Below are 122,811 nucleotides of genomic sequence, written 5' to 3'. Positions count from 1 at the left end.
TCATTTTGGATCAACGTGAGGTTTTAAGTCACGGGGAAATTTTATTTATTGTTTGATCTCAATTTGATATCATTTTATATAAGTTATCAGTTATAAATTGATATATTGATATCTAGCAAATAAAGTGGATTATTGAAACACTGAAAACAAATATTTCAACTTCAATATCTCCAATTTGGCCCCATTATTGCTAACAGAAGTTAATTAGAGAAAATGAGATATATTAGATTGGGAATATTATTGTACAGGGTGGAAACCTGCGGTGGCAACCCGGCTAAATATTTTTACTAATGCGTTGACGTTGTGCAAGGATGATCTGGTTTACTGGCGCTAGTCGAGAAATTAAATGAGCAGTCGCGATTCTTCTAACTGATGAAAGCAAATGAACCCACGTAATTGGTCACAGGCGAAGGTTTCCACCCTGTAAAGGAAATCTTGAGAAAAACTAGACAAAGAGAAGGAAATCGAAATCAGCGGCGCCGATCCTGGGGGGGCTCCGGGGCCCGGGCCCCCCCTGGGGAAATTCTGGGGGGGCAGAGCCCCCCTTGGAATATGGGTGACCTAATGGGGCATGGGGAGTCAGGGGCTGTGGACTCAAGGGCCAACAAGGCCAGGAAAAAATGTCCAAGTCCCCTTAATATTCTAGTGAATAATTTTATCGATGAAAGCGATATTAGGAAAAATACATTCCATAAAACAGATAAATAAAGCATCAATTTTTGGCAAAAACTTGTATTTTGTTCTCCTTGAGTGCCTTAAAATGTCCAATGTTCACATTTAATTACCCATAGCATAATATCATTGGAATGTATAAAAGAAGCACCCCACCTGGCGTCAATGAGAATTTATCAGCGTTTTCATTTATTATTTTAAGTTGATGCCCACTACTTCAAAACAATCTTTAATTATATGCAATTATGATAAAAAATTAACAGCCGTTATTTCCAAACTCACAAATCATGAGCCCCAGCCCCCCCTGGAAACAATTGCTATCGGCGCCGCTGATCGAAATTAAATTTTTGAAATATATCTAGATGGTGCCACCCTAAAGTGAAAATACAATTGGGAAAAGTAAACGAGGGGACCCATACTAACTTTAAATCTATTTTGAAGATTTAAAGGAACACATTGTTACTCATAATTTCGTATGAAGTTTAACATTTAAACAGATGAGCGTGAATTTTTCAAGTTAGAAAAAGATACAGTAATTACTAGCTAAATATATTCACGAGTAATGTTTTCACTATAAAGTGTCGAGCCCCACGATTAAAATACCTAAAAAAAATGTTCTATTTGACTATTGGTTGAAAAGATGCGTCTGCTACTATTCCTCCCCCTCCCATTTCTCTTTCAGTCTCGTCTGCGGTGCCTTTCTTCGCCGATATATTTTCCTACCCCTCTCTCTGCCGTTTTAGAGATGTGGTCCGCGGTGAACGTTAGAGCCTAGAAACGTATGGCCTAGTTTGAACGGTTGGGACTCGGGCAGTAGCCGCGCTAAATTCGCGGTAAGCTTCCGTCGACGATATCTGGTTAAGTCCCGCGAAAAATAGTCTAAAAACAACTTTTCGGTCTAAATTTTATCACACTTTCGTGTTTATTCGGTTTATCATATAATTTGAGCCGTGTAATTGCGCGAAAATCATTTGTTTTGGTGCGTGAAAGAAGGGATAATATCTTAAGCCTCGGTCGAGTGTTTTACCCCGATTTCACCAAAGTCTTACGGTGAATATTATCTGACGATTGCAGTTCCAACTAGCCTCGTAATTAAGTAAGTAATTGTCTTATTTCGTTTGTTTTAGTCCCTAATTGGCATGGTTTAAAGTTCAAACAGAGTGATATGGGATTGGGGAACATCGCCAAGCCTGTGCTCGGCGATTTTTTCGTAATCGCGATCTAGGTCAATAACTCCTCGCGCTTGCCGCCAAAGCCGTGTCTTATCGCGGCGGCGACTTGGCGGTTTTGGTACCAATGCACGCCAAAAATCTTTTAACGTGAAAGTTGTTAACATAGTAAATTATAGATTAAGTTTAGATAATTAACAATTGATAAAATATAGAATCGTGAATGAGTTACTTTTTTAAAGGATGAGTATAATAAAATCCTTGATGAAACCACGGCGAAGATCGTGGCACCCTTGACCTTTGATGTTTAGGTTATCTTCTAGGTAAGAGGGGGTAGAGTTGTCGGAAGGCAATGTGTTACGTTATTCACTGACATTTTGCAGCGCAAAAAAAAATAGTAAGGTCATGGTCGCCCACATAAACCATATTTAGCCAAGATTGACCCCGGTCAAATCAAAATACGTGTATGCCAATATTAATACTGATTTTTTTTTTTGGAAAATGTTATTTAACTAAATGCCTATCACGTAATTGCTCGTGCATTTCATTAATATTGCCGCCAATCAGTTGGTTATGAAAGAAAGCCCTTGAGAACGATTGTACTTAATCATCAGAGGGTAATGTAAATATTGAAAATTTAGGGTGAACCCATATAGAACGTTGAAGGGAATAAGATATTTGAAAGACTCAACAGCCACGAACCTAATTAGATGAGATTTTAAATGGGTCAAACATTTAATATTTTGCCAACCTTAATTGGAAAATCATATGCAAAATAATAGTAAAAGTGAAAAATTATGTCCAAAATATTATGCAAAATCCACCCCCTCATCGTACACCTTTTCTTCATGAAAATATGGGTAAAATTTATCCCCCCCCCCTCCTATGGGCTAGCAGTACGAACGAAGTAATATTTTTTTCCCCAAAATCATCCTCATTTTTTGCCCTTGTTTCTACGAGTTGTGGAACGTAACCTAGTCCCCTGGCCCCCTTCTACCCTCCGCCGTTCTCTCTCAAATATACTGTACACCCTCCTGGGTACTCTCAGCCCCCTTCTTAGTCCCTACAGTTTCCCGGCCTCCCTCAGGCGATTCTTTTTATTCAAATTTTTTTTTTTTTTTTTTTTGCCAGAGGTTTTTTTCTTTCCCGCCCTATTTTTCCCTTCCCGCCATATTCTCCGTGCATCGCGCGGCTGCTGGCTTTCACTCCTTGGTCGGATTAACCGGGTCAATACGCGCAAAGCTAGAGAGAAGGAGATTACGCCTAAAGGGAAGACGTTCCTCGCAATTAGAAATAAGTGTTTGTTTTTTGTGGGATATTTGTGTCATCCAACCATTTCGTAGTCAGACTTCATCTGGGCAATCATCAGTTTTGGACAATTTAAATTGGCTTTGATTAAGAAATATTTAATTGAATTTTAGGGGGCGCGGAATTAAAATGCTTAGTTTTTACTCCCCTCTCTGGCTCCATATTTATAAACCCGTTTTTCTACGTTTGTAATGTAACCTTTCGTAATAAGTTAAGTTTTATGAAGTATAATAGATAAATTTCGAAAATTTAAATGGGAATTGGGCCGGTACGTTCGAATTCTTGAACATATCATGCTAAGTATTTAAAGTCTATCAAAATTAAACGATATATATTGTAGCAGGAATTCTGATAGTAACTTAATTATAACAAAGCCATATCTCTCAATGCGTCGTCTGCATTCTCCGCTAATTAATGAACATTTTAACAAAATAATTTGAATAAATAGATTCATCATGAAAAACCAAGGATCTATATGGATTTGTTCTCTATTCTTGGTTAGGCCTCCCTTTAGATTTGATTCTACGGCGGTTTTCGCCGTGCCCTAACATTCCTCTATTGACGGGGATGATGCAAATGAGTTGCAAGTTTTTTTTTTTAGTCGGAGCGCTTTCGGCCTCGTCTCCTCCCTTTCCCTCCATTTTCTCTTTTTGACTATAGCGGTGGGCTAGTCCCATTTTAGCTTTTAAAGGGGGTTCATAGGAAAGGGGGTCTTTTTTTTAGCTGTGTGCTGCTGATATTATATAACCGAAACGTAGCTTATGGGATGGATACATCGGTGAAGTTGAGTCTGTGTGCGTGTTCGTGACGAATTTCCCTGACGCGAGGCTAAAGAGATTTACACTATTGAGAGCTTTCGCTTTAGGGGAGGAGCTAAGATCTGTGAGATAATGCAGGAGGAGAGATAAACTAATGTCTAGGAGTCTGTGCCCCGACTGAAATCTCTCTATTTACACTTAGATTTGTAGCTTGATTGAAGCAAATTACTCTTAACACACGTAGTTTTTACCATTACTTAACAGTAAGCCCCTTCTTGTTTTTAATATGGTTGAATAATATTATAAATCGTACGTGGATAAAATTTATGGTCAACAAAATATTATGCTTTTTTTTTTAATCGCCACGAAAAATAGCCAAAAATAATCCTAAATTGGGGTGGGCCTTTCATTATACCCTTTTTCAAGTAAACAAAACTAATTTACACTATTTTGAATTTTTGTTTGTTTGGGAGCGCGAAGAAATTTATTTTTCTTTCGATTTTAATTTTTAGCTCCGCCCTTTTTGGTCCTACACATGATCTTACGTTAGAGTATCTGTGTAAAGTAATTTAGTTTGAATAACGCTACTAATTTGAGATGCAAATATAAAATTTAATGTATGTAATTAATGGATGAAAAAGAATATAGGTAAAATATTTGCCCGCCGAGGTTAAAAAACCTTACGTGTATATTAACCTTGAGTTTATGGCGCGCCATTTTTCATCGTCTGCTGTTAGATTTATCTCGTGAGTTATGAAGAACGTTAAAATAGTGGCGGGAAAAGAGATTCGAATTGACTAACAAACGACTTGGAAAATGTAAAAAAAAAGAACTGTAGGTAGTTTTACGCAAACGCAGTTGGTAAAACAGCGAGAACTTTGTTGAATTCAAAGTGTAGAGTACTTCGTTTTATACGTTTTTAGGCTTAAGTCAGAGTATTTAAAAAATGCCTTTTTTCGTCTAATTGCTATTTTTAATACCAGAAACATGGAAGGGTTGCTTGCTAAATTGTTTAGCCTCTTTGTTATTTTGTTAAATTAGAGACGACAGAAAGGCAATTACGTTTGAAATAAGGCGTACTGAGGGTAATGTGGGTACAAGGTTAGCCCGTAGTTTTTTTTTCTTCTTTTTTGTTTTTGACAATCGTCAAGTTTTGAGCCAAGGCTTAAACGAGTTTTTTAACTTTTTTTACGCCGCCGCTTCTTCTCAAAGAAAATGATATTTTAATTGCTTAAAAGTATTTTGGCGATATTCTTGTGAATAATTGAATAAATTCACTATTCAGTGTTTATTCATTTTCTAATGGTTTTAGAATGAATTTGCTTCGGGTATTTTTTTTTTTTTTTTTTAGTCCATAGAGTTTTTTCCTCTCTGTATCATTATCATTAGACGAAGGTCATATACGAACGACAGACAGCTAGCTTCCTCTTATTTAGGTCAGCTATAGAAAGTTTAAATGTCATCGCGCCAAAGTTATTGGACGCCCGGATGAAGTTTATTTGACGTTATTTCTCTTTGTTGGATTGACATTTTGAAATAAGAGCTCGGCCAAAATGTATAAAAATAAATAAATACGCTTTGATTTTTCAAGTAAATAAAATGATAAATCGTGTAGACAGGGAAAGTAGAAAAGGTCAGGAAAGGTCATGGCATTTATAAATGATAAAAAAAATACCTGGGAAGGTAAGGTGATTTTAAGAATTTCTTAGATTTTAGTTTGTGAATTTTTTTCGGTGTGGTAGCTATTTTACATAGTAATAGCAAGAAGGGATATCTAGTTTACTAGGGAGAAGGTATAAGATGCCTAAGTATTCCCGCGCATTGTCCCAGTCCCCCTTTCAAAATACAAGGGGGATGTAAAAGGAACCCGGGCTATTTCATAGCCTCTCCTCAGTCGGAAAATACGTAATTTTCGTCATTCGCGTCGCGCTGACGTGAGTTTTCAAGAACCAATGAGATGCTGGTTGTAATTTAGAGGAGGGGATTAACTCCGGACCTACGTTTGGACTGGAGATAAAGCTAGAAATGTGGCGAGTTTATACCTTCTCCCTAGTAAACTAGATATCACTTCTTGGTAATAGTTAATCCTGAAGATTTGACTTGTTAATACTTTTTAAAAATTAACTATTAACATTGACATCTTTTGACATGCCTAAAGGAAAGGGAAACTGGCAGGAAATTAGAGCGTCTGTTTGGAATCAGTTTAGGAACAATAATTAGGTAACTGTTTAAGAGAAAAGGCTGGCGAACTTAAAATTAAAATTACGACTTGATTTTTTTTTATCGTTTATGAAATTTCAAGGTAACGCTTTTATTCTTTCGACGACAAGACGCATGCGCTAGTCAGCCAATATTATAAGAAAGAAATATGAGCGAAAAAAGTGGTTTCAATATGGCCGCCGGGGGTTATAAAAAAAATGTAATTTTATACCCCCTCCCTCCCCCACTCCATGGCAACTTTTTACTTGTATTATTCTTTTAATGTCTGTGTGTCTCGCTTCCCTCCCCCCAATCTACTTCAAACCTGTTTGACCACCACCGAAACAGCGAAGTTTAAATGTGAAAGGGAATATGAACCGTAATTAAATTGTCTTTTATATGATTTGATTTTAATAACAGCAATATTGCTTATAGCACGTGGACAGACAAAAAATATTTCTGATGGTAATATATATGGTAACCGAGGGGGCAGACACTTCAGAACTCAGGTGTACAGTATGTCTTGAACTCAATGTACTGTCAAAGCTGAACTCATGTGTACACAGAGATCCAGAGCGTCTACCCCCTCGATGGTAACACTGAAGTTTGTGCTTTTAAGTTGCGTATAGGTTTTGTTGAAAATCCGACCAAGGAAGATGGTATCTCCATCTTCCTTGATCCGACGACCCTATAGTCCAATCTGAACAAACTAAAATTTTATAAAGTTCGTAATGAAAATGTTAGCCTTCCCATGGAAATTGAGGCTTGAGCCTTTTGAAAAGGTTGGGGGAACAGCGTCGTCTGCTTGATGTAGCCTGGGTTAAGGCGGAACATTCCGTTTATATTTCCAAAGACGTTAAATAGAGCTTCGAAGTTATCAGATCACCGTAGTCCCGTTTGAAGCTATAACTAACTCCACTTAGGGTCCATACCGGATCAGGTAAACAAGATGGTCAAACACTAGACTTATTTTACCCCCGTTTTTATTGAAAAGGGTCTATTTTAACCGTAGACTAGGTAGGATATATCTGTTATTCTCAAATTTATTTTGCTTCATCTCCACTTTAAAATATTTCGTCACGTGATATGTTAGAAGAAAAAAAGCGAATTTTAGATTTTTATCTCTCTACCTGGATGCTTGGTTGGCTTCGGGTAGATGAGAGAATAAGGTAAGGTCTATAGGGTAATATTTTATCTGTATTAAATTAAGCCAAAATAATAAGCCTATAGCGTTTGTTGAACAACGCGTCGTCGCTTATAGCTTCCCCCCCCTTCGTATTTATCAACCCACCCTTGTATATTTATATAAATATTAATTAGGAATAAATACAGCTACTTGGAATCATTTTGCCCCCATATCTACCATGAGAGTTTAAACGCGGGTTAATTGAGTACTTACTATCCGTCACGTCTAATAATTCTGACTTCTTTCTAACTGTGATTTCATTGGTTAATAGCAACGCGAGTTCATAGGTGCAAGGCGCAACAAGGTTAAGTTCTTCATACGTAATGGATTAATATAGATAGCTCTTCCCACAAATTCCGCCTAGATACGTTGAGAAAACGACTGGCAACTCTATTATTCCTATTTAGCTGTATGTATTCTGTAATAATTTATAGATATCTGGACAAATATCCAAAATGGCTGCCTTTTTTTAGAAATATTTAGCCGGCTTAGTTTTATAATAAGGCTATAGCTATACGCGTGACGTCTTTCTATATTTTCCCCCACTTCCACCCCTATCTCATTTTATAAAAGAATTTTTTTTTTTAAAGTTTAGAGATAAGATTTTAAAAATGACCTTGTTCTTTTGCGAAGGTCCCTCCTTCCACTAAAATCCCTTTCTTTTGTTCTGGGTAGAAAAGCGTATTTCAAGTTTTTTATTTTATATAATAAATAATCTTTGATTTCGAAACGGACCTATTTTTAACAATGAATTTTATTTTTTTTGTTAAGAAATTTTTGCTTATTACTATAAAGGGTTAATTAGTTGGTTTCAGGCCCTAGTTCATTGTCAGTTTTGGCAATTTTAAGGAGGCTAAAATGGGCATTTGTTCTATTAAAGGTCCTATGTGAAAATATCTGTTTTTTTGGGCCCCCCCCCCCCGGAACGTTTTTCTTATATTTAAAGTGATAGTATCATATTTTAGATTAAGACTAAATTTACACGATTTTTGAGGTATTTAAAACCAAAGAGGCCTTGTATACCATACCCTCTTTGTTAAAACTTATGGTTGACGAGATGAAACGCCTATACTGTCCCTTTAAAGTAATGGTTTCAATTATTTATATTAGACATTATTTAAAGCAATATACGTCATCAATTTTACATTATAATTTTCATAATTTCCAAAGGAAAGGTTTATACTATCCCTTTAAAGGAACGGTGTCAATTATTTATGTTAGACATTTTTTAAAGCAATATACGTGATCACTTTTACATTATAAGTTTCATAATTTCAAAGAAAAAAAGTTGGCATTATAAAACATCTATAACTTTGTTTACCATCCTAATGTTTTCAATGTTAAAAGCAAGGCGATGCTTTACACAGTCCCTTTAAATTTCCAATTGGTGTATCGAGAGCAGAGCATCCTGGATCCAACTTCTACCACCACACTTTCAAATATGTAAGGCTATTTCCGTCTATTTAAAATGGCTGCTTACGAACAAGGCCTCTTTAGTTAAAGCAAGCCTTATTGAGACTAACAAGTAAACTTGACGTAAATTTTGGAAAGCCTGCTAACCCTATAAACTTCTCCCTTTCTGTTAACCCTAATGGTCGCCCCTCGCCAAAAGTTTTTTTTATACGTTGTATTTTGGGGGGCACCTTTTTTAACTTCCACTTTCTCTAAATTGCAGAGTTACCCTGTTATTTGCCAGCGTGTAGTCAGTCCGCCTTGCTGGAACACCTGCGCTCTGTAATTCAGGTGTTGCTCTCCCCCTCTCTCTCTCTTTCAAGGATGATACCTTAAATTTATTAACCACTAACAAGTTCCTGTATTCCCTGGTACCCCAACCTAGCGGAAGAATTTTTTAACCAGTCCAGATTTAAAGGGTCCGTGAATTAATAGTAGTCACCGACACTTTTTTGAAGAAGATAAATCATAATTTTTTAAAAATTTCTCAAATTCCTCTTTGATAAGTATTTGCATAAGAATTTCGTACATTTATTTTTTCGGCGAATGATAGGGAGTGTTGTATTTTATTAAAAAGAATCTATGGCGGTTAGTTTAAAGGGGAATTGATTCCGAGGGATCGGCCATGCCAAATAAAAAATAGAAAATCCAGGAAGATACAAATACAAAGATTCTAAAATTTATCTTAGGAAATTAAATAATAACGAGAAGTGATATCTATTTTACTAGGGAGAAGGTATAAATTCGCGCCACATTTCTAGCTTTATCTCCAGTCCAAACGTATAGTAGGTCCGGAGTTAAACCCCGCCGCCTCTAAATTACAACCAGCATCTCATTGGTTCTTGAAAACTCACGTCAGCGCGACGCGAATGACGAAAATTACTTGTATTTTCCGACTCAGGAGAGTGTAGCGAAATAGCCCGGCCTCCTTTTACGTCCCCCCTTGTATTTTGAAAGGGGGACTGGGACTATGGCGCGCGAATACTTGGGCATCTTATCCCTTCTTCCTAGAAAACTAGATATCGCTTCTTGATAATAATAATAATAATAATCCAAAAGCAAGGTTCATAAAAACCTGGAAAATAGATGCCTAAATAGGTTTTAATTTTCAATGACCGAGCCCTCTATTATAGAGCTTCACCAGCAATAAAATATTTTTAGGATGTTGTCAATTGAGGCATTTTAGCGGGAGGTCCCCTACCCAACCTTTTTTTAAGTCTGCGCTGCATTTTTGGGCGTAAAATTATGCATTCCTTCCCCTTAACTGTATCATCATATCCTTCTTACCCAAAATGTTAATGTTTGCGGTTTGAAATCCTCCTCCAAAGGATGAGTCTGAGTGAAGTTGAATATTTTAAAATAATATTAGCATATTCTGGCTCTGCCGCTCGGAGAAAATAAAATGCGAGGTTAGTATGATTGAGAATCTACTTAGATCTTTAGTCCTTGCCCTTTAAGTCAACTACAAGTTCTGGAAATAGACAATCTTGTAGTTGCAGACTATTCCATTAACTTACTTTCAAGGGTTTTATTTATTTGTTTGTTTGTTTTGTCGGGGGGAGCGACTGTATAAGCGTTCTAAAAATAAACACTTAACGTAAATAGCAATTAATGTTGGTCGCTAATTACGCATACAGCTAGTCTAGTCGTTTAATTAGTTTAATTTCTTTCTCATGGTGCTGTAATTGACTTGTCTAAATTAAGGTTTGGGTTGACATTAGAGTTAGAAGAACGTCCTTGCCATCCTTCGAATGCGGGCCAATTATCGATTTTTCCCCGACGGGATGGGGTCAAACATGTGTACGTGTTGACCCGCAACTAGAGATTGACCTACTTTGTTTCCAAACTGACTGAGAGATAGAAAATGACTACCCCCCTTTTGAGTTCTATTTTATTTTTAGTTGAGTGACGTATCTCCAAATCCTTAAATCTCTCCACTGTTTTTGTCGTCGGATATTTTTTGAAAATCCCTTAAACTTCGAAATCTCACTAAAATCTCTAAATCTTACCTCAAAATTAAGATATTTCATTAAAAATCTATTTAAAAGCCCATGATCTCTTTCAAAATCAAGTTAAAATCTCGTAAATCTCTTCCAAAATCTAGTTATAACCGTAAATATCTTTCAAAATCTCGAAATCCTGATATCTCTTTCGGTTTGTTAAAAGGACAGTAGAAAAATGTAGACTAAGGAATAGAAAGTATATATCTCTTTTTATATCTCCCATAAAGTAGTCTTGAATTCAAATTCACAATTTAACGTAATTTCTTCTAAGTTAATAATAATACGGCTTTTAAGTTATACTAAGTTATAATTGTAGTGTTTGTTCAGTTAAAATAAATGTCTTTTTCAGAGCGTGAGATGCTCTTTTAGAATATACAGTATAATTTGAGGAACAGAGAGAGAGAGGCTCCTTGCTAGCTAGCACTTGGTCTAAATATAATTAAAAAGAGGCCCAGAATGGTTGCCATGACGACCGTCATTCGGCGAATGAAAATTAAGAAAGAGCCTCGTGCTCCAGATACGGGAAAAAGCCGGCTATAGCGCGCGCGCGCGCGCTTGCTAATGTTTCGTTCGCGGATTAAGTTGTAATGAAAGGGAAACTGCGATATTTGCAAAGTTACTCTCTATCTCCCTTTATGGAGCGTGAGTTTCATATTGATTAATACGAGACACGCGAACAAGGTTAGTTTCTAGGCTTTCCATACCACTTTTTCTCTTTCATAACCCAATTACTTCATTGGATTATTATCAAATATTATTTTGCTTTGATGTCTGCATGCTATGCAAATTTAATTATAACCCTAACGATTCTAAGTATGTTACCGGTAACGTTTGTTCTGTTGTGTATTATTTCGTAAAATATAACAGGCGCAGAGCTGTTACGTAAAAATTTGTTTGAATAAATTCGTTAAGCCTTGTATCTAGTTTTAAAATTTAAATGTCGCGCGTTGCAACAGTCTATAATGTCACGTGACAAATTACTACACAATGATTAGCTGTATGTATTCCTCATTATAGATAATTTATTGTCTGAAATTTGAAACTTGTAACATATGGGGATAATTTGATCTTTTGGGAATATTTGTTGAGACAGATCCATTATTCGTAACAAACAGAGGTTAATGGGTGTGCGTCTGACGTGAGTAATGAAGTTATTAACTTCAAGCTAAAAATGATGAAAAATAGAACAGGAAATGTATATTATTATAGTAGCTTGAAAGTCATTTCAAAGAAACCACCGTTGTGACATATTAATTCTGAAAAGATACCAATATTACCATGTTTTAACAATAAATTTGGCTCGACTTATCGGCTTTTGTTTAGATAAAATTGATGAACTTAATTACTAATTGATTAGTTGATTAAAACCACTAAATTTCTTTCATACCTCATTATTTATAAAACATCATTCAGAGCTGTGGTGTTTTTTATTTTTTAATTATTATTAAATACCTCTACAATCTACATTTGTACCAGTAAATCTTTCCCATTATTGATATCATCTAACACTACCGGAAGTGAATAAAAAAAATAAAACAACACGTAGGAAGTAGCCGGCATATATTTCGGAAGTAGTTTTTACTCCCCATTTCTATACATAATAGAAAACAAAACAAAATAGAATTTTCAATTTTAAGGAAATCTCTTTAAAGGAGTTGCGAAATACTTAAAGAAAGATTAAGGATAATTTAAGAAATCTGATAAAAAACAAACGTGTGAGAGAGGCGATATGATAATGGCTCAGACGTTTGCGATTGACAATATTTGCACTAAGTGGGAATTTTTTTAAGGGAAATGTAGTTTAGCAATTTATGAGACGCAAACTGTGATGTGAAATATTTGCTTCCGATTTTTTTTTCATCTGGGATTCTTTTGCATTTGTATGTGTAGTACGGGTGGTCTGGTATCGATTTGACCTGGTTTCTGGCCTCGCCTTTTGGTCATCCGATCCCAGTGATACGTTAAACCTTTCTCTTCCTCCCCCGCTATGGGGCTCTTTTTTTCTGTTTCTGTTTCCATTCCTTTGGCGCCGAAGGGAAGCAAAGATCCAGGCGTATTTCCGGCATTGGAATCGTAAAAGTATGCCTCTATATTATCTTCTGGGAGATTTAATTTTTATAAAGTAAATCATTCCAAGTTGGAGGACTTCATTGATTGAATGTTGTACTTTGACTAATGGACTTTAACTCCTTCGTACCCGCGCGCCATTTAAGAGTTATAGAGTAATGACACATCCTTGCCTTAGACTGTATTACGCTCTATGGGTTGTTAACGTGGAGTGCCATTACTGTAAACCAGTCGGCCTGCTCCTGACCTAAATATAGAGCGAGGTAGCCTTATAGAAATCTAAGTGTGTGTCTGTCTGTACAGGAATGAAGTTGGTTGCTGGATATAGCGAGATGTTGGACAGTTCATTTTAAAAAAAAATTGAAAAATTCTTATTATTAAAAATTATAACAATTTCTTCTAATATTTCAAAATTATCTAATTAGGCCTAAGTACCTATCAAGGTTGAAATACAGAAATAAACATTTATTCTCAGCCCTAGAAAAAATCGGATATTTTTAAAATCTTGTGGGAGTTTGAGATGATATTAAAATCAATTTCTGAATGAACTACCCACCCCTCTGATCTTTACGACGGCCGAATCGATCAGTTTAAAGCAACCACTCTGTCTCTAGGAGCTCGCTCGCGAAGGCCGTCTCGTGGATATGACCTATTTTTGTTTTGTTAAATGGGGAAAGGAAATAGACCAAATTCAGTTTCATCCGGTCGAAAGGGTTCTCTGAAATTACGGGTATTTGAAATATTTCACTATATTGTATTTTAGTTGAAGTGACGTTGTTTAATTAGCGTTAATTTATGCACTTACGTAGGCATCTATTTCGTTATCGCGTTATTTACAGAGTAACTAAATAAATGTATGGGCCCTTTTTTATATTGCTATATGAACTCCGAAATATTGATAACTGTATCGATATAAAACTTGGCGTTATTTTTTTCCTAGTTTTTTTTTTTCGAACACAAATTCCGATAACATATAAATCTATATATTAAAGAGGTCCCTTATTGATAATAAATATTTTAATAGCCTTATCAAAAGGGACAATGAAATGGTTGGTTATTATTATATGATAGTTCTTTATTGACGCGGTTTTTTATAGCTGCTACAACTCCAAGAAATAAGTTTTTTTGTAGCAGACGAAATTTAGCGACGTCCCGTTTTGGCAAATCAAAAGATGTTTTAAGGCCGACTTCCATCGAAAAGAGTTCTAGCGAACTGAAAACCGAGCATTGAGATTAACAATGGGGCGACCGTGCCGATTTTCGAATCCCCGCTGGTGTAAAAGATGGAAGGTTTCTAGCTAACTGAAAGCCGTGCAATGTGGTTCTTGCGAACTGAAGATACACAATAGACAATTTCCTTCAGGGGAAAGCAAAAATTCGAGAGGAAATAAATTTAAAAGGATTTCTATTGTTCATCTTCAGTTCGCTAGAACCACATTGCACGGCTTTCAGTTAGCTAAAACCCTTCCATCTTTTACCCCAGCGGGAATTCGAAAATCGGCATGATCGCCCCATTGTTAGTCTCGATGCTCGGTTTTCAGTTCGCTAGAACTCTGTTGGATGGAAGTCGGCCTTTAAAAACGTTGCCCGTTCGGACGTCATTAGCGCCGAAAACATTATGCCTTTTGTGAAGTTTCACTGTCCCTTTGATCAAACCGCGCGACGCGAATATTATAGACTGAAAGCGCTTTTAATTGGGCCTTGTCGATCTTATTTATTCCTTATCGGAAGTCCTTGGAAATGTTTCTTTTCAGATATGAGTTCATTCAACGCTACAATCAACCCCTCCTCCCCCTAATTTTCGTCCCCCCCTCAATATTGGAAGGTTAGCCCAACTAACCCATAATTCAGATTATAAATTGTAAAACGCAGGTTGCTGTTTTTTTTTATTTGCATAATTGATAAGAGTTTAGTTATTTAGTTACAAGTCTCGATAAAAAGCGTCGGCGACTCTCTCTCTCTCTCTTTCTCAAGGATGTCTCAATGTCGTTTATAGGTATAGACCATTTTATAATATAAATAATCATTTTCATTCAAATTAATTACCAATATAACCCAAAAATTAACTTATCGAACGTGTTTGGTCCATTTTGGAAGTGTTCTGGCCTTACCATCGTGGCCTTTAAGGGCCAGTTTTCAAATTACTTATTTAAAATAAAATTTATTTTCCCAATTTTCAAATATTTACAAATGTTCACCCTTATGTGCAAAGGTAATATAATTATTTTTTTATTGTAACTGCAAAGTGTAAGCTTATTCTTGTTCTCGGTAGAACGTTCAACCCGTATTTTTTTATTCGATGACACCGAAGAGAATTTCTTTTTAATTAAGAAAAGTCCTTCGAAATATGAGATGATGATACTTCAATCTTTTCTATGGCAATCGTCTAATATTTGCTCTTTTCCCGGTTTTCAACCTTAGAACCGGTAAAATTTCTATAGTAAGTAAGCCTGCAGTTAAATTCTACTGGTTTCCCAAGATGAGTTAGTTTTATACGGTGCAGACATCTAAGCCTGCGAATTAGTATCGTTTGCTCTTGTTTGATCATCTCCCTGTGTCGAAAGAAGCTCAAGAGTCCCTGGGATAAATTAAATACTCCCGACAGTGTGAGACATCATCTCCAAAGGAGTGTTAATATCAACCGTCGAGGAAAAAAATCGTCGTCGTTTGTGTGTTGTTTTATATCGTCCGTCCTTGAACGTCGAACTCGGTCCGGAGTTTGCGCATTTCGCTGGCTCGAAGGGGGTAATCACTATAGAGCATTTCGATGGAACTAAGAGGGATAGACACGTTGCCTTCCATCTCGCTTTTTGGTGCCTGCGCTGTAGTATTTTTGATAATGCGGAGAGACGGATGGCAATGTGTCAACCCCATTGTATATCCCGATACTGAGGGTTGCCTACCCCCTTCTTTACGCCAAAAAGGTCTATTGAAGACATTGTTTACCAAATCTTAAATGATGAGTCCAAAAATTTCCTTACTAAATACTCAAAAGTGCTCATGATAATGGCTTGAATTAAATGATTTAAATGTTTTCCGTTGTACTATGGGAAACTTTGAAATGGGAAAGATGGTACTTAAGAGTGGTGGTTGGTCTCTCGTGCTGGATGGAGAGATGGAGAGAGAGCGCTCCAGAGAGAGAGGAGACTGGTTCGCATCGCGCAGTCTCGGGATTTTGGCATCGATTCGTTGTGGAGACGCTGTCATTGTACGACCTTGTGCCTCATAAGCCTCGAAGAACCTTCGTCAGGCTCTCTCAGGCCTAGCTTGTGTGCCAACCAACGGGAGCCTTGCCCAAATTTTTATTTTATTTTTCCGTTCTGTTTCGTCCCCGCCCTCATTGGAAACTTCCCCCCTCCGTTCGCTGGCTTCCCTCCCTTACCCATTTCAATCGCCGAATCTCCCGGTGACCTTATGACCTTAGTTGGCTCGTTCTCTCTCTGGCTCGCGGGTTAGTGACCCGACTCGCTTGCCCTTGACCCTGTGCCCTTCGCCTCGTATTATTGTGTCCACGGTAAGAAACCTTTCCAATATTATTGCAACGTTATTATTATGTTTTCGTCGTCGATGTATTTTTCGTTCAATTACTAAGGTGATGTGATGGTATTTATTTATTACTAGTTTTGAGCACTTGAAATATCGTGTACTGTTACTGTAACAGGGTTCGTACGGAACCTGGAAAACCTGGATAGGTCAGGGATATGGAAAATAGGGGAATAAGTCAGGGTTTTAAAAATATTTCCTAAAAAGTCAGGGATTTCGTTTGTTATATCAAACCATGCTTCGAGCAATGGTAAATATAAGCCTGGTGTGATGAAGTGGGCTCTGATAAACACCTTAAAAATGTCAGGGATCTTGCCAAATTTGGTCAGGGATAACCAGGAAAAGTCAGGGATTTTCAATGTAAAAATTTCGTACAAACCCCGTGTAACATGCCATTTTGAAAATGGTTAGAACGTTTTTAAAAGGTCTTGAATTGAAACACGCGTTGCTCTAAACCCAATTCAAAATTTAGCTTAGTTTTCTTTGCTTTAAGAAAGCTATTCATGTGGTAATTGAATTTATTTTTTGTGCCCAAACTTGAAGCCCTAATTCGCTCTAAGTTTAGTCGCGGTTTCACTATAACCTCAAGAATATTTTACCCCTTTCTATTTACGCTTAAATTGTGGTTTTCACAATTTTCCATATTATATTACACCATTTTAAAAAGACTACTCGGGTTATTTTAGCTTACTGATCGCGGCTATAGACTATAGCTTACGTAATCTTTCCGGAGTTAGAATTTTTTTTCTGATATGTCTATTATGGGGGAAAAAAGAAAACAGCTTGGGTTGAGTTTGGAACTAAGTTCTTTTAAAAATAGATTCGCAGGGGATTCCGCCAAAAAACCAAAACTTATTCCCGCCAGAAATATATAGGAACTAGACCGCGCTCGTTTCCTAAGCTTTAGAAGCGGGAAAAAAGATCTATATTTTGAAATTATTGTCGCTCGGGATAAGAAACTTGGGAAAGCGAAGGTTGGTTACGGGGTTTATAATACTGTCAATATATATTGGTGGTATCATGCGTGTCACTTTTTGTTTTTGACTGTCTGCGTTTTGCGGTACCAACATTCCTCCGACTGTAAAATCAGCATACGGAAATAGTTCTCGGTAGCTTTTGTTTCCTTTCATTATGTTCCGGCCCTTCGAAAATGTACATTTTAAGATACCGCACTGTAAGAATCATTGTGCATACAAACAAACCTGGAAAACTCAGGGAAATTAATAGTTGACAAAAACTCGAGGAAATATAGAATTTTTAGTAAAATTCAGGGAAATATATATATGGGAAAAAACCTGAAAACTCTGGGAAATATATATATGGGAAAAAACCTGAAAAACTCTGGGAAATATATATATGGGAAAAAACCTGAAAAAAACTGGGAAATATATATATGGGAAAAAACCTGAAAAACTCTGGGAAATATATATATGGGTAAAAACCTGAAAAACTCTGGGAAATATATATATGGGTAAAAACCTGAAAAACTCTGGGAAATATATAAATGGGAAAAAACCTGAAAAATTCTGGGAAATATATATGGGGAAAAAACCTGAAAAACTCTGGGAAATATATATGGGGAAAAAACCTGAAAAACTCTGGGAAATATATATGGGGGAAAAAACCTGAAAAACTCTGGGAAATGTATGAAAAAACCATCCAGACAGTATGTGAACCACAAAGACTTCAGATTGGGCAGCAGGGTTACCAGTCCACGAAGTTGGTTCGTGTTGTTTGAAGCCATATTAAACGTCCTTGGGTGATCCATATAACACCGGATGTTCCGTTTTAAGAAAACAAGGTGGGCAAACACCCGATTCTCTTTTACCCCCCCCCCCGTCCCCCACGTTTTGCAAAGGGGTCTATTAACCCAGAAACAAAACCTCTAGAGGCCCGGACCGTATATAAAGTTTGCGGTTGTGGAGAGCTAGCTTTCTTGGCTAGAGGTTGAGTGACCCCGATTCGCTTTCCAGGGACCGCGTGAGTGAAAACATTCAAAAGTGTGCCTAGATTCTTCTGAGATGTATAGTGGCGCCAATAGCGGACGAAAACAAAATTAGATAATCGATGACGTAATTTAATAGGACATCGAAGCGTGTACGCTGTTTTTTTTATTATTATTTAAACCAGCGGCACCCATTGAGAAATTAAAGGGGGACGTTTTTATAATACTTGCTTTGTAAATAACAAGTTCGAAGAGAAATTAGAAATTAGGACAAATGAGAGAAAAGTGGATCGGCAACTCAAAACTTTTCAAATTTTCTTTTAAAGGTAGCCCGTAAATTTTTCAATGCCGCGGGCCGGGGGGGGGGGGTAGGAAAATTATCTCCTTATTTACCGACCGTTATTTTTATTTAAAATGAAGTTATTTATTTATTTACTTTATTAAATTTTGAATTTACTGAACTTTATCGTACAGTTATCAGTAAATTAATAAGAAGTTTGATATTCAGTGATTTTGAAATAATTAAATTTTGCAATATAGCGCTGAAATCTAGCGTTAACAACTAATTTAAGTCGCGTTTACACGAGATACTTAGAAACCGTTTTAAACCGTTTTGGAATGTACAAAAAATAATATTAAGTTGATAAAACCCAGAGATCTTTCACGAGAAAATGCAAATATTATTATTAAACGGTTGAAAACGGTTCCAAAGTGTCTCGTGTAAACGCGGCTTATATATTTTGTTGTTTGATTGATTTTGGTTTGAAATCCGTTTTTCCTAAAATTTCCACGATTTACCTTGATTTTTTTTAACAACAATACATCATTGAGCCGCCCTCTTTATCTGGCGCATTAATACTAAATGATAAATCTCATAGCAAGTAAAATAGTGTCTCGCCTAAGTAACATTATAATAGTTTCTAAGGCATTCCACATATTCGATATACGATATAGCGTTTAAGGGGGGAGGAAATCAACGCTGGTATCGTTGATACCCCCCCCCCCCACGGTTATCTGGTTCAATAGCGTTCTCTGTCATGGCCACCAAATCCGCAATTTTGACTCTACCAGTGGCATATGAGAAAACAGGCTTAGCTACTAGAGAGTATTCCAACTGGCGTTCCGCCATTAATAATTTCATTGACGGCGTGACGCTCTGCCTAATCTGTGTTTATATTGTTTAAATATTAACATTTCATACAAGTGGAACTGACCCTGCATGCTTTTGGGCATGCTTAAAGACTATAGAGAGCTTTCAGTTGGAGGAGGAGCTGAGTCTGGTGACATAATTTACTCTGCCATATTGGTGGGTTTAAAGTAGAAACGAAGCTGAGACCACCCAATATGACTACCAGAACAGCGCCAGTAAGACTTGGTATGGTGTGACGTACTACTATCCCATCTGAAAGCTCTCTATACCACACTGCGAAAAAAAATGGAAATATGCACATTGGGGCATCTTCTTTTCTTGTGTGGTTAGCTTGACCCTCTTCGAATTACGCTAGCTACCTGGTTGTTGTTAATAGTATTCCTGGGTTTGTTTGTTACTATCAGAGTACTATCAATGGCTATTAATAAACACGTTCTGCACAAGGAAGCCAGACTCCCTGAATCCCTGATATGAGTCAAAAACGAGGTCTCCATGTGTAAATGGTATGAATTCTCCTAGTCTGAAACCTATGCATAGAAAAATAATTTTCTTTACTCCAGCGGAAGTTGAGTATCTTTTGACTGTTCTTAAAGGTATTAAATGTAATCCTTTGTGAGAACAGACTGTGTTGATTTTGAGTTTAGTTGTAGATATTGTAGAATAATCGATTGTAGTTTTGAGTTTAGTTGGATATCACTGACTAAGAAATCGATATTAGCATAAGTGGCCACTTAGCTGGGCTGATTCTTAGTCAACTTTCCTGATTTAAAATCATGTTTTTTCAAATTCTGTTACGATTTGTCACTTCTGTTTTTTTTATTTACTGTATTTCGATATTTCATTTTTTTTTCTTAAACCCTATCGTAAAACTTTCCATTCTGAGCTGTTTTCGAAAAATGTCTCGGCATAAACATTTTTGAATGAGGGGGGCGACCTTTGACCTGAAAGGATCATTTGCCGTTACCTTGTTCGTGAGGCGATAGCAACAGTGCCCGCTGACATTTTTTAGAAGCTCTGAATTTAAAATGCAAGAAATGAAATGATTTAATAACATAAATTTTTATGTAATTCCCCTTCAGTTGACCTTGGTTGGGATTTCTACGGAAATTTATGTATGAAACCTTATAAAAATTATTGCGGGGCGATGTTTAATTATAGTTAAGCTGTGAATGGAATACGAAATTTAAAAATACTAAAAATTATACAAAACTCAGAGCAAAAATGTCGTATTTATAAATGGAACGTATTGAAAGAGTTAACGCGTTTTGAAAGACCCTTTTCCGTTGGCCCACTTCTCGTGCACCGTCAAAAAGCGAACGTGTCTTTTGCTATTTCTATATCAAACTCGACGTAAAAATCAGTTGACATTAGAAGGAACGAGATCGAAGGGTTTCGCCAGTCCTTCGTAGCGCTGACAATTGGCATTAACTATCTCCCCCGAGCGCGAGCTCATTAAAAATGTCGGTCTAATAAATGTATAACAGAACAGGCAGGGCGCCACCATTTTTGAAAAGATTTCGGTAATGGCCTTAATTTTTCTCTCTTTCTCTTTCCCTCTCTCTCCATCGTGCTTATCATAGGTGTGTAACCATGCAGAAATATATTAAACTAAAAGTAATTAAATAATACCATATTCCCTTATCAGGGTTCGTATATAATCTGGATAAGTCAGGGATTTGGAAAGTGGGGGAATTTAAAGTTTTTTACTAAAAAGTCAGGGATATGTTAGGGATTTAGTTTGGTATTTCAAATCATGCTTCGACCAATGCTAAATATGGGCCAAGTGTGATGTAGTGGGCACCTTAAAATGGTCAGGTATAAGCTGGAAAAGTCAGGGATTTTCAATGTAAAAATTTCGTCCGAACCCTGCTTATGTATCTAACTGTAAAATTGCTTCAGTATTTATTAACTTTGATTTATTTCTGATGTACCCTCAACTTTTAGGATGTGACGATAACTTAATTAGAATGACATTGACAAAGGATTTAGTTTTAGTTAAATCTTTCGTATTTGGGATTAAACTTATTTAAAATTCGTCAGTTTTTGTAGTCCGTGAAACGGTATCATGAACAGGCAAAATGGCGGACGATGTAGTGGCGACCAAAACAAAACTGGCTGGCAGCAGGCGCAGAATATACACACAAGTGACGCTCGCGTTAAATAGCAGACGCCGAGGCAATAGAACTCTGTTTTATCAAAGTAGATAGACGTAGTGTTTGTGTATATATAAGTTGAACGTCTGTCTTCAATGCAAGGCTATAGCAATAGTATAGTAGTAGAGTATAGTATAAGCGGTTGCGTATTTTATTATCGAGTCGCGTGTTTTTGGGTCAACGACGTTTCAGAGTTATAGAACAAGAACACTATTATTTTCTCTCTCTTACGCGTTGCGCTAAAAAAATAAATCCTAACTGATTAACAACGTAACGACGGTGATTTGTTTAATTATCTCCTTGCGACATAAAGGTGGTACTCTCTAATTGACACTGTCTTTTAGCTTTTTAACCCTAAACATGTTTAACATTTAAATTTCACTTTTTATGGCTGTACTTTGAGTTCAGACTTGTTTTTGGAACGAAAGTGTTTGCCCTATTTAGTCCAACTTCGGGGTCAAATTATGTAACATGTCCGCATTAATTCTTTATTAGTTGTTAAGGGTTTCTAGTTATTAAATTCAAGTTAATTGAATCTTGAAATTTTTTTATATTTGCAGATATTGCGAGACTGATTTGTCTTTACGACAGTCTTCAATGACGCGTCTTTACTACTACAAGCGTCATTATAAGACAAGCCGAACCCGGAGCTCCTAGCTCACGTGGAACTAGGGTCATCTCGGGGTTAATCGTCGCGCGGCGCCTCTCCGAGACACCCGGTCAAAATCTATCGTGAGTTCGCGACGTTAAGAAACCAGTTAAGACGAGGAGTAATTGTCGGGTGACCGATCCTGTTTGGGGATCGGTACGCGGGGTTGTAGATCAACGACGGGTCACCACGGGGAAGGTGAAGGGGTCATGAAGGGCGCCATGTTGTCGAGCACGCTCAGGCTCGGCGACAATCCAGGAGGGGGCGCTGTTGCCGGACACGCCTCTCCTCCGGCCCTTTCGCCCAACTTACCCAGCATCGTCAAGTTAGAGCCCCGTTTGCCCAGTCCCTACGGCGTTGGGGATGGCGAAAGCCCCGGACCCCCGGAAGGACTAAACGGTGGTAACGATGGTAGTGATTGTGGTGGTCCGCGAAATTCGGACAATAACTTAAACGGAAGTGAGGCGTTTTCGCCACGCGTCAAGAGACAAAGACTAGATGATAACGGGACTTGGATACCTTCACCCTCGCAAGTGTCTATGAGTTCAGTTTCCCCTCCCCCGAGTCACGTTGTTAATGGCATGATGATGCATCATCATCAACAGAACTCTAATACTAACGGCGTCTCGTCTCCCGTATCGGCATACGATCCCTACAGTCCTAAAAGTAAGTAAAATTTATTGATTCATTTCATCCGCGTGGGTTTTTGTATTTGAACATTTCATAAGATCAGTTATATTCATGTGGGCTGTCAAAACTAAGGAACGATAACGAATAAACCACTTAGTGCGTTTGATCATGACATGATTTGTTATTAAAGTCCCCCACAAGATGGCGGGCGCAAAACGTCGCGCGTAGAAAAATGTCATTAGAAGAAAAAGAATACATCAGGGCTCCCACCAGGTCCCTAAAAGTCCCTAAAGTCCCTATTTTCCTACAAGGTCCTTAATCTACCCTAAAATTGGTATTCGGTCCTTAAATCACCCTATTTTTATAAACCTCAGAAAAAGTATAAGGGTGACCTGAAAATGTCGTGTCTGAGATTTTAGCAGAGACCCAAATTTGCGGAGCTCGCTTCGCTCGCTCCGGTTATTTATGATTTACTCAATGTTAAATTTAAACGAATTAATTGGCTAATTTTTGTAACAATAACAACTCGTGAAAATATTATTCGACTGAATTTAGACTGGTTTTCATATATGTTCGCCATGTACGTTATTGCAAATGGTCAGAGAAATTTGTTCAAATTAGTCAGGGAAAACCTGGGAAAGTGAGGGAATTTCATTCCAAAAGTTTTGTACGAACCCTGTAAAGGCCCAAATTCTAGTTCAGTGGATTTTTTAAAAAACAGTAAACATGATACGAAAATAGTTACTTCTAATCAGAAAACCTTCCTTATACCTACCGCTCCCTTAGAATAAGAATATAAACAAAAGAAAGTCAGAAATAATATCCTATTTTGTCGAAAAAATAGAAAACAGTAATAGGTTCCTAACTGTTTGTGATATTTTCACAGAATAGATATCATTTTGTTTTACCAGTGGTCCCTTTTTGGTTCCTACTTTTAAAATTTAGGTCCCTATTTTACCCTATTTTTATCGTGAAAAGTCCCTTTTTCCCCTATTTATTTTTGAGATTTTGGTGGGAGCCCTGAATACTGTTAGCTAAACCGGCTTCGGCTTCCCTCGCACTCTCTATTCGATCCTACTACGAGATTGTCTCGAAGAAGAAGAAATCTTCACTTTTTTGGGGCCTGGAACAATTTTTCTCTTTACAGCCCCAAATTTCTCTTCCTTTTTTTGTGTCGGCGCTTGTAAACCGGTCAAGGGAAAGGCCGTCCTTTTTCTTCTATTCCCCCCCCCCTCCATCCTCATCTCAGGCAGCACGCATCATTTCTCACTTGTGGAGAAATCTGTAAGAAAACTGGCTTTCGCCAATCGCGTTTTACCAAGCTGAACCTTTCTCGCAAGAAAGTGCGTGGTACCCAAAATAAGGGTAGGGTCTGACGCGATTTTTCGATAAAAAAAATATATGTATATATATGAAATGCTTGAGGGATTTTCAAGGGGATTGGTTGAAGGGGGATGGATGATGTAGCGTCATTAAGTTTTGAATCGCTCTTAATAATGAGGTTGTATAATATTCCTACCTTAGAACCACTAAAATGTTAGTGTGGAAACCGGTTGGTTATATTTTCTTTTCTTAATCATCCTGGTTTTAAGGTTTGGTTCTGGTATACCCGGGAACTTCTGTTAATCAAATTATTATTATTGTTAAAGTGACTCCTCTTAAATTAATCTTAATTAATATTGAAATTTTCATTATAATTTAATCATGTTTCAAGTTTGATTAATTTTGCTCTCGAATTAACCCAAACCAATTCATCTCAGACGTCAATCGTAGCAAATCGCAATCTTTCTGCGGTAGTTGTGTCCAAATGTACTTGATAAAACTCGTAACTTGATTATCATCTTCATTATAATTCAATATACAGCGTGGCTTAGAAATTTGAGTGAGGCCTTTTCTAGTTTTTTTCTCATCTTTAACAGTAAACTTCTAGATCCTCCCTCAGTTAAATCAGGAAGAGATAGGAATGGAGAAAGGTTAGTATTTACCTCAGTCCGACTCATTGCCCAGTATAGAGCCCCTCCCTCCAACGCGTAACGAAAAGTTTAAATTTATCTTATTGGCTCACTCAAACTACGTTTTGATGACGTTGCTGATGGGGACGGCGAAAAATACGTAATTCCTTTTTACCTCTGTCGCTATGACCCTCCCGCCTCTTCTTTCATACCCCCCTCCGTCCCGTGGAAGGGGGTCCGGGACTTTGACGCGCGCCCAGATTACTCTGTTCTCCATTCCTACTTCTCAAAAAATTAAATCTATCCCTGGTTACATCATTTTTATTTTCAGTTCAGTTGTTGGTGCCCAGATAAAACCTTTCTAATTTTATAAACTACTGGCCCTGAAATGGCTTAAGCTACTTAACTTCTTTAAAAACGTCGATGTTTTAGTCTGCGATTTTATTTGTATTTATTATAGCGTGTAATGTTGGGTCATTTTTCTATATTAGTCTATAAACCCATTGAAAGCAAGCTAGTGTCTTATACTTTTTTAACTGGAATCTTACGTAATCGAGATCACTGACTTTCGACGACGAAGCAGAGATAGGCAAGAGCGGAAAAATGTGGATGTGGGTTTATAAGCGAAAACTAGAAAAGGGGGAGCGGGTAGGTAATCAAGACAAGTTTTATATGCCAACGTAATTTTGTTTTATACTACAAACAACCCTGAAATAAAGAAACGAAGATTTATTCTAGAGGGAGGGAGACTTGCATGAGGGGGAAGATTATTTGGTAATGGATGGTCTAGTCTTTTAATGCTTAAGTAGCGCCATCTGACTTAAAGAAAGTTCTTTAAAAGTTTGCGCATTTACTAACTCGACTTCAGGATTTAAAAGAAAGAGAAAAAAAATTACGAAGAGACTGATTATTTTTAAATCTAATGAAATGCTTCTCTCTTAATTGGAAGAGTGTTTCTCTTTATTTGTATTTTTTTTTTTGTTAGTAGTACTTAAGTCCAAGTTAGGGGTTAGGGGGGTAGTGGTGCTCCGTTGAATGCCCTCTGTCAGGCGGGGAGGGTCGCGTCAATGGGGGGGAGTCCCGTGGAAACGGACATCTGACCATCAAAAATGTTTTAGAATCAATTGAGGATAATGTGTAGGGTTAAATAATAAGCAATAGATATGTCTTGTGTTAAGATTAAGACAAGGCAGAGACCCTTAGTGCAGTGTTAACAATTTGCTACTGAATCTCAATGGAGAACACGCGGGATCTTTTGACTCCTGATGCGAGTATAGGTCTGTGGTTCAGGAGGTTAGCGTCCGACCCCTCTTGTCAGGCGGTGGTGTATCTTTAGCCTTAAAAGCCGGCCGTCTCTGTTGACAGTCGTTGTCATGGTAACACCTTCTCCCCCGTTTCTGTAAGGCTTTTGTAATAAGGGTTGCGCGCTTTATATCCACATACGCGCGATCTCGTTTATAGGCGATTCTTGGTATATTTGGTCGATAGGCCTTTAAGAGCCGCGAGAATTGCGTTCTATTTCTGTTTATCGTTCGTTGAAAGCCAAAAATCCTTCCAATAGGGATTTGGAAGGTCTCGGATTTATCTCGACACTATTGGTCTGTCATTAAGGCCAAAGACCCCCGACTCTTGACCGTTGTCTGCAGCCACCGTCATTGTTTCTACGTTTTACAAAGACATTTTGCCATAATCCCCACACATTCCTTTCTCTGAAAAATCCAAACTAAACTGAAATATATTGTTAAGTTTACAGTTTAAATTAATTTTTAATGATATACTCTTAACCTCAATGGACCATTTCCATGGGACATTCTAATTGAGTCATGACACAAAAGGGCTATGGGGCAGGCGTCAAAAGCGCCGCGAGATTGGTTTGTTAGGCTGAAGGTTGAATAGAGTTGCGAAATTCGTCTTTATTTTATTTTAATTTAAAAATGATTAAATTTTGTTAATTAGAATCCAAACGTTCCTTTTTCCTATTAAATTCGCTTAAAACCCTTCAGAAAAAAAAATTTAAAATAATTAATTGGGTTTCTTAATTAATCAACTCGGGATCGAGGTAAGACGATTAAATTACACCAGACGCTAATTTAAATTATTGGTAGACTAATTCGTGTTTACCTTTTATGATGATAGTCAGCTCAGACTAGCTTCCCCGATTTAATTGGAAAACTGTTCGTGGAAAGGAGAAATGCTTGTACAAACGGAAGGGAAATGGCCCTTCTATAAATGTACTTACTAAACCCCCTTAATTGCGAGTATTCGCTGATTATTCCATGTAATACCCGACGAGCGGAGCTTGAGCTTGCAAATGTAGAAATAAATCTCCCTTCATTCGGAAGACTCGTACTATTTATATCATTTATAAGTTTAATTGACAAGTGGCGTAATATTCCATAAGGAATAAATTATGCGACAATATGTTCCTTGAAAATCAAGTCCGTAAATAATCTGAAATTGAAATTTTCTCTAAGACCAGGGAGAAAGTGGTAAGATGGAGTGGTAGATGATGATGGGCGACTTGCGGCGGTGAAAGTCTCCCAGCGTACCTTGGGAACGCACCCCTTTAGAGAGCTTTCAGTTGGAGGAGGAGCCGAGTCTCGTGACATAATTTAAGCTGTCATATTGGTGCATTTAAAGCAAAAGCAGGAATGAAGCTGAGACCACCCAATATGGCTACCAGAACAGTGGTAAGACTTGGGAGGGTGTGACGTACTACTATCCCATCTGAAAGCTCTCTATTCTTCGGTAGGCGATTGTTAAGTGCTGCCTCGTAGCGCCAATCTATCTGTATCTGACCCCTAGCTTCTATTTTTAAGACGTCCCCGTACAATACGATCCTACCGAAACGCTGAGCATGTTGGGAGGACTTAAGGCGGTACGGACTGAAACGTTATATGTGGAGAGGGTACCGCTCCATTCCTCTCTCTCCTTCAAGCTAAGACTATAAGATCTACTGCAAAGTAGTCTTCTTATTACTATACCGCTTCTATTTACCAAACAATCGCGCAAGCTGGACAAAGTTGGGTACCGGATATCTCTTGTCCTCGATCAGCCTACTCTATATTGTCTCTTTGTATTACGTGAAGTGTCTCTACAGACCGCCCCCACCCCCCGTACACCCTTCCTTATCTGTAAATACCTTTCGACGGGAAATTTAATCTGTTTTTAGAGAAACTCGATCCTCTGGTAAACAATTAGCCGAAAACCTTTTTTGACGTAAACGGGTCAAACCTCGACAGGAGAGAGGGGACCACACCATACTCATTCTACGTCACCTCTCAGATTAACTCCTAGATAAGGGACTACTTACTTAGTACATGTCATTTAATCTGGTTCACGAAAAATAATACGTTATTATTTAAATCGTAAAGTTGTAATAATGAAATTTGTATTGGAAGTTATCGGTTTGTGAACGCGTGCGTCGAGCTTCCATTAGTGTACACTGTGAAGGTAGCTTGGCGTAGACGTTGAACTAAAACTTCTACCGATATCTTGTTTTACTTTTAAAATTGATATTGAAGTCTTGCGAAATTTTGGTTTTAAGTTGAAATCCTAAAATCTTTTATTTCAAATTCGGGGCATTTTATATATTTCGACATTAGATGTAATCAATTTTGAGTAAGAACCCCATCGTTTCAGCACCGTTTGTCAGACAGAGTTTTGACTAAAATTTATTGGTAAAATTAAGATGATTTACTCATTTATGAAGTAACCTATTTTAACGGATGTCTTTGAAACTTAATCCTCTTTTTTTGGGGGGGGGGTTCAAAAAAATCAATAATTAGATGTGAAAATATTTTTTAAAATGTGAAATGTTTTTTCTCTCTTCCGCTATATTTGATAGGGAAACCTTTCCTTTCAGATAGAAACGCACCTTGCTTCTCTTCACAATGTGCCGTCAAGTGGAGGTTAATTTAAAGGTTGGGTTAAGGGACTCGAACCTCTCTTGTAGAGTCATAGGAACCAAAATTTGTGACCCTTTTTGGGCCGTGAGATACATTTTATAAGTTTTTAGCTAAGTACTTAGACAACACCCATATTACGCTTGATAACTTTGACAAGATTAAAATTGGGCTGTGATGTCAGATTTTGTTCCTGCAGTGTTCCCAGTTAACACGTGCGTATCACCGCCATATTGGAAAGCTTATAACGACCAAGTAGGAAAGGTATGAGCTATGAATGCTATTCATACATTTTTTAGGTATTATGAGTTCTTGAAACTATCGATGACAGTAGATCATGCTTCGAGAGAGTAAACACTGAGTTTAGAGAGGCCTTGTCGTCAAGCTAGACATTCTTACTGGTTAATTTTAAACTTCAAAAACTTCTTGACCTTTATTTCGTAACTATTTCCATTTACCAAAAAAGAAAGAAAAAGAAAAAAGGATTAGATTTCATCCTCTCTTTTTAAATTAATGTCTGCGTAAGTCTAAAAACAGGTTTACCAAAGTATAATAATACCTACCAACCATACCACGAACCAAATAAGAAGAAGAAAAAAAAAAAAAAAAAAAGAGTATAAAATTTATGGACTGGTCCAAGTTACTGGTTAGAAGAGAAATTCTGGTAAAAGCGAAGGGGTTTCGTAGAAAACCCCAAATTTTTTTCAACTTCGCATGAGTGGCTTCTTTTTAATATGGCGGAATCAAGGATCTAGGAATATACGAAGAGGGGGAGGGAAGGCAGGGGGTCGTGAGTATTTTACAGGCGATTGAACTGCTAGATACAGAATTGGATAGGCACGGGTAAATGGGGGGATACCGATGGGGAAACTAAAATGATGAATATATTGGCATTACAATATGCAGGTGGAAAATCCGGTTTTCATTTCGAGAGATTTTTTTTATGGTGCAATAGTAACAGCTACGGGGGGCCTCACTCTCTGAATTTTTATCTACTTGTACAAACGTTTAGATGTTGCTGGTGGAAAAAAAAAAAAAAAAAAATTACCCAGTCTGAGCCTCGAAAAAGCTGTAGACTGTAATAGTTTGCAAATGCCAGAAGTGAATTAAGCGAAATAGTTTTGACAGCAACGTCATTTCCGTCTTTTATTTGCGTAAAATACGATATTTCTGTGTCCTGGAAATGTTGAGAAACATGGGGTGTAATGTCTTATAGAACTATTTTTGTTATTCACCTTTTTTTAGACAGACCTACGAATTATTTATCATTATAGTGGTAGTTTTACCAGGAATCCATTAAGCTAAAAGGAATCGTCGTGCCCCCATGTTAAATTCTCTGCGGGTTTTGTGGGCGGGGCTTGAATGCTTTCCGTCACGCGTCATAATTCTAATGCTCATTTCATTGGTAGGTCATGATTCCTATTAGAAGTATGTTTGTATTCCTGGTTTTACCCTGTTTAATATCTAAATTTTCGAAAGTTATATTAGTTATACCAAGAAGTAATATCTAGATTCTTAGGGAGAAGGTATAAATTCTCTACACATTTCCATCTTCATCTCCAGTTCAAACGTATAGTAGGTCCGGAGTTAATTCCCGCCTCTAAATTACAACCAGCATCCCATTGGTTCTTGAAAACTCACGTTGGCGCGACGTGAATGAGGAAAATTACGTAGGAGAGGCGAAATAACCCGGCCTCCTTTTACGTCCCCCCCTTGTATTTTGAAAGGGGGACTGGGACTATGGCACGCGAATAATTAGGCATCTTATACCTTCTCCCTAATAAACTAGATATTACTTCTTGGTTATACTCTGTAGTTACCATCGGATTAAATGCATTTAAGATAGCATTGGGAGAAATAAAATTATTTAATCAACATTATAATAGACCATTCCAAAAATTACTCGCGAAGAAACCAAGGCGCAAGAATGGGACCGCCATCTTAGGTTATTTCCCTATAGCTAAGAGGCAACGCCAAACGGAGCCCTAGTTCACTAAATAACCTTCTCTGCTGGAATTAATGGAATAGTCTATATTTGTACCTTTATTAAATAAAGGCAGACTCAAATCATTTTCAAAATTAAACGATTTTAAATATTTTAAACTTGGAACGGGAACAATGATGTAGAGGAAGACTACCATACCAGGCGAGGGGATTCTTGTACAGTACTCTTATTATTACTCAAGAAACTTCAACTCCCACTCTTTTTTTCTGCCATAAGGCTGTAAAAAAATGCCTTTACCAAGAACCTTCATTTCTAATATTTTCTGTCATATTATTTCTTCAAACATTTTGGTTTCAAAACGAGAATTCTAAATTAATGTTTACTTGGTGCTATCATTTTTTATATTTATAATCATGGCTACGTTTGATGGATATTTAATTTGGAATTCCCCCAAAATAACCTCCTTATCAAAATTCATTAATCAAACCTCGGAAGAGTCACAAACTAGTAAACAGACTTTTTTCAGTTAAATATCCAGGTAGAATATTAGTAAAAATAGCGAGTTTTTTCTCGTAATAAAAATGAAAGCTTTCTAGTTTATTAACCATTTTCAAAGTGATATCTCGACTCTGATGAAATATCCTGTAATTATAATTTTGAAATTCTGAAAGGGGCTTTTGTTGAGTTACTTTTTTTGGTGATGGCCCATCCCACGTCTGTAAGGGGTCGGACATTAAAGCTTTAGATATTGCAAATATTTTTAGTTATAATCCGTGGTATCTTTGAATTCGTTGCGTATTATAAGTAAATTTTAATTACTTTAAAGTATTTTATACGATGTTTTATAGAATAATTGCGGAGATATATTGTTAAGTGCCATACCCTTCGAATGTGTAGGGGTATTGAGCTCTTTCTAGCGTGAAGTAATTTCAGCGGAATTCGTGTACCTTTTTTTTTGTCTATGGACTATAAAGAATTGTATTATTTCTCCCAATGATATTTGTATTATCGTATAGTTTTAATCGGCCGTGCTTCAGGGTTGCCAATAATTTGTGAATCTAGTATCTCCTGCATGTTTGGAACTGAATCTAACAGAACTACAAGCGTTTCAAGTCTGTTGCTGGCAACACTTGTCCACACGCTATCGGTTTAATATTTTAAATATTTATGACGACATTATGACTATAACGAAGCCCGTTTTACAAATATAGCAGTTGAATGGTGGTAATGAAGCCAAATCTTACATACGATTAATTAATAAAACCAATTAATACACAAAAATGCATTCTAATTCAATGAAATTTAGCTCAAAGTTACGTGCTAGTGCTTAGAGTTAAACCTGTATTCAAAAATTTAGGCTAGCTCGATTGAATTCAAAATTACGCCATTTGTTGCGTCACATTTTACTATTAAAGTCTTAAGGGCAAGGCGTTTTCAAACTGGATTTTAGTAATAATGAACTCGCGAACTTTATATGCCTAACATTCATTTGTTTAAAAAATAAATTCATAAATATAGGTGTATATCTCTTTCGACTTTTAGAAAATATACCTATTGTAATTGTTATATATATCTCTGATGTCACTGGTTAGCGCTATGAAACGGGGGAGGACCCTTCCAAACGCGTTATACTTAGAAACCACCAGAATTTTCAACATTAGTTTAAACTATAACCAACAGTAGAAGAGCTTCTTTATTCAATGTAATTCGTATATACCGTGACATACCGTATAACCTTGGTCTACACTCAATGTGAAATATGGTACATAATGAATATTATTAGACTGGTGGGTGGGAGGTCGAATGTATTTAATTTTTAGAAGCGACACGAGGAAAAATGGGGAGGGGAGATTGAAACGTCTACGTTCTTCTCACCCCTTTCCGCTTTTATTTTCAAGTGAAGGAAAAGGTCATTTGGTTGACAAGAGTCTTTTGACCTTTCAGTGTCGTGGTATATTCGCAACCAACCGGACACGCTTTGTAATTAACTATAATATATTGGCTCATACTATTTTCCTTTTTTTTATGTTTTATTATTATCTTTTTTTGTTTTAATGGCTTCTCACGTCTTACAATTTTGCAAGTTTCCTCGCGTGACATTTGTCCAGTTTTGGACTTGACTGACTGTCCGGTCCGGAGACGGACCACTGACCAGGCTTGGGAATAAATTGATTAGTGACGACGTCACGTAAAGGCGCTATTTCTTACTCTTTGGCGTGTGTTACAATTACAACTAGGCTACCAATTTAAGTTCTTAATGTATTACCGGATCAGTAAACCAGTTAATCTTTCGACACATTTAGGAACCGCCTATACGACTATTAAAATATCGGATATTTAAAACCTTATTAGATCCAATGAAACTCATATTTAGTTTGAGCTCATTGTATGTTTTGTTACAGAATTATGTGTAAAATAATTTGGCGTTCTACCAGTCCTGTACAGGGTTCATACAAACCTGGAAAAATCAGGGAAATAAATAGTTGACAAAAACTTCAGGGAAATTTAGAATTTTTAGTAAAATTCAGGGAAATCAGGGAAATTTGCGTCAAACAGGGGCCGAGTAATTAAGCAAAATGTTCATTAACATACCCTCCGTAGGATTAACATTACACTAAACTTTGGAGGGTCATAACTCTGGTTCTACTAGAGATACGGGGATGTCCTTTGATTATGTAATAGTCATATCTGCCCCCCCCCTCCTTCGTTAACATTTGCTCCATAGGATACTCCATATAGCTGTAAAATTTAGGGAAGTATATGGGGAAAAACTTGGAAATCTCAGGGAAATTTCTTTTCCAAAGGTTGTATGAACCCTGCTGTAGAATTATGCAAGTTCAAGTTTAAATGTTCTGGTCGTTCCCATCCACGGAAAAATAACTAACTTCTGATAATATAGTGTTAATGAACCTTGTATTAGCTTTAATTGGCGTCATTGCCAATGCCAATCACTTAACCGTTATTCTTCAACGATGACTAGCTCGAATGTTTTCGTAGAAATCTTTGAAATTCATACTCTTCCTCCTGTTAAATGAGATTCTTGGAAAATACCTCCTTCGAAAGAAAAATTCTTGGTACTAAATTAATTTAAAACACTCTGAAAATAACCAACCAGTTAAATGAATTTATTTTAGTAAGAACTCTTCTTAATCGTTATTTCTAGATAGGTAAGGCCCTACCTGTGTAGTGAGTTAGTGAGTGATGTTATTACAAGATTATCATAAAATTATGGTATTATAATATCGAATAATTTATAATTTCGCAATTAATTATTAATCATATTTAATTTTTAAACTCTTAACAACAGTTTATCATCAATTATCTTTAATTTTTTTAAAACATTACTTTCTCTTGAAAATTAAGTTTTGAAGGAGCGTTCGTTCGTTACCAGGGCCAGGTATTTTTCGATGCGCCACATTGAACGGGTTTTGGGGGTTGAGGGGAGTGGGTATGAAGTGGCGAAACGATCGAGGGAAGAGAAAATGGTATGTCGTAACAGTTTTTGGCGCGCTCGAGGATGCGCGAGGCGAGTTAACAGGTGAATAGAATAGTGGGCTTGCAAAAAAACAGGAGAAAGCGATTTTTTGGCGAACTGAACACGGGGACGGGGCTTTGAGGAGGGGGAAAAGTACCTACTAAACTCGCTCTGGCACTCTTTCCCCTTGAACTGGCTTACTCGGTGATGGAATCATCATGGAAAGCAGGTAGAAGGCCTGTGGGACACGCAACCACGCTACGCATCGTCTACCTATTCCTACACGTACGCTGAAATTACGAATGCATCCTTCGCAAGACTTTTACTTACTTTTTGGTCCTAGAGATTTAAAATTTGGAAACGATATTATACCTGGGGGTTTGTTTTAATTGGAGGAGTTTATAGTTCTAGTTTCAGTTTAATCTACGCGACTAAACCTTGATGGAACTTAAATTGAAATTAGGCCTACGAAGAAGGGTCGGTCCCAAGAGTAAAATCGGACCGCGTTAAGTAGGCCCAATTAGTCTTGTTTGGCGTACAGAGAATCTTCGCATAATCAGCCCATAAGTTTCGAATTTCTATGGAAGATTATTTCCCACGCTAGATGGCGTAAATTACTAAAGGGTAAACAACCATCGTCTGCTTATGATTTAGGTATCAATCATTCTGGACTTAACTATTTGAGACTAAACCAAACACAATGTGAAAATATGAATATTAATTTGCTTCTCAATAAGTCTCTACTAGATCATGGGGGGGGGCTTATTAAATAGGCTCTGAAGTTTTTAATTGATACAGAAAATACAAATGAAATCAAAATATATACAAAATTGATAATAAAAAAAATTCCAATATGACTTCTTCACTAAACTTAATGTGAACCTTAGCGAGCGTACAGGGAAGCAAACTTTCAAGGGATTCTGAAATTATTATATGCACCTTTTAGGCAGTGCAAATTCTCACGCAACAAACCCAAGTGCCAAAGGAACCAGGGTGAAAAATTATTTGACCTTCACAGGGCGTATGAGAACAATAGAGTTAGGCTAGGTTCCATTGTGTTCTACTCTCTTCAAGGCGCAATTTCAATGAGTTTTTAGGCTTAAGCCTCGTCTATAAACACAATATAGTATAAATACCCTTGATTATAGGTGAAATTGAAAGCGTATACGATACTATACGTACTAAAGGTATTTAGGGGTGGGAGAGGGGTAGGAACTCTACGTGAAGAGTGTAGAGGTATTCCAGGTATGTTATTAAAGCCAGCGCAGGTTCGTTGCCGCCGAAGTTAGTAACTATCATTTGGGGAAAAAAAGGAAAGTGACCTTTCCATTTCCACGTGAACAAAAAATGTTTAATAAAAAATTACAGGTATACAGGTAGGTAGGGTGGAAAAGCGTTGGGGCTTGAAATCATCCAACCGGTTTAAAGCTCCGGGCGTTGTCTGCCTTACGAGCTGTGAATAGCGTCAATTTATCCTGATAAAAGAGAAACGGAAGTTCTCCCGTAGCTTTAATACATTCGCAAAAGGTAGCAAGTTAATTTGACGGTCTCTTCAGGTACCCGCAGTACCTAGGTCTACCTAGAAGCCTGGTAAAGTAGAAGTGAAAGTTTTTTTCTTGGGGTTTGTTACCGGTTTTCGGCACCAGGGGGAGGGGCGCGACGAGGGGGGTTCGTAAATTATTGCGCAACTATGCAGTAGTGATGGTGTTTTTGTAGATAGGAACCTTTAGGGGTAGAATCATGCGCCATTAGAAGAAAAGGGATTTTGTTTTTTTAGGGAGGGAGGTGGGGGGGGCGTAAGGACACGTTGGCATATTTGGCTGAACGCGTCAGAGGGTAAGGACCCGGTGCGGTAAATGCACTCTGGTAGGTGTTCACGTGACTATCATCAAACCAATACCCCCAGTTTCCGCCCCACCTCCTAAAACCCACCTGATGCGAAAAATACTGGGCATACTTGGGAATGGATGTCTCAACCTGTGTGAATTCCCATTTTGAATGTTTGCAAATGAGGCATCGGTAGGCTTGAAGCCAATGCAGATTCGTATTGGGATAGAGGTGTCGGATAGTTGTAAGGATGTATTATATAAATAGACTTGAAACTGTAGATGATTCAATAGGAAGTTTAGTTGTGACTCAACGACTTGGGCTTTTGACTTGTTCATGATATTTGCAATGATATCATGGAATATTGCCATTTGCCAGTGATGGCAATAGCAACTAAGACAGTAAGGCTAAGCCGTTCAACTTTGTATTCTTTATTATGGCAATCCCATCACTAGATCTTTGGGTTTTAATTTTGGAAAACAATATTTTAATAGATCGAGTGTCCAATCCCTTTCTTTTTCCTCTTATAGAAATTTTCGTTGGTACTTGTTTTAGTTTTTGGCGGAGGGGAGGGTCAAAACTTATCTTTCCGACGACGGTTCGAGCGACTAGGATGAATTAAAGGGAAAGTTAGAATATCTCGTAGTAATAAACGAGATGTAACCCCCCACTCCCGCCTTTGGCTTTATTCGGTTACGTCAGGTGGATGGATCTCTTTAAAAGTCTAAAAATCTACAGGTACACGAAATGTGTGCACGCGGCGTTTGTTGGGCTGGCTGGGGTGAACGGCTTTGGCCCATAGACCCGTAGACCTGTTGAGCCGATACGCTTAAGCCGTGTATAACTTTCGTCAGGTACTTTTTAAGTCCATTTCGCCTTCCTCGCGTCGAGAACTTGAAAATTTCGCTGCTTTTAGTTAAAATTTCTCCGCCGCGGGTTGCGCTAGCTGTTTGTTATTTACGTCGCGATTTCTGTTAACAAACCACCAAATGGACAGACACCTGTTAAAACCGTACCTTGATTATTTATTTATAATCTTTTGCAACTATGAAATTCTCTAATTGGTGCGCTCAATTAATTGAGCTCGCGTTTAAGTTCGGTTTCGCGTAAAGGAAAAGGATTTATTTTTTTTTTCAAGGTTGCTCGCTTGCTACTGGCCATTTTTGTCAGGAAAAATAAAATAAATCTGTGTTTTGAAATAACGAAGAAAAGAGTCGAAATTCGTCTTAACGATGAAGTGTAATTAGACCGCGAAACTAGGGTCTTCTGAAATAATTTTATTACAACAAGTTCGCCGCTTTGGATGCGACGCGATTTGACCGCATTTAATTTCACGTCTGCGCTTTACTACAAGTAACTATCTGGAACTCGCCGGGGAATTCAGTCGGTTGTTGTTGTAGGAGAAAGCTTCTTCTCTCGATTTACTTTGGATTACTGGCGTATATAACTAACTTCGTTTCGTTTCGGACCTTTCAAATATTGTCTTTGAAAAAAAAACCAAAAAACAAGTAACTCTTTAGGAGGAAACATTTTTCAAGAACAAAAAGACGAGTTTTCTGGGTGGTTTCTTCATCTTTTTTTTAAATTTTTTTCTCGTCTTAAATAGAGCGAGTTGATTCGGGATTTCGGTCGGTTCTTTAAGAAGAAGAAGAACATATATTTTCTCTTATATTTTAGCGTCTTTTTTAAGAAGTATTTCGCCAGCCAAGCCTCGAGCGAGGGAGGAATGGAATAATTTTGTTTGCGCGTTGTTCGAGTGTTGTTATTTCTTGATAAAAAGCAACCAAAATCGCGAAGGATGAAGAAATAGTTTCAAACGTTTTTTATCGAATCGACTTTTGAAGAAGTTTATTATTGGTAAAACAGTAAATAAGTTTAATTTCCCAACAACTGGACTATGGATTAATACTAATTTCTCAACAAATTTGGACTATGGAAATTCTGTTTACGAAAATATTGGATTTTAACGCGATATCAACGAAAAAGAAGACGTGCTCAATTTAAATGATTTTTCGCAATTTTCAAGAATTCGTTTTTCCCATCAATGCAACAAAGGATTAAATTTGTCAATTAGAAATTTAATATACCAATCAGTGTTTTTATAAATCCAACCACAAAACTGTTTTCGTTGCTTCGAAACAAGAAGTTTCTTAAGGTTTCGATCCAAGAACGTTTAGACGGTCATCGAAAAGGATATTGCCTCCCATTCAACACAATATAATATATAAATAACAGCGGCGTGCTAAAAGAAATCAATTTTTATTCGCTACTAGTTTGACTGTGTTTTGGTGCTTCGTATATACCTTTAAGAAAAAAATAATAAGAAAGGTTTGTCGGACATAATAACATCGATCGAAAAGTCCAGCGTACGGCGACCCCGACTTTGAAAGAGAGAGAGAAGCTTTCTCTCGTTCCAAGGTCAACTCAAAGTTCAGTGTGCTTTTCCTTACTACGCCTACGGCGTTCGCTTCACCGAGATACACGGGAGCCCCGCGCGTCAGTACACGAGCTGTTCCGAAACTCGACGCTACTCTCCAAATAGCGTCCGATATTTACGTAACGCCGGTCATTCAAGAAAAAACATAAGATTCAAAATATCTTTATCGTATTTTTGGAAAGGAAGATTGTGGTTAAAAATTCTAATTGAAACTCTATCGCGAAAATATTTCCTTTGAGTTTGTTTACAAAAGTACAAGATACGTCTATCGTTACCAAAGACAAACTTCACCCATACAGTCACTGGTAAATTTTTAAATATTCACAAATCACCTTAATTTTAATATTTACAATGCTGATCATTCAACATCTCCAATTAACTTTGCGGAAAAGTTGCACGTGCATAATATACTAGTCTATTTAAACATATTTATTTACGAAAAGACTGATTACAAACAAATAAACAATGGATCCAGTTGTGTTATTATGGCTTAGTCGAACGCGAGCGATGGAAGCGAAAGACCCTGACCATCGTCCGAAACCGATTCAAGTACCGGTGAAGCTGGGTCTTCCCTTGGCTAAAAAAACCAGATTGCGGAATGTCAACGGTCAGAAAGTGGCCCGTTCAAATTCGTCCAGTTCGAGCACGCCATCGATACCAATTTCGAGAAAAAGGGCGCTCGGAATGGAAAGTTCTCCGGAAGTTTCTTCCTCCAGTTTTAATCAAGCCGAAGAAAGCGAGGAAGATGACGACTCGTCAACTTCCCCTGGAAAGTCGCCTTCAAGGGTGCAGGCTCCCAATCCGGGCACAAACGGAATTAGCCCCGTCCCCAGTTTGACCCCTTCTGATATTGGAGAAGTCGATTTGGACTTTTGGGATTTGGACATCAATGAAAATTCTTCAGCAACATGTAGGCTATTTTCTTTCTATACCCTTTTCTTAAACTAGGAAAATTCCGTAGAGTGGTGGGATTTTGATTTCGTCATTCGAAGGATGATAAATCTTATTATACATAGTTTGCAGAGTAGAATGATTTATACCATTTACACCAGAAGACCGGCCTCCTGCAGTGTAAATGGTATCAATCCTCCTAGTCTGATAACTATGTATTGGTCAGTTTGCCAACTGGAATAGAGCGTCATCTCTTTCTTTCTTATTGAGGATGGGGCATATAATTTAATTCCTGTTGAGAAAATAATCCCCTACTTATGGTTCAACTAGTTACACTTTAAATTTCTTAGAATCGACCCGATTTGACCTCCGTACTGTAATTAAAAGATACCACCCACCCCCACACTCCCTTTCTCATGGGGTTACTGATGACTTTTGCTGTTTATCCCACGGGATTAAGAGCCTATTGATAAGACAAATTCGTCCTTAGATTACTTTTGACCTTTCTCGGTCTTAGAGAAACTCTTCATCAAGTTGACCAAAAAACCCTCCAGGGGGTTTGTATTCGTAATTCCAATTCGCCGACTTTGATTTGGTCACGTTGCCAGGGCTTTCTATAAACCCTAATTTAGTCCCTATTTAAGCTTCTCAAACTGATAAACAAATATTTTCTACCGAATTTTAGTCGGTTTTGACTTTTACTCTTTACCCAGATTTTAAAGTGAAAGTAACACTATTCATTCATTAAATTTATAATTTTAAATATATGGAGTTATATTTATGCAAAAACTCTACAGTGTTACAAATTTAACCTATTAATAAGTGAATAAACGTTTCTTTCGGAACTTTAAATTCGTGTATTTTACCCTCACTTTTGGAAAGTCTGGGTAGTAGACTTAAGTATACTAAAAAGACCCAAAATTCCTTGGCTTTAAAAACTGGTTTGACGATAAAAATAAAAATGTTTAAAAATATATCGCCTTTAGGCAAGAAGGACTTTGAAATCCTCTTTTGGAACTTTGAATCGTCGTCGGAAAAGTTGAAAATCCCCGGAGAACGGAACGGGTTTATCAAACTTTTTATTTATTTCTCTATCTCTATATTCCGATTTCGCTTAAATCCCTACAGCTTTAGAACTTTAGCCATTAGATACGACTAAGACGCGGGAGGGGAGGGGGATGGCATTCTAAACCAAATATCCTGGAAAGGGGGAGCGGGAGGGAAAGCAAGATTAAGATTGTGAGAAACTAGGTATAGGTCCTATACCTAGAAAGAAAGAAAAAAGTAAATTTCTAGTTTTTGATTTTAATGGCGCACCGAGTCATGAAAAATCGTGCTTTTTCGACTTTGTCCAGAAACCATTTCAAACAAATTTCCTTTTTTTTTTCCTGGTAAACACGCGCGTGCGTTCAAAGTCACTGCCTGCCAGTTCACGGTTCGCTAATTTCTCAGATTCTCTTAAAAATCATTCTTTGGTGAATATTATATACCTACCTAACTCTTGAATTTTAGAATTTGTTCCATCGTTGCATGAATATTGCTACTAGTCTCTTTCTGCACTTGATCAAGCCTACTTACTTTCCCGCATTTAGTTTTCGTACTTTTTGAAGTTCTTTTGAATTGAAAAGGGCTATGTAGTACAGGGTTCAAACAAACCTTGAAAACTCAGCAGAAATTGGTTTACCAAACGTTGTATAAACCCTTATGTAGCGTTTAATTTCGCTTAAGATTATTAGGTTTTGATCAATTTGAATACTTAAAAAATTAAAAATTAATCTGATTAAGTTAGTTAATCTAAAAATATTTTTTCTTGAAATTTGGGTGTGCTTAATAGATTGTGTTCTGTGTTCCCACGGGTTACAGTGACGTCATAAAGATTATTAAAACCGCAAACTTAAAACCGTGTTTTCTCTTCGAAATTTATTGATTGATAAATATTTCAAATACTTGAATATTCTTGTTAGGATTTTTTAAATTCCATTTAAGACTTCTTGGAATTACCCATTGTTAAGATCTTAAAATTGTATACGTAGGTCTATAGGGTAGCCATTCATTTTAAAAAAGCATTGTTCGAGTTCTTTATACGCCAAATAGCTATTAAACGCGAAACATTCTAACTTTACATTATGGTTAAAGTTAGTCCTCGATCTAATTTAAGTTTGTATTCAACACGACGACTTTATCCCCCTATATTGCAAAGTTAAACCGACGACGCCACATTTCTTACGTCATTATATATTTAATAACATTCTTGGTAGGATTAATTTGAATTATAAAATTGAGTTTTTTATTAGACACATCCAATCCAATCTAAGATCGCGCCTAAAGAAAGTCTAGCTTCCCATGCCACGCAACAGACCTTTTTTTTTCGTTCAGGTTTTTACGCCGCCTCGCTGGTTTACCTTGAAAAATTTAGAACCCCTTATTTTTTTAGTTAACTCTAACCCAAGCAACAACCGAGGCTTAAGCTAGCGGTTTTGTACAACCCTTTAAAAATATCTTAGAACCAACCGTTCCGTTTTTCCTTTGTTGTTAATCCATCCCGTTTAAATATAAAACGGTCCCCGTTGTAGAACCATGCACCAAACCAAACCAACCCTTCAAGGCTATGGGGTTTCATTATAAAAAATTATAATTTTATTTCCTAGATTGTAGGCCTCATTTTCTCTGGTTTCACTTCCTCGATTGAACTTGACCCATTCCCTGGGAACACATTTTTTTTCTTCTTTTTCTAAGGAAAAAAGGTTACACGGCGTCTGGTCCCCTAAAACTCCCTTTAAATTTTGTAAAATTGTATGGCCTCTCGACAACCGACGTACGACGCGTTATGCCATATTTTTCTATTCATCAGATTTCCCTATCCACTATTCCTGCTCTGCTCCTCTTCCTCGGAGCTACCCCGTTAACTTATCGGCCTCATTTCCAAGTGATTAAGGTCGTTTTCTCCGCAACGACACTTTTCCTGGCAAACCACGACGCTTTTAATCGTAAGGAATTACTGAAACGTTTGGTTTTAAATTATTTACTTATTAGTGAAGTTATAAAGTATGTTAGTTCATAGATGGTTAGTGTTGGCGGTCAATTGTGACGTGTATAATTCAACCGCTAACTAACAACAGACTGAAAATATTGTACAGCCACATAGTTTCCACTAAATTTCTAGAAAATTCCTCCACACTCTCTCTCTCCCAGCTTAAACTTCAATGCAGAGTTGTCAGACCGGGCCGGCCCTCTGTGAGTCAAGACGGTCAAATACTGTCATTCAAACTTGAACTGCTAGCCTGTCTCTCGATCTGCAATCTCTTGACTCACCAATGGTCTGGTATCAGTACTATCACTGAGGGAATAGCAAACAAACACCCCTTTAGTGAAAGCTATGCATACTCTTGCATCATTCTGAACTTAGTTACTGATTTTGATTGAAGTATCCAAATCGAATATCCTGGTACTACTTTTTATTAGTTTTTCATCTAATTTCTTCAAGGTCGATGTGTATATTTCCTGGCTGGTTTTACTTACGATCATGGATGGCACTTTGGTGAAAAATGGAATAGTCCGTGGGAGAGGGATGTTGAATCGTTCATTCTTCTCCGACCTCCCATCGTGTTGGGGATGTTCCCCATCTTTTTCCTTGAAAAATTAAGGCAGGGGGCACCATCCTCTTCTTATTTGAATCAGATGTAGAACCAACCTTACCTCGGTTTCTCCATATTCTATAGTATACACAAACATAGTGTAAGGGAGGGACGGCATTGTCCTTCACCCCTCTCACGAACCATGGTTCTCTTTTTTTTTCTCTCCAAAAAGGAAGGCTGATTCGTTCTTTCACGGTTCCCACGTACTTGGCTGATTCCCTCAGATGGGCAAAGTGGAATAAAATTCTTCCATCGGGGCAGGAAGTGCCATTTTTTCCATCTCCTTCTCCTTTCCCCGATTAAACGGGAGGGTTTAAGGGGCTGTGAAATACTCTCTGGGTCTCTAGCTCGGGTCTTTTGGTCCTCTCTCTCTCTTCTCGGAAGTTCTGGAGTTACTTCCATTGCGTGCCTAAAAAAAATGTGGCTAAACTATAGAAACCAGCAGGTGGCGCAGTGGGTCCCGCAACTTTCAACTCTCCTTAATATTTTCACGTGTAGTTCCAAGCCCAAAAAGCGGGGTCCTGAGGAATCTATACTGCCATATAATGGGTGGAATTTTAGCTGTTCGATCTTTGGTAAAGTTTTGAGATTAGGGGGCCGTGCCCAACTGAACGTTTTCCCCTGAACGGAGGTGGAGAAGCGAAGTTCTATGAATAGAACAAGCCATTTGTGTGGATTGGATTCCTGTATTTTGCCGGGAGTCTTCTTAGGAGCGAAATTAACTTGCCAAGGCCATCTGCAGTTTCCGCTTCTTACTCTTAGCTTCGAGGGACCAGTCACTTAGCTGCCCTACCATGCATTAATTGATAATACTTGGTTAACCCCTCTTCTGTGTTAGTGCATGTTTGGATAGGAGCGCTACTATACAGGACAGTAATATTATTAGTGAGAGTTACTCGTAATCAGTGTGCATTTAAAGGGGATATGAGAGTGATTAGCCCCTCGTCTCGTACACGATTACGTTTTACTGCACGTTCCAACAATGGTACTAAGGGACCGTCCATAAACTACGTCACGCGAAAAAAAGCATTTTCTGACCCCCCCGTCCCCCCAGATCACGCTTCGTCACGCTTTTCTCAGACCCCTCCCCTAAAAACCACGTCACATTTCTTTAACCACCCCCTCTGCACTATGATTTGTCTTAATTTACAAATTTAATTTGATTAATTTCTTAAGTGATATGCCGCTCTCGCAGAAATATTTTGCTCGGCTGAAAATTCAAAGTTCTCTTCCGTTTTAAGCTTTTTCCCTCTGATTGACCTTTAGAATTTTAATGTCTGGATGTGCTTTTTATAAGCTTAAAAAAAGTTCCATAAAGCTTAGTTAAAGGGGCACACTTTTTAGGTTTCGACACTGTCACCGAAAACAGATTAATCGAGCTTGAAATTTCGAAAATTTCCCAAAGAATCGAAACCATTTCAATCGGCAGGGGGATTTGATTAATCCTCAAAAATAATAGGAGCGAATAAACAGAGACATAAGGGAGTTTACGCTGTTTATTTTAAATGCGCTATACAAAGGTGTAAATAGTAGAAAATTGCTTAAATTTTCTACTATCTAAGCGATGATGGAATAACAATTTTGGTAAATTATTGTAACGGTGGACTATGGAATGTTGTCTTTCTTCTTCTATAACATAAGAGAGCCAATCGGCCACTTACTGACTTCGTAACAAAATCAATGCTAAATGTGACGTCACGCATTGAAGAACCCCTCCCTCCCCCTTGTCACGGACCGTCACAAATTTAGAAACCCCCTCCCCCCCATAAGACTGTGACGTAGTTTATGGACGGTCCCTAAAGCCGTGTACGTGTAAAACAAACTTGTCTCTAAATTATAGCGTTACCATTTCAGTTGGCTTTTTTAAAAGCGAGAGTGAATTTGGGTCTTTTAATTTCAACGTTTCTGAAAAACTAGAGAGCTAGTTTATGCGTGTAAATTTATCATATCAAAGTTAACCTACGTATTGTTAGGCCTTGTTCGAGGTTCAGTATATGTAACAGGATAAGAATGTTTTAAATAATGAAGCTGAATGGATGGGGTATTATTTTGTTGAAGTATAAACGCCACGCGTGTTTTAGACTCGAGCTAGACTTAAACGAACCTTCGGATTACGAAAGAAATTTCAGTCCCTGGTTCCTAATGAAGAGGGGAAAAAATTAGGAAAACAGTTGGCGACCCCAGACGACGAAACGTTTTCTTAAAGAGGGGTTTGTGGTCTTGGAACCACGACATCCTTACACGCTTTATTTTAAATATATATAATAGGACCATTATGATATCCATTACACGCTTAAGAAACTCGACATGCCGTCTCATAATCGTTTACATTTTTAAACCTAACTTAATTAGACCCCTCGTGTTTTCAAAATACATACGTAATAATCACGCCTTAGCTTCGTAGTGGCTTTTTCGTGAACTTAACTGGCGCTATAAGTTACCGAACGGTTTTTTAAACATAGAGAAAAAGTGGAGGTTAAACCATCCATTTTCAACTTCAATATAATTTTTTATAGTTCTCCATAAATCAATTCTTCAAGTAAGAGTTTTTGCGATTGGAGGAAATACTGTCATTTTAATGAGTTACGGAATAAGTTTATGAGATATTTTCCATAAGTATGACACTACCTATGAAGTATAGGTAATGCTAGTTCGAGATCGACGCGATAATTGACTTCACTCAGTTTTGCAGTCGCATGGCATCTTCCTATTTAGCCTGTACTAAGCCTTTGACAGCGCCTCACCAGGCGTCGCTTTACGAGAATTTATGACGTTTGACCTACGTCACTTCATAACAAGTTCTCAGTAACCAGTGACAAACTTATGGTACATATCTTATGAACTTATGGTAGTCTGTACTAAGCCTTTGACAGCGCCTCACCAGGCGTCGCTTTACCTCGAATCTATGACCTACGTCACTTCATGACAAGTTCTCAGTAACCAGTGACAAACTTATGGAACATATCTTATGAACTTATGGAACATATCTTATGAACTTATGGAACATATCTTATGAACTTATGGAACATATCTTATGAACTTATGGTAGTCTGTACTAAGCCTTTGACAGCGCCTCACCAGGCGTCGCTTTACCTCGAATCTATGACCTACGTCACTTCATGACAAGTTCTCAGTAACCAGTGACAAACTTATGGAACATATCTTATGGTTACTTCTAATCTCAACGTGTTGTTAATGCGTACAATGTATTTATTTTATAATTCAGTGGGAATAAACACTTTTCCGCGGCGTAGCTATCATATTCCAATCGAGGCTGGTTTTGAGTGGGTGGCAACATTGTGAAAGATAGTTTTGTATCTTAAAAAAAATTATCATCGGGTTAACCGCTTTATAAACCTGGGAGACTCAAAATGGTGAAAGATACGGTGTATAAAAAAAAACCCTTCCCCCTCCCTTCTGTCTCTCTCTGAGTTTGATTTTGCTTGAAAGGGTTCCTTATCTGTCTACTGATACGCGGGCTTCTTTCCTGGCGGAAGTCTAATAGAGTTTTTGCACACTCACCACAGCCAAATAACCTCCAACCGCAGTGAAAAAGCGCGCACTCTTCAATGTCGAGATCTATTTCAACCAGCCACGCTGAGCTATTTTGGCTCGCGGTCTGAGGCTTGTTCTTACCACCAAGTTCAAATATGAGGGAGTCTGATGACTAAATTACGTCATGAAGAAAATATGTACGTATTCCTCCGTACAGAACGGCAAACGCCAACGCCCTGGCCAATGGTAACCCTCCAAAAACTACGAAACATAATTCAAATATTCTTTAATGTTGTCAAATAGTAGTATCTCAATAACTACTACGGGTTTCCGCTGACGTAGTACTAGCTTTAAACCACGCTTTCAAACCGGATGTAGTTATTCAAATGACATTAATACGGTCCCACGCCTGAATATATATATACCAAACACCCTTGAAATAACTTTCTCGATCTTAAGCCTATTTTTTTCTTATTAGATTACAAACCGGATATCGAATTATTAAAGTTCCTTTTATTGGACCTTTAAAAGTAAACGTCCCATATCATGATGGCGAAGATAATTTTTCCCCCGATTGGTTTTAGAAAAATCCCACTCTCCCAGTTTTCCCTAGAGTCGATAGAGCCTGGATGGGGATGAAACGTAAAAAAAATCAAAAATAAAAGGAGACTGGAGTTAAAGAAGAGGAAGGGAAATGTGTATAAGTCGGGGGGAGGAAAGGGAGGGGGGATTACGAGGTTCCTTCACCTGCCGGGGTTTTGCGTAACAATAATCTTGGCTCACTGCGAGAGAAAATGGTAAAAGGAGCGCCGCCTACCTTTTTCCAAAATTCTCATCCCCCTCCTCAACTCTCATTTTGTCTCTTCACCTGTTCAAGGTCATCTTTTCCTCGACGGCGGCGCCTTTATAAGTCCCCCGACGGATTACCGACGCTAGCTCCCTCTATACTCGTTAAATCTGACAATCTGATATCCAAAATATTTTTGTTTTGCCTTTCCCAACCAAGTTTTTGTAAACAAAATGTCTGAATCTGAAACTTTAATCCGACGAAGTTGGAGATGCGGGGATTATGTTTTTGAAATAATTAGGGATGCACAAGGCTTGTTTATAAACTTCACTTAAATCTGCTTATTAGGGATTAGATCGTAAGGTTTAACATTTCTAATTAGTAAAGTTATTTAATTTTTATGCTGGGAATTAAATTGTTCAGTTTTTATTAAAAGTTTAATATCAATTTGGGTGGTTTTGATTGTTTTGCTAGACCAATATATTTTTATTGCATGTACACATCACATCTCGCATTTTAGACATTTTAAATATCAAATTTCAATCTTGATGGATTAAAACATGGTTAAATACTGATTAAGAATTTTAAACGTGGTCTCAAAATGAGTCTATAGAACTTTTCGTGTTATCAATCAGTTGGGGGAATTTCTTATTAAAAAGTGAAATTGATCGTTCATTGCTCTCCTTTATTCGATTGTTATTAACCTTTTATTTGTTCGTCATTCGTCAGCTAGTATTTTCTCTGTCCACATTGCTTTTTACAGGATTGTCGTTATTTTTACTCTATATAAAGAGAGAGGTAGGGGATAAGCCTCTCTCTAGTTTTTTCTGTGAGGCACTCATTATTTTTGCGACGATCGCGAAAACAACGTTTCAAAACACCTGTTTCCCTCCTCCCCTCCAACCGAATGTCGCTAAGCCTAATATAAGCTTTTATTACCTAGTACGAGTGCATGAACTCCAAATGGTCTGGTCTGTCATTTGCCATTTTGCACAAAAACTACGCGCGTGCACAGGTTTTTGTTTTATTAATCCGAAATTTTAATTTTATCAAAATAAACTTTCGAGATTGCAGTACATACATACATACATACATACATACATACATACATACATACATACATATAGGATGTCAATTTTGAGGCGTTGATAAGCTATTGTTAATTTGGTTCAAATTCGACGGAATTTTCTAGATTAGTGCAGCGCTATCCTAGGTTCTAAATTCCAACGACCGATAACGGAGAGTTCAAGTTTTTTATTTCACTAGCTTTAGTGGGACTCTGAAAAATTTTCACTACACTAGATCATTGATAACGCTGATAATTAAAAATAATAATAATAATATCTTATCTATTCGACCTTATAAGAACTAGGCTTAATATTAAGGTCGTCAAATATTTCTTAACTTATTTTCATAAAATAATAAATAATAGCCCTTAAATTTGTTCCAACACCGCATTATTTATTGAGAAAACGCACTCTTTTATTCTAAAAATAAGTGACAGGTTTACGATAAAAAAATTTACAACTCCTGTTCAATTCCCATTGTTTTTTCTGTTATTTTTTATTGATGTTGTACGTTAATCGATTAAGAAACGCTAGGGATTCTGTGAGATGTCGTCAGCTTGTCTCTATATTTGAATAAACCCATTAAAAAGGCGTCTTTGATCAGACGACTAATGGACGGGGACAACCTTAGTCTCCGGAGATACAATTTCAGTAAAACAAACAAAATCCTATAACATTTTTAACATCCAAAATTGTGAATAGAAATATTTATATGCCAATGTTGAAAATAGACCATTTGCCCAACATTAATAACGTCATTTGATCCCTTTTGCGTTTAAAACCCCAAATGCTGGTCAAACTTAGACGTCGCCACTTAGGGAATGCTATTTGATATTAACAGGTCATATTGGTCTATTTGTTTGTGATAATTTACGCTTATATCAGGCCTTCATATTAAAACGCGAGACGTATTCCCAGTATAATATGTTGTCATTAGCTTTTAGCTTTATGGTATATTAAGTAATGCTGATTCAGACCACTTTGGGGACCTTGTTTTACTAAGATTTCTGCTTTATTTACGATATCGTCTTTTGCTTATGTTTACAGGTAAAGAAGACATGAGTCCTTTAAGCAGCGGGAGCATGAATGGATGCTTCAACATGGACAGTTTCGGGGACCCCAAGAAGAAAAAGGGTCCCGCGCCTAGACAACAGGAGGAACTATGTCTGGTCTGCGGAGATCGCGCTTCCGGTTATCATTACAACGCTCTCACCTGCGAAGGCTGCAAAGGTAATTGTTGGAAAAACATTCCTCGATATGGTCTTACAATATTGCCCACGCTGTCAGTTTCTGCCCGTTCAGAATTATGGGGCAGTTTTCTGTGGCTTGGTTCACTCCAAACAAACCTTATTGTCTTTCAAAAGTCAGACAGCGCGTGGGCGCGAGTTTTATTATAGCTGTGATGTGGTTTTCTTCATCGTAACATACTGTTTTGGCTGAATTTTTATCTTCTGTTTTATTTATTTATTGTTATTATTTTAGTCTCAGTTACGGTTTTTTTGTAATAGGTCTGGTGTGGGTTTTGAATAGCTCTCTCTTGTCTATTTTAGGTTTTTTCCGACGTAGCATCACTAAAAACGCGGTGTATCAGTGCAAGTACGGCAACAATTGCGAGATTGACATGTACATGAGACGCAAATGCCAAGAGTGTCGACTCAAAAAGTGCCTCAGCGTTGGAATGAGGCCAGAATGTAAGTACAAGCCAATTTCATTATGCAAAGAACCCCATTGCCGCGCCGCCTGCCAAATAATATAAACTCACAAGCTCAATTAAAACATTAAGTCTTTCATTCATTACTTTAACCCACCATCGTTTCCTCTAAAGTGTTTAATTACCATCAAGAATAGTGAAAGAATTACACACATCGTTTTTTTTTTTCTAAAAGATTTAATGGCGTTAAAATATTTTTACACGATTAAAGCATTTATGAAATTTACGAATACTAGGCCTATACCAAAATGGAAACCCAAAACTACAAAAATGTACCAGTCATTGGCAATCAGATCCAAATTACGCGTAAATAAAAATATTGGTGTCAGGTAGCGTAATAGCGTTATGTAATCGTACACCGTTTACTTGTTGTTCCATTATATCTCGCATTTTTTTTCGTACTAATTTAATTCTGAACTGACGTATTTCCTAATTGGTGTCATCACTTACGAAGCGTTTCTCCAATTCACAAATATATTGTAAATAAAATAAAATAAGCTTTTGTTCTCTTATTCTAAAAATAGAAAATGCTAAATAATTATATTGGTCTCTTGAATATCGTTGCCCGTTAAATATTTTAATTTTATTCTTGGGGTTATTAACAGGCGTGGTTCCAGAGTACCAGTGTGCCATCAAAAGGGAATGTAAAAGGGCCCAAAAAGATAAAGATAGGCCCAACAGCACGACAAAGGAAGGCAGCGTTGAAAAAGAAGATGTAAAGCCAATTGGCATCACGTTAACGGGGGCCGGGCCTCCAGGCGGGGTTCCACCTAGAAATACCGGACCCCATTTAGGCGGGGGTGCCGGTATCAAACCTTTGACTTCTGTACAAGAGGACCTCATTAACAGATTGGTCTACTACCAGGAACAGTTCGAATCGCCGTCCGAAGATGACGTCAAGAAAATAACGGTAAGAACGTCATGAAACTATACCCAACACTAACAGTTTTCCCTAGGCTCGGATTGATACCATTACCCTTTATCATCATTATTAACTTTGGAAGTTTTTGTGTCGTTTTAGGAATTTCCTCTGGGGACGACGGACGAAGACCATCAAAAGAGGTTCCAACACATCACCGAGATTACCATTTTAACCGTTCAGCTAATAGTGGAATTCTCTAAACGGGTACCGGGCTTCGATACGCTATTAAGGGAAGACCAAATTACGCTGCTCAAGGTAACTTAACAAATTTGTTGTGTACCTTTCAGCCCTTGTCATTGTGACGCTATAAAGGTTTGGGATCATTTCTAGGCCTGCTCTAGCGAAGTGATGATGTTGAGAACGGCGCGCAAATACGATATTAAGACGGATTCCATCGTCTTCGCGAATAACCAGCCTTACACTAGGGAAAATTACCATAGCGCCAGTATGGGAGAATCTGCCGAAGCTTTGTTTCCCTTTTGCAGAAACCTTTGCCTTCTCAAGGTGGACAATGCCGAATATGCCCTCCTAACAGCTACCGTCATATTCTCTGGTAAAGTCACCTTCCTACTTTTAACTAGGTTCTTAAGCTTGGTGATTTCTTTTAAACGTAATTTAATGGAGGAGACTCTTATGGTATTTTCAGAACGGCCCGCATTAATAGAACCAAAGAAAGTTGAGAAAATCCAGGATTATTATATTGACACGTTAAAAGCTTACGTGGACAACCATCGGCCTCCGGGTAAGAACTATTTCGCGAGATTATTGGGCATTTTAACGGAACTGCGCTCCCTGGGTAACATCAACTCCGAACAATGCTTCTCTCTCAAAGTCCAAAACAAAAAACTACCCGCCTTCTTGGAAGAAATATGGGACATTCAAGTTTGAGAAATACCCAAATAGGAAAAATCGGGAAATCATCACGAAATTATTCCTTATTTTATATAAGATTCGTCGTTACAAAAATTTGGTAAGAAGAAAAAACACACCGGGAAAAATTCATTCGAACGAACGATTTTTCCAACTTTGTTCGTTTTCGTCGATCGTGAATCGTGAATGCTTGTCTCAAGTAGAACACGCGTTTTTATTGGTTTTAAACGTACAAAACAAACAAACATACACACAAACATAAAAAACAAAAACAAAATCGTATTCATTCCAAGCACAACGCGATAAATTTTGATTTCTTCATTTTGTATTATAATAACGTCAAAAAACGTCTTCAATCGTTTTTTTTTTTTAATTTTGTTTTTCACTTCAAGAACACAACATTTAAAGGTAATTAAATTATTAATTACGATTATCTTCTAAAAAATGACTGTAAAGCTGCCACCACTTTTTGTTATTCGAAAAACTTTCGTTTTTATTTCGTTTTTCTCTACAAATCTGAGTTACCGACGAACGCAGAGCGAACAGAGTTTTTTCGCGCAAAACTTGTGTAATGAGTGAATTTACATTGGAAGAAACTTTAAACCAAGTTTAACTAAGAAACGCAACGCTTAACTTAATTTATAAAATTATACCGACACTGAGATTGAGATTTTTCCAAGAAGATGAAGAAATTATAAATTTCTAAGACATCCAGTAACTTCCATGTTTTTTGGTGCTATTTTTTTACACGATCAGTTTGATTGAAAAAACTTTTGGGAAAAGTTACGAAACCTTTTTTTGTTTTTCGCGAAAAACATTGCCTCGAATAGTTTGGGAATCTTGAACGCGAAAGTTTGATTGGAGGCTTGCTTTGAAAGGATGTAATTTCAAATTTGAAAATGGAAATTGAGAGCAATATAAAAATACCCAGGGAGTCCAACGAAAATTCGGGTTTTTCAAAAATGGTGAAGCGTGCGTTGCGCTGCGCTTTCCTCGGCAGAGAGGATTTCACGAAGGAAGTAAAGTTCAAAGGTTGTGATTTATCAGTTAAAATTAAAAAAAAAAAACAACTCGAGTTTATTAATTAGGTTATCGGTAAAAGCGCGCGTAAGTTACCGACCGGTAAGTAAATAAAATAACGATTATGAATGGTCCGAAAAGAAACTATCGAATTGTTCTTATAAGTTAAATGACACGTACCATTCACTGCCGTATATAATCATACCGCCAGAACTAACTTTTTGATGAAGTAAGTGGTTGGTGAGAAATAGACGAAATTATTACGTCATCAGGACCCGCCCTACCCCCCCCCTCCCCCTACGAGAGGGCTTCGAGATGCTGCTGTACCTGTTTCTTCAATTGAAAAATTTTGAAGAAAAAATCGTTCGAATTAAGTTGAATCGTGTTGTAGATATTTGAAAGTAATTATACAAGTTCTAAAATTTGCCAAGAACTGAATTGATAATGAACTAAATTATTATTGAAGAGGCGAGAATAAGAATATATTTTGGGAAAACGTACCTAATTATGAGAAGAATAAATTTCCGTGTTGTTTTTTCGCCGGAATATTTCAACTGAGAACGTAAAAGAAAATTATTTTTTAATTTTAATTTAAAAAAATTCAATGGCTGGTCCGTGGTGTGTAAAATGACTTAAATTGTAGTGAAAACTCTTCCCTGAGAGAAATATAGATTTAAATCGTCAAAGACTTTAGGGTTTAAATATGTTTTTAAACTCTGAATTTGATTATGATTATTAATTAATAGTTTTTTTTTTTTTTTTTGAAAACGCCGAAAGTTTAAGTTTAAGAAAAGAATAAATGAAATTAAATAAACGAAGATTCGGGGGATCAATTGTAAATAATGTGTAATTAACACGCCTCTGACCTTCTCTTTCAAAAATTGAAAAGATAAAATGATATATATTGAAATTATGGTGCTTTAGGTCCTCCAACGAAATTTATGAATGGGGAAAAAACATAAAACAAATTTAACAACAACAACAACAACCAACAAATATAACATAAAAAATCATGGGTTTTTTTAATTAATTAAGAAAATATTTTATTTGTAAAATAAAACCTCTTTAAATTTTTGAAAGAAAAAAAGAAAATCAAACGACACGAATATTTAAAAACTTTTACGCTTCTGAAATTTCGTCCCTCCATGTTTCAAATCAATCTTCTTAATTATTTATACAGTTAATTAATTACAGGTAGGTTTAAAAAAAAAAAAAACACGCGACAAAAATAGATAGATCAGATTTCTTTCGTTTCGTTTCGTTTAATGACGTCTTAAAAACTATTGAGATTACCTGACGCTCGCTTGAATATATATTAAGAATCTTTACTCAGGTTGACATCCATCTTCCCTCCCTCCCTCTCATTTCCCTGGCGGAGTTAATTAAAATCATTGATTAACATTAATTTTTACCACCACTATTTTTTTTTTAATTCAGACAGTTAATTATCATCATGCTACAGAAACAGTTTATAAATAGTAATAAATATTGTGGGCAACTTCATTATTTTTAATCGTGATTTAAATATTATTAATTTGGGGAATAGTTTAATTAAACTGAAAATTTACGGTTGAATTTATTTTATAATTATAGATGGTTAAAAATTAAATTAGTTAATATTTTTAAAGGGAGGGTGAAGTAGGAAATCAAGTGATTTTTTATCTATTCTTCTACTAATTATAAGACCAGTCTGCATTGTGAAACATTCAGGAAATACCAATTCCGAATGATTTTAAAATTCAAATTAGGTTCAGATTTTAAGGATAATTTAAATAAGGACCTCCGACCAATCGCGTAACGCCCTGCCTTTTTGTTAACAAAATTCTCGTGGCACGTTCCGTGTCGAATGAATTTTATCACGAGATTTGATAAAATTAGGCGCGCGACGTGACAATCGTGGCGCGAGACATGGAGCGTGCCACGAGAATTTTGTTAATAAAAAGGCAGGGCGTTACGCGATTGGTCGGCAGTCCTTGTTTAAAATTATCCTTAAAATCTGAACCTAATTTGAATTTTAAAATCATTCGGAGCTGATATTTTCCTGAATGTTTCACAATGCAGACTGGTCTTATGATTGGTAGAAGAATCGATAAAAAATCACTTGATTTTCTACTTCACCCTCCCTTTAAGTTTAACCTTCTTTAATTAATTTAAAGTTTAACGTAAATTTTCTTTATTATTTTTTAGATGAAAATTAAATACAAAACCAGTTGTTTAAAGTTTAAGAATAGAAAATATTATGATCTCTGTAAATAAAGAATTTTTTTCACATCGCGTATTATACATTAACTGTAATTTGTTCAATTTGTTGGTTAGAAAAAAAATGTTATATATTAAGAAAAAATAGGTTCGTTTGAAATAAAAAAAAAATCTGCTCCCGTTTTTTATTAAAAATGTTATACCCAAATGAATTATACAATTATTAAAGAAAAAAAAATCCCTTCTGAAACAAATGTTTCATGTTTATATTAGCCCCCCTCCCCTATTAAAAATAAACACCCTAGTTAATTAACTATTGTGTTTAGTTAAACGAGACGAGTTAATTATTAATTGACAACATTTTTTAATATGAAAAACGTGCGTTGCGTGTTACAAAATTATAAAAAAAAAAGATAGATTTTAACGGAAAAGCAAAGCATGTTGGGTATTTATTATGTTTACCAATGTGATATACAAAACGTTTTTTGGGGTACAAACAAAAAAAACAGATAAACAATTAATAATCACGCCGTATAGGGTCAAAGCCTTAAATAAACTTCAGACGGAAAAATAAATTTACTATGGGGGAAAATTAAAATTTAATTTAATGGGAATAATGGTGAAACGTGTAATAGTACGTTGTAATATAACTAGAGCTTTTTACTACGACAAAACATGTTTAAAGCTGTACGGGAGCAAACAATCTGAGGCCGCCATCGCCATTTCAATGAAATTTAAGTCCGCTACAAATTTTTAATTGCATTGCAATTACGTTGTTTAGAATTTAATTAATTCCGCGCATTTTAGAATTTACATTTAATTGCAATATTTTTTTATCCTTGCAATATTTTTTTGCAATTTATTTTTACCTGTTGCGGGAATTTGCATCAGTTATTTCTTAATTGAACTAAGGTACTTAAATCTATTTTCATTTTAATCTTAATTAGATATAAATTAAAGACCAATTTAAAGAATATATATAAAAAAAACGAAGCCCAATTTAGGCAATTATACGCGATAAAAAGAATCAACCAATCAGATGATGAATTTTAAAAAGAAGAGTATAGTGCCTTGGCTTATTAATAGTAATATTAAGAGCTCTGTAGCAACTGGCTGAAATAATTAAGCGTATTTAAAAAAATAATTTGTCTCGTTAAAAAAGGCAATGTTTTATCGATTTATATTGGTGCTAGATACAAATCGTTCAGACGATAACAATAATATACACATAAATAATACCCTAACTTTAAATTTTAATTTTAATTAAATTCATTAAAATGAAGAAGAAAACAAAATCCGTCCATTAAAAACAAAAACTTAATAATTTTCTTTAATTATAATTATTATTTTAAGTACCTTAACTAATGCTAAAGATTAATTTCAGTACAAAAGACTTATTTCCGATGCGAATGTGTAGAGAGGCTTAAACGCGCCGCCGCCATTTTTATTAAGTTCTGAGTCAAAATGATGCGTCGTCTGCTTCACCGTAGAAACGTTTCAAAATATTTCGACTATTAATTAAGGTATGCATAATATTTTACCAAAGAAATTAATCTTTAAACAAATAGGCAATTATTATAAAAATATAGTGTAATAACTTTTTTTTTTTGAATGAATTATTTCGTGAATCAAAAAATTATTAAAAAAATTGTAGCGGACTTATTTCTAGTATGGCAACATCGTTCGTAAAAGCTTTGAAATCTTAAAAAAAAAGAGGGCAAAGTTCTATAAAAACTGATAGTATAATAAATAAATAAATAAATAATATTAATACCATTGAAAGTACGAAAAAAGAGATAAAAAGTTTAGAAAAATGTAAAGAGCACCTTTATTTTTACTTTCCTGGGTGAAGTGAAGAATTTATGAGAGTGGGTGCGCTCTTGTCTATTTAATTATAATAAAATAAAAAGCTGGGAAATCCGAAAAAAACAATTAAAAATATATTCATTAAACTCTAGAAATAAACGTAAAAAAAATAATTCTTATTCTAAGGAGGGAATTAAGAGAGATAAAAAGAAAAGCGTGCGTGAATTGCTACGTTTTCATTCTGATGTTGTACAGAAAATGTATCTTTGCAATGTTATATATATTTTTCAAATTAAAGTTGGTCAGATTTCAGACAAAAAAAATGATGAATTTGTATTATCAACCATCCGCAAACCTATAACCACGAGAGGGTGATGGAATCATGGAAAGGTAGGGGTTTCTTGGAAATTTATTAAAATTTCAAATATAACGTCTCTTTCAGCAGATATTCATAACAGAAGTATTTTTATTTTAAGTCCGTCAAGCGCTTCATCTAGGAGGCTATGAATGATTTCGGTTAAGATTAAGAATTATCTAAGAAATTTCCCTTTCTTTTAATCAAGGAAGATTAAAAATAATGGAATCGAAATAAGAAGTTTGACCGATGCACTTTCATGCTTTAAAATGTTTTTCCCGTTTTCGCTACGTAGTACTGCTAGGCCGAGGGGGCCGTCGCTCCTTCAAATCTCGTACACCTGGTTTTTTAAATCATTCAAATCACATAAATCACTTCCCAAATCTAGAAAATCACTAAAATCGCTATGAAATCAATCAAATCCTTCAAATCGCTGCACAAATCAGTGAAATCGCTAGTAAATCATTCAAATCAGTGAAATCAATCGTAAATCAGTGAAATCACTATACAAAGCAGTCAAATCAAGAAATCATCAAATCATTAAAATCACTATGAAATCAACGCCAAATCACTTGAATCACTACCAAATCACTTGAATCACTACCAAATCACTTGAATCACTACCAAATCACTTGAATCACTACCAAATCACTTGAATCACTACCAAATCACTTGAATCACTACCAAATCACTTGAATCACTACCAAATCATTCAAATTACTATCAAATCATTCAAATCACTACCAAATCATTCAAATCGCACCAAATCATGCAAATCACTACGAAATCATTCAAATCACTAGCAAATCATTCAAATCACTAGCAAATCATTCAAATCACTAGCAAATCATTCAAATCACTAGCAAATCATTCAAATCACTAGCAAATCATTCAAATCACTAGCAAATCATTCAAATCACTAGCAAATCATTCAAATCGCACCAAATTATGCAAATCACTACCAAATCATTCAAATCACTACCAAATCATTCAAATCACATAAATCGAATCGAAATCATCGTAAAATCGTGAAAATCACTCCCAAATCATTCAAATCGGCTCCAAATCAGTCAAATCATTCTTTAATATTTGAAATCATCAAATTCGAGAAAGATTTCAAATCTCGTACGCTCTCATGAGTAATGACGGCACCCTCGTGCTAGGCGCTTGTGTGCGTGAGCGCGGGTTCGAGTGGGCACAGGAGCTAGGAGTAGGAGGCGATGATAAGGGAGAAGACTGACTGAGAGAGTGGCGGTTGGCGGGCGGACCGTCGGGTCGGGTGTTTCAGCGTGGCAATGCGAGAGCCTGAGAGGCAATTTTAATACTGATATTTGCAGTTAATGCGGGTTAAGATAGTTAAAGCCTTAATAACTAAGTGCAGTTTGATTTTAGCTATATTAAAGCACTGAGTCTCTAAAAAAAGAAGGAAAATATGATGGTTTTAACTAAGCCTTGGCTAGCATTCTACACAGTACACAGTGCCAGCCGCCAAGCCCGCCAGATAAGATAAGTGCCTGTGCCAGTGAGTAAAGACCAGTTTACAGCGTCTTCAAGCTTCATCATTGTTACACACTTTAAGCATCGTATTTTTCTTTGAATTATTAATTAGCTATTAAATTTTTCTTAATATTATACCAAACTCCGTCTTGTTTGTTGCAGATTTTAAAATTTTATACGTATTTTTCCATGATAAATATTCAACATTCATTTTCTTAACGATCCTTAATTGAGAAAGGGTGGTTTTTTAGTATTAAAACTCTCTCTTAATTAAGGAAATTATCTTCGAGTTGAATTTAAACTTTAATTAAAATTAAAAAGTGGATAATATCAATCAAAAACAAGGCTTCCATCCTAAATTATAAAAAAAAAACACCCAAGGATTATTAGAAGCAGTCTCACCTTTGTCCATGCGAAAGTCCATTCAGTTTACAATTACACGTTGGATGGACCGTGGCATGGGTTTGGTGGGTCAATAATTATTTCTACAACGACAATGACAATGACGTCATCTAAGAACCCTTAAAACTAATTAATTGTGTGGTGAAGAAAACGTTGGTGCGCCACTTTAAAAAAAGGTTTTTAACCTTGATAACATGGACAGCTTTTTTCGACTTGAACAACTACTCGCGAAAATGGCAACTCATTTGGAAAATGGTAACACGGATTACAACCCATTCCAAGTAAATCAAGAAAACGAAATGGATTGTGAAAAAAATTCAACGCAAAATCAACTTGAAACTGATAATCAAAAAACACTGGACAATTTCAAAGTTCCCAAAGAGCCCCAACAAGTACCTTCCCCCTCAAAACATTGCCTATCCCCCGTGACAAATTCCGCGAATGAAGATGATGAACCCTGTCTTAAAAAATCCAAAATGGATGATAGCTTTACGCCAGCTACTGGTGACGAACGGGATGATGAAGAGTATGAAATTTACAATGGAAATTACTCCAACAATGACAATTTGACACTTATTGACGATTTTCGTCAAGAAAATGGTCAAAATGCGGATAACGCCTACGAATTTGACATCTTAGATGAATTTGAAAATGCCCCTGACGACGATAGCTTCGACAAAAACGATGGTGACGACTATCAGAGTGATTCTGACGTTCCAGTTGACGAAATTGAAGCTATGCTCGAAGAAGGTTACTCTAAGAGCAGGAAAACTAAAAATGACGAGCTGGCCCATGAGGAAAAACAGAAGATTGTCCTTAAAGCCCGCGGACACGATCATTTTGATGTCCTTCCTGAAGGTTGGATCGTTGTGACTCATAACAGTGGTATGCCGGTGTACCTACAGAAGCAAACTAGAGTTTGTACCATGGCCAAACCTTACTTCCTTGGATCTGGAAGCGCGCGCAAACACGAGATACCAATATCAGCCATACCTTGTTTTCAGTACCGAAAAGAATTAGATAAAGAGAAGGGACTTGTTGGTAAATTGACAACAATTGAAGAAGAGGTGGAGCAAAAACACGCAACTGCCGATACTGAAGACGGACCATCGAGTGTACTCGAAACTTCAGTTGAAATGGGGGATGAAGATGAAGACCCTTCAACTCCTCTTCAGTCTTCGGAATCCGACATGGCCAATAATTCTACTAAGAAACAAAGTCTACCTCCAGCAAAAGTAGAAAGCGTTCAAGATAGTCAAAAAGAACATTCGTTAGAACCACTGGCTGTTAGGAAATATTGTCAACAGCTTTTCGAATTTCAAGCCATTACTGTCCGTAGATTTAAAACGTGGGCTGGTCGCCGAAAACATCAAAAAATGATGAAGCAGTCACAACGACCATCCTTACCAGAAAGCACCAAGTTAATTACTTGCCCTTTGCCACCAACACCTGACCAGCCCCAAATTGGGGTGCCCGCTGGTAATGGAGCCAAACGCGAATTCATAATGAATCCTTGCGGAAAATCTTACGTTTGCATCTTACACGAGTACGTCCAACACGCCATGAGAATGCAACCGAGATACGTCTTCAAAGAACTCGAGAATGCTAGTACGCCGTACGGAGCCACTGTCGTCATAAACGACATGGAGTACGGATCGGGTCTCGGTAGCAGCAAGAAACAAGCCAAGTCAGAAGCCGCTCGAGTATCCTTGGAGATATTAATCCCGCAGTTGAAGCAAAATGAGAAATCGGCTAACAAACCGGGACAAGAGACACACCAACAGCAACAACAGGATGTCGCCTTTTTCGACGAAGTTGGTGTCGAAGACAATAGGGTTAGCGAATTATGCTTGAAAGCGGGGCAGCCTTCCCCCTACCAAATACTTTTGGAATGTCTTAAAAGAAATTACGGAATGGGCGACACCCAAATAAAATTTGAAATGAACAATTTGAAGCATCAAAAGAACGAGTTTAAAATGGCCGTCGGCAAGCACACGGCGACCGTTATATGCAAGAATAAAAGAGACGGAAAACAACGAGCTTCCCAGTCGATCTTGCAGAAGTTGCACCCGCATATACGCGCCTGGGGTTCGTTGTTGCGGCTCTACGGAAAAGGTTCCTGCAAGACACTGAAGGAAAAGAAGGAAGAGGAACAAAGGATTACGGAACTGCAGAGCAAGGCTTGCGCTAATCGCCCTAATAATTCCATTTTGAATAAGTTGAAAGAAGAAATGCTTAAATTGCGCGAAACGCGCCAAGCCATTCGATCAATTGGGAAGTTCATACCGGAGGAAATGGACTTGCCCTCAAGTTCCTCGTCAAATTTGAAAAATGTTGAACTTTAAAATAAGCCTAAAATGATTGTTTTTGTTTAAACGTTCTATGAAAAATATGTCGTTTAATGCAATCACGCCTATATCAATATAATCATGCTATAATAATTCATTTAATGAAATTCCATGTTGTTTAATGCAATCACGCCTAATTCAATATAATCATGCTATAATAATTCATTTAATGAAATTTCATTATATACTCTTATTTTTTTTTTTTTTTTGATCATGACGATGTTTAAATAAAAGTTGATTAATCTTTAACGACCCAATTTTTTTAAACAATAAAATTGCTTTATTTTTTACTGAAAGCACGTGTTCATTTGGAAAATCACGTGGTCATTGTCTTTCAAATTTAGCACGCGGGCTTTTTCTAATTAGGCTTAACAATTCTATAACTATAGTGTCAAATACCAATAACGCAATGTTTCCAAGAACGAATAAATATTGGGTAAATGTCGTTTTAACGAAGGCTGTTAAAATGGGAGCTCAATAAATTCGGTAATTAGGTCCTGGCGAAAGTAATTGAAGGTCGGCATCTTTACGGAAATGACGTTAGACCTTACTGTAAAGTGGAAGTTCTAGGGCAAAGTGAATCCACCGAAAACGCCTTTCATACGAATAATCCATGGTGGAATGAGACCTTCACCATCTACGACTTAAAACTAACCGAGGAAGACTTATCTAAAGAGTGCATTACGTTTCAGGTACAAAGTTTGGGAGGGTTTATAATGGTTTTTGGGCGCCTTTGACGCGAAATTATCCCCAGGTCTTGAACCCATATCGGTTAAAGAAGGACGCGGTTTTGGGAGAGTTTCAGGTTACTAAATCCAATGAAAGTTTAGGAAATTCATATACTAAAGTAATCAACTTTTTAAGCTGTCATTATCCGATATTTACCAACAATTGAGCCACGGTTACGTCAATAAATGGTTAGAGTTAACCCATTCGCGGAATGGTATGACGTATCCATCCGGTTTCCTTAAGGTATCGGTTTTAGTTTTAAATAACAACGAACCGGGACCGGATTTAGACTTGAAACCAAACGAAAAAGAGGAAGATATTGAAAGGTTATTTGTTCAGTCAGCCTTTAATTAATTTAGTCATTAATTTAAATCAAAACGTCAACGATTTGCAGTAATTTACTTCGAGGTCGCGTACCAATTGGGAAACCAGCTCGCATGATAATTCACGCGTACCGCGCGGAAAATGTTCCCAAATGTAATTAAGTAGTTCTTTCTGTATTGTTCCACAATGGACACACAGAATCTTATAGTACTTTTGAATTTTTTATGATAAGTGCGTTTTGGGATACTGGACGCCTTTAAACACGCGATTTCGCCGGAATGCGGTGATAGGACAAAAATCGATTCCTATCTTCAAGTATTCTTCGCTGGACAAACAGTACGCGAACTATATTTGTTTTATAGTTTGGCAGGAGGATAGGCGCGTAAATTGTTCCGAATATTTTAGGTTAGAACTAAGGTTATTAGAAATGACGATTCACCAGAATGGTACGAAATCTTGGAAATTGACTTTCTGGTAAGTTTAAGTTTAATTTTAATTTTATTCCATCGCAATTTTAAATTAACTATAGTCTAATCATAATTAAACTAAAAATAGTTCCCATCGGTGGCAAACAAAGTATATTTTACTCTGAAAGACTGGTTGGTTTATAAATACAGATTTAAGTAAAAAATATATTGCTATAGTTAATTTACGTCAATTAAACTTAATTAGGGATAGGATTAGTCGACATGACATCGTATCTCACGCGATATTGAATCTTAATGAAACATCATCGGGAGATATCCATGGTTTGTCTGTGTTAATTGTAAATAGTTCTGTTAAACAACATACTTCGAATTTAGGGTTTCTTCCAACATTCGGACCCACTTGGGTTAATTTCACCCAAGAAACAGAGGGTCAAAATACCTCTTACCATTTTCGGGGACGCGTACTTTTATCTATGAAGGTGTACCTACACGATGATGTTAAATCATTCTGTCCCCTACGAGATAAATTACCCACGCAATTAGCAGTAATTAAACTTACCTTCAAAATCTCGTGTTAAAAGTCAACCGAAAAATTGTGAAACTTAGGTTTGTGGGGTCAGAAAACGGTTCGTTTTGTATGTGGTATTGTTGGAAGCGATACTAACGATGAAAATAACGGGACCAATCAAGATCGGATTGTCCATGGGACCTTACACTCAAGATAAGTCTTGGACGGACGCGCAGTATCCCGTAACTAATGACGAAGGTTACGCGGTACTGGAATTTAGTACGGAATTGGATAAACCCGTTTTGACAGTCGAGTCCGAATGGGAGGACTATTTATATAGATACAGGGTGTCCTTGGACATTCTTAAAGTCGCTGAAAATTTCGTAAGTCATTAATTCTAACTGGCCAAGATTAACTTTAAGAATATAGTGGTAATGAAATTTTAAGGAGAACCAATTGGGCATTTTAAAAGCTTGTCTTAAAACCGGAAGTTCTGAGTCTAATGTACTTAAGAAAAAGATTACGGACATCTTAAGAGAAAGTAGACGCGAAATTAAGTTCGTAGTAGTATTATGATCTTCAGGGCTATTAGTAACTTAAAATACGTATTAGAAACTTAATACGTTCGCTATCGGAACACCTACCCGATGAGAGTGTACCGGAAACTGAATTGGACCTGAAATTACGTCACGCGAGACGGCACACTTTGGAAAATATTATGGAAAGCATGATGAACTTTGAACCCGATTTGGAGACAGGGGTCCTTGACCAACTTGAGGATATTTCGCGCAAATTACGATCTATATCGAAAGAACCTCAACTGAGTATTCCGGATATGGAATTGACCCTCATGTCCAAGAAGAAGGAATTGTCTCATCATAATATTTCTGTCCTGGAGCTCTTGAAAAGGTCCGAAATCTCCGGAAATTTAGAGGACTTTAGGGGCAAGGAAATACTGGTATCGATGATGACTGTTGACGACGATGAACGGCCCTTTGCGCTACTAAGATTAAAGTGCGTATTTGGATTGAAGTCGCGACTCAAAACAGCCAATCATTGTTTCGGAAAAAGGGGAGTCAGTGTCAGCCATTTTGTCGAAACGGTATTTAAACTTTTCAATTAGGATTTAATTAATTATCAAGTTTTAAATCGTAGTATTATAGTTTGAGAATCAAGTACGCGTTTGTGGTAGTTGGAGGCCAAGTTCTTCTATCGTTTGTAGTTGGCCCGCTTGGTCTAACGTCGATGGATCCGTAAGTTTAATCGTAATGTTAATTACTCAAACTTTTAAATCAAACCATCGTTAATCAAGGTGTCTCAAACGAAAGAACGATTCGAAACTTTTAACGATTTTAAATTCGTTGGCGATTGGTTCGTAGTACCTAATACCTTGAATAGTGATTGGATTTCCATGAAAAGCGGAAGTGATTCGAGTGATGTCATAGAAGATGGATGGAGGTATGGAAATTGTTTGAAATCGGCCAATAGGAAGGTCCCTAGTACAGGCGACACCGCCAGAAAAAGATGTTGGCGCCGTCAAGTCCTTCAAGATAAACCGGAAGTGGTTCAAATATTGCCGGAACAACCACAAGATGAAGACGTAAGATTTAACGAAACTAAACCAAAGCTTATTAACTATTTAAAACGAAATCAAAAAGTAATTAGTTGGTAAAATATATTCAGGAACCGATTTTAAAGAAAGAAAAAGGATTGCAACCCAAAACATTTTTAGTTTACGAAGGTATGGACGGTTTTTAGGTCATAAAATAGATCACGACGTTATTTCTGGGCTTAAAAAATAAAGCTGATTGGCAAGCCCGGCAGTCGATAGGCCAGTTCTTTTTTATACATTCATTTTCCACCAGGCGTCCGGCGATTTCGGTTCATGGCCCACGTTTACCAAGCTCGCGATATTGTTTCGGGTCATTCTAATACATTAGCTAGTAATTATTTTAATCGTCCATTCGCCTAATTGAGTTGTAGTAATATTCAACTTCTAATTGTAATTTAAATATTTTGTAAAACCAAAAGATACGTATTTGAAAGTGACCTTAAATGGATATAGTTCTAAAACCAGAGCGGTACTCGAAAGTTTAGCGCCAGTTTGGGACCAGACGTTGGTAAATGACGTCTTGGTACCCGATTGCAAGGACGAGCTTCACAGTACACCGATTTTGATCGAGGTTTTTGACAAGAACATCTTGGTAAGTCAAATTTTTAAAACTTGATAAGCAGTGGGGGACGAATATCAGGGTTGACCTAAAATTATGCAAAAGAAGCGCCAAATCGGGTAGGCTTACCTTTGTTAGCCAGGACTTAGAGAGATATGTATTTTAAGGGTGACAAATGGCTAGGATATGTCATATTGACACCACATGTTGTGGAAAAACAAGAAAAGTACTTGACCCCCGAACTAAAGTGGTTCAAATTGAACGAAGTATCGTCGGAAAGGGCTAGAATATTGTGCGCCTTTGAAATGGTCGAAGTTGGACATAAATCTATGCCGAATATGATATCAAATAGTGACGTCATATCAATTCCAGACGCGATTAGACCTGAACTGAATATTTACGGTTTAGAGGTATATTTCCACACCAGTTTTATGAAAAATAGGCCTCTTGAGGAGTCGAATATTTTAGGTGATATTTTGGAGCGCCTCCAAACTAGATTTGTCACGTTCTCTACCAATGTTACACGCGCCAAACTTAGAGTTTCGTTGTGGAAAATACGTCATCGTGGTACCATCCGACAACGGTAGTGACGTTAGGTCCACACCAATTTCTTTCGCGAAAATGGTGCATATTTATTTCATTTGCCTCGTTGGTTTGTATATGTAAGAACAAGGGGATGGTTCCGGTTTCAAATTTTGTAGGAACTTCCTCGGGAGTTTAAGTATTGGGGACCTATTACCATGGTCCTGAAGGACAAAAGGTTTTATGGTAAACATACAGTTATTGGGGTGGTCGAAGTTGAAACCTTGGACCAATTCGTTTGTATGACTTCGGATACCAATGTCAGGTCGAACGGGACGTACGAGAATAAAAGTCGGGAAGAGAAAAGTTAGTCGGCTTCTAATTAATGGTTTAACGGAAATTAAGACACATTCATTAAACCCAAGGAAAGAAGTTTACAAAAGCGAGTGAAAGACGCGTAGTTGTTAGTCGCGAATTCGAACGCTTAGACGACGACGACATGATGGATTTTGATTGGTGGTTGAGGTATCGGGCATCCCAAGGTCACTTAGAGGCGAAAAAAAGGTTGAAGAAACTAGGGCAAGATACCTTTCAGGTTAGTTTACTAATCTTTTGGAACAATGAAAAAACTATAATTCGCTCTAACGGCGGGTCAATTTTCAGATATACCATTCGGAACTCGAGAAACAAGAGCAGTTCCGAGGTTTTACGGATATGATCGTAGCTTTTAACGTTTTTCGGGGCGAAAGAAGAGATGGTACTCCGAAAATATGCGGAGAAATTAAAGTAGCACGTACCTTCGACCTCCTTGGACTTTCAAGGCTCAAAACGATTTAATATACTTTTCATAGTGCGCGATTAAAATTTACCCTCTGTCGGAAAATGAGGAACCAAATACTTACCAGCTATCCAAATGCCACTCGTATTTCCGGACCATTTCGGAAGTGATTGTGCGCGTTTACGTCATTTCCGCTTTTGATTTGGTACCCAAGGATATCAATGGAAAGGTAAGTCTATTTTTCTGGCTCGTAAGGAGTAACTAACGCAGACGCTTATAATTAGGCCGATCCGTACATCGTGGTACAGTTGGGTAGCGATAGAAAAGACACAAGGGATAGATACTTGTCAAATACTTTAAACCCGGTCTTCGGAGAGTAAGGATGAAGTGTTAGTCGAACGGGATAGCTTAATTTAACAATTTAAGGGTTTCACCGTTTCAGGGTATTCGAAGTGAAAGGGTGTTTATCTGAACATCGCGACTTGATGGTGGCCATTTGGAACAGAGATACTATGAGTCCAGATGACCTTCTAGGTCAAACAGTGGTTGATTTGGAGTCGCGGTGTTTTACCAAGTATCGCGCTACTTGCGGGTTACCACGGACTTACAGAGGTCAATCGGGTGAACTTTCCCCTTGGCGCGATTGCCTTCTACCATCGGAAATCTTGGCATCGATTTGTGAACTTTGGGACTTACCCAAACCTATATACGTTTCCGACAAATGCCTTTATATCGGGCGCAAAAAATATAGACTCAAAGATTTCGGTAAATTTCTCCTCGGGAATTGTTTTAGTACTAGCCTAATTTCATCTAACCTTTGACTCAGAAAAGGCACCATTCGGGAACTACCCCAAAGAACAGCTATCTTTGCACGTTTTGAATTTGTTTCCATTGGTACCTGAACACGTTGAAACGCGATTTTTATACGACCCCAAGATTCCCAACATTCCTCGCGTAAGCGTTTATCATAAATTGAAGGTCTATTGGCAAGTGACTGTGGAATATTATTTAGGGAAAGCTGAGGATGTGGTTGGACATTTTCCCCGTATCTTGGGGACCACCTGGCCCGGAAGTGTCCATAAGTCCCAGACAACCAGACAAGTACAAAAGTTTTTTTTTTTATTTGCAAAATAATTTTATTTTAGAATGTTAGGCGCGTTAATACATGGAGTGAATACAAGTTCTTTTTTAATTTAAACATTAATACTGAAAAAGCATATAGTTAAATATTCAAATAAGGCCTAAATAGTTAAAAATTAGTCCCTTATACCGTTTATAAAATAATATTAGACATCGCTGTTATCACAGTCAATTTTTAGTTAAATTTATTTAGTTAAACAAAAATATATATTTTATACTTTAGTTTTGCAACCTTAGAAGGGATATTAGCATCCGATAACAAGAATGTAACATAAGTATAGTGTAGAGAAAAAAATGCTAGTTAGTATCAAGATACTACAAAAATATATTAAATAATACTAGGAATTATTTTGAACCAAATAACTTCTTTAAACGTCAATCAGATCTGTAAAAAACGGAGAGAAAAAAACCAATCGTTAGTTTTAATTACTTAGTTACGTTCTGCGCGTGGTAATTCGCAACACTTATGACGTGGAATTACAAGATAAAAATGCCCTAGGCGAAAGAATGAGTGACATTTATGTTAAAGGGATTTTTTCGGGCGATATTCAAAGCACTGATGTGCACTACAGGTAATTAACTCTGGAATCATGTTTAAGTTTTAACACGAATTTTGAATGTAATGGCAATTAATTTTAAATTTAAAGGTCTTTAGACGGGGAGGGAAATTTCAATTATCGTTTCGTCTTCCCATTCACTTATGACGTCACGGAAAAAATGTTAATATACAGAAAAAGGGACAGAATTTGGTCACTGGATGAGACCACGCGTAAATGTCCCCCCGTTTTGACGTTACAAGTTTTTGACGCGGATATCATATCTAGAGACGATTTTTTGGGTTAGTTATAACTTCATAAGATTATGGTTTTAATTATGAAGGAAATGGTGGGGAATTTATTACGTATTAATTATTTTAATTAAAGGTCAATTAGAATTAAATCTATTGCGTGCTTGGAAACCCTCAAAATTGGCAATGTGGTGCGATTTATCACAAGTTGGATATTATCCCCGAGAAATTCCAATAGAAATTGGATTAAGGAATATTTGGGAGCGATTTTTAAAATTATTCAAATTTCGCGCTGATAAAAAAATTCGATATCAAAGATTGAAAAACTTGCCGGATAAATGCAATTTATTTAAAACGAAATACGCCAGTGGGTTTTGGCCACTAGCTAGAAAAAGGGAAGATGGAGAATATGACCTGACTGTTAGTAATTACTTAAAACCTCCTTTAATAATTATATTTAATGATAATTTAATTTTATTTTATTTAGGGTAAAATTGAAATGGAAATTCAAATACTGTCAGAAGAAGAAGCCAATGAAAGACCAGCGGGTAAAGGTCGCGAGGAACCGAATGAAAATCCGCGATTGGATGAACCAAAGTAATATTATTTTGGTTATGAGTGAATCAATAAGTTTACTTCGGTTTTTATAGGAGACCAAAAACGTCATTTCTCTGGTTTTTAAATCCAATTAAGTTTATTAAATATACGTTATGGAGGAATCACAAGTGCCGCGTAATTACCATTATTTTAGTCGCCATGTTGATTCTCTTTGGATTAATAATGATCTACAATTTACCGGTAATTAAATAATTTAGCTTATTTTTAATTAAAATGCCTTCTAATTCATCTTTTTTTGTTGTTGGTGTTCATTTTAATTTCAGGCAATTATTGTAAAACGCATATTTCCCGATTAAATAAAATTATCTAATTATCCGATTTTTTGATTTAAATTCCTTCTAAATTTTTGTTTTAATTTTACTCCCAGGCAATGCGTGGTTTTCAGGCTAGGAGAATTCACACCAGTTACACAAGGAAGCCAGACTACTTCGTCCTACAAGTAGCCTCGCCTCCTTGTGTAAATTGTGTGAATCCTCCTAGCCTAAAAACTATGCATGCAGAAGCCTTAGTGCGACGTCATCCATGCTATTTGCCCATAGGGAGCTAACAACTGGCTAGGGGGAAGAGATAGTCTGACGTCACACAGCCCCTCTCTGGTTGGAATTTTTGCGCGTAGAATACTGTTTCCAACCGTTAGGGGGATGAAACTCCAGTAAGAGATAGAAGGGTGTGACGTTTCAGGGTCAGAACTGTTAGCTCCCTATAGGGTCTTTGTGCGTGACGTCAAGTTACCTACCCCCTTTCCTCTCCCCTTGCCGGCTGCCCGCTCTGGCCACGTTAGGACGGCATGTTGGCATCCCCTGAAAACCGGTTTTCGCCCCCTATTTCTTCTCCCTGTTTACTCTCGCGCAAACACCCTATAGAGTCAAAGTGGTACCATTGTACCAAACATGGCCGCCCACTGACAAAGCTAAGCCCCTGACGTTTTACCTAGGCACTGACGTCACAACTGAGATAGCTCTATTGTACAACGCGTTAAATAAATAAAACTTACCAAAACGTGGTGTTCAAATTTCATTATCTTTCATGTTAATAGGTTGGCTTAGCTTGTAGTTATATAGATGGTTGGTCTTGGCCATATCTCTAGGCATTAATAGCTTGACAACTGATTTAGCGGCAAACAGTTTCTTTGTAGGGTCATCATCAAATTTGTGTGCGAACAAATTATCAGGGGCTTTGGCGTTACCCAATCCTATTAAACTGTGTTTGAAAGGCGCCAGGGCGTGGGTCAAATAGTACAAGAGATGCATTTGAATGTGAGAAACGCCGTGAAAAGAAACGGCTTCATCACTAACGCTCTCCATTCCCTCGTTACTTAAAAATAGACTATTTCGCCAATAAGGGTTGAAGATGCTTATTGAACCTGGGATTAACATTTCTTGAGGGGAAAAAGGGTTGAATCTACCGCGTAATTTTGCATCCCTGGTATCAGCGACTTTAGCTACACCTTTCAAATAAAATCCTATTTCTTCGTCAATTAAAGAAGAGGATTTTTGCATGGTGCAATTTTCATTTTGCAATTTTGTGTAAAGTTTAAAGATTGTTTCGTGGCTTAAGACAATACCAGCGTCTAAGAGATTGTAAGGATTAGCGAAATATGGTTTTTGTACAGCGTGTCCTAAATAGTATGGTTTGGTCATGTTTAACGGTGCGACGTAACGACGTAAATTTTCCATAATTGAGAAGGTTTTATCATCTGTTAAATACATCCATTGAAATTTGTTTTTGTATTTGAGCCAAATATGGTTTATTAATGAGCAAAGGCGGTTGTCAGAGGGTATTTCGATTACTGGCACTTCGTTATCTGTAAAATCTCCCCAATAAATAGCGGAATTGCAATTTCGCCCCCATGTTTCTTTAACAGCTTTAGCGTGAGGTCTACTTTTTGATTGAATGCAACATAAGACTTTAATATTTTTCTCCAAATATTGGGCTTCGGTTTCGAGTTTATCAGGGTGATAACCCTCGCGTTTATAACTTATCCATTCCTCGGGTAATTTTTTTCTTTCGAGATGACGTTTATCTAACCATTTAGCGTATCTTTTTGAAGTATCATGTAACGTAGAAGCAACTTTAATCGTTCTTTGACGATGTCGGTGTTCAAAATTTCGCCATATATAAGCTATAATCGCTCCGCACAAACAAGCACCGCAAAATATTAGTATTTTAAAGTTTATCGTCGTTTTCAACCTCATTTTTAATGTTTTTTCAACCGTTACATGATTTTTATTTCGTGTTTACGTAACACTTTCAGCAGCGATAACATACTTTTAGGTCTAAATCATTTGAGCAGACGACTCAATTTTAAATTAAGGGTTTGGTCGCTTAAACCACGCCTTTTTTGTAATGGCCGCTGTTTGTTTACCTTTTTAAGGCCTGTGATTGGATGTCCGTAGCAGGAATAGAGGGCCTGAAATAAGGAAATTAGTTTTAGGAATGAAAAGAAGTCTGCTAAAATGTCTGCTTTAATTAAAGGGGGGAATGTGAAAAGTCGTACTAGGCAAACACTATTTTACCCCGAAATTATTTTTGTCGAACTTTTGCCGAATTACCCCAAATTCTAAAATAGTAGAAACCTCCCATGCGTCGTCTGCTAAAACATCCTAAATGACTTCTGGCTTCGCCTTCGGCTTTTCGGGGTAAATTAGTGACCGTTTCGGCACTTTTCGGCACAAAAGAGTGGGGTAAAATATAAAAATACGGCCCCCACACTAAAAGTCGCAATTAAATCAAGCAAAAATTCAAATCCATTTCAGAAACAAAATAGGCCTAACTAAACTACCCTCTCTCGCCCCAACGACTATTAAAATAATAAATTTTTCGGCAAAGATCAAAAACTCAACTAAACATTGACATTAATGTGAACTGTTTATTGAATCTCAATTTATAAGCTAAATCTACTCTGCCGAACCACAATCCAATGTTAATTTCAACTTAATTAAGCATAATTAACGTAAAATTCGACCAATAACGTACATTTTTGGGACAAAAATTAAAATAACTTTTAATTAAACTACATAATTAAGATTAAAACTATGCTATAAGGTGGTAAATCCCCTTTTTTCCCATTTAACACTGAAATTAATTTATATTATCTTTATAATTCATTAATATTTAGGAAATTCCAAAGTTTGGGGTAAAATAGGGTTTTTTCGGCAAGGATTGAATTTTCAATTTAACATTGATATTAATGTGAATTATTTATTGAATCTCAATTTATAAGCTAAATCTACTCTGCCGATCCACAATCCCACGTTAATTTCAACTTAATTAAGTTTAATTAACGTAAAATTAGACCAAAAACGTACATTTTTGGGACAAAAATTAAATTAACTTTTAATTAAACTACATAATTAAGATTAAAACTATGCTATAAGGTGGTAAATCCCCTTTTTTCCCATTTAACACTGAAATTAATATATATTATCTTTATAATTCATTAATATTTAGGAAATTCCAAAGTTTGGGGTAAAATAGGGGTTTTTCGGCAAAATATTATGGGCGTGAAATTAAAAAATATGCCCAGTCTTTGAAGAAGCGCGAAATTCCAAAGTTTGGTGTAAAATAGGGTTTTATCTGCAAGGATTGAATTTTCAATTAAACATTGATATTAATATGAATTATTTATTCAATCTCAATTTATAAGCTAAATCTACTCTGCCGAACCACAATTCAACGTTAATTTCAACTTAATTAAGTATAATTAAAGTGAAATTCGACCAAAAACGTACATTTTTGGGACAAAAATTAAAATAACTTTTAATAAAACTACATAATTAAGATTAAACCTAAGCTAGAAGTTGTTAAAGCCCCTTTTTCCCTATTTCACTGTTAAATTAATTTATATTATCTTTAAAAAACATTAATAGGCGTGAAATTCAAAAGTTTGGGGTAAAGTAGGGATTGTTCGGCAAAAACTCCACTAAACATTGCAATTTTTTGTGAATTATTTATTGAATCTTAATCAACACCGCCGAACCACAGTCCAACGTTGATTTCATCTTAATTACGTGTATATAATTAACGTGAAATTAACGCAAATTTTTGGGTAAATACATAGATAACTATAAATAAACTAACAAATAAAAATTAAAACTACACTTATCTTTCACCCAGCTTCCATTTTCCTTTCGATTATTTACAATTAACACTCAGAAGTACTTTTTTCCACATTGAAAGCGAGAGCCATTGAAATTTAAAGGTTGTACCTATAATAACCCTTTAATACCTATAATAAATACCTTTTTGGTGAGGTTTTTACAATAGCCAATAGTTTCTCGCGCCATATAGACGGAAATCATTTCCTTCGCAAGACTCCCAAATTTTTCCATGCTGATAAGACCGACCGATAAATATAAGTCGAAGGAGACGTCGCAGTGGACGGCAAGCCTTTTCTTAAAACAGCTTCATTGCCCATTTTTCAGTTTCGTAACTTTTCCTAAGGTAGATATTTTAAAGGTATACTTAAAGGCAAAAATACAAGCGCGTCGGCAAAGCCAAACTCCTATTAAGTTTAAAAAAAATCAAACTCATATTGTAAAGTAATTAAACACTACTAAAACCGTTAATATCAACTTAATTAAGTATAATTAATGAGATATTAAAGCAAAACAACCATATTTTCTGAAAAAACACTTTTAATGAAACTAAATAATTCATAATATAATTACACGAGTTGTTCGTCCAACCAATTTTTTTCATTTAAAACTTAAATAAATTTACATTATCATTGAAAAACATGGAAGGCGCGAATGTTCGGCAAAAGATAATTGGGGAAAAGTATTTGTTGAAACTCATTTTATAAGCTAAAACAATACTGCGGAACCACATTTAAGTGTTAATTTCATATTCATTTGGCGTAATTAAAGAAGAATGAACCGAAAACAACCTTTTTCGGCTACAATTCATGGATAACTTTTAGTTAGGGCAAAAGACTAAAATTATAACTACACAAGTAGTTCGTCTAATCTCAAATTGCCTATTTCACACTTAGCACTTCAATAAATTTACACTATCATCTAAATTCATGAAAAGGCGCGAAATTCAAAAATTCAAGTATTGCTACCCTACAACATTAATTTTAGCTTTACTGAGCATATTTATTGTGAAATTCACCCTCAACGTCCATTTCCTGGTTTTAAGCCGGTTTCAGCGTATTTAAGTCCGTTTTAAGCCTGTATCAGCATATTTCAGTCCGTTTTCAGACAATTTCACCTTATTTCAGTCCGTTAATAAGCTGAATCTGGCTTAAAACTGTAGCGGGCGTTGGGGTTGTGTAACGGCCATTTCGCAACCGTGCCCCATAGCGTTAAATTTGGTGCGTTTGGGGTATCGATGGAACGAGCACACGCTTGCAAAACTATCAGGGGGTATAAGAAAGTCCTATTGCACCGCGCAACTGTCCTCGTCGGAATCCCGACAGAGACTTAACCCCTTGACCAAACGTCAAAGGGGGTAGGAACCCTTAGACCCGATTCAAGACCCTGTGTCTATAAAAGGAGGGACCGAGGGGACGAAATATATCTTTTGGCTCCAGCAAAGAGAGTATAGGGGAGGAGTGGAAGCTCCCCCGCTCAATAAGGCTAAATTACAATGTTGCCCCTACATTATACTAGTGGTACGTGCGAGTTTCCGGCTCAGTCGTGCCACCTACGATACTATTTAATGTCTCAAATGGAAATGCATTGGTACTGCGCATTGAAGATGCGCGGTAGAAAAGAGCAACAAGATTTTACCCTCTTTCCACTCCTCTCCTATACTCTCTTTGGCTCCAGCGACGTGTGCTCGTTCCATCGATACCCCAAACGCACCAAATTTAACGCTATGGGGCACGGTTGCGAAATGGCCGTTACACAACCCCAACGCCCGCTACAGTTTTAAGCCAGATTCAGCTTATTAACGGACTGAAATAAGGTGAAATTGTCTGAAAACGGACTGAAATACGCTGATGCAGGCTTAAAACGGACTTAAATACGCTGAAACCGGCTTAAAACCAGGAAATGGATGTTGAGGGTGAATTTCACAATAAATATGCTCAGTAAAGCTAAAATTAATGTTGTAGGGTAGCAATACTTGAATTTTTGAATTTCGCGCCTTTTCATGAATTTAGTAAAATCTACCCATTCTTTATATCCTTTTGATGGAAGTTTTTAACGACTAGTATTTCAATAAATTTATTTATGTTATAATTGTAATAGTGCGACGCAAAGAGAAAGATTGAGTGAGTAGCCCCTCGATGCGCTAACCCTTAACATTGCTAAAAAGATTACCCGTAAGGCCATTCTAAAAACGAGGTTTTAGCTTTAACAATGCTAAACTGATTACACACAAGTATTATAACCCTTAATAGAATAACAGAAAGTGTTAGTGATTATCCCTCGATGATCGAGTCACCTTTAACAGTGCTAAAATGATTACGTACTTAACGTTCAATTAATACACGTACAGAAGTTTTAGTTTACAACTTATGCCTTCGCATACTTATCGCATCTTATAAATTTCTAACATGAACTTATGGCCAGAAGCGTTTGAAAGAGAAAGAATTCTGTAAAACACCCAATGATTGTAATATACTAAGACCATTCTAAAAATAACATCAGTATATATTTTCTTTTGCCAGGAAATGGACTTTGAGGGTGAATTTTACCTTAAATTTGCTCAGTAAAGCTAAAATTAAGGTTGTAGCGTAGCGCAATTGTGTTAGTTTAATTTATAGTGTATAGTTTAGTTTTTGCCGAACTACCTGAATTTTGGAATTTCGCGCCTTTTCATGAATTTAGATGATAGTGTAAATTTATTGAAGTGCTAAGTGTGAAATAGGCAATTTGAGATTAGACGAACTACTCGTGTAGTTATAATTTTAGTCTTTTGCCCTAACTAAAAGTTATCCATGAATTGTAGCCGAAAAAGGTTGTTTTCGGTTCATTCTTCTTTAATTACGCCAAATGAATATGAAATTAACACTTAAATGTGGTTCCGCAGTATTGTTTTAGCTTATAAAATGAGTTTCAATAAATACTTTTCCCCAATTATCCGCCCTCTTCTTATCTGCGGTGGCACATTTGCTTTAAAAAGAGGTTTTTTTTTGCTTGTTAATCCAGAGAAGTTCGATAACAGCTAATAGAGCAGGAAATTATTATATAGATCTCGACATGTGGTAAATACACGATTAGGAATTTTGGTGATATCCGTTTAGAGTTATATTTTTTGTGATTCCGTTGGAAAAAAATCAAAGGAAAAGGAAGTTTAGCTGTTCTACAATTTATAGGATTAGTGGCAGTTAACAAGATGGACAAGCCCTTAACCCTTGTTAGTTTACGTTGCTAAGAATATGAGGACCTAGCATTGACCTCTGGTGCCATCATCTCATTCTTCTACCGAACATTTTAATATTGTTTTTCGAACATTCACACTTCGATCAAAATGGTATCCTCCCTGTTAAGCAATTTGACATTGGCATGAAATCACATTAAACAGAAATGCGCCAAACTATTTTCGAAATTAGCGGAATGGTGAATTTCAAATTAATCAAATTTTTATGATAATAATCAAAGCTTTGTCCAAGAATGCCCATACAAAGCCTGGGACATCATTACAATGTATAGAGTGGTCGTTGTTAGCCCCTATGCCACAGCCCACAGCTGACAACGCCATACATACACCCCATTGATCCTAACGTAGCAGGTTTGAATCCTAATGCTATCATACGAATGCTAATGTTGTTCACCTTGCATGATGTTCTTCCCGTGGCGAATAATTAATGTTTAGATGAGAGATCAGGAACGGAAGTAAGCTAAATATTAATGTTTGAGAGGAAATTTGTTCTGTATCTGAGTTGGGTTATGTTAGGTTTGGTTAGGTAAGGTTAGGATAGGTTAACCTAGGTTTACTTGGGTCGTGTAGGTTAATCATGGTTTAGTTGGGTTATGTAGGTTAATCAAGGTTGGGTTGGGTTATGTAGATTATTCAAGGCTAGGTTTGGTTAGGCTAGGCTTGAATATTGTAGGTAAGGTTGTAAGGTTGGGTATGGTAAGGCTAAGCTAAAATAATAGAGGTTAGGTTAGGTTTGGTACGATTAAGCTAGGCTAGAATATTCTAGGTTAGGTTAGGTATGATGAAGCTAGACTAGATTATTCTGTGTTTGGTTAGGCTAGAATATTCTATGTTTGGTTAGGCTAGAATATTCTATGTTTGGTTAGGCTAGAATATTCTATGTTTGGTTAGGCTAGAATATTCTATGTTTGGTTAGGCTAGAATATTCTATGTTTGGTTAGACTAGAATATTCTATGTTTGGTAAGGCTATAATCGGTCCGTGACATTTAGGCGCTGCCACTTAAGCGCTGGTTATTTAGGCGCCGCCATGTAGCCGCCAAGACAATTAGGCACCGTGACATTTAGGCGCCGAGACAATTAGGCACCGTGACATTTAGGCGCCGAGACAATTAGGCGCCGTGACATGTAAGCGCCAAGACAATAAGGCGCCGTGACATTTTGGCGCCGTGACATTTAGGCGTCGAGACATATACGTACCAACAGAAGTGAGATGAGACTAGAAGTACTGAGCTAACCAAATTCTTCACTCGGCGAAAGTGAATATTCTTGATAACACACCAACGGTTGGCCCTCTAGTGGCGGTTTCAGAATTTTCCCTCCAAAACGTGAGACGCTCGCGGTGGTAGACGGCCGAACTAGATTCAAGCACCCGCGTCCGTGTTCCGCCGCTTTAGGTTGAGGGGAACGGGGGTAGGAAATTTTTTTGGAACTCGACCAATTTTTTTCTCTCTAGCGTAGGCGCGATTGGAGCGGCGTAAAATCCTCAAATTTGTTCACTAATGCCAGGATCTATTACCAATGCTAGAGCCCTTCACTTCCAGTCTCATCTCACTTCTGGTACCAATAATTTTACCACTATTTCTTCTAAAAATCCGTAATGACCTCTTTTACGGGTTAAATATATTCGGCCCTATCTTTTATTGATAATGCTTTACTAAACTGGAAGATACTGAGTAAAATTAAATACAAGACCAACAGTTTCTTTCACCAACAGTATTAGCTGATAAATAAATATATATATTTTTACCTTTCCGAAGCAGAAAGCAATTTTTGGCTTCTTAGGATTAAGAAGTACGCGGCGACCGGCAACAAGGTCTGTATACCGCTTCGCATTATTAGGTCGGAGCATCCTTCAGGGGTGGTAAGCGGGAGATTCTCCTTTTTGTAGTAGGGGGCGAGGGGTCCGTCATTGGCAAAAAATCCCGTACGCTCGGGGGAAAAATCAAAAACAAATCCAAAATTCCAGTGAAAATACAAAAAAGATTTTGAATTTTTTGAAAAATCCGAAGATCTTTCAAAAGTTTCAAAATATATAAAATTATGTAAAAAATCCAAAAATCCACCGAAAATCCAGAAAAAAATCAAAAAATACCGAAAATTTTTTAGAAATCCAAAATAACATGTTAAATCCGGGAGTGTGTTCGAATTTTTTTAGAAATCCAAAATTTTGTGAAAATCCACAAAAAATCCCAAATTTTGTGAAAATCCACAAAAAATTCCCAAATTTTGTGAAAATCCACAAAAAAATCCAAAATTTTGTGAAAATCCACAAAAAATCCAAAATTTTCAAATTCACAAATCCAGGAAGACGATACAAATTACAGTTAAAAATACAAAATCCTAAAAAAAAATACGAAATCCTCAAAAAATACGAAATCCCAAAACAAATTACGAAATCCCGAAAAAATACAAAATCCCGAAAAAAAATGCAAAATCCCGAAAAAAATACAAAATCCCGAGAAAAAATACGAAATTCCATGAAAAAATTCAAAAACACAACGGTTTTTTTAAAAATCCTACTGGATTTTGGATTTTTATAAAAAATTGACAAATCCATTTAAATAAAAAAAATACGTAAAAATCCATAAAAATCCGAGGGATTTAAAAATCCCGTACGTTTTTTTTCGAATGACGGACCCCTCGGTAGGGGGGCTCTAGTAATTTTTTCCCTTACTATGACGTCTTACGTGGGCTAGAAACAAGAATCCGCGGTGGCTGCGTCCAGAGAGAAAACGTCTCTCTACTTTGAAAATTGTATACCCCCTTTCTTCTTCACCCCTACCTAACTTTCAATGGTTTAGGGAGAGGGCGAGGCCGATTATCCGTTATAAATTCAAATCTTAGGCGGTAACGGCGCGTTGCTAATTCTTTCTGAAAGGTAAATATTATTTACGTCGTGAACTTTTAATTTAATGTAAGGTTTTACAAATCTACGAACTATTATAAGAATGAATTATTGCCATCACCTTTCAAAGCTGACGATGATAAAATGAAAATGAAAAAAGTTACTACTTGAAATAAAATTTGATACAAAATACTTGGTCTTTTCATTTTAAATGTAGGTCTATTATGGGTACATTATAATTATCCTAAATAACGGTGCACATAATTTATTAAATATAGCAATTTTGAATGCAAAAAGACCTTCGTGTTTACACGTATATAAAGGCCATTAACGTCGTTCTCCTTTTTCCGGACATACAAACTTTATATCTCATATAAGACAGATCGCGTATTCTTTGGCGCCCACGTATGACGTCAATGAAAAGAGCTAGACGAGAGAGGTAGCTAGAACGGTAAACCGTAAAATCCCAACACCGAATACGCCCGCCTTGGACCGGCAAGGGTTACGAAAAACGTTTAGCCTCCCAAAGGCAGGGCTTCCACCAAAGGTTCACGCAATTTGCGCTTTTTCTTATAATATCGTGAATCAATCGCCTAATATACCCTAAATTTCCCAAAATTTGTTAAAGAGGCAAACGCCTAAATACAAACGTCAACATCGACAAAAGCTATGTTTAAAATGATTTTAGGAATAAATTTCATAAAACGATTTAACTAGAATTAAGGTATATTAATGACGATCAAAATAACTAACGTCAATTATATTTATTTAATTATTTAAGAAAAACCTCTTAATATCGTCTCAACTTGGAGAGGTTTAATTTGGTTTCCCAACTTGTTTGTGTTAATTACCATTTAAGCATAATATCAAATGAAATATTTCGAAGTTAGACTTATCTTACATTAGGCCTACCCGTAAATTTTCTATCATTGCGCCGCTGGTGAAATATGTTTTTATATGAATCGGGTGCATTTAAGCGATGTTCATTGTCGTTAAGTGCTCGCGGATGCAATTTTCGTATAGCGCCCAGAGACACGGTTTCGGTTCAATGGGACCTTCGAAGTTTTAGTCCGACTGTAAACGATTTCGGTACAGTGGGAAGTAATTTTTAAATGACGAAAGTCCATTTTGTAAAGAAAATCTCAAGTAACTTGTCTTATAGCTGTGTTATGTCTGGTGTTGTCAGTCTTTGTCGAAAATATAATTTTATAATATGTATTAATCAAAGTCACAGGACGGTAATATTATTTGTGAATCGATAATTATAACTTAAAACTACCATATGGCATACGCATCTTTCAGTAGGAATATATATAATCAGGGATATATTTAATTTTAGAAGAAGAAATAGAGAACGGTTAGTATTTACTTCAGTCCGACTCATAACCCAGTATAGAGCCCCTCCGTCCAACACTTAACGAAAATTTTAAATTATCTTATTGGCTCACTAAAATTACGTTTTGATGACGTTGCTGACGAGGACGGCGAAAAATACGTAATACCTTTTTACCTCTGTCGCTATGACCCCCCGCCTCTTCTTCCATGCCCCCGGGACTTTGACGCGCGCCCACATTACTCTGTTCTCCATTCCTATTTCTGAAATTAAATCTATCCCTGATAAAATGTAAACTTTGTTCTAAACCAAATTTTCAATTTTAAGGCTCGAAATTTACAAGATGATCTGAAAATTTGACGGCATTATTTCAAGTCTAATGAAACACTGTTCTAGAGCCATAACATTTTCGAAATTTATTTAACGTAGTTAAACAAGCCCTAATTCAAGAGAAAAATTACTTATGTTGCCTAATTGCATTTTAATGTGTAAATAGATTTAGTTTGAAGTAATTTTATTGGTACTTAATGGAAAGAAAGCTCCAAATTAAATGTAAGACCATAAATTTTGTTAAATATTTGGAAAGAAACAAAAAATACCAAAATCAAATATGTGATGGGGCTAAAAAACTAAAGAAAGATGTAGAAGATATTATGATTATTTGTATAACGGCCCTAACATCATCGTTAATTCGAAACCTACAAATCAAATTCGTTAAATGTGAAAGAATAGATACGCCCTAACGTTTCAACGTCTTCAAATTTGGCGTCCATACACAATAGCCAATAAGATTCTTTTTTTTTTAAACACTCCTGTTCCTTGCGATTTTCCGGTTTTTCACGAGCCGGATAGCCTTTCAGGCCGCCACTTTTTTACAGAATTACAGAAAGTGCCTACAAGTGCCCTCAGTAGGAAAACTACTATAGCAGTAGTTTTATAGAAAGACTTATATTTAAGTTAATTACCGGTGAAAATGGTTCAAAATTGCATATATATAATAAGTAAAATATGATCTATATTATAAAACATTTTAAAACTTAATTCCGAACTAATTTACTTAAATTTAAGGGTGACTACAACTTACTATTTTACAGAAAATGCTTATATTTAAGTTAATTACGGGTCAAATTAATTCAAATTTACTATACATAATCAGAAACGTTTTTGGTTTAATATACACTACTTAAATAGTTAATAACTAGCTATTATCTCACTTAAATTCAGGGTGTCTACAACACACTATTTTACAGATTCATGGGTGCCTCCAAATATACTATTTTACAGAAAATGCTTATATTTAAGTTAATTACCGATGAAATTAATTCAAATTACCTACATCTACTAAGAATATTACGCTCTATAATATAAACGAGTTGAAGAATTTATTTCTATCAAATATACTTAAATTTAAGTGTGCATACAGATTTTGTACTCGGGAAAAGATGACTTACAGGAGGCACTATTTTACAGAAAATGCGATTATTTAAGTTAATTACGGGTCAAATTAATTCAAATTTACTATACATAATCAGAAACGTGTTTGGTTTAACATACACTACTTAAATAGTTAATAACTAGCTATTATCTCACTTAAATTCAGGGTGCCTACAACACACTATTTTACAGATTCATGGGTGCCTCCAAATATACTATTTTACAAAAAATGCGATTATTTAAGTTAATTACGAGTAGTAATCATACTTAAACTGAGGAAGGCAACAAGACTTTCGTAATCTCGTAATCTTGTCTGCTGGGGTAAGAATTTTACCAAAATGTGAATATTTAAGTTTATTAAGTATGAAATTAAATCTAACTTGGATTATAATGCTACTTGAGTGTGATGTTCAAATTAAACACTATAAAGAGTAAATTGTGCCAATTAAACTTAAGGTAAGGGTGCCTTCAAAATATTGCTAAAGCGGCCACGGCCACAGCGGTTTGAACTGTCCAAAATGCGATTATTTAACATATCTATTAAAGTAATGAAATTTAATTTGATAATGTGTCATATGAATGTGGTGCTCAATTTAAACGCAATTTAATGTTAATTGCGAGCAATTATTCTCAAATATAAGGTGCCTACAACTTTTGAATTTTACATAACCTGGGTGCCTACGAGTCACAATTTTACCAAAACGCTTTCATTTAACTTAATTTTGGATGGAATTCAATCTAAGTTGGTACATATACATTTGAGATTGCGCTGATTAATTTAAACGCGACTTAAAGTTAATTCTGAGCAATTATTCTCAAATAAATGGTGCCTACAACTTTTGAATTTTATATAACCTGGGTGTCTACAACTTTTGGATTTTACATAACCTGGGTGCCTACAAGACACTATTTTACGAAAACGCTTTCATTTAACTTAATTTTGGATGGAATTCAATCTAAGTTGGTATATATATATTTGAGATTGCGATGATTAATTTAAAGGTGTCGCGTCCTAAGAATAAATGAACTAGGTGGCGCCACCAATTAATGTAAACGTAAACACACCCCCTTAGAAAGGTATATAAACATCACCCATTGATTAGATAAGGCATTCGAATACCGGGCACGCGACTCTCAACTTCGGACTACGGACTACTGGACTCTTATACGTACGGGTATTATCTAGCAAACTCGCGCTGGTGTTATTTTAGTATATATTTTAATTGTTGTCTAATAAACTATAATTATCGCACATTCGCCTAATTATTAACGTTTATAAGTACACAACAAAAGGCAACACAGCTTCTCGATGCAACTACCCTTTTTGAAACACTCTGTATAAATTAACGTAATAATTTTTGTTAATGGTTTTGATGTTATTTTATCAATTTAAAACAACAGCACTCTTCCGTTTTGAACCATTAAATTATTAAATAACAAAAGAATTAACACAACAATTATCCAGGAAAAAATTGGTCACGGGGACATGTGATGGTTTAATGGGTTATATTGGAGAAATTTGATCACATTAAAATTAATAAAAAATGTCTTGATTAGAATCAAGACCTAAAAAGTATCGATAAGACTGAGGTTATCACTTGTCTGAAGGATCAGATATTAATTTTTCTTTTTAATTGAAACTTAAATGCATGCTTAAGAAAAAACAACGTTCCATTACCGTTTTCCGTTGAAATAAATAATTTTACTGGTAATCAATTTCAAAAATTTACTTATCTCGGCTTTTCGACCACAATTCCATTCCCCGAAAACATTTTATCATTACATTAATTACTTTTGGGAGAGTACGTGTATGGTTTTGCATTTTGAAAGGTTCCTAAAGACGTTACATCCCCATTCGTGACCGGCACGCTTCGCAGTGGAACATTTTAATTATTCTAAAACCAATGGCGCCAAATTCAATAGGGACAGTAAGATTTTTACTCGCGGTTTTGCAAAATGATGTAATATCAAGTGTACTTTAGTCAACCGTCGTATTCTTCTTTCTCATAGTTCAGGGCATGATCAGTGATACTGCCCAATTTCTCTCTCTAGTTTCTAACAATGGTTAGAGACTATTTGATATGGCACGGACAACATTTGTAAATTCTTAGTAGCACAAAAGGAAAAAAATCCAATTCTTTTATATTTTGGTTTGAATTAAATAAACTCATGATAGTAGTTATAACGAACAGAAAGTCAAGGGAATGGCACCGGTAATGAGCAGCAAAAAGAGAGGAATGTTTGCTTCAAGTTAGCAGAGGGACATGGTAGTGAAAATGGTAATCTAGAATTTTGTTCCTTCAAACCTTAATATATCATGAAAAATTCAAGTGAGGAGGCGGCACTACCATGAAAGATTGATTTTGGCAGATAACAGCGAAAAAATTATGTTCTACACACACTCGGACTATGGGAGAGTTTCAAGGCCGAGGTCGCACATGATGAAATTTCAACTCCAGTTTACATCAGTTCTCCCTAGTCGTACTAGTAGCAGGTTAAGCTATAGTTTGCTCAGGTCCTGTTAGTCTCGAAAGGGTTATATAGTGCTTGAAACTTTTAAAAGGTTCTTGTCATGGCTAAACAGACCGCTATTACAGTTTTTTATTGTTTTATAGGCTATTTTGACACGTTATCTCCCAAAAGTAATTAATGTAATGATAAAATGTTTTCGGGGAATGGAATTGTGGTCGAAAAGCCGAGATAAGTAAATTTTTGAAATTGATTACCAGTAAAATAATTTATTTCAACGGAAAACGGTAATGGAACGTTGTTTTTTCTTAAGCATGCATTTAAGTTTCAATTAAAAAGAAAAATTAATATCTGATCCTTCAGACAAGTGATAACCTCAGTCTTATCGATACTTTTTAGGTCTTGATTCTAATCAAGACATTTTTTATTAATATCTGTTCCTTCAGTCTTCATTTTAATTAAGAATGTTAAGAAACTGTTTTACATTTTCAAAATCTGCACAAGCACCCACAATTACCTACAAGCACCCACAATTACCTACAAGCACCCACAATTACCTACAAGCACCCACAAGCACCCACAAGTACCTACAAGCACCCACAAGTACCTACAAGCACCCACAAGCACCCACAAGTACCTACAAGCACCCACAAGTACCTACAAGCACCCACAAGTACCTACAAGCACCCACAAGCACCCATAAGTACCTATAAGCACCCACAAGTACCCATAAGTACCTATAAGCACCCACAAGTACCCATAAGTACCTATAAGTACCCACAAGTACCCATAAGTACCTATAAGCACCCACAAGTACCCACAAGTACCCACAAGCACCCACAAGTACCCACAAACACCCACAAACACCCACAAACACCCACAAGTACCCAGAAGCACCCACAAGCACCCACAAGTACCTAGAAGCACCCACAAGTACCTAGAAGCACCCACAAGTACCTAGAAGCACCCACAAGTACCTAGAAGCACCCACAAGTACCTAGAAGCACCCACAAGTACCTACAAGCACCCACAAGTACCTACAAGCACCCACAAGCACCCACAAGTACCTACAAGTACCTACAAGCACCCACAAGTACCTACAAGTACCTACAAGCACCCACAAGTACCTAAAAGCACCCACAAGTACCTAAAAGCACCCACAAGTACCTACAAGCACCCACAAGTACCTACAAGCACCCACAAGTACCTAAAAGCACCCACAAGTACCTAAAAGCACCCACAAGTACCTAAAAGCACCCACAAGTACCTAAAAGCACCCACAAGTACCTAAAAGCACCCACAAGTACCTAAAAGCACCCACAAGTACCTAAAAGCACCCACAAGTACCTAAAAGCACCCACAAGTACCTAAAAGCACCCACAAGTACCTACAAGCACCCACTAGTACCTACAAGCACCCACAAGTACCAACAAGCATCCATAAGTACCTACAAGCACCCACAAGTACCTACAAGCACCCACAAGTACCTACAAGCACCCACAAGTACCTACAAGCACCCACAAGTACCTACAAGCACCCACAAGTACCTAAAAGCACCCACTAGTACCTCCAAGCACCCACTAGTACCTCCAAGCACCCACTAGTACCTCCAAGCACCCACTAGTACCTCCAAGCACCCACAAGTACCTACAAGCACCCACAAGTACCTACAAGCACCCACAAGTACCTACAAGCACCCACAAGTACCAACAAGCATCCACAAGTACCTACAAGCACCCACAAGTACCTACAAGCACCCACAAGTACCTACATGCACCCACAAGTACCTACAAGCACCAACAAGCACCCACAAGTACTTACAAGCTTCCATAAGTACCTACAAGCTTCCATAAGTACCTACAAGCATCCATAAGTACCTACAAGCATCCATAAGTACCTACAAGCATCCATAAGTACCTACAAGCATCCATAAGTACCTACAAGCATCCATAAGTACCTAAAAGCACCCACAAGTACCCACAAGTACCTACAAGCACCCACAAGTACCTACAAGCACCCACAAGTACCTACATGCACCCACAAGTACCTACAAGCACCAACTAGTACCTACAAGCACCCACAAGTACCTACAAGCATCCACAAGTACCTACAAGCACCCACAAGTACCTACAAGCACCCACAAGTACCTACAAGCACCCACAAGTACCTACAAGCACCCACAAGTACCTACAAGCACCCACAAGTACCTACAAGCACCAACTAGTACCTACAAGCACCCACAAGTACCTACAAGCATCCATAAATACCTACAAGCACCCACAAGTACCTACAAGCACCCACAAGTACCTACAAGCACCCACAAGTACCTACAAGCACCCACAAGTACCTACAAGCACCCACAAGTACCTACAAGCACCCACAAGTACCTACAAGCACCCACAAGTACCTACAAGCACCCACAAGTACCTACAAGCACCCACAAGTACCTACAAGCACCCACAAGTACCTACAAGTACCCACAAGTACCAAAGGCAGTTGGTTCCATAATTTATTAGTGTGGGGGACCTTTTCCAACTTAACTTGTTAGCTCACACAAAGCTAGGTCCCCTTGTTTTTCAACCACCACGAAATATGAACCAAATAGCTTTAAAAGTGCTAACATCATAAACTGACTCTTTACACTGCTTAAATATCGCAGATTGGAATGGTTTTGAAAATTTAAATTTAAACATACTTAGACTTAATTATAGTCAATGAAAATTGCTTAGCGCCACGTTAAGTGTTGTACCTTCCATTTAAAACCGTTTTCAAGTCTAACAAACGTATAGTTTTTCTAAAATCGGAGTAACCGGAATGTTTTTTTCTTAAAATTTCCCATGTTATTTCTATGGGAAAAATTCCTGTTTTTCATAAAAAGGTGTGAAAAATTTTATGGAAATGAAAACCACCCTTAGCAACTTTATTTTTTATAAAATTAACTAATTAATGGATCTCTTTGAAATTTTAACCACATATTGTGGGCCAGAATTGTAGTTCTGTGGAATTTTTTCAAAGCAGTTAATACAATACAAAAAAATCTACATCCAAACAAAAAACCCTCCTTATACATTAAGAGCAGTATGAAGTCATATCTAAGAGAGCTACCGCTCTCTCAGAATTTATTAAATATGACGCAAAACAATAGGACTAGGGCGCTTACTAGACCCAAAAGCTATCATCTGTGTGGGCTAATCTGTATGCACCCTTAAATTTAAGTATATTTGATAGAAATTAATTTTTTAACGCGTTTATATTATAGAGCGTAATATTCTTAGTAGATGTAGGTAATTTGAATTAATTTGATCGGTAATTAACTTAAATATAAGCATTTTCTGTAAAATAGTGTGTTGTAGGCACCCTGAATTTAAGTGAGATAATAGCTAGTTATTAACTATTTAAGTAGTGTATATTAAACCAAAAACGTTTCTGATTATGTATAGTAAATTTGAATTAATTTGACCCGTAATTAACTTAAATATAAGCATTTTCTGTAAAATAGTAAGTTGTAGTCACCCTTAAATTTAAGTAAATTAGTTCGGAATTAAGTTTTAAAATGTTTTATAATATAGATCATATTTTACTTATTATATATATGCAATTTTGAACCATTTTCACCGGTAATTAACTTAAATATAAGTCTTTTTCTATAAAACTACTGCTATAGTAGTTTTCCTACTGAGGGCACTTGTAGGCACTTTCTGTAATTCTGTAAAGAAGTGGCGGCCTTATTTCATTCTCTATATAAAGGCAATTCATTACTTTTTTTCAAATACATTTCCTGCGGAAAACTTAAAAGAAATGGAGAATGTATCAAATGTATGCTGCTACCGAGACCTGGGACTTTGTCCGTTCAAATGTAAGTACTTGTTTAACAAATTTGACTTTGCTTTTAAAATTTGCAAGGGCTTTTCGAGTTCACTACTATCTATCACCCTAAAATACACCGGTGTGAGGAACTATTATATAAAATTACTTATACAAAGGGTGTTTCTGATAAGTCTGTCATAAATTAATGTGGATGGTCTTTGGGCGATTTTGAGGAGAAAACAAAATTCTTCTTCAGAACTCTTTAGAAATTTCTCGGAAATTTCTTTAGAAATCCTTAAGGCGTTCTTTGGAAAATTCGGAATATTGACCTGTTTTCTTTGATAAATACTTTGGAAATACCTTTGGAATTTTTTTGAGAAATACCTTTGGATTTTTTTTTTTATTTGAGAAATACCATATGAATTTTTTGAGAAAAACCTTAAGAGATTATGGGCAAATCAGCGTATTTTTCGATAGTGGGAACGTTTTTTAATAGGATAGCAGTAAAAATCGTAGTACTTTTCTTAGATTGAAAAGCTAAACCTATGATGCCGGAACAGGAAAATATGGTCTCGCCATTTTGGTCTCGCTGATTTTTTCGCGGGACTAATTGGTCTCACCGATTTGGTCTTGGGACCATTTGGTCTCGTGATTTTTTGGTCCCGTGATTGGGACTTTTTGGTCTCGGTACTATTTGGTCTCGTGATTTTACGGTCTCGGTACTATTAGGTATCGTGATTTTTTGGTCTCGGAACTATTTTGCATCCGATTATTTGGTTACCTAATTGGCCACCTTTTCCAAAACATGGTCCCAATGATTCGTTGCCACAATTTCCAAAATATTCCCCTATTAATTAGCTGCCACTTTTTCCAAAATATTCTCCTATTAGTTAGCTGCCACCTCTTCCAAAATATTCTCCTATTAGTTAATGTCCAGTCACCAATTTGTCCCGAGACTCAATTGTACCGGGACCGATTTGTCCCGAGACCCAATTGTACCGTGACCAATTTGTCTCGAGACCAAAGTGTCTAGTCACCCATTTGTCCCAAGACCAAATCGGCGAGACCAAATTGTCGCGTACATGCTGCATGATATTCATTATTTTTATCTTTACCAACTACTTTGGGGGATCATTAATTAGAATCGTTATTGTCGGGGATAAATATTTAATTGTTAGTTTTAAGGGCAGATATAATGCCATGCTAATTAATAGTACCGGCTAAGAACACTGTAATATTTAAACTTTCAGTTTAATTAATAATTACCAATTTAATTGTTTTAATAAATAAGATTCGAAGTATGGCAAATATGAAGTTTAGTCATTTTAATACCCTAGACCTTAAACTTTAATTGGAAGTAGTAGGAATGCTAACGCTTGGCAGCCATAGGCCTTTGGTAGTCGAAAAAGCGTTTTACATACCGATACTGCTATATGAAGCCGTATTCACGGCCACTTTCCGCCTTGAGAACTACCCCTCTAGCAACGAGGGTAGTTCTCACGTGCTAAACTTAATCCCAACACAGGACGGGCAGTTCTTATATGCAAAACTACTCCCCTTATGGCGAGGGAAGTACTCGCATGTAGTGTGAAACTGCATACAATATCAGTCATTTGATAACCTTAAAAGTTAAAACATCCGAAAATATGCCACTGTTTTCAAGTTAATTTAATTAAGAAACAGAAAAACAATGGTAGTTTCTTAAAACACTGAAATCATAACTCGAAAACAGTGGTCCGGACGGCAAGTGTCATATAAACAATTAGGAGTTTGATATGTCCGCATTCAGTATTGATACCGTAAAGTGTATGAAAATAATTTCAGGTCATACGATTTTAAAAGGTTTCAGAAAATTAACTATGCCAGTTTTCTAATAACACCCTATAAATGACACACACATCTTAACTAAGTTGTATATAGCCCCTTTGATCATTAAAAGTACTCTTGTTGAACCCATCATCTGTCAACTACAAAAATTAATACACCCTGTCTTGCAAACCCGATTAAGGTTCGAACATGGACGAAAAGCAATGGGCGATAACATCAAAATGGTCCTGGTCGATGATAAGAAACATGTTATCACGATCGGCTCTGGTCGTTGATAAGGATGAACTAATCACCCTCGTTGACAAGGATGACCTTATCAGTATCACCATAGGCCCCGCGGCCGTATTCTGCTGAAAAGTTAAGCTCCTCCTTCTGCTCTTGGCTCGCTGGTTGGACCGTCAACCATTGCCCTTGGCATTTTAATTGGCTACGTCTACCGATGACGTTACATGCCTTGGCTCAGTGATTGGAGGTTCAACCGGCAAAAATAAGCCTTTGAATTTAGTTCAGTTTGAGTTTCAAGTTGAACCAAAGTTCGGTGTAAGGTCAGTGTACAGTGTAAATTTGTCGCCAAAGGTCAGTGCTGCAACCTTTCACCGGAAAAGTTTAAGCTATTAACGCCACCTATCATATGAACTGAATAGTAATTTCGTGCCGTCTGCTCTTTTTTTAAAGCATTATAAAAACTGCGTGACAAAACTTGTTCTGAATAACTTATAATTTAATTTTAAAACAAAAGTTACATACTACGAACTAAAATTCAACTGAAATTAAACTACCAAATGTTGGCTAAAATATTTTAAAATTACAATTTATCATCTTGATTGAAATCAAAGTTTTCCAAGATTTGGTCAATGGGTGGTCTTTCTTGGCAAGTTTTACGCAATATATCTATAATTAATGATGATTAGATTAAGAATGTTAAAGGTTCCACTTCAATGAAATTATTTAGTATATTTACTTAATAAATAAATAAATAAATAAAAAGAAGTATCTCACCCCCTTGTTCAGTTGTTTTATGAGTTGTCCCTAAATCACTTGCCAATTTGCAAGTATCCGCTTCTTCAACACGATGACCATACATTTTTGCACTTGCATCTAAAGCGCAGCTTGCAGCCTAAGTATACATTTATGTAAGTATTCTCAAGATATAATAAAATAATAGCAACTCTACATTATGCCCTATGGGTAGTTAAAAATGGAATCACACTACTCTATTGTAATTTATTACCTGAAAAGTCATATTATTGCCACTTTTCTTGATAGTCTCAGCAGTGTAATTAATCAAATGCGATTGGAAGGAATTTTTCTTTGTTATTTTCTGGAAAATATGCGCTGGAAAGCCTCGGGTGAAAAATAAAATGTACTAGACATAAGAAAAGAAAACCCACCGTTTTGCTTTTAGTATGGGAGTTGCGCATCCTATAGAGCGTCGAATGTTTTTCAGTTTTTAATTGCTTTAATATATATTTTAACTTACATTTTCAGTTGAGAGTCCGACACCAATGAGATAGAATATATATATTAAACCTAGAGTCTGTAATGTTTAGTCTCATTACTCTTATGATTCACTCTATAATTAATAACTCTCTATACTTTTATTAAAATTCTTTACTTAGTTAAAACATTACTATCACACCAAGGCACCCTAGATAAAATAAATAACGGCTGGAGCGCGCTTATTTTTTTTTCAACCCAAAAGTGAATTTTTGTTTGCCAATTTTCGCCAGCAGAGGTGCTCGTTTTCAATTGTATTTTCGTGCCAAAACGGGAATTTTAACGGGGAGTCAGACTTGGGTACGTTCAGCAACCCTCTTTGATGACAGCGCTTACTCAGCGATGTCAGATTTTCCCTTCTGTACGCTTTTTCGCGTTTCCGGTTTTGACGTCATGATGCTCAGCGCTTGCCCATCAAAAAAACCATCTAATCGATATGGTTTTTTTTGATGGCGTGACGTAGCGCTTGACTGTTGAACACTTGACAGACGAAAAGTTGGCGCGGGATTTAAAAATTAAATTCCAATAATGCTATTCCTACAGTAATTGTATTCGTTTTCTTCCAAAACTACTTCTACCATTTAAATGGACATAATTTTCTTAAACAATTTCATTATTTGCAAGCTTATAAATAATTGCAAAAAGCCACTTGCGATTGGTAATGATTTGAGGGCTAGTAAGACGTTTCCCCAACTCCATTTTCGAAAACAGCGCTAACTTCAAAATGTCACTTGTCCGTTCAACAACCTTTTACGTCACTATGACGTCTCGAGTCCATCAACCTAACATCAAGAAAACAGCGATTTCTTTGAGATTTTCGTTACTGAACGTACCCCAAGATGGTGGGCTGAAACGAGCAAATGAGGCCAGGATTTTCGAGGTAAGTTTCATTATTATTAATAAATTATACAAAACAACTATAAATATTTCCTTAGTTTTATGAGATACACTCACATTTCATATATACTAAAAACAATTTATAAGAAATAAAACTTTTTAACATAACTATAGTTTATTTAGGAAAGCATGCTGTTGTCAGGGCTAAAAGTAATTTGTTAACCGAAGATAGCTTTTTCTATTATTAATTATTATTAATTACTACTAATTATATTATTTTTCGATGTAGATTTCTAAGCACAAAACATAGTAGAGCTCCTATATCACACGTCAGAATGGTTATGTGCATTGTGCCAAATTGTAAACAAAAGGAATGCAAAGGAAAGAAACACCTTCTAGATGAGAAGCATGCAATTAGCTTTCATTCTTTTCCTAAAGATGAGACTAGGAAGGCTAAATGGATAAGTGAAATATTTGGTGAAGACATAACTCAATATCAAAAGTGGATAGAGTCTGAAGGTGTTGCTAAAGTTTGCAGTAAACACTTTAAGAAATCAGATTTTAGTATTTCTACTAAACACAAGCGATTGTTAGTCTCGGCAATTCCAACAACAACTAGGACTAGGAGCGACTATTTAAAAAACACTATTTTTCAAGAACATGAAAACAATGCCGAATTTCAAGAAGCAACTGCTGTATATGTATAAAATTATCTCGTGTTAAAATGTATAAAATGATCTCATGTGTTAAAATGTATAAAATGATCTCATGTGTTAAAATGTATAAAATGATCTCATGTGTTAAAATGTATAAAATGATCTCATGTGTTAAAATGAATAAAATGATCTCGTGTGTTAAAATGTATCAAATGATCTCATGTGTTAAAATGTATCAAATGATCTCATGTGTTAAAATGTATCAAATGATCTCATGTGTTAAAATGTATAAAATGATCTCCTGTTAAAATGTATAAAATTATCCCATGTGTTAAAACTGAAAGCATAAAATTGTCTCATGGGTTAAAAAAATTACAAATAAAGTTTTTTAAACCTTAAAAAATATATAAAGTTATTGAATATTATCACCTTTGAGTTGTCCGTTACTTGCTAAGTTTCTACTGCTTCAAAAGTTCGCGCCTTTAAATTGATGAATTGTAACGCCATCTAGGTATGAGATGGCCCTTTTCTATACAAGCTCCTGCCGCCCCTTACTAGAGCAGCGTGCACCAGCCGTTATTTTATCTAGGGTGCCTTGATCACACTCAAGCTGGAGTCCAAGAGACCAAGACTGTCGTTCGCTAGATCCTGATTCCCCCACCCCTCTTTAGTTTAGATGAATCGGTTCAGTTCAGTTCAAAGTCAGCTCCCAGAATCCCACAGAGTCACAACTCACAACGTGAGATCTTGAGATCGCCGACTTTCCAACCAAAGAAGATACACAAGCAGGATTGCCAGATTTCGCGCGCCGAATTATCGTACGAGGATTTGATTTGGATCGTATTTTAAAAATTGAGATCGTACGCAGGAAAAACAAGAGGAATAAGACCACTTTACCGGTTTTCCTATGCACCCATATTAACGATTTCCAGTTCCACCCCCGTTCCTAATTTCTCGGGCTATGGAAAAATTTGTTTCTTCGAAAGTCCAATTTTTATTTAAGTTTTGAAGTAAATATGTTATAATAAAATCACGTCTACATTTATTTTTGGCCACTAAACCGAAATTTTTAATAGGATCGTACATCGGATCGTATTTAACTCTAGGATCGTATTTTTGACGTACGATCCCTCCTACGGATCGTATATCGTACGAAGAGCCTAATTATCGTAAAAATACGATCCGGAATGTACATATGGCAACCCTGTACACGAGCGTATATTTTCTTTGTTCCAACCAAAGAACTTGGAAGTTCTTTGGTTCCAACTTCCAACATGCAGTGCCAGTCAAGCTCTCTGGAGCAGGGGCTTTATAAAAGGGATAAGACACTCAACCTAGAAAGTGCATTAAACTTCAGTAGACTAAGCACCACCTTGTGCCTTTCAAAAATATATGTGCTTTTCTAAATGATTCAATGAAAGAAATAGTAGTGTCTTTTATTCGCATTAAAGTCAAATAGTGACTTTAGTTATTTTCCTTTGGTAGAGCAGGGTATATTTCGTTCAACGCGTTAAATATCCATTGGAATTCTCCCCCTTTAGTTTAATTATTGTCGCTTTGACTCCATTGAGCTAGGAATTCCTAGCAATTTTAAGTGTTTTTGGGCTTCTATATCTGCCATTAAAAAAATAAATAAATGTTAAAATTATCTTTAATGATGAGATCCTTTAGACATTGAAATTGTCTATGTTATACCAGGTTTGGATACCTGGAGCACCACTAAACCTGAATAATAATGCACAGAGCCTTAAGCCGACTATACCAAAAAAAAAAAAAAAAAAAGGTGGGAAGGGGGGAATGTCGGTTTGTCTGCTAGACCCCGTAAGACACGCCTTTTAAACCTTTCAATGTTAGGGTACCTCAAATCAAATAACGGTGAGGGGTGAGGAGTGAGGACTAGCCTAGGCGTAATTAAAGTTGCTAACCAGGAGCATTGGCTTTTGAATTCACGTAAGAATGTTTGTAGGAGTTTTACGTTATTGCAAATATAATAAGATAGTATGAACTAAAGAATTGAACCTAATGTTATTCATTTAATGTGTATTTAACTTTCGGCTCATTCTGAACCATTAATAATTCTTCATAGAGGACACGAAACAACCCCAAATTGACCAGCGTCGATTTGGCAGAATGAGAGGGGGGCCGAATTTTGGGAACTCGCGACGGAAAAAATAGCTATAACCTGTTTTCAGACCTAACTAAGCAATTCTTTTAAAATAGATTTCAAGCTATAATTCACGCTAATTATAATCAAGAAAAGCAGGGACAATGATAATTGAGTATTTTCAAGTAACATAAACTATTAAAATTAGTTAAAAGAGCAATTATTACAAATTAGTTGCACTGCTCTTCCCTAGATGGCGCGTGAGTATCGTGACAAACATATCAGGGATGCCATATTGGGCTGGAAATCCGCCAATTGGGCTTCTTCTTAAAAATATTGGCTGGAAATAAACGGGTTGGCTGTTGGCTGGAAATTGGGCTTGTCGGGGTTTTTCTTTGACTTTCTGTACTTAAAATACCACCAATAGGGGAAGATCATTAGAATGCCCAAAAAACTGACAAATGGTGCTGTCAAACCTTTTGAGCGGCTTATAAATCATGATTAAATAAAATGATTTCATTTTGTTTTGCGTTCTAAAAATGGTGTCAGTATAGAATTTGCATAAAAATTTCTAAAAAAAATAATTTCAAATTTTCACGATAAATTTTTGGTTTGTTTTTGGGCTGGATAGTTTAGATCTTAGGCAGTTTTTGGGCTTCTTTTCGAAACACCGATTGGCGGTTTTTTGGGCTTGTTTCCAATTTGATTTTGGCGGGTTGAAGGTTTTCAATCTGGCATCCCTGAAACATATAAACACAAGCCCTTCAAATTTGAATATCTTCAATTTGACCGTGTATGTGTTAATTAAATTTCAATGAGTAATCAAGTCTATTGAATTAAAGTAAAGACTATCGCTTTTATACCAGGAATCACCTTACAAACTAGAACTGAAAAAAAATTACACGAATATTTCTGAACTCTAATTTTAAAACTTGAATATCTTAAAATTGGCGTGCACGATCTTGATTAAATTTAAGTATGTTGTTAAGCGTATAAAACTCTACAAGAAACCGTTTAGCTTATAGCAGGAATCGTCCCGGAAGTCGGTCATCTAGACAATGAAACCTTAGAAAACTGCATAAAAATGACCTATAATTATGTCGTAACATTCAATTAAATGTTGAATATCTTAAAATTGGCGCGCACGATCTTGATTAAATTTAAGTATGTTGTTGAGCGTATAAAACTCTACAAGAAACCGTTTAGTTTATAACAGGAATAGCCTTTAGAGAAAAGGAAAAAATATTTTATTGTGAAATTAACCCAAATGTGGTTTATACGCTCAACAACATATTTAAATTTAATCAAGATCGTGCGCGCCAATTTTAAGATATTCAACATTTAAGTTGAATTTTACGAAATAATTATAGGTCATTTTTATGCAGTTTTCTAAGGTTTCATTGTCTAGATGACCGACTTCCGGGACGATTCCTGCTATAAGCTAAACGGTTTCTTGTAGAGTTTTATAAGCTTAACAACATACTTAAATTTAATCAAGATCGTGCGCGCCAATTTTAAGATATTCAACATTTAATTGAATGTTACGACATAATTATAGGTCATTTTTATGCAGTTTTCTAAGGTTTCATTGTCTAGATGACCGACTTCCGGGACGATTCCTGCTATAAGCTAAACGGTTTCTTGTAGAGTTTTATACGCTTAACAACATACTTAAATTTAATCAAGATCGTGCACGCCAATTTTAAGATATTCAAGTTTTAAAATTAGAGTTCAGAAATATTCGTGTAATGCACGGAAGACTTGTGCATTGTGGTGTTGTTAGAAGACAATCAGTACAGATTGGTGTCTAAGTGGGATAGTCAATAACTAATGATGATGAATTGGGGGATGAAGATGAAAGGGTTGGTGATGATTGATGCTTAAGTGAGATAGATAACGTAATTTCTGTGAACTGCGAGCGTAATCCTGTAATTGGGAACACGTTTGCTCCAATTTGGCAACCGCGAACGCGGTGACAGACACAAGAACACACAGACAGACAGATATGTCTATTATATTACAAAGAGGTAAAAAAGTGGTGGGATTACTTTAAAGGGACTCCAAAGAAGGCACCAGTGATTGGATAGAGCTAGACTTATTTATACTATGAGTAGGGACTTATACATGTAATAAACTTATGCGCGGACATGAAAGGCGTGTTTCAATCCGTGCTATTATACTGAAAAGGTTTCAGAGCGGGTAATCTATTTAATAATTTATCCACTCAAAAAATTGAAACCTTTTTAGAATGGCGTGGTCCAAAGAAACTTAGTTCGTTTTATTTTGAAACCTACCTTTTCGGGAAAAACAAGAACTAGGTGTCCAGTACCACACCCTGTGGAGTCCGTGTCTTGAGTCACATGTTTTATGTGACATATTTCAAATAATTTTAATCACTCGCCATTGCCTTCTTTTAGTAACTTTTTAATGGACTTGTGACAGCCACTTCACGCATAGGGTTCTAAATCGGTAAATTACCATCGTAATTTACACGGTAATTTACCAGGGTAACTGTAATTTACAATTTTCCCGGGTAAATTACGAAAACGGTAATTACCCTGGTAATTACCGTGGTAATTGACCGTCGTAAAATACCACAATGGTAATTTACCACCGAATTCTCATGTCTTTCTCTTGGAAAATGGTTTAAAAGCTCCATATTTTGCTCTAGCCGCGCATGCACACTTATTTCTTTTCATGAGACATGAGTAAGTCATAGAAATCGAACAGTAAGCGTGGAAAAAATTTGATTAAGGAAATGAATTTTATTTTCTGGTCTATTTTTGTTGTCGAGTTCCTTTGCGTCAGCTGGAAATCCTGTAGTTGTTAGAATTTTGTAGAGATGGACCGATACCAATATCTGTATCAGTACCGATATATAGGTTTAAACTGGTATCGGCCCATCTCTAGAATTTTGTTCTAAAAACGTGAAATAGCAATAATTCACAAAATGGGTAAGAAGAAGAAAGTGCATGTAGCTGTTCAAAAGTATTATGTGAACTGCAAACATCAAAACTCGATATTTAAATAATGTACGACACTATGCTTTGAAAGGTATAGCTATATGTTCAAGTGGTATTTATCAATATTTAGCTTAGAAACGATCAATATAATTTATTTTTGAATTTTCGTAAATTACCATGAACGGTAATTTACGCGGTAAATTACCGCGTAATTTACCATTTTCCAAAATTACCGTAATTTTCGAACTTCATTCACGCACCACTTTAGTTTAAAACTGGAATTTCACTTTTACCACGTGTTTATGAAGTTGGTAAACACTTTATTTTTCAATTTATGTGCACTTACCAAAACCGTAACAAAACACTCGAAAATTACATGGAAAAGCTATTGTCACTTGCTGACTCTAAGACCCGAAGCAACAGAGTGTAGCAGATATGCCTTCCTCCTCTCTTAGCTTAAACGTCAGTGCAGTGTTGTTAGGCCGGGCCCTCTGTGAGTCAAGTACTGATTTAAACTATACTGCTATTGTTTCTCTCTGCAATGTCTTGACTCATCAACACTGGGGAATGGTAAAAATCCATTTTAGTGGAAACTATGTATCCCAAAGACGGTATAGAGGATAGCATGAGTCCACACGATATGTTCCATAAGTTTGTCACTGGTTACTGAGAGCTTGTCATGAAGTGACTTCGGTGAAACACCGTATATTCTCGTAAAGCGACGCCTGGTGAGGCGCTGTCAAATTCTTAGTACAGACTAAATAGGAAGATTGACAGCAAAATTGACCGAGTGTAGGAAATGCTGGCTTGTCGTTTTCGAACTAGCTCGAGCTGTAAGTCTCTAGCATTTCGAAGTATAGGAAGTGCCGTGCTTATGGAACTTATCATATAAACTTATGAATATAGTAGTATAAAGCTGGGCATCATTTTGCCTTAGAAATATGGTGATCTGTATATTATAGAAGGAAAAGTTTACAAATAGACAATACTACTGTTGGCTCCTAGTCCTTTCTTTATGCCCACTTTGGTTATTCCAATTCAGCTTACTGTCACGTTTTAGAACTATAACACTCTGCTATTAAATAATTATTTTAAGGTATTTTAAGATATTCTAAGACTCTTAATTAATATTATCATTAATTACCTTATTTCCATTTATTTTTACTTTAATTTCCACTAAAATCGCCTGTTTCAGATTAGTCGTGTCGCAAAATGACGTCCGCTAAGAAAACTTCGAAGAAAATCATTCTGGATGAAGTCTTTAAATGCAAACACTGCAGTTTTGCTACAAAATGGAAAAAAACTTTTAAAACTCACTCTTACCAACATTCGAAAACACTGAAATTCAAATGTGACGAGTGCGATTTTGCGTGCATTTTTCCCCAGTCGTTTAAAACGCACAAACTAAAACATTTGGGCGAAAGGCCGTACGAATGCGCCAAGTGCGGGAACAGATTCTTCACCGAACGCGCGTTGAAGAGCCACATTATAGTGCGTCACGAGAAAAAGAGATTCAAATGCACTAAATGCGAATACGTCGCCGCGACGTCAAGCTTATTAAAAGTTCACAGTTCAATTCATACGGGCGAGAAGCCACATATTTGTACATCTTGCAATGCAAGTTTCCGACAAAAAGGACATCTAAACGTGCACTTACAAACTCACAAAGGCAAACTTGACTACGAGTGTGAAAATTGCCATATGGCATTTGCCACGCAAAGTACACTGTACCACCACAAAAAAACTCATCTTGCGGATAAACCATTTAAGTGTGACATCTGCCAAAAGGGATTCTTACAGAGTAACAAGTTAAAGTACCACTTAATGACTCATGAGGGGAAGAGAAGGTTCAAGTGCAAACATTGCACTTTCCATACAAATTATGATAACGCTATTAAATATCATAAGTTAGTTCACACTGGCAAATGCGAGCATTGCGAATTTGCTTGCCCAGGCAAGGGTAATTTGAAGAAACACGTCGTGACTCACAGTGAAGAGAAACCTTTTAAGTGCGATTTTTGCGAGTTTGCGTCGAAATGGAAGGAGTCTTTAAAATCTCACCTTTCTAAACTCCATCCTGACGAATCTAATAAAACCAATAGCAAAACTGAACGAAAGATATTGGATCGATGTAGAGCGAAAAGAAAACGGGTCGTTTCCAATATTGACGAGTTGAAATCAATTCGAAAAATTGCGAAAACAGACAAAAAGGGCGATAAACGCACTTCAAAGAATAGTTTGATTTTATCCAGTAAAAACATACCAAGTCAGCGAAATTCGGAGTCCGATCCTGACGAACCCGCTAGTGCAAATTTAACCGATGGTAGAGTTACGCGAGGAAAACCCAAATATGACGACAAACCAGGACATTCTGAATCAGATCCAGACGAACCTAATAATACTTTAGAAAACACGCCATATGGTTCCTCAAAAGTTGATAGTTTTGTTAGGAAATCAAAAGAACAAATAGCGAAGTCGACTATCTCAACCAAAAGAAACTTGTCAAAATCGGTCCAAATGACTTTATCCAGCATGTGGAGTTTCAAGTGCAAGTTTAATTGCGGCTATCTTACCAGAAAATCTGAAGAATTGAAGGAACACGAAAACAAATGTCCTCAAAATTGCAGCCAAAATTCATCTAATGATGATTCCAGTATGCAAAGGAGCAGAGTTAAAGTAGAAAACGAAATTAGCAGTATTAATTTGAATAACTCAATGGATGACTTCAGCAATAATGGTTCAGAATTGTCTGACGCGGTTGACCACAACCCTAATTTTGTATGTGCTAGAAAATGTTCGATTATCATAAAGAGACTCGAAGAATTGGGAAATTACCATGGGTGCCATTATATCAGATTGAAAGAACCACCTTCCCTATACGAGGTTTTTAAAGTTAATTTGAATCCTGTCATTTAATATTTTATGGTTTGTTAATACGGGAATGAAAACATAAAACTACCTCATATTAAAAAGAAAATTAAAATAAACATATAACTTGTCAGGAAGTAGTAATGAGTTGCGTCAGATGAAAACATAAAACTACCTAAAAATAAAATTAAAGTAAGCATATAACTTGCCAGGAAGTTATATGGTTTTCTATACGCTTTTGCTTATACGAGTACAGATTATTACAATTTAATAATTACTTTTTATTTATTCCAGGCGAGTAATTATAATAATAACAAAGAAATAATCCACAGCTGTTAAATAAAGAGAAATAAAACCAAAAGTATACAGATTTATGATCTCTATACTTTTGTTAAAACAGAGCAAAAAAAAACAAAAATGATATCAGCATGACGACTTTAATACCTATTTTAGTTTTGAAACTTACCGATAGATGTCGCTTTATACGGCTACCCCTAGAAAATAGCGGCTGTCTGCTCGTTGCCCCTTCCGCGTCGACCTCCCATCTAGGAGGATGGAACTCGTTTGAATTTCTGTTTCTTCCGGCAATTATCTCTTACTTTTTTTCTCATCTTTGTTTGCAAAGAGAGTTTTTATTATAATTTACCTAATTAGTATCCATCTGGATTATGCTCTTTCCAGGAAATGGACGTTGAGGGTGAATTTCAAATTAAAAATGCTCAGTAAAGCTAAAATTAATGCTGAAGTGTAGCGCAATAGTGTTATTTCAATTTATAGTGTAGTTTAGTTTTCGCCGAACTACCTGAATTTTTAAATTTCGCGCCTTTTCATGAATTTAGATGATAGTGTAAATTTATTTAAGTGCTAAGTGTGAAATAGGCAATTTGAGATTAGACGAACTACTTGTGTAGTTATAATTTTAGACCTTTACCCAAATTAAAAGTATCCATGAATTTTACCCAAAAAAGGTTGTTTTCGGTTCATTCCACTTTAATTACGTCAAATTAATATGAAATTAACACTTAAATGTGGTTCCGCAGTATTGTTTTAGCTTATAAAATGAGTTTCAATAAATAATTTTCCCTAATTATCTTTTGCCGAACATTCGCGCCTTAAATGTTTTTCTAAGATAATGTAAATTTATTTAAGTTTTAAATGAAAAAATCGGTTGGACGAACAACTCGTGTAATTGTATAATGAATTATTTAGTTTCATTAAAAATTATTCCTGTCTATTCAAAAAATATGGATGTTTTGCGTTAATATCTCATTAATTATACTTAATTAAGTTGATTTGAATTTCGCGACTATTAATGCATTTTAGAGATAATTTAATTAATATAAGTTAATTTCAGTATGAAATAGGAAAAAGGGGCTTTACCAACTTCTAGCTTAGTTTAATCGTAATAAAGTGGTTTAATTAAACGTTATTTTAATTTTTGTGCAAAAATTGTATATTTTTGGTCTAGTTTCACGTTCACTATGATTAATTAAGTTGAAAATAACGTTGGATTTTGGTTCGGCAGAGTAGATTAAGCTTATAAATTGAGATTCAATAAATAATTCCCATAAATATCAATGTTTAACTGAATATTCAATACTTGCCGAATAATCCCTAATTTACCCCAAACTTTCGAAGTTCGCGCCTATTAATGTTTTTTAAAGATACTATAAATTAATTTAAGGGTGAAATAGAAAAAAAGAGCTTTACCAACTTCTAGCTTAGTTTTAATCTTAATTATGTAGTTTAATTAAAAGTTAATTTAATATTTTACCCAAAAATGTACGTATTTTGTCTCATTTCACGTTAATTATACCTATTTAAGTGGAAATTAACGTTGGATTGTGGTTCGGCAGTATTGTTTTAGCTTATAAATTGAGATTCATGAAAAAAAATCACATTAATACCAAGGTTTAATTGAAAATTCAATTCTTGCCGATAAAACCCTATTTTACCCCAAACTTTGGAATTTCGCGCTTCATCAAAGACTCGGCATATTTTTTCATTTCACGCCCATAATATTTTGCCGAACAATCCCTAATTTACCCCAAACTTTGGAATTTCGTGCATATTAATGTTTTTTAAAGATAATATAAATTAATTTAAGTGTGAAATAGGAAAAAAGCAGGTTTACCAGCTTATACCATAGTTTTAATCTTAATTATGTAGTTTAATTAAAAGTTATTTTAATTTTTGTCCCAAAAATGCACGTTTTTGGTCGAATTTTACGTTAACTAAACTTAATTAAGTTGAAATTAACATTGGATTGTGGTTCGGCAAAGTAGTTTTAGCTTATTAATTGAGATTCAATAAATAATTCACATTAATATCAATGTTTAATTTAAAATTCAATCCTTGCCGATAAAACCCTATTTTACCCCAAACTTTGGAATTTCGCGCTTCATCAAAGACTCGGCATATTTTTTCATTTCACGCCCATAATATTTTGCCGAAAAAACCCTATTTTACCCCAAACTTGGGAATTTCCTGAATATTAATGTATTATAAAGATAATATAAATTAATTTCAGTGTCAAATGGGAAAAAAGGGATTTACCAGCTTTTAGCTTAGTTTTAATCTTAATTATGTAGTTTAATTAAAAGTTATTTTAATTTTTGTCCCAAAATGTACGTTTTTGGTCCAATTTTACGTTAATTATACTTAATTAAGTTGAAATTAACGTTTTATTGTGGTTCGGCAGAGTAGATTTAGCTTATAAATTGAGATTCTATAAACAGTTCACATTAATGTCAATGTTTAGTTGAGTTTTTGATCTTTGTCGAAAAATTTATTATTTTAATAGTCGTCGGGGCGAGAGAGGGTAGATCAGTTAAGCTTATTTAGTTTCTGAAATGGATTTGAATTTTTGCTTGATTTAATTGCGACTTTTATTGTGGGGGGCCGTATTTTTATATTTTACCCCACTCTTTTGTGCCGAAAAGTGCCGAAACGGTCACTAATTTACCCCGAAAAGCCGAAGGCGAAGCCAGAAGTCATTTAGGATGTTTTAGCAGACGACGCATGGGAGATTTCTACTATTTTAGAATTTGGGGTAATTCGGCAAAAGTTCGGCAAAAGTTCGGCAAAAATAATTTCGGGGTAAAATAGTGTTTGCCGTCGTACTACACGTGGACGTGGTTCGCGTGTTGTTTCGCGTGTTAGAAGTCTAACTGCAATTCTAACGCGTAAGGTGTTAAATTTAATGAAAATTTTCATTAATCGAAGATGGATAACGCTATGTTTGTTGATTTTCCTCAAATTTTTCCTTTGAATTCTGAATTGAGTGAATTCGACGGATTTCTACCTGTCAAAGTAGGTCCAGGCTCATTCCTGGTATTTCTTACAGTTATCTTATATGTAAATGAATTTAAGTCATCTACATATCTTATGTTAAATGTTTACAAGTAGATCTTAGGCCACTTAAATTTAGGACAATTATGAAAAATGTGCAACTTAAGCAATTATTTTGCGGCTGAGGAAATTCGTTTTCATGCTTAGAGGGAGATTATTGGATATATACCCTGTTCCAGCTTCGGTTGTCAGCACGCTCAAACATAGGTGTCTATGTTGGAACGGCTTAGGGGTAACCTATAAAGTATGCTTTGCGCGTACTGACAACAGACGAAGAAAATCAGTATTATAACATAGAGGCCTTGCTTTGTGCGTGCTGACAAGAGATAAAAGAAATATCCATGTCCTGGACCTAAAATCTCGAGATTTAAATCCTGATCATGAGTATTTCGTTTGTCTCTTGTCAGCAAGCGCAAAGTTACGTTTGCGCGTACTGACAACAGAAGCTGGAACAGAGTTCAGACTAGAGGCGGTAGAGAGGGGTGTAAACTGCCTATCCCTCCCTCCCTCTGCGCGCGCTCTTGTAAGAGGGGATACTGTCCGCGTCCATTAGGGGGTGACAATGAGCTAAGAGATAGAAGGGTATGACGTTTGCATACGTAGTACTGTCAATACTCTATATATCGAATAAGCTGCCGTCGGAGATAGGGAGTTTCCTATCCTGTAGCGTGAAAACGAATTTCCTCAGCTCACGCTCATTCTTTATCCATGGTGCGCACTATCCTACCATAATTTCATAGATATATAGATACCATAAGATATGGAACATACGTAATGAACTTATGATCCTACGAAACCTACTTTCTTTAAGTATTTACGTTGTTTCCCTCGTGTTTAATTACAAAATATGTTCAAATTTCATTACGTAGGGTGAAAATATAAGAGTTAGATTATCAGTTAAGAATAACAGGTTAAAACTGAACACCAATTGGCGGGAATCCCAATCTTTTAAGTTACCAGAAATGTTTTTACAAAATAAGGTATGTTATTTTCGTGTTCGTTTCTCTGTAGACATTATTAATATATTGAAAACTAATTAGGTCATATTAAGCTTATCCGATGTAAACAATGTTTTACACGAACTACGATCTGAATTGGTAATATTTCCAAACATAATTTCTTCATTATTGAGGGTAACACTGATAAATACATTACTAGGAAACTCAAGTTAGAAATGAAGGTCTGCACTCTGCGGATAATTTGTTATTACCTTCGCATTTATCAGTTTTGTTTGACCAAATCTATAATTTGGACTCGGGAATGTTAGTTGAATCAGGAATAGATTTAATTTTAGAAGTAGGAATGGGGAACGGTTAGTATTTACTTCAGTCCGACTCATAACTCAGTATGGTGCCCCTACCTCCAACACGTAACGAAAAGTTTAAATTATCTTATTGGCTCACTTAAATTACGTTTTGATGACGTTCCTGACGGGGACGGCGAAAAATACATAATTCCTTTTTACCTCTGTCGCTATGACCCGCCTCTTCTTTCATACCCCTTCGTCCCGTGGAAGGGGGTCCGGGACTTTGAAGCGCGCCCAGATTGCTCTGTTCTCTATTCCTACTTCTAAATCTAAAATTAAATCTATCCCTGGTTAATATTTACTCCGTTTTCAAAAACTAAATAATAATTTTCTTCTCAAACCCAATAAACAATTAGAATACAAAGTATTAGTAACGATATGAAGCAACTCAATTTTTCGATAATGGATTCCAAAAATCGGAATCACATTTTACAAATTAAACTCACTGATAAGGTAAAAACAATGCGGTATTTCTTGGCACAAATTTTCTTTTACCAACACCATAGAAAATTTCAATTATCCTCTATATCTATTAGTTTCCCGATAAAGACATGGAATTAAATTATTGTCTACCCCAAGAATTTAAATATTCTTGGACCAATGTAAGCCGGACTTTTAAAACTTTTTAAGTCAATGACGTCATAGAAATATTTTTATATATAGGAGAGTACATTAGGCGATTTAGTGAGCGCGTTTAAGCGAGAGTTGGATAATTTGCAATCATTCTGGGACTGCACCGATCAAATAGATCGCGATTATTGCGTCTTAGAACCCGAAAATCCAACTCGAAAAGATCGTTCAAGGAGAATCGCGCTAAGTACACAATATAATTACGCACTTAGGCCTAATTACTAAAATAATTTAATTACGATAGACAAAAACGTTTCCATAAGATTTACTATTGATCCTATGAAGACTTTTTCATTGCCTGAATATTTATTGATGGGACCACAAAATGGTAAAATATTTTTCAAGTGTATTTTTTTATTATGAGCGTTATACTTAGAATTGACAAAGGACCGAGTTGTTTATAAGTGTAACCAGAAGTAGGATAAGGGACTAGAAGTATTGAGGTAACCAAATTCTTCACTTGGCGAAAGTGAATATTCTCGATAACACACCAACGGTTGGCCCTCTGGTAGCGGTTTCTGAATTTTCCCTCCAAAACGTGAGACGCTCGCGGTGGTAGACGGCCGAACTAGATTCAAGCACCCGCGTCCGTGTTCAGCGGCTTTAGCATGAGGGGAAGGGGATAAGAATATTTTTGGAACTCGACCAATTTTTTTCTCTCTAGTGTAGGCGCGATGGAAGCGGCATAAAATCCTCAAATTTGTTCACTGTTGTCAGGATCTATTACCAATGCTGGAGCTCTTTACTTCTAGTCTCACCCTACTTCTGGTGTAACAAACACAATACATATAAGATTGCAGCGTAGTTATTTTAACCATCTTTTATATCTAAAACAATTTTGCCATAGAAATTGAAAAAATGAATGAGCTTTTGCAAACAAATATGCATTTATGGTACTTAAGTGGTATTATAGATTATAATTCTAGCAAAGCGTTTTGTATTAACTAATTGTTCCTTACATAAGGGATGAAAATATCTCCGTTGTTGAGAATTTTTCAAGTATATTATGGATTGATATTCCTAACAAAAAGGCCTCAAATAAAGAGGTACTTAAATGTTATAGATAATTTAATGATATTATCATAATCTAAATAAATAAGATTATTTACTATACAGGATATATTGCCAGAGTGTGCAATATGTTATTCTTATTTGTTGGGAAAAGAAATTCCCACTGAATCTTGCTCTTGTAACCAAATATTTCATAAGAGTTGCCTAGTTGAAGTAAGTTAACTTAAAATCATCCAAATTAAGCCGTTGTACTTGGAAATTATAGAGGTTATGCTAGGAATTCTTATTGCTTACTGAAGTACCCTCTTGTTTCTTTATTAGTGGTTAACCTCAGCAACCAATAAACATAACAAGTTCCGGCTATATTCCGGAGAGTGTCCATACTGCGGAAAGGTTCGTTTTACGATTTTGTCAATCTCTTTTATTACTTTCGATTAAAAAATCAAATCAAATTACAGAATATTTCAGTTAAGAACAACGATTAAGTCAACAAGCCTCAAAAAAAAAAAAAAATAAGAAAATTGCTTGTAATTTATTTTTCAAAAAATGTATCCCAAATAAAATTTATTGAACCGTTTCTTAATTGATTTTACCAAAAGAAAATTTAAAAAAAAAATTGAAGAATGATTGACGTTTTGGACAGACTTTAGCGGTGCTTTCACTAGTAACCCGCTTAAATCTAGAGTTATTTTGTTTCTTAGGCTAATTCTCGGTTAGGAACGACCTTCTTTCTAACCCGCATTTAACACCCTACGCGTGACTCGTGAGAACATTCTAAAAAACTGAAGTAGCGCATCGCATCTTGGTTAGCTTTGAGGTAAAAACGATCATTATATTAAATTTGAGTGGGGAATGTACGAACTAACCACCTAATACGGTGTTATTTAAATCACTCTGAATCAATAGAAACCTTAAGCAAACTACGAGTGAACGGGCGCGATCATATAGGAAAGCGGAGAGAAGGGGTTGTCATGGTAACGCTCGCGGAAGAATAAACAAAAATCGTGGAAACGGATAGGTTAATAACGTAGCACGTGACTGTGTGACAGCGTGGTACACCTGGGTATAATTTCTTAGTGGTTTAACTATAGCAAACATTATTCTAACTCCGTTAGAATCGTCTTTCTAGTGAATGACTCTAGTCTGGAATTAGAATGGCGCGTTTTCGATATCCTCGCTCGCATTTTAACTCTGTCCTAAGTGTTAAGGTCTTTCAGAAACCGACATTGGTAAGCTCGCAATTATAAGTCGCTTATTGATTAACTTTCCAAGTGTATGTCTATTATTACCCGCGTGTCAAAGTTGAAAACACTGAACTAATTCGCGTGTGAAACTGCGTTTATTTACTTCTACGAATACATTAAAGAGAGTATCGCCCAGTAATATTTATACATCATCTGCTATAGTGTTTGTGTGGAGGCGACGACAACTTGATGTGCTTATTTATACTCACTTAAAAGCTTTTATTTGTTTTCGTTTTTTCTGAACTCGCGGTGCATTTTGAAAACAGAACCAACCGAGCGTTAAGTACAACGAAAGTGGCTAAAAACCTTGTTCGTATAGTGTTCTTAATGTTCGTATATTAGCTAAGTATAGTTTAAACGGTTGTTTATTCAAATTAAGTTAGCTTTCTTAAAAGATTTTGACATAAGAGTGAGACCATGTCTAACGGACACGAACAAAATAGTTCGGGACAATTACCAAATTTAAACTCGAGATTATTAACCAGTAAAACCGGCTTAGCCCAAAAAATGGGGACCAGACGACCCCCAAAAAGGGAACAAGCGGGTCTGGTAAGAGAGCCCAGTACCAACATCGTGGCGAAAACGACTGGTAAGTAAAACCACCTCATTCTTTAACTTGTCTTAATATTTATCGAACGCTGCCTCGTAGAGAATTTATATCTCGCAATTCCATTTAATTACCTTTTCAATCTTAATCTTTTGGCCTTATTCGGCGAGTTCATTTGCATAACGTTACCTTGCAATATAGGCCATTTAATTCCCATCGCGTGAGCCGCAATTTTGCCCATAATAACTTGTTCAACCTTCGCGAACCTCCACTTCGTTTTTTTTCTTAAAACGGAAGCCAAAATAGCCGGCCCATTCCACGCATTTTATATTATATTAAAAAGCAATTTTTGCCTTAAATGAAAAGCATTTTTGTTAAAAAAGAAAAAAAATTCGGAATCGTTTTGTATAAAATGAAATTGTTAAAATGTTCAGAGGCCAGGAGAAGAGTTCTGGAGGTTTATGAGTACGAAATTCGACCTCAATTACGGGAAAGGTCGAGCGGGACTACCGCCTTAAAGGAAATGTACCTTCCGGAGGACAACCCAGATTCTCAAGAAGCCTTGACTCATTTGGTCCAAGAATTGGTTTTCTTATTTATCGCGACTTTTCATCAGGATTCGTAAGAAAGTTCGCTTTAAAGTACTACGGACCCTCATTATGGTTCAATTACAATTCCTCCATTTCCTAAACCTCTTATACTTAAAGAATGTCATCTTGGAGAATTTTACTTGAAACTTTACTTCATATTCAACCAGTCTGTCACAGCTTACAAGAATACCCTCAAATCGAACATTACTTAAGACGCGTTCGTTACCACGCTTCAGCACGAGTTGAAAAAACTTTCATGATCAGAGTTTTGGATATCGTTGCCAAATTATTTCCCGACGTATGATCTGCTCCATAAACTTATATCTCGGCCGCTGTAATCAAACTATTAAACGTTTTAGGTAGTGGGGCCAAACGCTAACATGGAAAATACGATGAAATTAGCCAACAGGAACGGATCTCCCGTAAGATAGTTAGCCTTTGTTGGGAACCGTATGGTCGCGCACGTTTTTAATTATCTTTATTCGCGCTTTATTCGTAACTTCAGCGCAGGAAATTATCATTACGAAATTCACCAACAAGGAGAAATGTTTTCAAAGAATCAGCTACAGATATTAGCGATAAAGGTTCTGGAAATTTTAAGTACTTAGACTTAGTTTTTAACTTAAATCGGATATTGTTTAGGGACTGTCCCAAAATCGGCGAGATACACCTCTGTTAAGGATTTTAGCAACAGAATTACCATAAACACAAATCAAGGGGTATGATATCGAATTACCTATTTGTAACCTATAATTTTAATCTCGCGACCTCTGACCCTGTCAGCTTCCATTAACTGGAAAAGACGCGATAGAGTATTTTCGCAAACCAGAACAATCCCAGTCTTGCAAGATGTTTTATTTAATCGAAAAGTCACGACCCCAACTTGACCCCTATGATTTGGTAGTCGTACCTAAGACCAGAGTGGTCCAGGTAAGCTAAGACAGCTTATCGTGAATGTGCTGGTATTATAGAAAATCACCCGTTTAATAGAACCCTCAACCGTACTACTTGGTTACCAAAAGCGAAGTAGTCTTTGTCGACGAAGATGGTACTTCTGAACACTTTAGTCATTTGGAGTGGCTTAGAGACTCCGAAAACTTCCAACTACTTTTATCATTGCCTACTTTCAAACATTTTTTATTAAGAGAGGCTTTTCAACGGTTAGTTTAATCCTAGGGATCGGTCCTTCCTAAATCTTTGTGACCGACCCCTATTACGGTTGCTTAGTGAGTTAATTTGAGTTAACGGGTTTAATTTGATTGATTAGTTGGAGGAATTATAGCGGGGCTATTCACGAACAACGCTGGAAACGCGAATTAACCAGTAATCTATTATTGGCATCGCCGCCTTTAGTCTTACCACTTCAATTCATGATGAGGTAAATTTACCTAAACGAAGTTGTACAGTTATTTAATCGCGGTAAATTCGAAATCCCGAATTTCAGAGCACTGTCTTCCATTTCCGAATTACAAATAATACGCTTAAACGCCGAGTAAGTTAGCACTGCTACATGATTTATTTTTACTATGGTTATTTGAACTATTATTTTAGCGAAGACCCAACGATATACATACAACAAAAGTGTTTAACTTTGAGACCGACCTTAAGTCGAGCCTTGATGGAGGTTCAATCGTCATTAGCCATGGCTAGAACCCAAGTTTTGGCTTCTTTCGATACGTATCGAAAATTTCGAAAACATCCTGCCCTTAGAAAGTGGGTTTATTTCAAAGTGATGTGGAGTTACCCTTGAATGCTTTGACTTCCTTAATAGGTTGAAACAATCTTTATACCTTTCCAAAGAAGACAGTCACAGGAAGAAACATCTCTTGCAATTAGCAAGGCGAGTTTTACTTCCTTACTTTGCCCTAACCAATTTTACGTTATTTGATGAATTATTTGGTTGAGGCAGTAAGGTGGAACGCATGCATAACCTGGCTTACCACAAAACCGCCTCTCACGTTTCCGAACTGTTGGAGAAAAGTTTTACGGCCGCTCAACACGGACCCCCTTTCTCGTGCAGTCTCGCTCTACGAAAAGGTAGATGACCCCCCCTTTTAACCCGTAGGTCTGAGCTGGTAAAATACATACTCGAAATTAGGTATCGATTCGTCCGAAACTGATTTACAAGAGAGAATATTCTTGGAGGCCGATCTAACCCGTTTAAGGGAAAAATTGTCGACCGTGGTTCAAACGTTAACCCACGCTGTGGCTGAAACACTAGTCGAATGCGAAATACGCAATAAACATAACTTGATGTTCGGAGTTGAAACTCAAAACACGCCCAACTTGGGCTCTCCTAATAACCCCGTGGATTCGGTTAACCTTCCCCCGCCTGTGGCTTCGAGTTCATCCGTTACGGTGGACGCTAGCGAAGTTGATTTGCCGGAATGTTTCACGACGTATCATAGCTTTATGTCCCGACTGGCCAAGCAAATCACCGGAAGTCACGTGGTCAAGAGAAACTTGAAGATAATTGACGAGAAACTGGATGCAGCCACTGATTATGTTAATAATTTTATCGAGGAATCCAGTTTGAAAAGTATGGTACGCTTTTTGGAACGCACTGACATGGATCAGTTGAAAAAGTTTCTTAATTCAGACCAGTCACAAGTAGGTCTCGTACTTTCCATTTTTTGTTTAGTGGTTTGAAAAGAACTGACCATAACAATCGTTGGTCATTTAATTTATAACTTGTCGGGTCAGGAAATTGTAGATCAAATTAGTGAATGGAATTTTTTCTTGACGTCAAAACTGCCGGATAGTTTCGTGACGCGACCTCCCGTACTCGTTGTTTCTTGTCGCGGGGTTCGGGAGAAATTGTCCGGTCAATTATCCGTCTTCTTGAGCCGAATCACGGACAACGCCAAACTCTTTGTCATTCAAAAATCGATTCCGCTCAATAGAACCCTTTCTGATATATTGCAAGTACGAAATCAACAAAAGACATACGCCGTACCCTTACAACTATATCACACACACCCCCATTCGAATCATCGCTCTAGGTATTAAAATGGAATGAAAACGCCTCTTGGTCCGAATACATCGATTTCTTTTACAAGTATAACCATAGTCTGGATTCGAGTTTATTGTTAAGAAAAGAAATATATACTTTGGAAACATATTTCTCGGTAAGACGGACAGACCTCGCCTTAAAATAGGTCTGGTTTTCTCGAAGTCCCGTCTCATGGCGGAAATATGTTTTCCCGAATAGGTTTTGTGTTGTTTGCAATCTGATTTGCCCGAAGACGCCGATAAAATTCACAGAGACCTTCATTTCTTGTGGCATAGTTTGCGTTATACTCTCAGACAATGTAAATTGTATTTAGAAAACAACAGGGAGGCAATGTTGACCAGCATGGAAGTAGTGTATAAGGTTCTTTATCATTTAGTAGATTTCGCTCAACGTTTTTTTAATTCTCTTACAAAAATTAATAATTTTCTTGGAATGGTGTGTTTCGAAAAATCTCTTCTCAATAAATTCGCACAATTTGGTTTCTTTTTTATAATTCCGAGTAAATAAGTTTTCAGTTAAAATCGCTTTCGTAGCTAAAACATTCCGAGCTGAACTGTTGTTTAATATAATCTAAAATATTACAAGGCGTCTATGACGGAATTAAACGTATGTCTATCGGAAGTTAGTGATGGTATCTTCGTAAATCCCACGTCTAACGTCGAAGATGTTCAGTTTAATTATAGCCAAGTACGTTAACGGTAGAAACCCAACTCGCAATCGGTGTTAAAGTTTATATTGGTTTTATCGTTGGTTTACTATAAAAGATCTTTCGGAGATTTACCGAATCGTTGGCAGCTTGTGATAAAATACGTCGTTGGAAAACCGACGCACCTGGTTTGAAGTTGAATTTACCAAACACCGAAGCCCTAAACCAGAAATTCGTGGCCAGGGGTGACTTATGGAACGAGTATAGTCAAACGGAGAAAATGAATTCAAAATGGCTCAACATGAATATAACAAATGTACTTGTTTAAAAATAGAGAGTGAATCAATCAATTTTGGCTATTGTTACTTAATTACAATGACTTGATTTGCTAAGTAATTTATCAGTTAATTTAAGGGTTATTTGATAATTGGCATCGTTGTTGTAGGAACTTTTAACAGACGTAGAAATTAATGTCCAAAAATGGCATTCCAAAGCCGATAACCTGTGCAAGTACTTACCAGACCACGATTCGGTACTTGTAGCTTGGCAATCCAAAGTTGACCATTGGAAGAAAGTGTTGCCGTTACTTAGGGACCTGTTAGAGTCTGTCAAAGATGATGTATGTTGCCCAAAATAAACGTCCGGGATTATATAACTTACAAAGGTTAACCGCATCTTTAAAATACATTCAGAATGATTGGATGATAATTCTAAATGGCTTGGGAGCCTCGAGAAATCAGAATTTAGCAATTCAGTGTCCTCCGTCTATTGGAGACCTAATTAATCTGGAGGGTTTCACCACGCACGGAGAATGGGTGGATCGCGTCTGCCAGTTGCTGGCCAGAAGGGAGAAGGTCGAGAAATTAGTCCATAACATTGTCCAGTACTGGTTTTCTTCTAGACTCATTCCAACCAAGAATGGTCCAAGTGAACTTATCTATAAGAGCAAATCCCCGCGAAATCGATTACGTTCTGGAGGGGACAGTCACGGACAAGCTATTAGTCCAGCGAAAGTCGCGACAATTGGGATAATTAATTTGTTGAACTTGTTAACTAAAGTCAAAGTAAGATTAAATAATGTAATTGAGTTAATTTAGTTTAACAGCTTAATTCCGAAGGACGATAAGAATCAACTTGAAACTTATCGAGACATCGTCTTTCACGAGTTACGAGAAAAATTAAACTCGTGTTTATCTCTTCTTAACTCTATCAAAGAAATGTTAAAGATGTGTTACGATTACCAATCAAAGGTAATTTATCCTAAAAAAATGTTGATGCTATATTTAATTATATAATTGTTATAGTTTCAGCTCCTTCAAAAGTATCTTCCTCTTATTAAAATGGACAAAGATGATGGCTTCCTCTTGATCTCTCGTTCGTACGAGGTAATTACGACCCTCACAAGTGTAACTAGTAATTCGTCTCGAGTTAGTTTCAAATTACTCTTTGATAGATCGTCATGGAATGGATAACCATTCACTCTTTTCCAATATGTCACGTGACTATTCCTAAGTTATTTAACACTGAGGAATACCTTTATTCTTGGTTGGAAGTTCACCAAACAGTGTCAGAACATGGGGTTTGTTTTCTATCAGGAAATTACACCCTGATGTCTAAAATAGCCTCATTGGACCTTGAACTAGTAAGTAATTTTTTGTAAGATTTTTGTTGATAATATTCGTAATATTTTCATTTAAGGAATGTCTGTTCACGCAACTCGGCGAGTTTCTGAAAAAAGACTTGTCCAATTTTCCTCGTTTGTATTTGTTATCTGAAGAAGAAAGGCTCGAATTTTATAGCCAGTCTGTTGTATCCTTTTCATCAATTTACGATTCGCCTTACTTAAGACGTTGTTTTCCCGCAATTTCGAAAATTTCGGTAACCAAAGACCCTGTCGGTGAGTATTTGTTTGCTATTAAGTAGCTTGGCATTGTTTCGTTTAAATTGTTAATTATTTTGATCAGGTAACTCTTGGTTACTGCGTCTTCACGGGGATGGTGAGTGTTTAGCTATTCCGGAAGCGCCTGCCACGTCAGCCACTCTGGCCCAATGGCTATCATCATTACAAGTAGCTATTGGTCGGTACTTGCGCAGAACTATATGTCAAGGTGCCAACGAGTTGTACGAGACAACGGATTTCAATAAATTCGTCACGTCAGCTATTGAGTCTGAAAGTTACCCAGTTCAAACTGTTCTTGTCATCGCGGGTTTATGGTGGACTAAGAAATTATCAGATGTTCTTGAATGTGATGGCAATAATGACGTGTTGGAGGAGTTGAAGTAAGTCTGACAATTGCTTCGTTTTAAAGTAAGTAAATTTTTCATTTCTTTTAGTCTTAAGCTTAGTCAGGCTCGAATGTACTTAGTTGCGAAAGCAGGCCAATTTCGTCGCGCCAAAAAGACCTCAATGGCATCCAACTTCAAAATTGAAGGTTTACTTTACCAGTTGGATTATTATCAAAGTGTCATTGAAGGCAAGTTAATTTTTTGATAACCCTAGCTTATTAACTATTTTAAATATTTACGCATGCGCAAATAATAGGCATGGGGCAAATATCGAACGGCGACTTTAAATGGAAAACCGCTATGCAACTTAATCCGGTCAAATCGAGCTCGCATTTGATCGACGATGTGTCCATCTCGATATCGGACAATGTCCAAAAGTATGGCTATGCATACGTCGGACCCTCAGTCGCTGATATGTACACCAAACCAATCTTAGAAAAATCGGCGGTTTTATTGGCTCTAAACATGACACAAGGCCAAATTTGGCCGAAAATTATAAATCACTCTTCATTTACTCAAGAACTTGTGGCGGGAACCGCTAAGGTGCCTAGGTTTAAAATAGTTTCGAAAGTATTTTTGAATTACTAATTTCTGGTCGATAGATCCTGGGTCTTTCTTGTTTTCGATTGATTCCTTGCAATGACGGTAAATACTTGGACCGATTTACGAGGTATTTGACCGCTACCATGATGGATGGTAGTTGGTTAATCCTGGAACCGAGCGGATGTCTTCCAGAGGATTTAGTTTCAGTTCGGTCACACTTAAAACATATAGTTCGTTGTTTGGACATTCACGATTTGAGGTCCAAGAATGATGTATGTTTTTAAAAATGTATCTGGGGTTATACGCGTTACACTTGTACTTGTCTTGTACCATTTAGACGAGTTATTCGGCACCAGTCACTCTTGATTTTAAAGGCGGGACATTATCGGTTCATTCTAGTTTTGTTTTATGCGTGGTTAGCGCCGAGGAAAATGCCTTAATTGAAAAGGATATAAACAGAGTAATTTTCATTTAATTTAGATTAGACTTGAGTATTTCAGTTTCGAAGGGTACTAACGTCTTCTATTAGTTGAGGTTATTGGACGTATGCGAACCCAACTGGAATTTAGTCGTGGAAGCCCAATTACGCGCCATAGGTTTAACTCAAGATTTAGCCCGAGTAAGCCAACAAGTTTGCGTCATTTTGAGACAATATAGGGAAGAAATTGTAAGATTAACTTTAATTAAGTTAAATAAACGTGTTAAGTAAACTGGAATGGAAAAATTTCAGGTGCCAAATAGAAGTTTTCTATCGCAAATTCGTACTTTTATAAAAATGACGCGCCAAAATTTTAATATCCCTGTTGAAAAAGACGTGTCCAACTTGACACAAACTGAAATGGAAAGGATGATCGTAAGAAACGTTTTAATACGTCACTTCCTATCAAACATTAGCGACCAAAGTATTCGTGCCAAATACGAGGCTATGATTAAAGAAGACTTCAAGTCCGATCAATTGGAGACTCAGTCCAATACTGATTGGTTACTTAGAACCAGGATAAAGGAATCTCTATTTGAAATGCGCATTGAAGCCAACGTTACTCTGCTAGACAAGGTTCGTTTTTCTATACTTTTAGATGACCAGGGAAGTGTAATACGGTTAATTCTGTAGTGTGTTGAATTGTACGAGATTTTACTTCATAATCGACTGGTTCTGCTGACGGGTCCACCGGCTTCCGGGAAAACATTGTGTTGTAGAGTTCTGGTACGCGTTTTTAACAATTACGAACATGAAATTGTTCAGGATTCATCAAAAGTGCACTTCGAACACTTGATTCCCGGATCTTGGAGAAGAATCGACGTAAGTAGTTCGGGTTTCTTTAGTTAGCTTCTTTTTTAAACCACGATGAAATCGGATTATACGCGTGTAGTTTGAACGATGGCTTCTCGAGTACAAAAGTACTAGATGGAAACCTGCTACCAAGGAAGAACAGAGTAATTGTTCCGAAAAAGAATGGTTATTGTTAGACGGGGAAGCCGAACATTCCTGGTATAAATCGTCCTCCTTTCGAGACTTTTGTCAGGACTGTTTCCGTTTTGATAAATGTAACATTTAATTGTCTATTAATTAATTTTTGAAGTACTTTTCGGAAAACACTGAACTATTTATTTAGGTTGTCTAATTTTGGAAATCAGCGACGCGATTAAGGATAATGACCCCAGTTTCTTTGATAACTTCGCAGTGGTTAATTTTGGTCAATCGGGGTTAGATTGGACTGCGTTGGTCAACGGGTTTTTAACGCAACTGCCCTTCTTCAACCCAGTGTCCTTAGCTGAGTACGACGAACGGTTCTTTGTTAACTACTTCAGAAAGGTAATATTAAATGACATTTTGTTTCAGAGTGGACAGAATACGATCTTGGCTCTACCAATTGATCCCAAAAGCTAGTCAATTGGCTTTAAGTATGTCAGTTGACTTTAAATCTAGGAATTGGACCGTGTCCGAAAGTAACAGGGCAGTATCAATCTTTCTTAACGTCTATGACGCTGTTTTGCGTAATTTTTATCACTCTGAGGACATTGACGAAGAGAATGGTGCAACTATTCTCGAAGACGAACGCCTTTCAGGACCTTTGGTATATTCTTTACTTTGGAGTTTCGGTGGCTCCATCAATTTTCAGTGGTATGTACTGTCTAAGCGTGAGGCTTTGATTACGAAAAGAGGGTTTTGATTTATGATTGAATTTAGCCAAAAAGATCGCCTCGAATTTGAAAGGCATTTCGGTCAATGTTTGGGTGTCTGTTCACCACCTCTCGACTCATTTTTGCCCAAACACGATGACGTAAACACCCCAAATTACTCGTTATTCGATTATCATTTAATTCCAATTACTGGAAAATGGGAAAAATTAACCAATATGCTAACTTTGGACGTTAGAGGAAAGTTAAAGGGTTCATCGTCTTCCACTAACACTAATTACGTCGGAGAAGGACTGGTTAGCTACCATTGCTTAACTTATTTACTCATTAATTTTAATTAAGTAATTAAACGCGTATAGACAGCGGGAGTCCGATCCATCGTTTCAATTTTAAGGAAGGCCAAAATTCCGACTCTGATAACGGGTGGACACGGAGTTGGAAAAACGGCTTTGCTAAAAGTAAATCTGATTTGTTTGAGACTTTTTTTTTCAATTTAAATACAGTTCTGATGGGAATATTATGGTGGTCCGTTTAGTATTTAGTTTGTGAAGAATGTGATCATAAAATTGACTGCCGGTTTCTGGGCGCGTCAAGCGGTACCACCGCGGAAGACTTTCGTTTGGTTTGCGTTAAAAAATCTTCGGACGAAGACACGGAGGATGACTTGTTCTTCATCATTGACGACTTGCATTTGGCTGGAAAATCTTCCCTACATTCAGGTACGTCCTTATTGGCCTCATTCATGACTTGTTGCGCCTAACGGTATAAATTTCAGGAGACTCGGATCCCAGAGAATGGATTCGTAGCGCACTAACTGATCCTAGCGTTTGTCTGACCGTTTCGGCTACTTCAGACGCTCTTTGGTCACCCAGGCTGATGAGACAGTTAGTAAAGATTCATCTACCAGCACCTGATGTGAATTTATTGACTAGTTGTTACGGGAAGGCACTGGATTACTGGTTGACCCCGTCTACCAGAGGCAACGCGCTTCTAGCAGCCCTTAGTGTCACTCAGGTGGGTCACATCCTCTTAAATACCAAGTGCCTTTAAGAACGTGCATATCTTCGCGAAGGCTTTGATTGAAGCCACGGTAGATTTTCACCATGCATTTCTTGAGAAAATTCGAGCTTCCTCTAAGTACTTGTACTCGTGGCAACATGTCCATCGTGTGTTTAAGAAACTAATTACTGTGGACGCAACCTCGGAGAACTCTAGTTCAGTTCCGATTCCCGCAATCTGGTGTTTAGTTGTCGAATGTGTTTACGCGTCCACTGCCTCGAGGGGTAACTAAATTCTGATGTTATTGTTAAGAGTATGACCAATAACGACTGATCGTATTCAGGACAGGAATGGAACGACCAGTTATGGTCCATAATTAAGAAGATCGCCGTTACTAGATTCGCAAAGTCCAAAACACCTAGTCACTTACCTTATCCTAACTCGCCCGCTACTAATACTTACGTCACAAGGGATAGAAATTTAACAAGTTCAAATAAAGATGAGTTTGTAAAAAGTCTGGACATTACTAAAGATAATTTTGTTCTGGTTCCTGATGTCTACTCTAAAAGGATGGTGTTTAAGCCTAAGACATCATCTAATTTATTCAAGTTAGTTATTTATTTTGCTTTCTTCTTTTTGGAAACGTAACAAATTAATTTCTTCTTAAGCTATGATGGGAACTTATTTCTACCATCGGAACAAGTTACCATCTCCCGTTTAACCCGGTCATTGGTATTTCCGGACGGACACGCCATACTAACCAGCGAAGATCGATGGGTTGGTAAAGAAACGTGCACTATTGGTGTCGCGAAACTTTTATCATGTCATACGGTGACCATTAACCATCCGGCGGATCAATTGAACTTAAAAGAAAACTCAGATGACTCAGATTCTCTTTTATTGGATCAATGTTCTAACGTTCTCTATTGGGATAACTTATGGAAGATATCTACGCGTTCCAGGACAGCCACAAAAAGCGGTAAATTGCCGTCACTTAGGGTTAATTCGAAGGATGCGTCGTACAAACAATGGAGTCCTGTTAAGTCATTTGCACCTAAGTCGGGAATACCGGTTCTGATTGGTAAAGAGGGAAAGCGATTGAAAAGTTCAAAGAAGCCGCTTGAAAAAGAGATGGTCAAACAGGGCGAGAAAGGTGATTCTTCCGTGATATCCAAAGTAAGTTTTGCATGTTAACAGCCAACTACTTCAGATAGTATAAAGTACTTAATCGCTTGTAGTTACAAGAATGTCTTCATAAAGCTGGCGTCAAGGGTGACCCGGTTATACTTATTGTCAACTTAACCTCGATGGATAGGGGTGACCCTTCTCTTAATTGGTTACTGGACACTCTTCAATCTTTGATCATCCACGGGGATTGTAATTGGTTGAGAACTTTGCGGAATAATGACCACGTCCTGCATTATATGCAGCTCTTATTCCTGTCCGAGCACGAGCGGGATCGTAATTTCCTTTACTCTCGATTCGTTAGTCGCGTTCAAAAGAACTTGCGTGTTCTCATATGTGTCCAGACGAAAGTACTTGGAAAAATATTGGAGGTTTTCCCATTTACATCGCATATTAGTGGGTTAGTGTCCGTGGAATCTTGGAAGAACAACGATTGGATTCAATACACTAGTATTTGCAGTCGCAACCTACAGGTAGGCACTCGGAACCCTAAATATTTAATCTTAATTAAGACTAATTTAACTTACATCACGTCTAGAATAATTTAGACGAAATGATGCCTAAGTTCTTGAGCAAAGTACACCAGCAAATGATGTTCAAGTTGGGACATAATTTGCACCCGTCTCACTTAGCGCGAGCCTTGCACTGGTGCTCCTATTTGCTAAGTTATTTGGAAAACTCTAATTGCGATACACACGCTTGGAAAAAAGGTCTGGACGAATTGTCCGTCATCCGCTCTACCCTCGATGGGCTGGATCGACGGTTGGACCCTTTACAAGAAGAACAACGTCAACTTGATTCCAAATTAGAGTTTTGCGAAGATTCAATCGTGGCTTGTGAGGAAGAATACGCTTTGGTAAGTAATTGGGATTACTTTTGGTTGACGCGTCAATACTCGGGTTTAATTTACGGTTAGTTGCAAGAACATTGCGCTACTTTCGAGGAAGATCTCCGCCAGTTTAAGGAACAATTGGAAGAAGCCCAAACAGAAACGAGAAGACTTTTACGCGATTCACAACCAGTTTACCAATCGGCTTTGAACCAATTATTAATGCTCATTCCGTCGCGTCTACAAGAACTTAAAAGTTACCGAGCACCACCACCCGCGGTTACTAAAGTATTAGGGGCGTTTTGTTTGTTGTTCAAGATACCTCAAAAGTAAGTGACGTATTCTCGTATTCAATTGATAGATTCTCATTTTTCGCGCATTTAAAAGTTTCGACAGCGCCAAGCAATACATTATGTCGGAATACCTCCCAGCGCTTCTACAACAATTCAATTGGGAGAGTGTTCCCGAGGAAGTTTACTCCGAACTTAGTAAGATAGTCGAGGAACCTTCACTTAGTGTGGAGATGGTGGCGCAATCGAGCGAAGCCGCGGCAGCACTCTGGAGATGGATTCGGGCTGTTCATAACTTCTTGCAAATTAAGTACACACACAAGGAACTTTACGGGGAAATGATGGAGTCTCAATCTTTGATCAAGGAACGCGAGGACGCTCTTAAAAGAGATAGAAGTACTTTGGAAGCCGTTGAAAATGAACTGAACAGTCGACGTCAAGAACTTCAGGATTTGGAGACCATTCGAACTGGAATTGGAGAAAAAATTGGATCCCTTCAACAAGAAGCGGAAATATTGAGACAACTCTTATACGCCGTTAGATGGTCCGAAGACAGATGGACTCTGCAGTGTCAAAAGTAAGAACCACCATCTTATTTGATTATTTTCTATCTGCGTTAAGCCTTGACCCACCGGTAATTCAGGAAAAACAAACCTTCCACGGAGTCGTTGTTGGGTTTTGTAGTCAACTTGGTCTATAGTGGCTTACGCCATGATGACGAAGACTTTGACGCGTTACTTAAACAGAGTGGCTTTGATTCGGCAACGCATAACGCGGTGACTGATTTCATTTTA

General features: G+C 36.7%; 9 protein-coding genes and 3 long non-coding RNA genes across 14 annotated transcripts in view; 10 read left to right on the top strand and 2 right to left on the bottom strand.

Moving 5' to 3' along the window:
• Positions 1–1,367: 1,367 nt before the first annotated feature.
• On the top strand, positions 1,368–57,151 carry LOC149661263 (ecdysone receptor-like). 3 transcript variants are annotated; one of them, XM_089842728.1, is made up of 8 exons: positions 1,368–1,768; positions 22,166–22,920; positions 49,348–49,530; positions 49,851–49,991; positions 50,617–50,921; positions 51,033–51,188; positions 51,264–51,486; positions 51,580–57,151. In XM_089842728.1, exons 2-8 carry the CDS (start codon positions 22,464–22,466, stop codon positions 51,819–51,821), a joined length of 1,707 nt encoding a protein of 568 aa, XP_089698854.1. In that variant the 5' UTR covers positions 1,368–1,768; positions 22,166–22,463; the 3' UTR covers positions 51,822–57,151. The 3 variants fall into 3 exon arrangements, with proteins under 3 accessions (XP_089698854.1, XP_089698855.1, XP_089698856.1); XM_089842729.1 differs by lacking the exon at positions 1,368–1,768 and adding an exon at positions 16,184–16,328; XM_089842730.1 differs by lacking the exons at positions 1,368–1,768; positions 22,166–22,920 and adding an exon at positions 36,625–39,335.
• Positions 57,152–58,409: 1,258 nt separating this feature from the next.
• pasha (microprocessor complex subunit partner of drosha) lies at positions 58,410–61,679 on the top strand. Its single transcript, XM_089842727.1, has one exon. It carries the CDS (start codon positions 59,277–59,279, stop codon positions 61,425–61,427), a length of 2,151 nt encoding a protein of 716 aa, XP_089698853.1. The 5' UTR covers positions 58,410–59,276; the 3' UTR covers positions 61,428–61,679.
• A 160-nt stretch (positions 61,680–61,839) lies between these two features.
• LOC149661261 (myoferlin-like) lies at positions 61,840–66,434 on the top strand. Its single transcript, XM_089843776.1, has 20 exons — positions 61,840–61,866; positions 61,925–62,122; positions 62,185–62,235; positions 62,295–62,485; positions 62,554–62,636; positions 62,716–62,819; positions 62,889–62,957; positions 63,039–63,106; positions 63,156–63,232; positions 63,287–63,456; positions 63,518–63,802; positions 63,867–63,976; positions 64,032–64,521; positions 64,583–64,672; positions 64,732–65,019; positions 65,103–65,160; positions 65,285–65,362; positions 65,451–65,623; positions 65,758–66,000; positions 66,059–66,434. The coding sequence occupies exons 1-20, from the start codon at positions 61,840–61,842 to the stop codon at positions 66,254–66,256; spliced, it is 3,051 nt and encodes a 1,016-aa protein (XP_089699902.1). The 3' UTR covers positions 66,257–66,434.
• Positions 66,331–69,755, top strand: LOC149661260 (myoferlin-like). The gene is made up of 14 exons (XM_089843775.1): positions 66,331–66,478; positions 66,538–66,707; positions 66,776–66,898; positions 66,964–67,119; positions 67,175–67,266; positions 67,333–67,682; positions 67,717–67,844; positions 67,903–67,991; positions 68,465–68,602; positions 68,678–68,868; positions 68,954–69,237; positions 69,305–69,414; positions 69,468–69,615; positions 69,699–69,755. Exons 1-14 carry the CDS (start codon positions 66,331–66,333, stop codon positions 69,729–69,731), a joined length of 2,160 nt encoding a protein of 719 aa, XP_089699901.1. The 3' UTR covers positions 69,732–69,755.
• Positions 67,993–71,842, bottom strand: LOC149661259 (glycoprotein-N-acetylgalactosamine 3-beta-galactosyltransferase 1-like). The gene is made up of 2 exons (XM_089842725.1): positions 70,430–71,842; positions 67,993–68,415 (listed from the first exon to the last, which is right to left on the bottom strand). The coding sequence occupies exon 1, from the start codon at positions 71,628–71,630 to the stop codon at positions 70,443–70,445; it is 1,188 nt and encodes a 395-aa protein (XP_089698851.1). The 5' UTR covers positions 71,631–71,842; the 3' UTR covers positions 67,993–68,415; positions 70,430–70,442.
• An 8,825-nt stretch (positions 71,843–80,667) lies between these two features.
• On the top strand, positions 80,668–83,921 carry LOC149661258 (uncharacterized). Its single transcript, XR_016368828.1, has 3 exons — positions 80,668–80,914; positions 81,274–83,382; positions 83,674–83,921. It is a non-coding gene; the product is annotated as an uncharacterized LOC149661258 (long non-coding RNA).
• A 4,556-nt stretch (positions 83,922–88,477) lies between these two features.
• On the top strand, positions 88,478–91,481 carry LOC149661257 (uncharacterized). Its single transcript, XR_016368826.1, has 2 exons — positions 88,478–88,705; positions 90,665–91,481. It is a non-coding gene; the product is annotated as an uncharacterized LOC149661257 (long non-coding RNA).
• LOC149661256 (uncharacterized) lies at positions 91,184–94,108 on the bottom strand. The gene is made up of 5 exons (XR_016368827.1): positions 94,100–94,108; positions 91,964–92,020; positions 91,715–91,849; positions 91,483–91,600; positions 91,184–91,374 (listed from the first exon to the last, which is right to left on the bottom strand). It is a non-coding gene; the product is annotated as an uncharacterized LOC149661256 (long non-coding RNA).
• Positions 94,109–104,511: 10,403 nt separating this feature from the next.
• Fancl (E3 ubiquitin-protein ligase Fancl) lies at positions 104,512–108,283 on the top strand. The gene is made up of 13 exons (XM_089842724.1): positions 104,512–104,720; positions 105,629–105,739; positions 105,800–105,856; positions 105,918–106,021; positions 106,422–106,518; positions 106,602–106,667; positions 106,729–106,882; positions 106,940–107,023; positions 107,543–107,588; positions 107,660–107,741; positions 107,812–107,919; positions 108,028–108,099; positions 108,165–108,283. Exons 1-13 carry the CDS (start codon positions 104,634–104,636, stop codon positions 108,189–108,191), a joined length of 1,095 nt encoding a protein of 364 aa, XP_089698850.1. The 5' UTR covers positions 104,512–104,633; the 3' UTR covers positions 108,192–108,283.
• A 2,436-nt stretch (positions 108,284–110,719) lies between these two features.
• LOC149661254 (uncharacterized) lies at positions 110,720–111,991 on the top strand. The gene is made up of 6 exons (XM_089842723.1): positions 110,720–111,017; positions 111,078–111,247; positions 111,355–111,465; positions 111,532–111,579; positions 111,639–111,800; positions 111,859–111,991. The coding sequence occupies exons 1-6, from the start codon at positions 110,937–110,939 to the stop codon at positions 111,989–111,991; spliced, it is 705 nt and encodes a 234-aa protein (XP_089698849.1). The 5' UTR covers positions 110,720–110,936.
• Positions 111,992–112,000: 9 nt separating this feature from the next.
• LOC149661253 (dynein heavy chain domain-containing protein 1-like) lies at positions 112,001–116,237 on the top strand. Its single transcript, XM_089843774.1, has 15 exons — positions 112,001–112,124; positions 112,186–112,697; positions 112,791–113,012; positions 113,090–113,215; positions 113,299–113,460; positions 113,686–113,787; positions 113,865–114,062; positions 114,192–114,365; positions 114,439–114,810; positions 114,865–114,996; positions 115,051–115,131; positions 115,200–115,388; positions 115,445–115,643; positions 115,711–116,026; positions 116,081–116,237. The coding sequence occupies exons 1-15, from the start codon at positions 112,010–112,012 to the stop codon at positions 116,235–116,237; spliced, it is 3,057 nt and encodes a 1,018-aa protein (XP_089699900.1). The 5' UTR covers positions 112,001–112,009.
• Positions 116,238–116,293: 56 nt separating this feature from the next.
• The window catches only part of LOC149661252 (uncharacterized), an 8,778-nt gene continuing 2,260 nt past the window's right edge, over positions 116,294–122,811 (top strand). The window contains exons 1-21 of the mRNA XM_089842720.1: positions 116,294–116,575; positions 116,635–116,847; positions 116,913–117,035; positions 117,105–117,242; positions 117,306–117,629; positions 117,687–117,875; positions 117,946–118,120; positions 118,189–118,351; positions 118,416–118,697; positions 118,764–119,010; positions 119,074–119,172; positions 119,250–119,433; positions 119,490–119,728; positions 119,787–119,997; positions 120,057–120,321; positions 120,382–120,889; positions 120,952–121,371; positions 121,437–121,754; positions 121,815–122,056; positions 122,115–122,594; positions 122,661–122,811. The exon at positions 122,661–122,811 is cut by the window's right edge and continues 530 nt beyond it. Of these exons, the coding sequence (XP_089698846.1) occupies positions 116,333–116,575; positions 116,635–116,847; positions 116,913–117,035; positions 117,105–117,242; positions 117,306–117,629; positions 117,687–117,875; positions 117,946–118,120; positions 118,189–118,351; positions 118,416–118,697; positions 118,764–119,010; positions 119,074–119,172; positions 119,250–119,433; positions 119,490–119,728; positions 119,787–119,997; positions 120,057–120,321; positions 120,382–120,889; positions 120,952–121,371; positions 121,437–121,754; positions 121,815–122,056; positions 122,115–122,594; positions 122,661–122,811 (5,214 nt within the window). The 5' untranslated portion in view covers positions 116,294–116,332. The remainder of the gene's footprint in view (positions 116,576–116,634; positions 116,848–116,912; positions 117,036–117,104; positions 117,243–117,305; positions 117,630–117,686; positions 117,876–117,945; positions 118,121–118,188; positions 118,352–118,415; positions 118,698–118,763; positions 119,011–119,073; positions 119,173–119,249; positions 119,434–119,489; positions 119,729–119,786; positions 119,998–120,056; positions 120,322–120,381; positions 120,890–120,951; positions 121,372–121,436; positions 121,755–121,814; positions 122,057–122,114; positions 122,595–122,660) is intronic.

The sequence above is a fragment of the Phalangium opilio genome, unplaced genomic scaffold (genome assembly GCF_054372755.1).
Source record: "Phalangium opilio isolate 3A_F unplaced genomic scaffold, DU_Popi_V2 ptg000070l_1, whole genome shotgun sequence".
Lineage (NCBI taxonomy): Eukaryota > Metazoa > Arthropoda > Arachnida > Opiliones > Phalangiidae > Phalangium > Phalangium opilio.
The sequence above is the reverse complement of the archived record's forward strand: the minus strand, read 5'-3'. Positions and strand labels throughout refer to the sequence as shown.

Bases quoted from the DNA above. Each gene is read 5' to 3' on its own strand.
- LOC149661263 (XM_089842728.1), top strand. From the start codon at position 22,464: ATGAAGGGCGCCATGTTGTCGAGCACGCTCAGGCTCGGCGACAATCCA. The intron at 50,922-51,032 runs GTAAGAACGTCA...GTGTCGTTTTAG, and splicing joins ATGACGTCAAGAAAATAACG to GAATTTCCTCTGGGGACGAC. The intron at 51,487-51,579 runs GTAAAGTCACCT...TGGTATTTTCAG, and splicing joins AGCTACCGTCATATTCTCTG to AACGGCCCGCATTAATAGAA.
- pasha (XM_089842727.1), top strand. From the start codon at position 59,277: ATGGACAGCTTTTTTCGACTTGAACAACTACTCGCGAAAATGGCAACT.
- LOC149661261 (XM_089843776.1), top strand. From the start codon at position 61,840: ATGTTTCCAAGAACGAATAAATATTGG. The intron at 62,820-62,888 runs GTACGCGAACTA...CGAATATTTTAG, and splicing joins TATTCTTCGCTGGACAAACA to GTTAGAACTAAGGTTATTAG. The intron at 65,624-65,757 runs GTAAGTCAAATT...ATGTATTTTAAG, and splicing joins TTTTTGACAAGAACATCTTG to GGTGACAAATGGCTAGGATA.
- LOC149661260 (XM_089843775.1), top strand. From the start codon at position 66,331: ATGGTCCTGAAGGACAAAAGGTTTTATGGTAAACATACAGTTATTGGG. The intron at 66,899-66,963 runs GTAGCACGTACC...TACTTTTCATAG, and splicing joins AAATATGCGGAGAAATTAAA to TGCGCGATTAAAATTTACCC. The intron at 68,603-68,677 runs GTAATTAACTCT...TTAAATTTAAAG, and splicing joins AGCACTGATGTGCACTACAG to GTCTTTAGACGGGGAGGGAA.
- LOC149661259 (XM_089842725.1), bottom strand. From the start codon at position 71,630: ATGAGGTTGAAAACGACGATAAACTTTAAAATACTAATATTTTGCGGT.
- Fancl (XM_089842724.1), top strand. From the start codon at position 104,634: ATGGATAACGCTATGTTTGTTGATTTTCCTCAAATTTTTCCTTTGAAT. The intron at 107,742-107,811 runs GTACTTAAATGT...TTTACTATACAG, and splicing joins AAAAGGCCTCAAATAAAGAG to GATATATTGCCAGAGTGTGC. The intron at 107,920-108,027 runs GTAAGTTAACTT...TTTCTTTATTAG, and splicing joins ATAAGAGTTGCCTAGTTGAA to TGGTTAACCTCAGCAACCAA.
- LOC149661254 (XM_089842723.1), top strand. From the start codon at position 110,937: ATGTTTTATTTAATCGAAAAGTCACGACCCCAACTTGACCCCTATGAT. The intron at 111,018-111,077 runs GTAAGCTAAGAC...CCCGTTTAATAG, and splicing joins CTAAGACCAGAGTGGTCCAG to AACCCTCAACCGTACTACTT. The intron at 111,466-111,531 runs GTAAATTTACCT...CCCGAATTTCAG, and splicing joins CCACTTCAATTCATGATGAG to AGCACTGTCTTCCATTTCCG.
- LOC149661253 (XM_089843774.1), top strand. From the start codon at position 112,010: ATGCATAACCTGGCTTACCACAAAACCGCCTCTCACGTTTCCGAACTG. The intron at 115,644-115,710 runs GTGAGTATTTGT...TATTTTGATCAG, and splicing joins GGTAACCAAAGACCCTGTCG to GTAACTCTTGGTTACTGCGT. The intron at 116,027-116,080 runs GTAAGTCTGACA...CATTTCTTTTAG, and splicing joins GACGTGTTGGAGGAGTTGAA to TCTTAAGCTTAGTCAGGCTC.